The sequence below is a fragment of the Aedes albopictus genome, chromosome 3 (assembly GCF_035046485.1).
Source record: "Aedes albopictus strain Foshan chromosome 3, AalbF5, whole genome shotgun sequence".
Taxonomy (NCBI): domain Eukaryota; kingdom Metazoa; phylum Arthropoda; class Insecta; order Diptera; family Culicidae; genus Aedes; species Aedes albopictus.
Window position 1 is genome coordinate 256,178,091 of NC_085138.1, and position 125,000 is coordinate 256,303,090.

At 40.4% G+C, this 125,000-nt stretch overlaps 2 protein-coding genes across 4 annotated transcripts; both read right to left on the minus strand.

Moving 5' to 3' along the window:
- Window positions 1-7,748: 7,748 nt before the first annotated feature.
- LOC134291904 (uncharacterized) lies at window positions 7,749-10,287 on the minus strand (the record flags this gene model as incomplete). Its single annotated transcript, XM_062860299.1, is given in 2 exon segments — window positions 7,749-8,887; window positions 9,105-10,287. A coding segment is annotated over 1 exon segment (958 nt), but the record flags the coding sequence as incomplete, so codon positions are not given.
- A 13,896-nt stretch (window positions 10,288-24,183) lies between these two features.
- On the minus strand, window positions 24,184-86,870 carry LOC109424442 (probable serine/threonine-protein kinase DDB_G0278901). 3 transcript variants are annotated; one of them, XM_062860302.1, is made up of 2 exons: window positions 84,880-86,870; window positions 24,184-25,624 (listed from the first exon to the last, which is right to left on the minus strand). In XM_062860302.1, exon 2 carries the CDS (start codon window positions 25,493-25,495, stop codon window positions 24,254-24,256), a length of 1,242 nt encoding a protein of 413 aa, XP_062716286.1. In that variant the 5' UTR covers window positions 25,496-25,624; window positions 84,880-86,870; the 3' UTR covers window positions 24,184-24,253. The 3 variants fall into 3 exon arrangements, with proteins under 3 accessions (XP_062716286.1, XP_062716284.1, XP_062716285.1); XM_062860300.1 differs by having other exon boundaries at window positions 24,184-25,629; XM_062860301.1 differs by having other exon boundaries at window positions 24,184-25,629; window positions 84,813-86,870.
- Between the last annotated feature and the right edge of the window lie 38,130 nt (window positions 86,871-125,000).

Sequence of the window (125,000 nt, forward strand, 5' to 3'; positions counted from 1 at the left end):
CTATTATCAATCGTAATCCCCCTCACAGGCACAGCTTGGTTCCTTTCCGAGTTGGGCTTTTTTTAGTTGATCTTATTGCTGGCGTTACATCCCAGTTTGGAACCGAGCCTGCATCTCAGCAGAAAATTTCATCAACTGACAGAAAAATATCCAAGAATGGTGCTTCGCTAAATCGGGATTCGAACCCACGACTCCTCTAACTGAATAGCTGCGCCTTTACCGCCTGAGCTATGGGAGCAACCTCACAATTAAATGTTATCTATCCATTTGGGTCGTTGGATATAATAGTTAAAAGTGTTTCCAAATAGTGGCACAGACAAAATTAAACCAATTTCAATTATTATAGATCAATTTCGGGTTGATTTGCCCTCTTTCAGAAGGACGACGTGCATATTGCTTTATTGTAGATATCGTTCTCTTACCAAGCAAATGCGCTCCCATTTACAGATTGAAACGCTGTGCATGCATGAAAACATATTGATGGCCTATTACTCTTGTAGAGGTTTTCGGAACCGTCATGAAACCTAATACCTTTTATTTTGGTTTTATGATGGTTTTATGAACCTCTTCAAGTATCGGTTCAAGTTCGGTGCCGTAATCGCTTGTTTTCGTATAGGATGCATTTGGAAACGTAAGAATTATAATGGCTCTGTGACCCTACAAAACAGGAAACAAAAGGAAAAGGTGGAGCCTCGTAGCCGTGCGGTTAGGGTCACCAAGCTCATAATCACACCATGCTATGGGGTGAGGGTTCGATTCCCGCTCCGGGCGTTGAAACTTTTCGTGAGAATAGTTTCTTCCCCGTTTCCACTGGTGCATGCTCCGTTCGTCCGTTGTCTAGTGCCCAAAGCTGAAGACGTTGTCCGTGTCTTTCTTTCTGTCTTTCAAAACATAGCTGCAAACCGTTCAAGGTAACATGGCAATGACGCATACTTGTTATCGGTTCGTCAACTCATGTTTGTGACTCTTACTGTTGTTGTTATGCAACAAAACCATAGCGAAAACGAAGTTGAAGTAGATTTATCACTTTCAACTTTCAAAAAGGGAGGTACAGCAGAAGTGAATGAAAAATGATAGTGATGAAAGTGATAAAAAATATTACACAAGCTCTCAATGCTCAGTCGTAAGAGAGATGACAAAGTTCTAAGAAACTAAGGTCCAAAAGCCAACGCCCAGTAAGGACGTTACGCCAAAAAGAGAACGAAAAGAATTGCAGAAGACTACTATGCAGAACAAAATTCAAGAAAAACCGAAAAGAACTGTTTTCAATTCAATCTCTAAAATTGTGCCAAATGGGTCAAGTTTGCAAAGAAATAGGATAGGCTTAACCAACGAAACACGGTCGGTAGGTATATCCATGTGACCTAATCCATTAACGTGGTAGCCAAACTGATAACAGGCACAACAAACATTCACCACAAAACACTCACGTAAATCGTTTTCATATATGAAACGTAGCGAACGATATAGACATGTGTTTGCTAACATTGTTGGTCGTTATCCACCTTTAGATTACGATGAGGTTTGGAGTTGGTATTTTCTGTAATAGGAGAGCTTTTATGTTTTTATACCTATTAGTGTATATTTTTACTTAAAGCTAATTCTACACTCAGGAGAGCTATTCAGACCTGAAAAATATAGAAAATCAATTCCGAACGTTTGTCTGAAATGTTTATCAATAAAACACTAGAACACCAATGCCGATGTAGGGTAAAAGGGTATAATGCGCCCCACCGGGGCAAAACGCCCCCCTCTATTTTCTACCGATTCAAGCGCTTTTCACATGCGTGATCGATTACAAATCGTAAATATTGAAAAATAGTTGCCATCAAGCTGGTCCGTTAGTTGATTGGTACACAAAAGCAATAAAAATATCAAAAAGTCTGAAATCGAGGCTTTTGGCGTAATATTTTGCCTCTTGTAAGCTGACTTCATTGTAAACGAAGCTAGTTCTAGTCGCTTGTGTTATTTTGCAACTTTTATGCAGTTAAACACTTGTTAAAAGACCCTCCTAGGATAAGCATGTGGTGGAATTATCCCCTGGGACAGTATTATCACGGTGCTGGACGTTTCTTTTTTGATGGGGCGTATTGCCCCGTTTGTTTTGAAAAGGCAAATTTTGGAACGTTTTCGAAAAACGTTTCAATGTTTCCCTAGTCGCCTCTCCAACGGCAAAGTTCGCGTGCAACACTTCACTGACTTTAGGAACAACGATTTGCAGTGGACAATAGATGGAATAAGGCGCCAGTTTTAGATATATTGCCATTTCTGCTTAAGGGGGGCATATTATACCTGTTTACCCTAGTCACTTTAACTATTTATTTTTATAAATACCCTAACCCTTTGGAGCCGGAGGAGTCATACATGACCCCAACATGGAAACGGCTGTATAAATTCACACATCTTATAAAACAAGGCAACGTTGTTGCAAATTGAGTCCTCTAATAAAGGAATAATGGGAATATTTGTACTTGAGACTTTATTGACAACCACCCTAGAACATCCCGAACACCATGAAGTTTGGAGAAACGAAATAATTGACGCACCAGTTGTTCAACAAGCTGAATTTTGATATGGGTTACGTTCATATGTATTCATTTAATCTTCATCAAGAAATCATCAATGTCTTTTATTTATCCTTATAGAGATATTCCAGGTCAGCCAAACTACCTTGGAGTTCAGAACTTTAGATCTACACGCGTAACAATAATTATATCTGTGATACTGAGTAACGCTGCATAATTAACCGCAGTTACTGGAGCAATCTGAAGTATACTTTTTTTATTATAAACCTTTGGGACATTCAGGGCCATCCAAATTGTTCTATAAAGAAGTTCTTCAAATCTATAAGTATTACTTTATGTGTTTTCGCCATAAATAATAGCATTGCATAATCTGCTGGGATCGGCGAAGCTCTTGAAATCTCAAATGCCATTTAGAGGCACTACAGGGATATTCCAGGTCAGCCAAACTACCTTAGAGTTCAGAACTTCAAGTCAACACTCGTAGCAGCAGCCGTATTTAATATATTGAGTAACGTTGCATAACCAATCCAATCAATTGCGGTTTCTGGACCAACCTGCAGTCCACTAGATATAAGTATAAACCTTAGGGATATTTAGGGTCATCCAAACTGTCCTGAAGTTTAGTTCTTGACAGTGACAGTAGTTTTTCTCACAATGAACTGTAACACTACACATCCTACTGTAATATGTAAGCCTCCTGGCATTTCATGAGACATTCCAAGATACTTTCGAGCTATTCCAGATCAACCAAACTACTCCGGAAACCATAGCTTCAGGTCTACACTTGTTAAAATTATAGCTTTTGCTACTACCTTAGGTAGTGTTACATAATCAATTGTACAAAATTGTTCAAAATTGTTACATCGAGTTATCTATAACAAAATTACATCCATCGCTTTCAATACAATTTTCCATCCGATTGTAAAATTACAGGTTGTCGGCAGTATGGAGCTGCTTACAATTTTGCTTACAAGAAATTCTTTCACGTAAAATCGAATGAAATGAAATAGAAATTGAAACGTTCTAATATTTACGTCAAGTGTAGTTTTCAGAATTTCTTTCTGACTATTTACCAAAGTAGTTTGAGGAACAATAAGCGTTGTTCTACGTCTTTGAGATATTATGGATCGTAAGGATGTATGCTAATGTAGCTAAAATGATAAAAACAACCACTGCTAAATGAGGTGATTTTGTTTTAGTTAGTGTCGTTGAACAACCAAGTGCGATCCATGAACCTCTTAACCCACAAGGGCCACTCCATGATAGTTTTGTGATAATTTAGGTCATCGAATCTTTCATGGAGTACACAACTTTATATCTACACTTGCAATCCTAGCCTGTTACACTGGATAATGATACATAATGAACTATATTCATTAATATTCTTCAAAGACTACCCGACTAGAAAGTTCTAACAAAAATATAACATAATTATAACAAACCATGATATTTATAACTCATTGTGATATAATCATGCTCACCATCCTTGGTGATTTTGTAATACTATAACTAAATTATAACACATTATGTTATAAATGTTATTTGACAACTCATTGTAATATAATTTAGTTTTGATTCTTCGACATTTGGACAATAATGTTACAAAATTGTATCACATTTTGATAGAAACTAGAAATCCTGAAGCTAATATTTATATCACATTCTGTTATAATTCTGATCTGATTAAAACAAAATAGGTTATTATCGCGATAAGACCAGTGTGGGTTTAGTTATAATTTTAGTTATTTTAACAACATCCTGCATTTAGTTTATAGCACAATAAGTTATTGAAAAATATTATAACATCATAACACAATATGATATAATGTTGATATAATTTTCTAGTCGGGTAGTGGGTATTGTTATATACCTTTAAAATATTCAAGGTTGTTTAAACTTTTATGAAACTATTTATTTTGAAATCTACATTCAGTGTAGTCTCATAAATCAGTGAAGAATTATTGATTTAGTTTTACTATAATTGCTATTAGCGCTAAATGTACAATCATTACGGCTAGCTGTGTAACTCAAAACAGCAAAAAAAATACTATCATACTGCCGTAATTCTGCAAAGTGACGTAAGCGCCATTCAAAATGTCGATATTTCTTGGTACATTATATATACTATCTGGTGTAAAACTAACACTGTGGTATGCCTGCTGTATTAGAATGCAAGATCTAGTCTTATTCCATCATCTATGGAAGGAAACTTGGAGGATGAGCAAGAGTTTTATGAAATATAACCAAAAAATGGACAAAAACTATCAATGTCGCTTACGTCACTTTGCAGAATTACGGCAGTATATTGTAGACTCCATATCACATATTGCAGGACAGTGTGTGCATTTCTGAATATCCCGAAGCTATGTCATAGTCTCTGATTATATTCTGTGAGCTCCAGTAAGTATAATAGATTATGCAACATAGCTCTATATAATCAAAACATAAACTTCAGATGCTGTAGATGCCAGATTTTGAACATCATTATAGTTTGGATGACCCCAGCTGATCTGCTGATGTCCATTGAACATTCAGAAGATTTACTGGACATGATAGATTTCATGTACATGTAAGTGACCATTTTGTCGTTTTTGAGCTGAGCTGAGATTTCAAATTTTTTAGGAACCTTTTCAAGATTATTTTTAAGATGTTCAGAAAATAACAAAACAACCAGAAGTAGTTCACCTTAAAAAAAACTGTAATTGTTATCTATCTACTCTACAGTTCTCTGAAGTCATGGCGGTCAGTCAGGTCACTTTCTCAGGAATGGTCATGGAGAGTTTATGCGATTCACATAAGATACTTGTTTGGGATACGACTAGGGTGATTTTGCTTCGACATATTGGCTTCGCAGTCTTTTGGGGAGAATCGAAAACACTAGTTTATGATTTTCCCGACGTTTCGGTCCCTATGGGGCCTTTTTCAAGGGTTCAATCGGTTAAGGTTTCCTATTTCAAAAATGTCAATCTATACCAAAACTTCCGCATGACGTTTTTCAGCAAACTCAGACTAGGAAACCTTGAACGATTGAAGCCTTGAAAAAGGTCCCATACGGACCGAAACGTCGAAAAATCAGGAACCCCAAAACGACTGCAAAGCAAATATTCCGAAGTTCACAAAGGACAACGTAAGCAAAACCATATACATATTTACAGTTCGATTCAGTTCATTGAATTCTGACTTCAACCAGGCCATCCCAGATACTCAGGAATCTTGTAGTAAAAATTCCTCAAGTACTTCCTTCATTCTGTTCTATGTAATATTGGTTTTTGTAGCTAACAGTTTTTTTTTATCGCGCAAATAACTTAAGTTGTTGTCCATCTACGGTTCTCTGAAGTCAAGGCCTGACTCCAGTCAGGTCTACAAGAGATATGATATATTCGTTGATTACACAAAAGTTATCCACAATTCCAAGTATTAATGCTATAAAATCACAATAAATACAATATAAAAAAGTCCGGGATGATAACGTTGATTATCCACAAGGGATTGCCCGTGTAGCTGCCGGCTTAGAATAGCACTACAGACCCCCTCATTTAGTAGCAAGCGGATTTTTGTCACTTGCAACCCTTTACTTCCAACCCCCTCATATCGTAGCTTTGAATAATGAAAAAAGCTACCGTTACACACGCAGATTTTAGGATCTAAACCCAAGAAAGCTTCGGATGACCTAGTATGTTCCTACAGATCTGATACTGTCTATTGAACTTTCAGAAGACTAACTAGACATGATATACTACAAGTCGTAGCTTTGCATAATGAAAGAAGTTACCGTTACACCCGTAAACTCTAGGATCTAAACTCAAGAACAGTTTGGATGACTTAGAATATCCCAACAGATCTGATACTGTCTACTGAATTTTTAGAAGACTTACTGGACATTTTAGACTACAAGTCGTAGCTTTGAATAATGAAAGAAGTTACAATACAACCGTAGACTTGAGGTTCTAAACTCAAGAACAATTTGAATGATCTAGGATACCGGAAAAAAATCATCATATTCTACTCTTTCTATGCTGTTGAGCACTACAGCTACAGAAATACGTAGAAAATACTCTATAATAACGCTCGAAAAAAAAATCCGGTTTCAAAGGCTTAGCGTCGTTACGTGCGATAATGATGTTACCCGCGAGCTGAAAATACGGACTACGGCTGCAAAACCAGCTGAAGTCCCGAACGAAAACAAAACTCGCCTTGTACAGAAGTCTGATTCTTCCGGTAACTCAATACTGCCATGAATCATGACCGTTGAGAAGACGATCGGATACCTTTCGAACGTAAAGTGCTGCAAACAATACTCGACGGTAAACTGGAGAACGACATCTGGCGGCGTCGCATGAACTACGGCAGACGGCAGTGGGCTGGACACGTAGTACGTATGTCGGAGGAACGACAAGCTAAAACCATATTCAGCACATAACCAGGAAGGGGCAGTCGGCTTCATGAAAGGACGCGCACACGTTGGGTTTTTTCCAGTTGAAGAAGACCTAAGTACTCTCCAAATGGTACTTCGTATACACAGTTAGTTGTTCGCGATGGCCTGTGAAAGTTACGCTGAAGTTTTGTAAAAGCTATTGAAGATCCACAAAGGTAATGCAGATTCTTCAAAGTCTAAAAAGGGATGCAAAGGTATGTGAAAATCGCAAAAGTTTAGCAACGATCTATGAAGGTTTAAGAAGGATGTTTTCGTAGGTCCACTCAAAACTGTTGAAAAGACGATTCAATGTCCATAAAAATGCATTAAAGTTTCCATAGTCTACGAAGGTCCGCCAATGTGCATTAAGGTTCGGCGAGATCTGTGAAGATCAACAAAGGCCTATGGTGATTCATGAAGGTTCATGAAAGATTGTGGTGATTAGTAAATACTGTGTTTTGCAAAGGCCTGGAATAATACAATGAATTGAACTCTGATTGTCTGAAATTCCCCACAGGCATTTACATCTGTTATCAAATTTTCAGGCGTCAAAACTAAATCATAAATGTCGTTTAGTATAAAATTATTTCACTGAATTGACCACGCGAATTAAACGTGTATTGGCGAAGGTCATCCAGCAAACACGCTTATCATCATATCATCATGCCAACCACCAGTCAACGTCTGCGACCGAAGCCTGGGAGCAAAAATTTCCCAAAACAAAATCAATCAATCACCAATCATCATCATAACCCTATTATTATCGTGCGGGCGACCCACACGACCCACACCGCACCGCTCGTTAGTTACCTGAGATTTCTGCGGACTGACCAGGTGCTTCAGTATCTCGGAGCTGATCTTCCGTTCGGTGGAATTCTTCACGCTGCTCATGGGCGACGCCTTGGCTGCTGCCGCAGCAGCACTAGCTGCAGCGATTGAGGAACTGCCCGTGGAGGAGCCCGTTGTGGAGTTGCTCCCGGAGGATGCTCCGGCTAGGGTGGCCGGTGTCGCCGGTACCACCGCAGGGAGGTCCTTCGGAACCATTTTGGTGACTTGGGGTGGCGAGGTCGTTGGGATTATCATAGGCGGGCGAGGTGCGGGTTTCTTTTGCCGGAGCAGCTTGGCGGTTGTTTCGGCCTGTTTGGAATCCGAGGCGGTCCGGTTGATGACGCGAGTGGTTTTCAGTTTGCGAGTGGTGGTCGAGGAGATGGCACCTCCGGTGGAGCTGCGCGAGTCCTCGCCACGCTTGAAGGAGGTAGGGCCGAGGTTGTCGTCGCTGTCGCTGTCGCCGGCTTTGTCCATGTAGCCGAAGCCGTTGCCGGACACGTCACTGATGCCGGTGTTCAGGAGGCTTGGGAGCTCCCCGTAGTGGACCGGTCGGTCCTTTTTGGTGTCCAGGACGTCGGCGGAGTGATCGGCCTTCATGCGGGTGTCGAACTCCATGGTGTTGATTTGGCGTTCGAGGTTTTGCAGGACCGAGAGGGAGTCGACTTCCGGGGTTAGGGGAGCCGAGTCGGCATGCTTCGGGGTGGACCCGGTGATGTCGCTGAGCTTTAGACTGTAGTTGTCACGGATTTCGATTTGTCCGTGGGAGGTTTGTTCGTTGCGGAAGTTTCGGACGGCGACTCGGGTCGGCTGTGGGCTGAGGAGGGTGGTGCGTTTGGCGGCGATCGGAAGCTCGCCAAGGGTGACCACCTCCATTTTGTTCGGTTTGAGCCGGATGCTACGCCGGTTCGGCTCGTTGCGTTCGAACTCCTTGGAACTCATGGTGTGTGAAAAAGGAGAGTTTGGATAACAGTTTGTATTGTAAACACGTGGCGTTGCTAGTGAGCTTCGCAACGCAAAACACTATCACATTCACTTTGGTTCAATGGTTGTGGAGTACACTACACTGAATTGTCCTACGATGGAGAGCGCTTGCTCAGATAGCGAAGGTCATCGTCGTCGGCTGTAAGTAGGATCAACGAAAGGTGGATTAGCGTTAACAGCTCTGCGGTTCATTTCAAGCGGTGGATCCTGACAGTCAAATGTCCAACACCGATGTATCTCGTAGCGCTGATAACCCAGATGGATTGCTAGGTGGTAACAAAGAACATTGAACACTTAAGCGGGTTTGATGAGGAGGGTATGATTTAAGGACAACACAATAGGCGGCGAGCTTTGACCTCTGGAGCGGGCGTTTGCCAGGTCATCGGATCTTTATCCCCGAGGAGAAAACAAGACATAAGATGATGAATTTTTGCAGCAATCGCCGCGGCTATTGCGGCACACAAAGAGCGCACACGGACAACAGAGACGATATCTTATCTTTTTGCCAACGTAACGAAACATGGTCTTCTTCCCGAGCAACGAGCAAGATAAGATTACAACGGGAACGGTAACAACACTGACTGTATGGCGTGGTGCTTCGTGATGACCTGAGTCTGCTGATGTTCTGTAAGCGTTAAATGCACTTTTTTTACGATCCGCTGCTGGATCGGAACTTCCAGTGAATCGATTTCACTACCGCACATTCGTCACTTTCACACCGCAATAGGGCAACGCCGGAACTATCGCGCTGTATTCGGCGAATCACACGTTCACGGCCGGCCGTCGTCGAATGCGTGCGTACGTACACAACGTCATGTGATTCAACACCCGCGACGACGACGACGTTTGAACAATTAAATGTTTTCCATTCAAATGAAAATCGTCATAGTTCGAGGTTGCGCCTCGACGTACTTTTTCTCACTCTTCCATCGCACAGCGAATCTGCACCGCGAGTGTGATCTCATCCACCTGCGCCCGGCCGACGACAGCCGCGCACCGCTCTTACTCAAACAAACACACAACACACCGCAGCCAGCCACTCAATGGCGAGGATCTTATCTTCTAAGCCCTAGCCCCAGAGTTGCTACTGCCCCTGCTGTTGCTGCTGCTGCTGCTATCCAGGGCTCTGGCGTATGAGTAATTATCAAAGTTGCTGACTCTCACTACGCAATCACTGTCGGTCGGACTATACGGAGACGGACGACTGCACGCGTTTTGAAACCGAATATCCCACCGTGGAGCGTAACTTAATTCTAGCACACCTTCCCTTTGTTGTCACAGCAGCGAGCGGTAGAACAACAGTAGGAATGGAATGATCCCTTTTAAGGTTCTCTGCGAGGCTGAGCGCACTCAGCGCTCAATGACGTCAACGAACAAATTTCTACTTATTACAACAAGACGATCAAGCAAGTAGTAAGCACGAGCACGCGCGCGCGTTCACCAAAGTCGCAACTCGGCACGAAACTGTGCTGGCAGAAAGTACCCCAAAGCTCGCTAGGTCCGGAACCAACCAACCGACCGACCGAGGACCGAGGGGCCGCGCTGTGTGTTATCATCCAAGGCATGGTACACAAATTACGTAACGCTAAAATCAGCGATTTCAGACTCCCCCCCCCCTCCCCCATGTAACGCTTTTTGTATGAAAACCAAAATTATTTTGTATGGCTCGTAACGATAAGCTAGACTCCCCCCCCTCCCCCTATAGCGTTACGTAATTTGTGTACGATGCCCAATAAAAATTGCGCCTATCGATCGCTATCGCAGATATTACGGTCAACAAGGCACGGTGGTTCTGGAGGGTGGATGAGATGGTCATAATTTGACGAATTCTTGGATGACCTGAGGTTAGGCCTTGACCTCAGGGTGCTGTAGATGAAGTACAATTTTCCATGTCTTCTGTGCAATACGTTCAAGCATCTTGTTATGGCCTGACTCAAGCAGCAATGGGAAATGTCACGAAATTTTACAAAAAAAAGGTCGTGACATTTTTTAAATTCTACCATTTCTGGTGCGTCTTCCGTCCGTGAACATTGTCAATCCATAACGCTGATTAGTTATGGCAAATTAATGATGTCGTCCCTAATTATTTCTTACTAAAGACAGTGAGAGTAGCAAATAACAGAAATGACATTTTCGTGACATTTCCCATCTCTGGACTCAAGTAACAATTTGAAGCGCATCTGGTATTGGTACCGTTTCGTGGATTGGGTGCCATATTGAACCCTAAATGCGATCAACTTGGTTTTAAGGTGATCGTAAGGGAATCTTTGCGTCTTATCCGACACAGAATTGCATCGTGGAGATTCAAGCCAGACCAGGGTTGTAAAATGTCACAAAAATATCATGACATTTCCTAGTTCTTCCATTTCCAATGCAAATTTCCGTTCGTAAACACGAAGTTTTCACATAATGTTGATTAGTAACAGTAAAATAACGATATCAATAAACATTTCTTGCTGGGGACAGTGGAATTGTCAAATAACCTAATGACATTTTTGTGACATTTTACCACCCTGAGCCAGACCTATCAGCTAGAGCTTAAGCTTAATAACCCATAGTTTTTGGCCCACCGACGATCCCACTGTCCAAAACCACACGCACACAAAATCATCGGACAGACGACGTAATTGTGGTGGCCTGGCAGCAGCCCGCCGATTGATAAAAAACACAAATTAACACCTTCTTTTCCCACCGCTGGCTGTCTGACTGAGTCTGACTGACAGCTACCGACCGAGCGAGGGGTGGTCGAACCTCGCGCAGAATCGGAGCAATGAAATGAAAGCAGCCCGTGAGGTACTGGAAATTACCGAGCCATTTCGTTCAGCAGTAATCTCGACTCGAGTAACAAACAGAGAGGAACCATCATCATGGGGCTTCGATTTCAAGTGGATCGTTTAGTAATTAATTACTACAGCTAACATCCCGGTCCAGGCCGCTCGCTGATTAGTTTGTTTGTGTTTGGAACTATTCCGATGACAACAGCGAAAGACGTCGACAACCACGACGTGACAAATTGGTTGGACAAGGTCGTTGCCGTTGGTTTGTGGGGATGACATAGACGGTGATGGGATCCCGATCAGAGCCACATAACAAGATCATAACAAAATTAGGACAACTGGTATTAGAAATAACAATAGTTGAAATAATTCCGTTATATGGATTTTTCCATGTGAATATCCAAAACAAAATTATATTAACATTTGTTATAACTTAAATATCAAAATTATAACAAAACTTGTTTCATTTATTCAAACAGATGCTTAACAACATTTGTTATATTATGCATTATACTATTGCCTCTAACATAACACATAACATATCGCAAAACGTTTATTGCAATCTTTGTTACATTTTTTGTTACATTATTTCAGAATTTATAAGGTTTTTTGTGTTGTCGCGAAAAGGATTGATAATTTTTGTTATTTTGGTCACTCGAGCCAAGAGATTTATAACAAAACTAGTAACAAATTTGTTCTGAAGTACATAACAGAACTTGTTATAATTTTGTTATGATTTCGCAAGGTTATTCTAACAAAATTTGATATAATCTTGTGATTTATATCTCAACTTGTTATATTTTTGTTTTAATTGGAACGAGTTTTGTTAGAATTTTTGTTATTTTAACTACTAACGGTACATGTTTTATAACAACCGTTGTTACAAAAGTCATTGTAACAAAATAACACAACCTGTAATAATTTTGGTTTAGTTTTCCCATCAAGTCGGGATGGGTGCGAGAAATAAGTCACAAACTGGATTCGTTTGCGCGGGATACGTCTGCTACAGGCTTTTGTTTGTTGTTTGTCACATATGGTAGCCATATTAGTGGTGCGTTGGGTTGGGAGGTTCAGAATCTTGGTCAACGCTCACTGTTTGACTCTGTGACTCAATGTGGCCGCTCGTTTCATTGTCTATGATTTGATTACATTCGGGTATTTAATAACTCTTTCATGGCTGCGGCGATGGGTGGAGGTTTAATGCATGTTGTTTCACGAAAACAACTGTGCATTTTTTAATGTAGAAATATTAGGGCGACATAGAGAAGTAAACAACCGAAGAATAAGACCGGCTTGGTAATGACTACCACTTCTTATGTGTATGCACAAGGTCTTGGATTCCATCTCTCTTCCTTGATACTTTGCATCTTTCTGTTTTATATCTACATCTTCTCTATCAATCATATTACGCCTGCAAATCGGCAATCAGCGAACTGAGCCGCATCATCTTCACAGAAACAGGACCACATAACCTGCCACTTTTCGCCTGGAAGTTATGTGGCCTGCGAAGATGACGCGGAGCAGTTCGCAGGTTGCCGATTTCCAGGGCATAAACGGTCTGTTGCGGGCGAGCGATTGCATCATCACTTTGTATCCCTTCCTCTACACCACTGAAGATATATGTTAGTCCCAAGAAGTTATCCCCACAGTATTTAAGATATTCAATAAGACTAATATATAGTCAGTTGGATTTAAATAAATAAATAAATAAATGAAATAAACCCTTGTGTGGGGACCGGGACATTTGGCATACCGGGTCATTTGACATAAAGTCGTTATATATGAGGTCACTTTTCATAACCATCATTTGGCATAATGAACATTTGGCATAATCGAAATGGATCCTTTTTTTATGCCAAGTGACAATTATGTCAAATGCCTTTATACCAAGTGACCATTATGCCAAATGACGCAGACCACGCAGTATTGCCATACTTGAGTGGCAGCTACGGTTGGTCAGTTAAGCTCATATTATTTCCAAGATTCCTGCTTCAAAGTATTCCGGGATTGCTTCTGAATTCCGACCGAGAAGCTTTCCGGAACTTCCCCTCCCCTCCCAAAGGATTTCCGGAGTTTTTGCTCACGTGATTCCTCCTGAAGTTCTTCCCAAAATTTCTTCCGGATTTTTTGTGCAGGATTTCTCCTAGACTTGTATTTGGCAAAATGAACATTTGGCATAATCGTAGTGTTCTTTTTTATGCCAATCATTATGCCAAATGTCTTTATGCCGAGTGAGCTTATGCCAAATGATGTTAAGCCTAATGATGCAGACCCCACAGTATTTCTGATCTAGCGATACCTGAGTGGCAGCTATGGGTGGTCAATCAAGCTCACATTTTTCCATGATTTCTGTTTAAAAATATTCCGGGATTCTTTCTGAATTCCAACCGAGAATCTTTACGGAATTCAGAAGAGGGTTTTCGGAGATTTTTAAAGAATTTCTCTGAATGTTTCTTCGGGATTTCTTCCAGGGATTATATGGGTATTGCTTTCGAAGTTCCCCACGGGATTTCTTCGGAAGTTCATCAGGATTTCTACTAGACTTTTTCCCAGGATGTATCTTAGAGCCCCTTCCTAGGCTTCTGTTGGAGTTCTTCCTGAAATCTCTGCTAGACTTCTGCACGAAATCTCTCTTTGAGACAATTTCCAACAGTGTATTTCCCCAGCATTTCTACCAGAGTATCTAGTGGGATTTTTCTAACCGTTTCTCTCACGGTTTCTTTAGGGAAGTCTTCCTAGAATTTTTCACGAGTTCCTTCAAGATATCTTCTGAGATTACATCCAGAAAACCTGGTTGAAATGACACCGAATGGATTTCGGGAATCCGTTTGGATTGCCATGGGGAATTTAAGGAATTCTGGAAGTAATTCTTAAAAAAGCTCTACAACATCCCTCTGGGGTCTCCAGTTAGCCTAGTGGTTAAGGCTATGGATCGCCAATCCGGAGACGGCGGGTTCGATTCCCGTTCCCGTCAGGAAAATTTTCTCGACTCCCTGGGCATAGTGTATCATTGTCCTTGCCTCACAATATACAAATTCATACAATGGCAGGCAAAGAAAGCCCTTCAATTAACAACTGTGGAAGTGCTCGTAGGCTTCAACTGTCCTTTGGCAGGCTAAGTTCCAGTGAGAACGTCGAGCCATAAAGAAGAAGAAGAACTCCCTCTGGGAGACTTCCTAGGAGGAAACATTGTACAAATTTCGAGCGAATCAATACTGAAAGCAGCAATTCCGTACCGAGGGAACCTCTACGGAAGAAACCCCGATAGCAACTTCTGCAAAATTATTTCAAGAAACTTCATGGTAAATCCCGGAAAAGATGACAAAAGAAGTCCCTGTTCCAAATCTAGGACGAATGCCGGAAAGAACTTCAAGAGAAATCCTGAGAGGAACACTGAAAGAAACTCCAGGAGAAATTTCCCGAGAAACCCTGACAGAAAACCTGGAAGGACTTCTGGAAGAGAAACTCCGCAGACATCCTGAATCCATCCTGGAATTGCTCCTAAGAAATGAACCGCAGAAAATTATAAAAGAAACATCCTGGTACAAATTCAAGAACGAATTTCGGAAACAATTCAGAAGTTTAGAGCGCCCGCAATCCTCAAAAACCTCTCCAAAACTCACTGAAACCCAATAAAACGTCTTCAAACCCCTCTGAAAGCGCCCTAAAGCCCTCGAAACTCCCCATAAGCTCTCCCTAACAGACATGGGGTGCGACTATGCGTAAAAAGCACAATAAATTCGGAAGAGCCGGGTACGTGTAGCCGATTGTGCGTAAGTTTGTCGAGAGCTTCCGACTCCCTAGCTTTTTGTACGTATGCACACTCTTTGTGTTTGTCTCAATGATTGGTGCTACGCAAGATCGTTCCAGAAATTTCAAGAAGATCCAGAGAATACCAGGGGGTCAAAAAGGGATTTCAAAGGGGGTTCAGGATGGTTATCAAGGACGTTTTATGACCCTTTTCAGTTCATTCAAGGCGTTCCGGGAATTTTTCAGAACTGTCTTGAGATATTCCAGGACATTTCAAGGGGTTTTAAGGAGTTTCAGAGGAGTTTCGAAACCGTTTAAGAAGACTTCAGAGGGTTTCAAGGGGTTTTAGTGACGTTCCAGGGGTTTTAGGGAGGGGGGGGGGGGTGTTCAGGAGCGTTTCAAGGCTTTTTAGGTGTGGGTTTCAGGAGATCTTAAGGGGATTTGAGCGCATTTAAAAAAGGCTTCATGGGGGGTTCAGAGCGTTGCAATAGGTGTTAGGGATGTTTGAGGGACCTCAAGGAATGTATGGAGTGCTTCAGGAGATTCCATGGGAGTTCGTTTCAGGGAATTTCAGGATAATTCCGGGGGGTTTGAAACGAGCTTTTGGGAGTTTCGGAGGGATTTTAAGACGTTTCAAAGATGTTTCATATGAGTTTCAGGCTTCAGGGCAGTTGTGGTGCCCCTTGGCGCTGTAGCCACTAACAACCCTTGGAATAGCTGTAGAAACTCTTTGAAGCCATCTCAAATCCCTTTGAACGATCTAGATAGGGGGACTTCCATCTCTGAGACCTCTTAAACGCCCATGAACCACCTGGAGACCCCTTGATACGCCTCCAAACCCTTTCGATGCTCCATGGAAGCCTCAAAATGTCCATAAAACCTCAAAAAACTTCATGAATAGTTTCTGAAACGTGCTGAGACGCCCTGAAACATGAAATCCTTAAAATATCTCCAACTCTCGGAGCAAAATATCTCCTATAACCTGTTAGAACTGTCATAAAGCGTTGAGACACTCTAAAAAGTCCCTGAAGCCTCTGTAAAACCCCTGAAACGCTTCTGAAACTCCTGGAACGCCCTTCAACATCCCTAAAACCTTCAATAGCTTACCAAACCCCTTTATGTCTCCCCCCCCTTTAAAACTCTTCTAAAAACCTTTTAAGTTCACAGAAATAACCTGAGATGCTCGAATGCGTTCCTAAGGCCTTCTGAAAGTACTCGGAAATTCAGTGAAACTCTCTGATATCTCCTGGTACCCCCTATAGATCCAAGTGTCTATAATCTGTAAACCCATGATAAGTAATCAGGATTCTTCCTTTAATGCCTCCAAGAACCCCCTCAGATTCCATCAAGCCCCTGGGAAATCCCCTACAACTTCAATGAAACGTGGCGTTGAAAATCCGGCAAATTTGCAATAGATAATTAAAAACTTCAATTAGCGGAGTCAACCGGTCAATTAATAAGCAAGAATTACCCAACATTCCAGGTTCCAAGTGTTTCAATTTCTCTTAAAAATGGAATACACAGACATTCACATAGTATGAGAATTCTGGAAAATGGCTGCCTAAAGATCTATAAGTTCAGTGGACTCAGACAGCTAGCGTGGAATTATGCACGGACAATCTGTTTTCATCGGAAAAATTCCAAAAAATCAATCAGGCATTCCTCCAAAAATAGAAGTAATTGCTGCTTTCCGTTCGAAATACGTACGTGCTAGTTTTCTAATCTAGAAATTCTAACGGAAATTGCAATTTCAACTTTCAAAGTAAGTTGAGTTGAGCAAGTACACAAAATTTCTCATGTCGGCACCAACATTTCAGAAGGGCGTAACTGATTTTGCAACCAATGCTTTCTCACAAAGTTGTGGATCGCATTGCATTCATCTCACTCAATTCTCATCCATTAAACGAAAGAGATGAGGATTTTATCTTTCTATAAAAGCAGTTACGTCCTTTTGAAATGTTAGTGCCGATGTAAGGGAATACCTTTAACTGTCGTATCAGTTATCTGTAAAAATTTCAGACAATTCATACGATCAGAAATATTTATTTTTTCTCGGCAATATTTTCAGGATATCTCCAAAAAATCAGTTTAGATATTCTTCACGTAGCCCACTGCAAACGTTGTCACAAATTTCACTTGTGATTTTGAGGTGAATTGACCACCCGTACTGACTATTTCAGCATCGCCAAACCAACTGCATTTACACAAAGAGAAAATACTTGGGACTAAAAGATATATTTAGTGACAAACAATATGTCATGGGACCGAGTTCAAAGTCATGAAACCATAAAATATGCCACTTCATGATATCATGACTTTATTGACAATTATCATTCTAACCCTTTATCCATCAAATGCGTTGTGATAAACCAATTCTAGTTTTCATTTATCAAAGATCATGACACTTAGTGATGGAACCATGTCGCCAAGCAGCGTCATGAAATCATGCATAAAAAACGTTTGCGAACTTCCTAGTCGTGACAAAAACCTGCGACGCACGTTCTGATCGGCGGCTATAGATCTAGAAGTTTAGTGGACTCAGACAGCTAGCGTGGAATTATGCACGGAAAATCTGTTTTCATTGGATTTATTGGGAATTCAATGGATTTTCTAAAAAAAAATCAGGCATTCCCCAAAAAATAAAAGTTGTTGCTGCAGTCTGTTAGAAATGCGTGCTAGTTTTTTAATCTAGAAATTCTAACGGAAATTTCAATTTCAAATTTTAAAGTAATTTGAATTGAGCAAGTACACAATATTTCTCATGTCGGCACCAGAATTTCAAAAGGGCGTAACTGATTTTGCTACCAATGCCTTCTCACAAAGCTGTGGATCGTATTTCATTCATTACTCAATTCACATCTATTAAACGCAAGAGAAGGTTTTTATCTTTCTATATGTGCTAATGAATTGTGCTATCCACAGGTTTGCGAGAAGGCCGATGTAAGAGATTAAGGTATTCATGTCAGACCAATTATCTGTTAAATTCACAGACAAATCAAACGTTCAGAAATTTATTTTTCAGCAATATTTTCAGGATATCTCCAGAAAATGAATTCAGATATTCTCCACTAGCCTACAGCAAACTGTGCCACATATTTCACTCTTGATTTTGAGGTTAATTGACATGACTCTAAAATATATGGGTCACGATATTATGACTAACTTTGTCATTTTTCATCTTTGAAATCGAAATCATATAGGACAAGTACTAGTTTCATGAATAAGGCTTATCATCTAATGAATTTATGTCATGATTCTTAGTAGATGCGTCATGATATCATGCCTCAACTTGCCACTTTTCACCAATAGAACTGGAAACATAAATGGTAGTACTTGCCACTTCATAAGTTAGCATTATGGATTCATAAATGTTGGTTTTGATTCTAGAGCACATGCTTCATGATATCATGAGCTTATTTTTAACTTTTCGTTAACAAAGCTGAAATAATAAATACAGGTCGGTCTAGAATATCCGGACTCGGGTTCTGATGCTTCCCGAACATATAGCTGGAGAACGAAATGCTGTATAAAGTTGAAATTTTGGCATTTTAACAATCCAACTTTGATTGGAAATCAGTCAAAATTTCAACTTTTCCATTGTCCAGCAATATGTTTGAGAAGCATCAGAATCCGACTTCGGATAATCGAGTCCGATTTGTAACAAGTGTTGGTTTCTTTATTCATGGTTATAGTTTCATAAGCTACGGTCATGGTTCTAGAGTACATGCATCATGATTTTATGACCCATTTTATCTTATTTTAACACTAAATGTGGAAAAGGCTCGACGTTACAGGCTATGACCCAGCAAAATGAGACATGATTTCATGAGTTTTTCATAACATAGAAGCATATATTTATCGGTAGATCATGACCGTAAAGTAAAACTATTGTTGTGGTTGAAGAAAGGGAAACAGACGCCTCAGAGAAAAAACGCAAAACCCGCGGCATTCAAAGCAGGAATGGTAGCCACTAGACCATCTTGTCACCTGCAATTAAAACATATTCCTAATGAACTTGCTAAATATTTAAAGACAAAACGTTACATACAAGTACGGGTTAATTTTGCGAATTGAAATTAGATTTTCCCTCCAATTTCCAGTCTCATTCGATCCCGACCTTCCATGAAGTGACAAAACCGCTGCCGAACATAATCTGACGGCTTTCCTTTGTATGTTTACCAGACTACTCGGAAGAGGGATGGCTGATTCATTCTTTCCCATAGAAGCGTGTTTAAATATTCTCCTGCCGTGCAGCCTAGTGAAAGACCAAAAATCAGACGTCGTCCCAAAAGAGCAACGAGACTCACCGTACCAATAAAAAAAAGCGACAATTTTACAGCGAATGACTAGCAATGGAACCCAAGTGAGAAAGAAAAAGTCGTACGCGTGGAAATCGAGCCAATTTAGCTAGAAATGCCTCGCTAAAAACAAATCTACATCGTCTAGAATCGAGATGGTTTTAAAGAAACAAATTGAAAAAGAAAAAAAATGGAATAAATAAATAAACACAGCCGATGGGGGGACCGTGTCGCCAACGCCATCGAAGACGAAAGCGACGACGGCATTCCCATTTAGGAGCTGCCAGCAACGAAGCAGCAGCAGCCTAGAAGCGGCGTGTGCCATTTTTGTCGAATCGCCCCCGCCGCCACTTGAGAAGCGAATTTGTGATGAGACACACAAACGCCGGGATCTCACGTGTTTCAAATTGCGCCCCAATATAGCTAGCTGCTAAGGAAGATCCAGTGCGATAGGGGTGGTCTGTCTTTGAAGTTATTTCTGTGGTGTTTCAGGGAACAAATGCCCTTTCTCCCATGACAGCTGTGAAGATGTAGAATGATGAGTTCTGAAAAACATCAAATTTTACAAAAAACTTTGTGTAATGTGTTCAAAACTCTACAGAATCTAACAATACCATACATTTACATTACAGGATATGGTTAGGTATCATTAAAATAGAAATCAATCGGATTTTGACCAAGGGATAACACGTGGGTTCTAGAGTAACGTTTCCCCTGAAAAATATTTGCAAAAACATGACGTTACATGAAATGGTTATATTGTGACAAGATTTTCATTGTATACATACTATATATCTTATAGTTGGCATCCTAAAGTTAACACTGGATTAATTATTTACTTTGATATTACGGTTGTGTTATTAGAAAGGAAGATTTTGTTATGCGGAATATACCAATACTATTTGTTAAAATTTCCCAACCATACATGGTAATATAAGTTTATAGTTTAATCAGCCATCCTTCATTCTATCACCCTGCAAGACATTTATTAGATCAACAAGCACCTCCCTACGACTCCAACACAAGCCAACCATGGGTGTGGTCCTCTTCCTACTCGGATGACTCACAGAAAGAGCAAAGGAATTAAAATTCCCTGACCTGGTAGAAGTTTCAGACCGAACGGCCAGCCAGCAGCGGAACAAACCTCTAGGCGGTTGTTGTTCTTAATTTCCCGTCTTGCTTTGCCGGCGGATGATGCACACTACTGGAGTGGCTGGGGACACGACCTAGGCAAAAGCAGGCAGGCAGCTAGAGTGCTTGAGAAGTATTTTCTCATCAAAAATTCTCAAAACGACTTAAGTTCTGCACTCGGTAGCTTTATGCTGCGACGACGACGAGGACGACAATGGTAGCGACGTGGGAGAGTCAATTAGTTTTTGGAAGAATCGATTTTTCAGTCTCACCGGCTTTTTTTGGAGGCAGTTGAGGGAGACTGTGCACGTGTGCAGTGAACAGTGTGCACCTGATATGGGCGAGAAAACCCCGAGGGAAAAAGGCCACGACAAAAAGTGTGTTCTTTCCCCGACAGTGAACTGTATGGGTAGTGTATAGTTATGCACCAATATTTTCTAATAATAACAAAATCAATCCAAAAATATGTTCGATTGCTTCTATCGTGTTCACAACTGTTACCATAGTGAAAACTATGATTTATTGCTCATTATTCATTTACGATATGTCTTATGGTGCATAAATATTGCTTTTTGTCGATTAATTTTATTAAAATCATTGAACTTTTTGAAACTCTATTGAAACAATCGATTCACTAGGATAACTATACAGTGAATAGTAGATGAATACTTGGATAAAAACAATGAAACATACATAAAATGGCCATGTCAATACGCTTAGTTCGAATTAAAATTTGTTTCATTTACTATGCGGGGTTATGGTAAATAACCATTAGATGTATTATCATAATTGTATGTTTGTATCGTAGTAACAATAGGCGATATTGTAAAGTAGCATTACATACAGCAATCCAGTGCCTACATATTTTTATTAGGGTACCCTCTCCCATCCGAAAGCGGAAAGGGAAACCATTTATCAAGCGGTGGTAATCTGAAACTTCCCCTCGAATTTGCAACGCGAATAGCCCCATTAACCCGCGACTCCGCGAAAGAGAAATTGAAACTTTGAGTGAACTGCCTGCCCTGGAGTGGTGGGCAAGCCGGTCCTCTATGACATTTTTAATCAACCGTTGCGTCGGATCGCCCGGCTTCGCTTTGGGTGTGATGTTTGCCCGAGGGCCAATTTCCAAAAAAAATATCATCTTCTAAAACGAACAACAACAATCCATGAATCGCCTGTTTTGGTATCGCGTTCGGGGTGGTGAGGTGAAAATGATAGCGAGTCGAGCTGGGAGAAGGCGTAAATCTCAACGCAAACCAGTCGTCCACGCTCGGTTGGTCGTCGGTGGGATCGAACAACAAATGAATGGAGGAACCGTATCCACAGGAACAGGTTTGAACAGTCATTTATAAAAATATTTATTTGGCTTACTTTCGAGGAACTGGTCTCGTAGGAGCTTTGAAAAACCCCCAGTCGTCGCCACGAACATCTTCGACAAAGAAGCGAAGATGCTCAAGAGTTTGTTACAAGAATAGTGACGAAAGTTTCACATCTTTTTTGGAAACATCATTCAATTCAATTTCACTTCAATCTCGATGCGATTTCGATTTGATTTGGATTCGTTTTCATTTCTATTTCGATTTGATATCGATTCAATTTTGATTTCGATTTGATTTTTATTCGATTTCGATTCGATTTCGATTCGATTTCGATTCGATTTCGATTCGATTTCGATTCAATTTCGATTCGATTTCGATTCGATTTCGATTCGATTTCGATTCGATTTCGATTCGATTTCGATTCGATTTCGATTCGATTTCGATTCGATTTCGATTCGATTTCGATTCGATTTCGATTCGATTTCGATTCGATTTCGATTCGATTTCGATTCGATTTCGATTCGATTTCGATTCGATTTCGATTCGATTTCGATTCGATTTCGATTCGATTTCGATTCGATTTCGATTCGATTTCGATTCGATTTCGATTCGATTTCGATTCGATTTCGATTCGATTTCGATTCGATTTCGATTCGATTTCGATTCGATTTCGATTCGATTTCGATTCGATTTCGATTCGATTTCGATTCGATTTCGATTCGATTTCGATTCGATTTCGATTCGATTTCGATTCGATTTCCATTCGATTTTGATTCGATTTCGATTCAATTTCGATTTGATTTCGATTTCGATTCGATTTCGATTCGATTTCAATTCGATTTCGATTCGATTTCAATTCGATTTTGATTCGATTTCGATTCGATATCGATTCAATTTCGATTTGATTTCTATTCGATTTCGATTCGATTTCGATTCAATTTCGATTCGATTTTGATTCGATTTCAATTAGATTTCGATTCGATTTCGATTCCAATCCGATTCCGATTTCGATTCCGAGTCGATTTCGATTCGATTTCGATTCGATTTTGATTTGATTTCGATTCGATTTCAATTCGATTCGATTTCGATTTCACTTTGATTTGATTTCAATTCTATTCCATTTGATTGCGATTTCGATTCGATTTCATTTCGATTCGATTTTGATTCGATTTCGATTCGATTTAAATTTCGATTTCAATTCAACATCGACTCGATTTTGATTTGAATTCGATTCGATTGTGATTAGATTTCTATTCGATATCGATTGGATTTCGATTCGATTTCGATTCGGTTTCGATTCAATTCCGATTCTATTTTGACTTGATTTCGATTCGATTTCGAATCGATTTCGATTCGATTTCGATTGGATTTAGGTTCGATTTAAATTCGATTTCGACTCGATTTCGATTCGATTTTAATTAAATTTCGATTAGATTTCACTTCGATTTCAATTCGATTTCGATTCGGTTTCGATTCGATTTCGATTCGATTTCGATTCGATTTCGATTCGATTTCGATTCGATTTCGATTCGATTTCGATTCGATTTCGATTCGATTTCGATTCGATTTCGATTCGATTTCGATTCGATTTCGATTCGATTTCGATTCGATTTCGATTCGATTTCGATTCGATTTCGATTCGATTTCGATTCGATTTCGATTCGATTTCGATTCGATTTCGATTCGATTTCGATTCGATTTCGATTCGATTTCGATTCGATTTCGATTCGATTTCGATTCGATTTCGATTCGATTTCGATTCGATTTCGATTCGATTTCGATTTCAATTCGATTTTGATAACGGCTTGATTTCGATATCGGTTAGATTTCGATGAAATTTCGATTTGATTTCGATTCGATTTCAATTCGATTTCGATTCAATTTCGATTCGAATTCGATTCGATTTCGATTCGATTTCAATTCGATTTCGTTTCGTTTTCGATTCGATTTTGATTCGATTTCGATTCGATTTTCAATTCGATTTCGATTCGATATTGATTCAATTTCGCTACGATTCATTTAGATTCGATTTCGCTACGATATCGATTCATTTAGTTTCGATTTCGATTGCAATTTCGATTCGGTTTCGATTCGATTCCAGAAATTACGGATACAATACGTAAGGTCGAAGTGAAATACTTTTTAACTCTTCAACTAAAGATTTGATCTCAATTCGACAACGATTTGAAGGCGTAACCATGCAAGGCAGGGACCGGATTAGGCCGTACTGTCATCTGAATATCCCAGGCCTTACCGATACAATACGTAAGGCTAGACGTAAGGTCAAAGTGAAATACAGTTTAGGAGTTAGTATATTTACCTTATCCCTGCTGGCTTCCTGGGCCCTCGCTTTGGCACTTTTCGGTTTATCGTGGATGGCTTTGCTCTTGGCTACTACCGGAAGGCCGCCGTCGATCATGGTGACCATGACTCGGCGGTTCTGGTTCGGCGGCGGCTGTTGCTGCTGCGATGACGACGAATGGTGATGGTGAGCATTGCTGGAATGTTGCGATTTACTGCTGGTGGAGTTGTTGTTGTTGTTGTTGGAGGTGGAATCCTGCTGTTGCTGGTGGTGGTGATGGTGATGGTGGTGCAGAGCCTGCTGCTGTTGGTGCGATACCGGAGGACGGCCGGCGTCCAGATCCGGCGACTGGATTGTACTGAGGCGGTTCTTGTCCTTCTCCTTCTGGAGCTGGGCAATGGTGGCGGGTGTGTGAGACTTGGAACGTTTGAGAAACTTCATGACCGGGTTCTTGACCCGGTACTGGATGCCGGAGTCGTCGTGCCGACCGGTTGTGGATTGGTCAACGGCCGAGCCGGTTCCCAGCGTAGCACCGGACCGCTTGTCGGTGGAGGTTCCGATGACGGCGTTGGCATCTAGGGAATGTACCTTATCGTCTAGTTTGCGGAAGCTACCGTCCGGCAGCTTGACGTAGCACCCTTCGGTCATCTTGTGGTACGAGTCGGAAGGTAATTTGTGGTAACCGTTGTCCAGGGTTTTGTAGTAACAAATATCAGTCTTGTGGTAGGCTTCGCCCGATTTGAAGAACTCCTTGCTGTTGGTCGAACTGAACATGGTGCTGGAGCCTTTGCTGAGATTCAGGTCGTTGCTTGCGGTGGTCGCTATGCTGACCGGTGGGCCTGCGGGACTCTGCCCATTGGACGCTACGTGCATCAGCTGGTCGATGTTCTTACTCTCGGTCCGGGCCTTGTGCAGCGGATCCTTGATGTGGTGGTCCTTCCCGCTGAAGGAGTTCTCCTTCTTCAGCAGTTTGATGTTGGCCAAGGCCGGTTGCACGGACGAGTGCCGGTGGTAGATCTTCTTGCCGTTGCGACCCACGGTGGCCCCTCCATGGTGATGGTTATTGTTGGTAGAACCCGTACTGGAGATTTGCCCCATGATGCTCGATAGGCTCTTGATGGCGTACGCTGCGTCTAGTTTGTTGCCCGCGACCGTGGCCACTTCGTACATATTTCACCTCCCCGGGGAGGGAGACGCGGGCGGCCTCTTTCGCGGAACCGAAACACTACGTCACTCGCGGATCTTCGGAACACTATAAATGTCTTCTTCTTTTCGATGTTTTTTAGCTGGTGATGATGACTGCGCTGTTTAGATAAAAATCATAATTACACTCAATCCAAAAGCCAAGGGAAAAGTGGCTCTCTGGGTCAGCGGTTTCCACATGTGATGCGCGTACGACAATCTTTCCAGTAGAAACATAGAGGAAAGGAGGGCAAAATGTGTCTATGACCGAAAAAGATAAATGTGTTTTGACTGATCCCACCAAAAAGGGGCAACGAAGACAACTTCTCAAAACATTTGTACATCTTCGCTGTATTGGGTGGTGCATACATTGCGGCGTATTATCTATCACTCAAAGATTTCGCGCATTTGAAGTGTTCTGGAGGAACGGAGAAAAACGACACATTCAGCTAAAAAAAATCTTCCACACTGATAAATGAAGTTTCGATAGGTAATTCGTCTTAGCCCGTACCCCGTTGCCCATTTAAATCTATCTCATGGAAAAGGTTATACGAAGACGACACGGTGTCGACGACGGCCAATGCATTCTGTCGTTCATTCATGGCGTGTCAGTCATCGTAGCACTACACAACACATACCCATCATGCGCGAAAGTCGGTCACGAAAGCACGTTTGTAACATCCTAGCATCGCATCGCATCGCTTTGTTTTATGCGATATGTGCGATGTGCACTGACTATATTTACGGCATATTACCTCCTCCTACTCCCTTTATCCGGACGATGATGTTCTACTGTTGCGAACAATTGCTACTAACCCCGTGCTGCCGCACCGAGAGGAAACTTTTACACTTTGCTGGAAGTGCATAAAAGTGACGACACGCGATGCGCATTAAAGAAGCGGGAAAAAACTTGTGTCGTCTTTTGTTGGTTTTACGTGCATGGCTGAGCCGGGAGATGCGAATCTCTGTCGGCCCCGTGTTTGTCGTCAGGTGTTGAGGTAAGTCAGGTCGGGAATGATGTTGGAGAAATGCGGAAATGCGTGTTCGTGATGATAAAATGAAGAAATGAGCACTGTGCAGTCGTCAAATACGATATCAAAAATAAGAGATACATCTCGAATAGTTCTTTAACTGCACATATACTTTAAGTGATAGCCAAAGTAACATTTTTTAGTCAAAAAGACTCAAATAGGTTCTTAAAACCATTATAAAACCAAAATAAAAGGCATGGTTTTATGACGGCTATCAAACCCTCTACAAGGCTAATTGGTTATCAAAATATTACTTGGGAGCCCAAGTCATATTTTGATAACCAATTAGACTTGTACTTGATTGATAGCCGTCATAAAACCTTATGCCTATTATTTTGGTTTTATGATGATTCTAAGAACCTATTTGAGTCTAATCGCCTAAAAACGTTACTTGGGATACTATATACGGTTGTTGTCCAAACATTGAACTTATAATCTCTTAAAATCTCAATAAAACCAAAATAATCTGCTTGGGATAAAAGTATGTTTTTTTTTTTATTTTCCAAGACTGAATCGACGTATAGTCTGCCGATTCTCACCTCTAGAAATACTGAAGTTATTCTAAATGGCATTATCAACCCTGATTCCGGCTAAAATTGCTTCAAAACCTTGATAAAAACCAAACCTAAGTATTGCGTTCCACCCTCCACATGTATTGGGTCTCTCCCGTTACTCTTTACTATTATGCAAATTTATCGCAAATATTTTTATTTTGGTTTTATGGTAGTTCTGAGAACATTTTCATTCTATTTGACTTAATTATGTTACTTGGGCCATGAGAAAGAAAACATTATGAAACGAATTTCTAAAAAAGTTACAACAAGAGATTCTACTAATTGTGTATAAAAACTATCGTGAAGTTTCTATCGGAAATGTGGCATGAATATTTGTGGAACTGCACAAGGGATTCTCCAAGCAAATTATGAACTTGAAGGAGTTTTTTCCGAAATTTCTGATCTTTTTTTTATTTGAAGCTTTTACCTGATGGCACATTTTGAACAAAATTTCTGAAGAACACCGCATGTTGTGGGGGAGCTGTATTTTCTTAGTAGTTTTTTAATATTATATAGTGTCTATGTTACCAGTGGACTTATAACGCGGGTGAATCATCCTAGAATGGAACATTCCAGCGTAAGGCTTACCATATCAAGTTTTAGATCTTGCTGTTTTCCTGCCTGCATAATGCAGAAACATACAAAGATCAAAATTTGATATATATATATATATATTTATTTATTTTTATATATAGTTTTAACATTTTTTTGAAATAATGTTGCACCTTTAATAAAACTTTTATTTCCGAAGGATCAAGGCAAATATATTGCTCAACAAAACTGATAGAAAGTAAGAAAACATGCGTATCACCTATATTTATTCATAGTAGCTTAACCTTTTTTATTTCATTATAAATTGCTCTCAAGACTGTCGAATAGAGCTCCTAGTAGCAACCCCATCATACTAATAGAAAAGCATTTATCCTGAAAAAAAGTGGAACTGTCATTTCTAGCCATCCCTAGCTATTGTCGTGGACGTGCCCAATTCATGATGCTGAAAAGTGTATAACAAACACGATGTGTACAAGGAGTTTTCAGATTGTGTACCGCGATGCACTAAGTGTACCGCTAAGCCTTGCCAAGTCAACTACGAGACATTTTTAAATTCTGCTCGATAGCACGAATAACAGAGTTGCATATCTTCTTGATAAAGTAGTCTTTGGAAATAGGCTAGAAGAGGTTCTTAAAGCCAGCACAAAACCAAAATAAAAGGTATAAGGTTTTATAATGGTTCTCAACACCTCTACAAGACTAATTGGTCATCAAAATGTTGCTTAGGCTTGTACCTTCCGAAAAAGTCCAAATGATAAAAGATTCCTTTATTACGAATCTACTCGGAAGTGTAAAACTAAAAATCATACCAAAAATTGACAATGCGCCCTAAAAAATCTTTGCTGAAGGACCTTCCATATATCTGTTCATGAGGTCGTCAGATCAGATGGACATAGTAAAAAAAACTAGAGGAGATGAATTTAGTAAAAAAAATACCAAAAATGTGCCAAAATTCCAGGAAAGAATTTAAGAGGCACCTTACATTTATGTAACATGCCATAAGGATCTTTTCAAAAATCTTGCCCGGGTCTTTCCAAAAGATCTGCTAAAAGTCACGCTTCGGTTATTCTGCCATAACTTTTGGCAGTGTGGTTATCATATTAGCATCAGAGAACGACGAGTATGTGCATCTGAGAGAGGCATCAGAAGACATATTTTAAAATATTGTACAAGAACTATAATTCAAAATAAACAAATTATTGTGGCTACGATATAAAAGACAATACAATAACAATAAAACTTATGGTTATGCACTATATGATGTATGATGTATGAATGAACATTTTTCAATTGTAAAGTTTAATTTCTCGAGTAATTTACTATTTTGACATTAATTTAAATATCCATTCAACATAACGTATTGTTCAATTACCATTCAATAACAGTTAGATTTATTGTTGGAATAGAATATACTGTAGTAGCATTAAAGTTATGTATTGTATTTTTATGGAAATTTTTATCGAAAATCTCTCTAATTGTTATGCCTACGTGGTACATGAAGAAATGCCTGACAAATTTCTTGAAAAAAGGAAAATTCACTAGTGAGCTCTATCAGAAGATCCTCCAGAAATTCTACCAGCAATTCCTTAAATTATTCGGAAACTGTTCTAAAAACCAAAAGATTTTTCAAAAATATCCCTAATAAAAATGTATAATAAACTGTCGATTGGGTGAATGATTGTATCATTCCATATATGATCAAGATGATAGCCCGAAATGGTTGTTAAGCACGTTATATCATATTTTTCTATTAGGGATATTGTAAAAAATCAGTAAAAATAAGACTAGGTTCGCCTGACATTCTCTCCAAGGACATGCTATTTCAAGAATTCACCCAGAATTCTCTCGTAATCTACTAGGGATATGATCAAAACATTTTGTGATACTGCACCCAACCCCACCAAATTCTTTCGAAGATTCAGTTATAAATTGGCTTTGGGGTTCCGTCAGAACATAGACTTAATGTTCTGGCAGAATTTTTTCAACCGATTCGTCATAAATTTTCTGGTAAATCTAATTTAGGAGTTTCCAAGAACTCGAATATAACGGAATCAAACAACGAATGTACAGGTTATGATTTTCTACTTATTTGGTTTATCATAAATAGGATTGTAAGTGTATGATACAACAAATCATAATAATGATAGCAGTTATCGTTTTCGGAGTTTCAATTAAAAACCCGAATTTGTTGTTAAGCATCGTTACCATTAAAACATGCTAATTTCCTCGAACAAAAGTTTTGTGATATGATTTATGATATAATCACTTAACCATCAACGTAATGATTCAGAGAATAATCAAAAACTAAACGAAAATATTTGCTTAATCGACCAAAAAACAGCACACTTCTGCTAACTTTGCTTAATCGACCAAAAAACTCCATCAATTTTTGTCAAAAACTAGTTTAACAATGAAACTAGAAAGAATAGCCTATGTTTTGAAGAAGGAAAAATTTATGAATTCAATATCAGCAGTTTTAGCGCCAAAAACTAGTTTAGCAATGATACTAGAAAGAACAGCCTATATTTAAAAGAAGGAAAAATTCATGGGTAAAATATCAGTAGATTCAGCATCAATAAAGTATCTTCGTGCCTGTCACACGATACACACATGCAAAATGGTCATTTGCAGAGGAAGCTCTCAGTTAATAACTATGGAAGTGTTCATAGAACAAGTTGAGAAGCAGACTTTGTCTCAGTGGGGACGTAACGGCAAGAAGAAGACCCAATGACCATTCGGCCTGATGATCATTCGGCCTAATGACCATTCGGCCTAATGACCATTCGGCCTAATGACCTTCGGCCGAATGGCCTGACACCGACGATAGGATTTGCTGCAGTTTTCATCGCGCGTGCAGTGTAAGTCATGTTGAACGAGTGCTCGCGGGTAGCCTTAGGCATTCATGTTCGAAAGTAGAACAGATTTAGTGAAGAATTTCTTGGTCTGCATCTGAGACCTTGAGAAGCTTGATACTATGGAAAAGGATCTCCAAAAACTTTAATTTCCAGCCTAATTTAGCCACACAGTGTGCTATTACCGAGACTACTGCTATAATTGATGAAAAGTAGGTAAACAAGTTTACTATGAGTGTTACTGTTTAATCAGTTCAGTCACGAGAGAAACCCCTCTGGGCTATGGAGTTATGCACTGGAGAGGTGGTTTTTGTAAGTGATGAATCAAGTTGATATGCTGTGAAATGCAACCAAATTTACGAGATTGTAGAACGTAGATTACCATTGAATATACCTCGAAGTATAAAACTTTATTTCTTATCTAACGTTGATGCTTGACCAGCTGGCGTTGGATTTTTGTCAAAATAACAAGGAAGATACCTATATGCTAACTAAATCGTGCCTTGCTTTTCAATTGATTTTTCCCAAATAAATTTGACAAAATTTATATTTCACAACTATTCCTGTATCATTACATGTATCATTATCATTAATATTATGATAACTTTTTTCGAACCCTAATCCTTTGATCATAAAATTATTCCTACTTGTATCATTATCATTTCATGAATCATCATTTTATAATATGAACGATACCATGGGAAATTCCAACACTTAGGAAAACATTCTTCAAAATTTCGATGGAAATTTCCTCCCGAATATCCTAATATATTGGTCTCAAGAGCTTTAAGAACGCCGCTAACTCCGACAGCCAACAATAAGGATAAGAAACAAACTCAAAACTGCAAAAATGCATAATGCCTCCATTATGCTAGATGGCAATGGGGTTTTAAATAAACTATTATGTTAAAAACATCCATGGTTTTGTTGCCATTCGTATTGTAAGCCAGATTGCACTTCGAAACAAGGCCGAGGAAGTTAACCCTTATGTGGCCGACAGCGCTCATTTGAAAAGCACGGTGTAGAAAAAAGCAAAAAGTTTGTCGGACACATAATGGTTAACCTTGCACATTGGTCGGGCTCCATACAAAGGGGCGGCCAAAACTCTCAAAAAACGGAATTGATATTTTTAAACTTTTTTTCGCCTTATAACAAAGATAATGAATTGTAGTTTTATGATTCTTAATTAAAAGCATACCAGCTTTTGTATTTCAATGACATTTTTACTGCCAAAGTGGCCTAAGTCATAAAATTGAAAAATGAATTATTCGAAAAAAGTAAAATAATAATATTTTGAGAATGGAATATATGTTTTATGTTATCCAGCATATGAAAGCTTGTTATTGGACTGTTTGAATGCACGTATGGTGCAAAATAAATATGTCACAAAACTTTTCAAATTTTCATATATTGTACCTTAGGAATTTTGATATTTTTTAAGTTAAAAAACGGTTCGTGTCGTCACGTGTCGCCGCAATTTCGAATAGTACATCTTAAGCATCGTGCTTAGGGCTGTATAAAAACGTTTAAACTTTTTGCAGAAATTTGCTGTTTTTCAAATTAGAGCTATTTAAAAAAGTCATGTTTTTTCATATGTTTTACGTTATTTTTCCATTTTTGACTGAAATAAAATTTATCTTCCCACATTTTTCACACGTTTTGAACAAACTTGATTGGATTTGATCGAAAGATGATCATATAATTAAATTCAAATTTATTTTCTAACAAAAAACGCAAAAAAATGTGAGGTTTGCTGATTTTTACCGTTTTTGAAATTATTGAAGTTACGTAATTTTTGAATACCCCTTTTTAAACACTAAAAATGCTATATAACATATCTAGACAACCTATAACTTCGATTAAACACAGAAAAAGAGTTTTGGCCGAACTTTATCTTTTTCCGACCATTGTGCCTTGGCCCAATCTTAAGGAAGAATACCAAAAGCATGAATGTCACTATTTCCGGCCACGTTCTTCTTTGCCGAGACTTTCTCATGGGTATTACCACTACGGAGTGGGAAATTAGGGAAGGTATTAGGTCACAGATACGACTGAAAAACTGACAATGGATCTAGGGCGTCCGTTCTATATTTGGTTGAAATTTAATATAATCATCAAAGGGATGATTTTTTTTAAGTTTTTGGAAGAGAATCAAAATAATTTTTGACGAGTGACATGAATGAAAATTCAATACTGTTGAAAAAAAATGAAAAAAATAAAGGGAAATTAATTAAAAGACATTTTTTATGACAAAAGTTTGAAAAATAAAATATAACAGAACAAATAATTATACAGATCTGATGAAAACTAAAAAAAAAATCAAGAAGCAATGATTGAATAGTCTCGCCAAAGAACCTTTGGGTAGTGATCTCAATAAAAAAAAATGTGAGTAGTCCTCAGAGTAGAATTCTTCATTCAACTTCTGGTTTCTTAAAATTTCCGTGATTTTTATAGAAATCCTCAGTGTTTGTCATGGAAATCATAAGAAACCACTCAAATTTTTAATGAAATTATACATAAAAAATTAGAAAAAAAAATGGATTCGAAAATTGATAACGTAATTTGGAAATTGGATGATGCACAGTCTCAAGTAAGACTGGACCAGCACAATTTGGATTGATGTGTCATTCAATTCGGTACTTGTTGTAATACATGGAGGATGATTTGGTAAAAACTTTGAGAAAAGCAGAAAACCAATGACAACTCCAGAAGCATTTCTTGATAGAACAGTACGAAAAGTTAAAATTCCGAAAAAAAATCAATCATACATAAAAAAAATTCCAGAAGAAACTTCATTTAACAAGTTAAAAAAAATGTGAGGAGCAAGTTACATAGACAAAGAACTATTGATCTATTGCAAAGCTTAGCAAATGATCAAAAGGGTAGTTTGAAGAATTCTTAATGAAATATTTTCAATTTTTTTTAAACAACATTTTAAACAGCGTTTAAAGGTTTCAAGCTTGTTATGTCTGCACAAATATATAAATTACAGTCGAAACTTCTAGAATCTAATAAAAAGGAGGGTGTGCTTCTATAGAACAACTTTTAAAATATATCCTTACAAAAATGCGTAGAAGCCAAAGGACTTGTTTGCCAAATACCTAGGCAAAGTCCTGTAAAAGTTCAGCAACCTGCTTTACAAAATTTTCTAGAAAAGCTGAACACATTTCAGTGTTCCGATCAAATTTTAGAATAAATCTTCCTAACTAATCCGGATGAATTTCTGTGAAAACCTTTTTAATATATTGCATTTTTAAATTTCTAAGCCATTTTTGAAACCACTTTTGGGCAAAGTTATGACCAGGGAAAATTTATGACATGAGCTGCATAAGCTCAAGGAGCATAATTTGGAAAATATTTAGAAAAAAACTTTCAATGAACTGACATTAGCAAAAAAAGTTCTATCAAATGTTATGTTGTGAATGCGCTTTGAGAACTAAATTGAATGGAATGTATGTGAATTTTTTTTTCGAAATCTCAGTATGTTCGAGCGAAGATTGAACAGCTTTGCCAAATGAATTAAATTAACCATCTTTTTGCATTTGGGTCTTTTTGACCCAAACCGTTCACTACGTCAACGAGCTTTTCTTACGTGATGCAATAGGATCTTTAAACTTTCTTATAAGCTTTGAAATGTTTGGAACGTTCGAAAAACTAATTCAAATGCTGGGGATGAATTTCTATAGTTTTTAAAGTCAAAAATAAAGCATTCGAGCAGCTGCTCGAAACTGCTCGAATGTCGATTAATTGCACTTTAACGAAACTTTCATTGGCCCCAAATACTGCCCGCATGAACACGTATGATTCCAAAGTAGTTTTCGAGTATTAAAGGCTTCTTTTCTGAAATTAACGGCTTCCGTAGGATAGATCTGTACTTTCACATCAGAAATTTATACTAAAATCATCAGATATCGAATAAAATTAAATGCCACTCAACTGCAACGACAACGTCACATTTCATCAACTGTCACAGATCCTCCACTTCTAACCTTCCCACCAAGCAAAATTCCTTTCTAGGAATCAGCCCCAGAAGAAAACCATTGAACCGAACCAAAAGATAAAGCAAATTGCCACGACGGACCCGCACGAGCCACCGGTTGGTGGTCCCCTCACCGTATCTTCTCCAAATTTACTGGTATTTTGTTTTCCACTTCATCGAAGATAGACGGGCTGCGATACGCTGTCCGTCCACAACATCCGGACCCGATTTAGGGGCTCAAAAAATAGACAGGAAAAAATATGCCAACCAAAAATGACGACGATTCTCCTTATTCTTTGTCGTCGCTGTCAGTCAAGGCACAAGCACGCCAAGCATGAATGGAAATTGTCCCGAAAGATGGCCGGTTTCCCTGAAAATTAAGACTCACTAGCACACAGGTCTGGTCTGGACGGTCAACAGGTACGCGGTGGGTTTTTGTGTTTATCATGGGTTGAACGAGAGGGGGCGCATAAAAACGCGGATCACGTTTTAGAATGCGAAACCTCTTCTTTTCCTATAACTAATATCGCTGGCGTTCACAATTAAATACATATGAGTTTTATCTTTGCTGGTCAGAAGAGAAAAGTACGGCTATCATCATCAATTTTCGAATCGAATTAAAGAATCGAGTTCTAACTTATGGTCATATAGAATTCGAGCAGTTCATTAGACATATCACATAATTTAAAAAGATTTCGTTTCGAGTATACACAGTGTTAAACAAATCGTTATATTTTAAGCCGTGCAAGAGAAAAGTTTATCGAATAATTGTAGTTTTTTAAGTAAAGCATAGAAACTGCTCGAAAAAGAAATAAAAGGGTTTGTTTGTAAAAACTGTAGAATGGTTTGACTCAGTTTTATATTTTAACTAGAAGAAACAGACTTTCTCCTACTCTGGAGCAAGTCAAAATAAATTAAATTCAAGTAAAAAAAACTGCTCGAATAATAGAAATCATCTACCATCATCAAGGTATTGGAATTGGAAATAAACAAATGACATGCAATTCACAAGGAAGGTCCCTTGAAACCGAAAGTGAATCATCCCTTCATGTTTTGTAGCAGGCGCTCAACCGCCTGCAAAACTTGCCAAACAGGTTTCGCCGCACACCGACTTGGAATAACGAATTCCAGCAGGCGCACACCAGCCTCTCACCCTCTCCCTCACCGTGCAGTGCTGATTAATACATACAATCACCGAAGGTAGGAGTTGCAGAACGAAGCGCAGCGCACACAAGTGGGTAAATAATGGGCGACCTTGCAACGACCCGTTCGCTGTTGGTTGATTCCAGCTGCACAAAAGTTGCACCGTGTTATTACTGGATTCTTTTTTAATGCTCCACACACACAATACCGGAGGGAGACCTGTACGAGCGCGATCCCCAACCGGTTGTGCAGTGTAATACTTGAGTCAATCATCATCGACGAAGATGACGAGCGCGCACCATCAGCACGACATTGCCATTTTGACCGACCCAAGATGGACGTGATTTAACCCACTAATGTGGGCTGAGAATAGCCATTTGCTTGGTGGATCCCTCTTAAGGTCTCTTACATCAGCACTTAAGGCGCGCGGCTAGTTTGGTCAACCAGACCAACGGCAACGCAATGATCTGGTTTCCAAGTAATCCGCGCCCCTCGCGACTCCAAAGAAGGAGAAAAGTGCGAGCACTCGGCGAAACATCATTGGATAATCGGTGCAATAAAAAGCGAAAACATGCTGTGAGAAACGCCAGCGCAGAAATAAAAAAAACCTGATGGTACGTAGAAAGTTCGCCGCCGCCAGAGATATACTATCGCAATAAAGCATTACGATCCTAGTAGTGTGCACCATCGAACCGACTCCGACGCCGCCGCCGCCGCCACCAACCATACGAGTAAGGCAAGTGGAACAAACAGATTCAATAAGCCACACCAAAGAGCACCGTTCCGCCACGGCAACTCTCAAACAGCAGTGGTGATGTCACTCCTAGCATGTACACAATTAGCAGCCCAAGCAACGCTCCGCACCGAGTGTTAACGGTTTTGTTGCGCCCCTATTCCCTGGTTTATGGCTCAATCAAAATGTCAAACCCCCGTGCGGCAGGCCCGGGAAGAAGTCGCACCGATTAACATAGATGCACGGTACTTGGAAGGAAAACCACCAACGGAATACGAATTAACCTTCGTGCCGAGCTCGGTGACTGTTAACCAGGTGTATTTCCTCGTAGCGGATCTGGAATGCTCGTAAAAATCGATTTGAAGGCCGGGGATGTGCTCTATTTAGTTGAATATGCTAAAAAGGCGAATTCGAGCAGTTGCTCGAAACTGCTCGAATGTTGATTTTTCTTCGCCAAACGCAATTTCAACTTGCCGCAAACGCAGCCCGCATGGTAAAACTTGCATCTGGTTGGTTTTTATTGATTTTCTAGCCACAAACAAGGTTGTGGCGAGGGTGTCGTTTACTGGCGAATGCACATCGAGAAATGCGTGCCAGGAACACATCGGGAGGTCTCGCACTGCTCGCGTGCCAGTAACCCTCTTTCTCCGCGAGGTGGAAAGTCGCTGCTGCCAGAAAAAGTTTTTAATTTATGCATGACACATCGATCCGACACTAGCAACAACATCCAGGTTTGGAAAGTTTGTCATCGTTTTCGCCATCCGAGAGCGAGCGGGTGGAATCGATGATTGTCCCCGTGTGCGCGGGTTTGGAGAAACAAGCCACCCGACACTAATTTGACAGGCGAATCGTCGTTGTGCCGGTTAAATGGCGTTCTTCCGAAGGTGCTTTTACGTTCATAGCGCAAATGAAGTGAAGCACACCGATTTGAGGTTCACCCCGAAACCGGGGGTGAAAGTTTATTTTCAATCATATGGCAGCGACGACGGTGGTGTGGCAAACGAAAATAGAACACAAATCGCTGCTCCGATTGTGCTTGCGTTTTGTTTACATTTCATTTGAGTACGACTTTGCCGTTATTCGAGTGAGTTGCACCGATTATCGTGTCAGAGTATGGTGTTCTCTGTGCATGCGTTTGGTGAGAGACAAGTTATGACACCCGCAGGCGTGCCGGGCGTACTCGAACGCTATGTTAATGAACGGTTTGTTGGAATACCGAAATCCATCTCTCGAGTGGAGGGATAATTAAAACTGTGAATCGTGCCACATAGGCAGAGCGGAAAACTTTTGTCTTCTGTGGTGGGCGTAGTTCGGAGTTTTGAATCATTGACCCTGACATGCGAGAGACCGCCGCTTTCTGCGGGTGACATCACCTTTACTGTTTTAATCAAATCATGACGTGGTATTTTATCGATTTCCTTCATCGCAGCGATCCGAACAAAGAAGCATTGGTGCACGTGCGATAAACCGACTGGAAGCGCACTTGTAAGCCCTACGATGCATACATTAAGAGTAATTATTTTACATAACTCAACTATCGGTACTTTTTCACACCCTTTGATCTCGACGACTTGCAGTTTCACTCTCCAGAGCGTGCTATTATCGCCATTATCACTTTGAACTAAGCTTCCGGTATCCGAGTAGACTTAATGGTGACAGTCTCACCACCGGCTTAACAGTCAGTGGCAGGCACACACCTTTTGAATGTCCAGCACGAGTGCAAGCGTTGGGACATAATGAGATTCAAAAACTTAAGCGCAGCTGCATTTACTGACGGGGAATTGAATCGAATGAACAAAACGCGCCGAATCACATACTCTTACAAATGACCTTAGAAGGGTTTGCTGGATTAAATGCTATAGTGAATCATTCGAATATTGTAAGACTCGAAGCGTAATTGTGGTTTCCGTGACTAATTTGTAATCAGCAATCGAGTTTTTAGTACTTCAAACGATTTGGCCGTGTTTTATTATTCAAATGACGTTTTTCTCGATGAATTTGAGCATTTTCGACGAATTCGAGCAGCTGCTCGAATCTCTGAAAAAACATATGTTTGAATCAAATTTTGTTTGGAAAAACATTGAAAAACATTCCTGTGATGATTCAGTTCGCAAATCAATCAACTTCACGCCTTCAGAAACGCTTCAACTCCAATTAGAGCTAGCTTTTCAAAACATTGTGAATCATCCGAGCAAAAATTACACGGATTTCATACGCTCTGCATCGATTAGTTTAGCTCACAAAGCAGTGCATCAAACAATGGTTGTTAATGCTAATTAGCTTCGTATGGCTTCATACGCCGATAATCACGCACCAAGGTACGACGAACAACTGTGCGACCGACAGTGTTCCAGCGCACGCAACCAGACTAGTTAGTGTAGGTTTAATACCTTCACGGGCCACGATGCGTCATCATCAACCAACCGACATCGCGACGTGTGCAAATAATATTCAATCCACACAAAACACAATTAGTCCACATTCTAGGGGGGCAATTGCTGCTGAGAAGCTGGGAAAAGCTACTGCCAATTCCACAACCCCAACAAACCGCTAGGCAGCTCCTATCGCTGAGGGAAAATCTGCGCGACTTGCTGATCACCTGACATAATTCGGTTTCGGCTTCTGTGCCCACAAACCTCAGAGCTTTGCACACATTGCATTCCGCTTCGTCTTGCGACCGGTGCACCGCGAAACCGAGTCTCGGTGCGGTGCGGTGCCTCTCAAGGTGATTAATGATTCTGCATTTTCCGAACGATTTGAACCAATAAAAAAGTACATTATTTTCCTCTGATTCCCAGCCGTACCACCCACTCGACCGATCGTTCCGAGATTGCTGAGAGCTACCTTGATGTCGATCGATATTGCATCAAAGAGAGGGCGGCTACTGTGTGGCTGCATGGAAATAGGCGTAATAGAAATATCTAATAGAAATACAATACACTGTATAGTAATGTTGTGTTTTGAGAATCCACTAACATAGTCTTGAAATATTGTTAAAATAAAACGAAATAAAGAGTAACAACTATACAAAAACGATAATAAAACTATATGACTTATTATTATTTACCATATAATAAATGGTTCACAGAAACTGATCATTTATCAGAATACTAATTTGTTTCATTAGCAAAACATCCTTTTAAAAATGTTTTTTGTTAATATCGATATGTAAGTGCGCAACCATTAGTGGAATCATAACTTTATCGTTCTTGTTTGAGTAATTGTAAACATGCATTTTGATATGACTTAGAGTATATTTATGATACATAACCATTACTTGTATCGTAATTTTGATGTTTCTGATGTCAGAATCTCAACTGTTTAGGTCTACAACACACTGTATTGTAATTCTCTCATAATTTTCCACTAGGGTCCGGCTCTCTATCATTATAACACTATTACACACCGCGTGCACCCACCACTAGACCCAAACCCGACCAACTCTATTATAGTTGTTACTTGTTGGTTTTAATCGTTCCGAGAGAGAAAAAAAAGCAGCCTGAATCAACAATGTGCACAATCGTCGTAATGACGACGACGACGACGGGCTGGTTGTTCGAGCGAAATCACGATCGCACGATCGCGCCCGCTAACGCGAAATCGATGAGAAGCAGGTACCGCGCGGTAGGCTAAAAAGGGTTCGGTAAACGATTAGCATCCCCGCCCGCGCCTTCGCATCCATCGCTCATCCTTCTCCACTCGAACACAGCTGTTTATTTCTAGTTCGATCGATGCTTCGTAGAAGCGCGCAGAGCGTGATCCGGTAGCTCTCATCACTGATCGAAATTGTTGGCTAATTTGTAGCTCTCCTACAAAAACTCAATGCAATGGCGCGGATAGGTAACAACACCGTGAAACTGATTCGGGCATCTCGAGTCGTCAAGACGTTGAACTTGGATCAGCTTCATTGAAAGGAAAACGGATGTGAGATTTGGGTGATTGGGCTCGATAGTTGCAGCGGTGAAAGAACATAAAGGATTCGAGTAGCTGCTCGAATTGCCTGAGAAATACGCGAAAGCACAATTGAAAGTGTAAAGGTAAAAAAAAACTATGGAAATAACAACTTCTATTGCAATTTAACCTTACTTTGAAAAATTCGAGCAGTTGTGCATAATGCTCAACCTCTGGCACATTTCTACAAAAAAATCGTATCTAACGAGGTAGATGCGGGAGTCGTAACATGGTTTGCTTGTATTTGCGACAGCAAATGATCATGGCGTTCAATTCGAGTAGCTGCTCGAATTATCAGCAATTAAAAATCTCAACTACAAATATTTTTGAACTATCAGTCAGAAACTCGATATTCTACGGTTGAAATGATTAAGAGTTCCTCGAAATTTCAAAATAATTACCAAAAGCAGATTCGTTTAACGATGAAGTAGTTCAAGCACATTAGAAATTCGAGCAGATCATAGAGTTTATCATAACTTTTTAGAATTAAATGGTACTTTGGGATTAATTTCAACATGCAAATCACGAAAGATCAAACCAATCTCCGTGGTAACTTACAGTTTTCAACAAGGTGCAGGTGCTGCAGATTACGATGAAATCTTTGAAGTAAAGGCCTTCGTATGTACAGGTGTATTTGGTGAAATCTGCGAAGCTAAATTTAGTGATTCGGATAAATACACATTTCTCAGACATGGAGTTCAACAGATGCTTCAACAAATCCCAAAACTACTCGATGGGATAACCTGAATTAGAGGCATAACAGTTGTTCATGAATCGAGAACTTCCAAAACCTTTAGAACTCCCGAAAGTTTCAGAACTAATCCACTACATTGTACAAAATAAAAACAACTTAAATGCATCGAGTTCCATGGGTATTCTAGATCATTTAGGAAGGTCTTGAACTGAAGATCTAATTCAGAACCGTAATTCGGCATCTCCTGGTAGTTTATGAATACAAATGTCCATTAAGGTGGGCCACATCTTAGACATTTTTGTAAGTAGTACATGAATAAATGTACACAAACAAAAAAAGAACGAACCTTGGGTTTCAGGAGTACTTCAGATCATCCAAAAAGTAAATAACTGACCTACAGGCACAACCCATCTTCTCTTGGAAGTTCCTGAATACGATATGAAGTCATGTAGATTCAAACACCAGTATTGTGTTAGCTATGAGCTCTTTTGATGTTCCGGATCTTTCAAGGACTCCTTAAGACTTGGGTCCTTCAAATCTGCATACAAACCGGTGACCACTCCTCAGATGAAGTTGATCGTGTGTGATACGTATTCTAAGATTCATGGAGAGAATGGTCGAACATCCGAATATCTGAGTCCTCATTGAAGTGGAAGACTCGATCTGAAGGTGTAACCTGTTGGAACCATCCGTCAAACCATAGATCTACAGGCGTAACCAGTGGACTCTTGAAATTGATAAGGCTCTATGACCATTCTTGACTTTCATGGATCTAGACCGTGCTTAAGAAGGTTCTATCTACGTGTTCTTGGATAATTAGCAGGACGCGCGTCTAGGACAATCTTGTGCAAAGTCGCCGATGCAAGAAAAAAAATGACCTACAAGCTCGATGCTCTTTACACGGTTGGGAGAATCCGTGAAACAGTTCACGGAAACATGTTCAGATCACCCAACTGTCCCGAGAGGACAGGGCCTTAATATCTATAACAGCCGTTACCAGTTCTCACGCAGATTAAGTTGGTTATGAGAAATACAATTACAAATTCTTAGAGATAATAAAAGAACAACATGGATATAATTACACTTGCGTTCTAAACTCCAAGGATGATGCAGATTACCTAGCTTCCCGAGAAAACGCCTTCTGATCTACAGAGTTGTAACTAGTGATAACTAAAGAAATGAATGCTGAATAACTTCAAGGATCGTAGACCATCTTGAAGCCCTGAAGACCTGACATTCAGGCATAACCGATCATCTCTTGAAAGTCTGCTGGACGTTGCACATACCCATAGATTCTGGTCACCAAAGAACATCATGAAACCCATGAGATCCACAGACATTGGTATGCACATTATAGACGCGGTATGTAACCATGAAGTTTCGTAAGTCAATGTTACTACAGATCTACAAGTGTGTGACCTCATGAAGGTTTGGAGAACCAAAATTGATCAAGGTTTTTCGAGGAGAGGCCAAAGTTCACGATCTATACAAATTTTAAATATTTTGTATAGACAGAGTCTACGAGCGGGGAGGGAGAGTTCAGAGACGACCAAAAAATGAGCGGCCTACAGATGTAATCGGAAATTTGTTGGAACTTCTTTCATACCATAGATCTGCAGCCTTAATAAGTGAACCCTTGGAAGCTGTTGAAAATTATAAGGACCCATGGTAGTCTTCATCTTCCATGGGATCTAGACCGTGCTCGAGGAGGGTCTAGATGTGCCTGCATAATTTGGACGACCCGCGTAAGGGACAGGTAATCTTAAGGGGTGTGCGACGATACAGATACAAGAGTCGTATGCGGTACGAGCCTAATGAACTCTACGGCGAACTCTAGCATCCATCCAGATGGTAGCCCAAGCTGGGAGGATACGTTAGACACCACTTTATGCTGGAATGCTGGACGTCAATTCTGCAAAGCTGGTGGATTCGTTTTATCATCCAACAACTTAACGAGAAAAAGCTTCTTAAGTTCTTCAAATCTACATGTGGAGCACGTGGAGCCTGTGGTTGCTCGGGGTTTATCACGAGAGGTCTATGCAGATTCAAAAAGCAATAATATCTAAAATATAAATAAGAACGGGTATTTCACATCATCCAAGAACTTCCTGGAGAGGAAAGCTTGATACACAGGTGTACAAGAAATAACTCTCAGATCTGTTTTTATGATTAGAATCTTCGGGTAAACTTTAAAAGCATTCAGAAACTGGAAATCCTCTATAAAGGTTGATAGAATAAAAGCGATCCTAAATTGTTTTCTTTTTGTAACACAGATCCTCAGAGAACTTTCATAAGTAAAGGTCTTCAGAGCTTCAGGCGTAACTGCTGAATCAAATATTCGTTTCAAATGCGTTGGCTACCCATGAATCGTGGACGAGAGAAGCTGATCGAAGAGCTTTTGGAGTTTTGGAGCGCAAAAAGCTGCAAACAATACTCAGCGGTAAACTGGAGGACAGCACCTGGCTGGCGTCGAATGAACTACGAATTCTACCAAGTATAACACAGCAGGCTGTGGTGGGCTGGGTACTTTGCTCGTATGCCGGAGAAACGACAAGCTAAAACCACATCCAGCAGAGGTTTAGGAAGGGGCCGTCGGCTTAGTGAAAGGCCACGCACGTTGTCTTTTTGTAGTAGAGGAGGACCTAAGGACTCTTGTCCCAGGAACGAGCCCAGTGGAGACGAATGCTTCGTTCAACGTAGATTCTCCGCTGCGAGTTGTAGCCCATCAAGTATCAAGGATAAGTAAGCTATCCATCAAGGTTTAGTGAACAATACGGATGTAAGGACATTTGAGTTCTGGGTTCCACGGACGTTTCTGAGCATCCAACAACTCCTCGAGGAAAAGACCTGCTGATCTACCGTCGTAACCAGGGATCACTAAAAGCAGCTGAACGCAGTATACTCTCGTGAACATCTGAACTTAATATCTACATGCGCAACCAGTGAATTCTCAGATGATATTGAACGTCATAGACACCCATCAAAGTTCAAAGAACGACTCGGATATAATTACCCTTGCAAGGATCCTGCAAGGATTTCGGAGGAATTCCTCCAAGGGTTTCGGAGGAAATCCTCCAAGGGTTTCGGAGGAAATCCCCCAAGGGTTTCGGAGGAAATCCTCCAAGGGTTTCGGAGGAAATCCTCCAAGGGTTTCGGAAGAAAATCCTCCAAGGGTTTCGGAGGAAATCCTCCAAGGGATTCGGAGGAAATCCTCCAAGGGTTTCGGAGGAAATCCTCCAAGGGTTTCGGAGGAAATCCTCCAAGGGTTTCGGAGGAAATCCTCCAAGGGTTTCGGAGGAAATCCTCCAAGGGTTTCGGAGGAAATCCTCCAAGGGTTTCGGAGGAAATCCTCCAAGGGTTTCGGAGGAAATCCTCCAAGGGTTTCGGAGGAAATCCTCCAACGATTTCGGAGGAAATCCTCCAAGGATTTCGGAGGAAATCCTCCAAGGATTTCGGAGGAAATCCTCCAAGGATTTCGGAGGAAATCCTCCAAGGATTTCGGAGGAAATCCTCCAAGGATTTCGGAGGAAATCCTCCAAGGATTTCGGAGGAAATCCTCCAAGGGCTTCGGAGGAAATTCTCCAAGGGTTTGGGAGGAAATCCTCCAAGGATTTTGGAGGAAATCTCTTCTTTATGGTGCTTCAGAGTATTCTCAAACTCTTGGAGGCACAGGTTTTAACTCGAGAGCTGTCGCGTCATGCTCTGAGTATACACAGCGTGAACGTAAACGCCACTGCTCGAGGGTTGAGATCTACTGTCGTAAGCAGTGATAACTATGAAGAATTTGAATGCGGTATGACTTCATAAAGATATCTACAACTTGATTTGACCAACCCTTGAACTCAATGGGGAAGACATACGTAATGCCTGAAGTTCATAGGCACAATATGTGTTGAAAAATGGACAAATTGAGTGGAAAAATTGCGAAAAAAATCCACGTAGTCCAACAACATTCGTGTTTCAATGGGGAAGTTCGTTGGTCATACAAGGACTTCTGGAAGACACGGTATATATGCGTAAATTCTTGACTTTAAAGAAGGAAGCTCCTGAACAAGGTAAATAATCAAAATAATGTAGAACTTGCCATGTGACTAGTTTCACTTTACTTTGAGAATTTACCTTGTTCAAGAGCTTCCAAGACGCCTGTAGAACTATTGGGTTACATGATCTTCTTCCGAAGCTCATAATTCACGTGTATGAACCGCGTTAAGGACAGACTTGTTAGAATCCCAAAATGGCCGCCACAATGGCCGACTTTGGGACCTACTCACGATTTCGAGGGCACAAATCTCTTCATAAACAAAACCAGCGCATCTGATCTTCTTATTTTAAGCTTATTACAAGTGAGCAAGAACAGAATAATGCAATTCACTGTTGTTTGAAGCTTGCTTCTTGAGATTTGTGCGTCTGAAGTTCTGATGCACTGTTGAAGCGGGATTTCAAGAAGTTTGCCCTTAAGCAGATTTTCAAGAGGCAATTTGGTCATTCAAAAAGCACTGTGATAAAAAAACTGGATTATTACTGAAAATTTAGTTCGATTGTGCATAGATGATCCAAGAGTAAAAACTTTTTGAACAGTAGATCTTAAGATCTGCTCGATTAATACCCCAATCTTCAACATGTTTCCAAACGCGGTATGTAACCATGAAGTTTTGTAAGGCAACGTTACATTGAAGATTGTATTCTACGGATTCTTCGAAACATCCAAAGATTCCTAGAAGAATTGGCCTACAGATCTACTGTAGGTATACTGCGTATGTGTACTGTAGATTTACTGTAACAATCGTGACCAGTGATCACGCAGAAGAGCTTGAACACAGTTTGACCTCATGAAGGTTTGTAGAACTCAGATTGATCAAGCATCGAACTCTACGAGAATCATCCATGGGCTTTCCAAGGTGTAAATACTGTGTTGGCCACGTCCTTACAGTTATGGTTTGGCCTCGCAGTTCAGGAGGAATGTTAAATACAACTTTTTGATATTCCCGACGTTTCGGTCCATTTGGAACCTTTTTCGAGTGTTCAATATTTATGGTTTTCTAGTCAACACGGTTAACCCTTAAAAGCCCTAGACGAACCACTTTTTTTCAATCGGCTACTACTCAAAGACCATACAATCAAAAAAATTGAAACCAATTTTAAATTGAATGCGGTTAGTTGGTCTTCCAATATCTGGGTGTGGCATCCCCCCTGACCCCTCCCCCCTTTCTGGGTATTGAGAAATACCTTGCCACGGGGGTATTTTTCGGCAATTTTATTGAATATCGCACATATTATCATTCTGAAATTTGTAATGTAAAATGTATTTGGCCATAAAATGGTCGCTCTGTGCTATGGGCATGAAACCGCTACGGAACCAGTTCCGGACGTTCAGGTTTCCGGACATAATCTCCGGAGGAACCTGCTACATACTGTATACTAAGGTTCGCATTCATAATCCTTTTTTGCGGCTTCAAATATTGAATTTAGAAGTATGATGTCTTAGAAGAGTTTGTTCTATATACTTAATTCTTTATTTTAAAATTTTCACCTAGATGATTAATCCACCTAAAAGTGCGATAGGAATTCATTTTTCTCAAAAATAAAGATAGAGTATTGGTGTCTTCTACAAAGTTGCAGAAAAGGGTATTATTGGAAAGTTTGCCGAACCAACTATTACCTTATTTGCTCAACTTTAAGAGATATGTGTCATTGTTTGTGAACGACCCCTTGTAACAGGTTTTCGGATATAACTTTTTCTATGGATTTTTAGGATTTTTTGAGTGTTTAACTAAGTTGTTCTTTGTGATGCAATACATCTTCTTCTGCTTTTTTCTTCGTACTGGAATAACGCTCCAAGTGGAACAGCGACTGCATCTCAACTTGGGGGTGAAAGCCTAAAATACCATCCTGAAGTATACTTGGGAAAATTCCCATGATTTTTGCAGAAATTATTGCTGGAATACCTCAATCCATTACAATCACTACTTACTACTTTCGGTCCTGGGCACCCATTAGATCCGGCTTATTTTTCTTATTTCTCATTCATTCTCTTCTATAATTATGAGAAATAGAGGAATAGAGGTGAGAGTAAGTTCCATCTTTTCCATGATTCTCGTTCTCTTGTTTGTTCCTGAAGAACGAGTAAAAAGGAACATCTGGCCACGCTAGTGGTTAGGGGCTGTCCATAAACCACGTGGTCATTAGTCCATACAGAATTTTTTATTTGTCCATACAAAATGATCATAGGCCGAACACCCACCCCCCAAGCCCCCCCCCCCCCCCCACCACAATGACAACGTGGTTTATGGACAGCCCCTTACAACTGTGATTCTTTCAAAAAAAAAAAACTCGTTTTGATTCTCTGGGGGATTTACATGACGATTATTTAGGAAATATTCTTACAAATTTTCCAGCTGGGAAGCAACTTGAAATTCCTTTAGGAATTATTACTGAAGGAAGGAAGGAATCCATGAAGAAATCTATAAATGAATCGCAAGCAGAATTGCTATTGACGATCAAATGTGAGGTTAAGTCTCGCAAAATTTTCAACTTTGGAAGCAAAAATAACATTGGGTTTGGGTACTAGTAGTGGACCCCCTAAGCCATCGAAATTTACTTCTGCGGCTTTTTAGCTATGTTAAGGCAGTGAACTGTTCCAAAGTAGATTTTTTTAGCAAGTTCCACGTCCCCTCTTTATGTTAAGACCGTCAAACATACAACAATAATATATTATTCCAGTGAAATACGCATTTGAAAATACGCATCGATGTTGCCTATAATGGACACCACCGGGGTCCATTATAGGATTATTTACAAATATCTTGGCGCCTATAGTGGACCCCCCATTTGATTTCCATGTAAGCTGTCACGCCGCCGACGGTGCCTATAGTGGACCCTCCCTGAGTGTGCGTATAGTGGACCCTTTTGAGTGTTTACATTCATTAAATAGTTAAAATAACCGATTGTTGCGGCCACTGGGTCATTTGTTTGCCAGGAACTGCTGTGTAGCAATGTAATTGATGTTCCCCCGGTGGAAGTTGCCTGGAAACAGTTGATTTGGGCATTTATATTTGAGTTTTTCTGAAGGGGGTCCACTATAGGCGCAGGGTCCACTACTAGCACACAACCTATTTCTGGCCAATACATTGCATGAAAGTTAGGAGATTCTGCAATAATTTAACTTTTCTTCCATTTGTAGCATTAGTAATTCAGTCTAGGGTTGGTAATTTACTGTTTTAGAAAAGCGCCACCTGCGCAATTTAGCTTTGCGTTTGATGGTCAATAGCATACCTTGGAGAAATCTCTGGAGGAGTTCTTGAAGGTAGCTCGGAATGTATAAAAATATGTTTAAAACTCCTTAGGAAAATTGCAAGAGGAATGTCTTCAGAAAAACCTGATGAGCTTCTCTAAGCGATTCCTGCGGGGATTGCTGAAGAAATAGCTTCAAGGGTTCCTTCAGGAATTTCTCCGGGATACATTCAGATTTAAAGGGATTTGAAGGGATTTCTCCATGGAATCTCCCAGAAATTCCTCCTGTGCTTCTTTCAGAGGTTTTGACCAAGAATTCTTCCAGAAATGGCTCTTGAGATTCTTCCATAAATTTCTGCAAGGACTCACACAAGAATTGAGAGAGGTAAGAAGCAAATGGGTGAAAGTGACAAAAATATACTTTCGAGTAAACAAAATTTGAGTAAATAAAGTTTTCCATTAATTTTTCCTCCCACACAAAATGAATATGGTTTCAAAATGGACCCAATTTTCCCTGATTCATTGCAATTCATCGTAAAAATAATCTTGAAAAAGTTCCTAGAAGCTTAAAATTATAAGGATTTTTTGATATGCTCAGCTCAAAATCAACAAAATGGTCACTTACACCTCTTTGCACCTGGACTCCTCTCTTCTTGCATTACCAATAGGTATTTCTTGCTGGGACTCCTCCAGTAAATCCTGCTGTAATTTATCATGTATTTCTCCAGAAATAAGTAATTCCTACTGGGAATCCTCTTGAGAATATATTATGAACTACTGCTGAAATTGCTCCAGGACTTCTACTGGGGTTTTTTTTCTAGATATTTCAGGTAGGTACCCTCCTGATTTTTTTTTCTGGGATTCCAATGCAATATCTGCAGATAATCCTCTAGTAATTCCTACAGGACTTTAAAGAGCAATATTTATATTTATTGGAGATATTCCATGGAAATCTCAGCAAGAATTCCCTAAGAAATTCCAGAAGGTATTTTTGGAATCCCTGTTGTTTACTGGATGTATTGCAAGAGGAATTCCTAGAGGTATCCTTGGAGAAGAATTTCAAGGAGAAAGGAATCCCAGCAGTCATCCCTAAAAAAAATGCTGGAGAAATCTTTTGAGAAATCTTCTTAGAATTCCTCCAGGAATGCCTGATGAGATTGTGCTAGAAGTTTCTGCCGGGATTCTTCCCTCTGCAAGGAATGTCCCTTTAAGAAATATTCTACAGTTTATTCAAATCCTCCCGGAATATTTCTATGAATTCTTGCTGTGATTCCTTCAGGAACTCCTACCAGGATTTCTCCAAGCATTTCTGCTGGGATTTCACAAGCATTTCCAGATGGTATTTTGCTGTAAATGCTTTTAAGAATCCTGCAGGAATTGCTGAATAATTTCTGTCAATAATGGCTTGAGGAATTCCAGCAAGACTTCCAAGAGGTTTCCCACCACGAATTCCTCGAGAAATCTGAATCAATTTCAACTTAATTTCTCAAAGAAATCTGAGGGAGATTTCCAATAAGAAAACGAAGAGGAATTCCTGAATCAATCCCTAGATACATTCTTAGAAGAAGCGCAAGAGAAACTCTGAAGGATGTTACAGAAGAGAAGTTATAGTAGTAGTTGGTGGATGAATCCAATCAATAATAATTAAATAAATCCCAACAAGAATGTCTAGAGGTAATCCCAGAAGAATTCTTTGATAAATTCCAAGAGGTATTACTAGAAGAACAACTTGAGGAATTCGTGGTTTTAACCAAGCAGGCATTTTGGGGAAATTTGAAGTGAAATTTGTAAAGGAATGTTTAAAAAAAACTGTAAAAATCACAAAAAGAACTTTTGTAGAAATTCCTGTGGACTGGGCATTCTAGAGTTTTTTTTCGTAAATGAGGTCCTGAAAGAATTCTTGGAGAAATGCTCAGAAGAATGCAAAGAGAAACTTTTGGAGGAATCCAAGAAAAAGTATTTTAAGAAATCCTCTTCAAATTCTTCCACAAATTAATAATGGAATTTCTCTCAAAATTCTTGCTGAGATTACCCCAAAGGTTTCTCCAAAGTTTCCTTTACATTTGCTGCATGAAATTCCTCCAAGGATTCCTATAGGAATTACATTTGTGATTTCTCCAGAGATTTTTCAAGGATACCTTTAGAAATTTCCCTAGAAACATCACCTGAAATTCTTGCTAGGATTCCTTCAGATATTTTTTTCAGGAATTCTTGCTGGAATTTTTCAAACAATATCAGCTAAGATTTCTTCAGTAATTGCTCTTAGGAGTCCACCAAGAATTCCAGGTACATTACCAGCAGGAATTGGTTGAGGAATTCCAACAAGACTTCCTGGTGGATTCTTTAGGAAATTATTGAATTAATGCCAAAAAAGTTTCTGAAGAAATTTCAAGTGGATCTCCGGCATGAACTACTGGATAAATACTAAGATCATTTTCTTAGTTTACAGTAATAATTTTTAGAGGAGTATTATAATCATTAAAAAATAAAACAATAATGAGGATTTCTCCAAAAACTCCATAGTCTTTTTGAAAGTTTTGGAAGTTGAGATGCAGGCGCTGTACCGCTTGGAGCGTTAATCCAGTACGAAGAAAAAAGCAGAATGAGGTGTATTCCATCACAAATAACAACTTTGTAGAACACTCGAAAAATCCTAAAAATCCATAGAAAAAGTTATAAGCGAAAATCTATTACAAGGGGTCGTCCACAAACAATGACACATAACTCTTAAAGTTGAGCAAATAAGTTAATAGTTGGTTCGGCAAACTTTCCAATAATACCCTTTTCTGCAACTTTGTAGAAGACACCAATACCCTATCTTTATTTTTGAAAAAAATGAATTCCTATCGCACTTTTAGGTGGATTAATCATCTAGGTGAAAATTTTAAAATAAAGAATTAAGTATATAGAACAAACTCTTCTAAGACATCATACTTCTAAATTCAATATTTGAAGCCGCAAAAAAGGATTATGAATGCGGACCTTAGTATACAGTATGTAGCAGGTTCCTCCGGAGATTATGTCCGGAAACCTGAACGTCCGGAACTGGTTCCGTAGCGGTGGCATGCCCATAGCACAGAGCGACCATTTTATGGCCAAATACATTTTACATTACAAATTTCAGAATGATAATATGTGTGATATTCAATAAAATTGCCGAAAAATACCCCCGTGGCAAGGTATTTCTCAATACCCAGAAAGGGGGGAGGGGTCAGGGGGGATGCCACACCCAGATATTGGAAGACCAACTAACCGCATTCAATTTAAAATTGGTTTCAAATTTTTTGATTGTATGGTCTTTGGGTAGTAGCCGATTGAAAAAAAGTGAATCGTCTAGGGCTTTTGAGGGTTAATTCTTGTTCTGGTTGAGTCTGCCATGATACATAACCTTAGTCGTAGCCTCAAAACAGTGATCAAACATTAATTTTACCGTTTTGACTAGAAAACCGTGAGGGATGCACCCTTGAAGAAGCTCTTAAACGGACCGAAACGTCGGAAATAGTAAAAAACTAGCATTTTCCATTCTCCAAAGCTCTTTGATGAGCTTAAACCATCACAGCATTTCCTAGTCGACTTCGGGAAAGAGAAAAACTATTGGTTCTATAACCGAGACCGAGGAATCCCCTGCATCTCCACAGTTGTGTCAATACAATCTTCTGATCGTTCACATTCTGTCCTAGAACTTTTCCACCCTCACAACACGTGCCAAGCCCAGTCGTACCGGTCAACCTTCGCTCAATTGACCAAACACAGACCGGCACCGCTGGCCGTCGTAATCTATCAATCGGAGCGCAAATTTGTTCCTATTACAGGACGAACAACTTCGGGCAACCGCAAGCAGCCACATTCTCACTTGACAACCTCTCGCCGACGACCGACGGTCGACATTATTATTACTATTTAAATGCAATTGACCAGCACTCAGCAGCTGTTGTAGTCGCCAGTCCAGTTGGCTACACAATTCAGTTCGCCGGAGATCGCATCAGATCTCTGTGGACGACAATGCCATGCGATGCGATGGTAGCAACAAACACATTCACATTTCAAATGTTGGACTACAAAATGTGTGACGACAATCGCGCCGAGATGCAAATAATTAGAGCAAACAACGCAATACTTTGGTAGGCGAGATCAAGCTCTCGGGATGAGAATGAGCGTTGCTCGGGCTTTGGGCGTTTGAAGTTTGCAGTGGGGTGAGATGGCGTTTTTTTTCAAAATTTGACGTCATTTGGTCAACTTTAAGAAAAACCTAAGCAAATTCATAAATTTTCATGGAATAAATTTAAAAAAATCTCAACTGTTGACTGAGCTAATTTCAACGTGGTGAGCTCGTTCCATATTTCAAATATTTTAAATATTAAGAAACAGCTGAACAATTAGGTAACCATGGAACTGCTAATTAAAAGTGCTATGTTTAGATGAACGAATATGCTTCTAAGAATCTCATTAGCACCTAGATATTGGAATGAATCCCTTCCAACCAAAAGAGCATTTAACCCCACTCCCCCATCCCAGATACCTTTTCCGATTGCGTTAATGTGATAAATGCGGAACCGCCGTTCGCGCCAGGTTTGAAAATCTCAACCTTTATGGTCTGTGCCATCGTTGTTGTCACCGCTCGCTTCTATTTATGGGGGACAACAAACTTGATGCGAATGACGTTGGAAGATAAAAAGATACAGTACAGAGCTAACGGAGCCCGACATCGAGCGACAAGTTGAGCAAATAGTTACCAAACTGATTCGCGCGCGGAATTTATAACACACCACAGCGCCGGCAAGAGCGCTTTCGGAACGGAGATTACGAACTATCAACGATCATCATATTTCGGTTGAACCGCACGGTACCAAACCACACATGCAAGAATGTTGCGGTTTCGGATTTTTCTTCGGTCCGAGGTTAACACGAATTTCATGTCGAAGGACGTTTTGTAAACCGACACCTCGGTTCGCATGCACTAATCTTGTTATAATTGGAAAGCGTGCAATCGGTCTTATCGATTTTCGTGTTCGTCTGAGGCGATTTCTGGCGTGACGAACGAATTCGAGCAGCTGCTCGAATTCCACGACAAACGACATTCCACCTCGGAGAAAATCTGAATCACCCCGAAGCAATCAGCAATCTATCATTGGCGATGGCCTTGTGCGAACGCAAGCTACGGAATGACGCTAATTGCTCGTGTAAGGCCAAAGTTTAAGCTCGTCCGTCCTTGTCGGAGCGCTTAGACGCGATGATATGAAGAAAATTCTCTTCCAACGAACGGAAGTGGAAAACGTCGTCATCGCGCGCCGTAGCGTGTCTAAGGACGTCTGAGTTAAACTAGTTTTTTTTTCAGGTCGGCGTTCCGGTCGTTATCCAGGAACGGGACACGCGAAAGGATTAAAGTTTTCCATTTATTGACCGGAGGGGTGGAGGAAGATTTCCTTGAAGGAAAATTCCTGCCGTCTTGGCGCGGCTACGGCGGTGGTCCCTGGAAAATTGAGTTCGTGCAAGGCGCCCTGTCTTATCGTCGGCTTCAATCGAAACGGCTAAATTTATACGTTCATTATTATTTATGTCGTTTCCTCGTGAGGAGTCGGAGCGAGGTGGGCGCACCAAAGCGCGCGGAATTTATGAGCCTCGTAAAGTTTTTTCCACGGGTGGGCGATGTAATTGCCGACGATGATGGCGTAATTTTCAATGTCCCAATCGCGCAATCGAATGTCTGAAGGCTGCAACTTTGAGTTCATTAAATTCTTTGCGAAATCCGATAAAAATCGGACCATTCGAGCAGCTGCTCGAAACTGCTCGAATCGAAATTTTTGCAGTGGAATCGATCCGCCAGAAAAGTCGCAAACCCATTCCACGGAATTATGCAACCGATAGGCCGTGGAGAACTCTCGCTTGAACCTGCTGACCCACTTTTCCGAACACAGTCAGTAGACACCAACGACACGGTTGGACACCCTCCGATGGATCAAACTGACAGCTTCTTGAATGCGCAAATCTCTCGCTCAAACAACGGCTTGAGTGCGGCAGTGCAGCCATTGCAGCGTGCAGTGCAGTAACACTGCATACTGAAGCCAACGAGGGAAGGGGCTAATTACCCACCTTCTAGCTAGCTAGAGGACGGCTTGACGGCGGCGCTTGAAACTGCGGAACGCTGGTTCTTTTTTTCCTCTCTTTTCCTAGGAATACGTTTATTAATGCAGTAGCAGCAGCAGTGAAATCACCGGCCCTCGTCGCCTCTGACTCATGCTATGCTGCCGTTGCATACACGAGAGCCTTCATAATGATAGTCATCATCAATAAAGAGACGGATTCGGGCCCAACTCGAAGTGATCGTCGTGTAATCCGAGCCATTCGAAATCTTTCGGACAAAGAAAACTTTCGACGGAAAGAAAAATGACAACGACAGCTACGACGACGATTGAGTGACACATTCCCTGATGTTTTTATGCGTTTATGCTGTGCACATGGTGGACTGAACAGTGAACAGTTATGAGCGATTTGATTGTATGTTACCAGAATCTGCGCCGCGAATTTCAACCATGAATGGATTCGTCCGACGCGACGGTAGGCAACTCGGCGACGAGTGAGATTATGTAAACACAGTTTCAGTTGCACCCAGTCAGTGAGCCACATCTGTGTATGATGTGGACTGGGTGCAGCAATGGCAGCATCTCAGTTCGTTAGTGTATCGGCACCATCAACATTCAGCAGTTCAGCAGTAGACACAGATAGATAGTTTGTGTCAGCCATCGCCACCATCATCGCGTCGTCATCATTCGGTTGTTAGGTCGGTCGGTGGGTGAGTTCAAGCAAACAAGCACAGACGGTTTGGCTTCAGCTGGTTGGCAGAGAGTGTGTAAAAATGCACAGCTGCCTCTGGCACTGTGGCACACTGGCCTGGCATACACATTGTAGGTAGGTAGGGTGTTGTATCGATGTGTATGGGAATGGTATGCGAGGAACGCACAGTAAGAGGAATCTCAGAGGGCGATGATGGTAGGCAAGTTACGACATCCTTTGAAAGATTTATCAGTGTGTTTAAAGGCTCAAATTTATTTGCTTCAAATGGTTTTCCTTCACGTTTTATCGCTAGTAAAATTAAATGTAGATATTTGAGTTGTTCGATGCAGAAAAATTAAAACACGACATTTTTTAACTCGGTTATAAAATTCGAGTAGTTACTCGAATTAATTATAAATACTTTTTTACAACATAAGCATACACACATTTTAGTTGAAATCATTTAGCAGTGCTTCGTTTGAAGGTTACTGTAGAGCAATGTGTCCTTTGCTCTGTGCGTCTTGTGCATTGGTTATTTAACAATTATGTATTAATTATTAAAAAAAATGAAATATAGACCCTGAAGAAAGTTAACTTTTGGGTAGAAACGTTGCACACTGTTTCCAAACGCCTAATTTCGCGACCGAAATTATTTGGGCCCGAAAAAATAGAACAGCGCGACTATTGAAGGGTTGAAGCTTCACATGAATAGAAATAGCTATCACACGATGTTTTTGGCGGAAAATTGCAAATATCCCGTTCTACAGGTTCCGCCGGGGGCACTTGGGCGGCTCCGGCAGTAGCCAATATGGTCCATTTCTCACAATAAGCCTCTTTTAAGACTATTCCTGTAAACATATTAGGGAAGAGCTGTTACGCTATATGTTTCAGGTGAAAAAATATGGTCGCTTCCAGACGGAACGTCATAATGGAACCGATTCCAGGGAAATGGACCCAACTTTTCAAGTCCAGATTTCCAATCTCGATGGACAATTTTCTCGAGAAATGTTTTTTCTTTTCAAATTCATCATTACCCAAATTGCATCTCACATTTGGCATATTGGGCATGTCCTATCTGTATCTTGCTTCCAATACCATACCATAAAACTACAATAAATTGCCAATGAATGCTATAGATTTACAGCAGCTCTAAAAGTTTCTATCCCAGTTAGTTTGAGTACTTCATGGAGGCGTTTCTTCTCAATATGACAATATGAAAGCTTTAATTTATTCTAGATATTTTTTAAAGCATAGTTTATTTTAGTAACATTTACAAAAATAAAATGGGGCAAATTTTTACATTTTGGATATGTAAAATTTAAAAACAACTTTTGCTGTCTTCACACTTATTCTAGAGTTACTTGTTCGGCTGTTCTATTTTCGGTAAAAGTTTGGATTACCGAAGTTCAGCACAGTTTTACCGAAGTTCGACTAAATTTGACAGAACGTTCGGTAAACATTACCGATGATTCAGTAGAGTTTACCGAACGTTCGGCATTTTTTTGACGAACTTCGGTAATATGTTGCTGAACATTCGGTAATCTGAACTTTTACCGAAAATATAACAGCTGAATACGGTACTTTATTTTAAGTGTGTTGATCATCTTTGACGTCCTCAGAGATCACATGTATTTTGTTATCACAAATAACTTTGAAGAGAAATCTTTAAAAAATGGAAAATTCTTGAATAAAATCATGCAAAAACAAATGATGTTAAGAAGACGGTTAAGAAAAAATGGTTCAAATTTCTAAAATAGAACAACAGCTTGTTCAGCATGGTTACTCATGATGACATTTTTTGGAATACATAAACACATTTTTACTTATAAATACAAATATTTATCTCACTTCTAGGTGGATGATTGACATTAGTATTACTTTCAAAAGTTGGACGAGCATTCAAAACTACTTTTTTGAATACACTAAACGAAATAGGACCTCAGGAATCAATGTGCGTTGATAAACACATTTTTGTGGAGATATCTCTGTGGAAGAAGCTTTGAAGAAACCTTAAAAAAAAATGCCAAGGGAAATCGCTGGAGACATCCTTGGTGTGTGAAGATTTAGCTTTAATTAGAATAATGAATGAGAAGAAATTCATGGTGAAATTCCTTAAGGAATCCCACGAAGAGTTCCTGGAGAATTGAAGAATCGAATGTCTGAATGCTGCAACTTTGAGTTTATTAAATTCTTTGCGAAATTCGATCAAAATCGGACCATTCGAGCAGCTGCTCGAAACTGCTCGAATCGAACTTTTTTTCAGCGGAATCGATTCGCTAGAAAAGTTGCAATCAGTTGGAACCTATTCCACGGAATTATGCAACCGATAGGCCGTGAAGAACTCTCGCTTGAACCTGCTGACCCACTTTTCCGAACACAGTCAGTCACTCTTACAGGAATTCCTCAAGGAATGCCTAATCATCTCTGTAAGTGTAAAAACCTCTAGACGAGTTCCCGGACAAATTCCTATCGCAATCTCAGAAGAAATCCTTGTTAGGATTCTTAATAAAATTCATGAAGACATCTGCAGAAAACAAATCTGCGGCAATTCCTGGAGAATTTCTAGCGTCATCGTGCATTCTAGGAAAATCCGATGAATTCCAGCAAAAAAAAATCCTTAATCAATACCAAGAGATGCTCATGTAGGAATACCACACAGAAACACTGGCAGAATTCCAAGCGAGACCCCCATGAAATTCATAGAAGCATCCCTCTAAGAAAATCTGTACAGAAATCCCATGACGAATTTCAGAATAAAATGTTTCAGAATTTTCTGGCGAACAAGTTTAGGGCATCTATGGATATTTATTTAAAAAACCGGAGAAATACCAGCAGGAATTTCTGGAATAATCGTCAGAGGCAAATCTGAAGGGATCCTTTGGAAAAGTTTAGATCAATTCCTGAATGAATCTCCGGAGTAATTCTGGTGGGAATTGGTAAGAAAATCCTTACAGATTTTTTGGAAGATCCCAGCAGGAGTTTCTTAACAAATCCCAAGAAGTACTTTAGGAGGTACCACGTAGACCAAATTTTGGTCATTTCCGCCTATTCTTTCATACTGAAATTTGGAGAGAAAAAAATGTATGGAACGAAACGAAAACTTTAATCAGACCAACACTCTCTCTCCTCCTTAAAATCTACGTGGTTTATGAACATCCCCCAAATATATGGAGAGAGAGTATTAAAAAAAACTTTAAAGGTCGGACTACCGTAATATGAGCGAGAATCAAAAAGCTCTCATTAAACTATTAGTGTTATTGATTTGAGGGTTCCAGTGCCTGCAATACATTTGTAAGGTTCCAAATTGGTCTGTGATCGAAAAATCAGAAATTAGACATCAGTTATCAGGAATGAGATCTCAGATATCTAAAGCCATACATCTGACATCAGATATTATAAGTCAGAGTTCAGATTAAGCATTAGATATTAGAAATCAAACATCAGAATTCTAAAATAAGCTATCAGGCACCAGATATCAAAATTGTAAATCATAAGAGACGAGTCAGCCTCTGTCTGATTATTAAAGACATCTATTCTAAATTGTAAATTAAAAATCGTACATCAGATATCAGATGTCAACAAATAGCTATAAGACGTGAAACATTACAAATCGAATATCAGACAACAAAACCACTCATCTGGCATCAGGTATTGGGTATTGGGAGTACGTAATCAGACTTCAAATATCAGTCACATCAGAGACATTAAAAAAATCATACGTACACAATAGTAAAAATAAGAACAAAACCAAAAATAAAACATTATGCATCAGAAATAAAATATCAGAAATTAGGTATTGGAAATCAGTTAACGCGTGAAAAGACGTGGAACATCAGAAATTGGAAAACAACAACAGAAATCAGATAAATTGAAAAAAAGTAAGTAATAAGACATCAGACGTTAGATATTGTAAGTCAAAAACCACACATCCGACATAAGAAATCGGATATAAGATTTCAGATAAAAGACGAGGAACATCAGAAACAGGAAATCAGAAAGCAGATAACAGAATTAAAAAATCAGACCTTAGATATCAGACGTTAGAAATAACAAAAAAATAGACGTAACGCAACAATAATGAAAAAAAAATCATAAATAACCAGCACGATATCATCAGAAATGAAAAAAAAAAACAGAAATCAGATATAGGTCATCAGAAATTCAACATTCAAACCAGAAATCATTAATTAGAAATGAGTTTTCAGAAATCAAACGTTAATCATCTCTGACAACAGACATCCAACATTAGATCTTAGAAATAAGATTTCACAACATCAGAAACTGGAAATCAAACAACATGTATCAGAAATGAGACAACATACATACAATTTTAGAAATCAGACATCAGACACCAGGTATCAGACGTTAGATATTACAAAAAAAACTCGCACATCCGATATCTTAAAAATAAGGAAGCAGACATTAGATATAAGACGTAAAACATTAGAAATCGCAAATCAGACAATAGGTACCAGAAATGAGAATTGATAATTAAGAATTTAGAATTCAGACATCAGACACCAGAAATCAGACAACTGCTATCAGAAATCAGCAACTATAAATCAGACCTCAGAAGCTAGACATCAGAAATGGTTATCAAAATAAGAACATCAGAAATCGATAATCAGGTAACAAAAATAAGTAATTAGAAATCGTTCATCAGATATCAGACTTCAGACAATAGACTATCAAACATAAGATATCAGAAATCTTACATCAGGCATCAAAAAATCAAACAGCAGACTTTTTATACATAATTCTCGGGAATTTGGTTCGCAACACTCCTTCAGCAATTCGATAAAACATTTTTAGGAAAATATTCATCAAATTATCATTAAGAGAGTATAACTAGGTTTCCGAAACAGAAACTTTGAATAATCCATTTGTTTTTACATTTTAGATCACTAAATAATGAGGATTTTTAGATGAGTAATTTCAAAATTATCGGATGTTTTTGTTCAACTTTGAATAAAAACAGGTGGCACCGGTTATCTTGGCTATTCCGGTGAATACTCTTTCAACTTTTTCAAGAATTGGGAATCCCTTCAGAGATTCGTTCAAAAGTTTGATTGGAAAGCTGTCCAGAACCCGTTCCGAAATTATTGTGAGGTTTTCTCTCTAAATTCTATCCATGATTCTTTCTTGAATTCCTGTTATTAGGATTTTATCATAATTCCTCCTTGGTATTTTCTGCAGGAGTTTTTCATGGGGTCTTTGCAGGAGTATTTACCGGGATGCCTTCCAGAAATTTGCCAATATGCTTCCATATTTTCTCACTGAATTCCTCCTGGAGATCCTTCAAAGTTTATCCAAAGTTTCTTCAAGAATTTATCTTTTTTTAAGTATATGACCAGCCGAAACTAGGACAAGTGATTTTCCATAATTGCTTTCCAACAGTTTCTTTCGAGATTTTTGCGAGATTCTAGCAGAAGTTCTTCCAAGGATTACTTCAAGAGTTTTCAGATACTTTTCTTGGATTTCCTACCTGTGATTCTCATAGAGATTTTCAAAGTTCCTCTTTCAATTTCACTATTAACTTTTACAGTTTATGCAAACGTAAGAACTTCACGACACACACGAGACGTGACATGAGACAAGACATAACACTTATCGTTCTTACAATCGTAAGAACGATAAGTGTTATGTCTTGTCTCATGTCGCGTCTCGTGTGTCTCCTTGAATTTCCTTAGTATATCCTCCAGAGATTACTCCCATAATTCCGAGTCGTCCGAGCTTTCTCAAGATTTCTTTAACTCTAGTAGGATATTGGGGTTAAGGTGAAGATATGACGAAGCGCCACCTCGAATTTTCAGAAGTACAAATCTGAAGAACCGAATGTCGGTTTGCGCTGAATAGTTGATCGATTGATAACCCGTTGGTAACGACAAATCGATCAACTTTTCAGCGGAAACCGAAGTTTGTTTCTTCGAATTCGTGCTCTCGAAAATTCTGGGTGTGGCTTCGTCATATCTTCACCTTAATATGACTAAAATAGGCTTGCTGTACGTGCACAACGTCATCGTGGTTCGCCTAGCATAACATTTTAGGAGGATTAATAGGTCCCTGCCGAGTGCGTTGCAAGATTTGATCTGGATTCCTGCCGATATGGGGGATCCGAGAATTTCTTACAAGTAATTTTGTAAGTTATCCCACGATGCTTTTCGAAAAGAACTCCTCTGCAAAAATACCGAGAACAACTATTTAAAAAAAGTCCCAAAAGAAGCACACCAAATCTCGAGATAATTTGCCGTGGGGATTCCGGGAAGAGTTCTGGAAATGATTCCGAGAAAAACTGTGAAAAAAAATCTCGAGAGAATCCCTGCAAGAAATCCTGTAAACAATTGCGATGAAAAGCCTGGAAATATTAGCAGTAGCTCCTACAGAAATCGCATAAGGCACACCGGAAAATATCTTAGGAGAAAGTCCAGGATAAATTAAAGAAAAAAAAACTGAGAAACACCCCAGGACGAACACCGGAAGGAATCTTCTGGGAAAAGTGCAGGGAGAAACTACGAGAACAATCTCAGGTGAAACTTCAAAAGAAATCCCTAGAGAACCTTAAAGAAATATCCCAGGAAACTGTAGTAGAAAACTTCTTGAAGATATTACAGGAGAAACTTCGGAAGAAATCATGGACGGGAGTAACGTTTGAAGTAAAATTATGAAAAAAAAACTCTTCAAATAATCCTGGGTAGAGCTCTAGTAGCTCTATGGGAATTATTACTTTGGAACTTTGAGAGAAATCTCGGGAAGATCTCCTGGAGAAGTCCCAAGAGAAACTCCGGAAAATCTTCAAGAGGAATGCCGAACTCTAGGAGAAATTTTACGACAATATTTGAGTAACATCCTGAGAGCAACTCTTGTGGAGATCTCGAGATAAATTCTGGAAGAAATCACATGAAAATGTCTATGGGTAAAACGCAGAAGAAACTCTGGGAAACCCCCACGAAGCACCCTTTTTTGCCCAAACTAACGACAAGCGTAACCGCCGTCTCCCGATTTCCAAGTGCTGCAAGCCTTCTTGATAAAGTAGGCTTCGGTATTATGTTTTATGGCGGTCATCAAAGTGTTACTCCGGTTGCCTTCCCCTTCAGAAGTACTACAGAAGTTCCTTCAAGAGTTCATCTGAAAATGTTGAGAAGGTTTGAAGTTCGAGAATGGTAGTGAATATTCAAGTGAAATCCACCGATATGAAAAACAACTAAATTCTATCTGAACTTCTGTCAAAATTTCCGCCGAATCGGTTCACGAATCTAAATGTTTTGACCGACACTGTACTAGATGATTAGAGTCGTTTCGAGTTGAGCGAAGACCAATTAGTCTTGGAGAGGTTTTTAAAATCGTTATAAAACTTAATTTTTTAAGCCATTTTAGTTAGCTTTAGTTATGGCGATTCTGAGAATATCCAAAGATATTAAGGTTTTTGATCATCTGAATATGAATATGATATACGACGAAGAGCAAATTGTTCACGCCTTCTTCTTCTTCTTCTTCTTGGCATGACGTCCTCACTGGGACAAAGCCTGCTTCTCAGCTTCTCAGCACTTCCTAAGTTACTACTAACTGAGAGCTTTCTTTGCCAATGTCAATTTTTCATGTGACAGGCACGAAGATACTCTATGCCCAAAAAAGTGCTTTACAAAAGGTTCCTGAGCCGAAACGGGAATCGAACCCGTCACCCTTAACATGGTCATGCTGAATACCCCCGTCTTTACAGCTGTTGTTATAGGGGCTGCTTTCAGTTAGAACAGCGCACATCTTTCGCTCGTGCCATTCCGTTGAAGCGTGCACTCCACTTCATTAGACGAATCTGTCGGACAAGACAGCGACACTGCACTGAACTGACTGGTTCAATTCGTGTTCGTCAAAGCCCGTTTAGCTAATCACGTCTATCCTCCGTGTAGGTATTGTCCATCTCGTCAAAGAACGTGCGAAGCTCCGACGGGAATAATTGAATCATCACATTCACCTTGCGTTCGCGCTCGAAGTGACCTTCCTACAAATGAGGATTTTCGTCTCGCAGACACGTTACTCCGACAACCCATTGAATGGAAACCAGCTGTACAGTCGTTGCGGGTTGTTAGTCCAATTGAGGTGGATTTAATTTTTAAGCGGTGTCAAATGGAATCAATTTGCATCCGTTCCATTCATGCCCTCTATCTCTCTCTCAAGTGGAGGTGGCAAGACGACGACGACAACGACCACAGCCAAGCCAGAATTAACGGTACGACGGTCGGTGGTGCTCGGTTACCGCAGCTCGGTGGTGTCGGAGTTGACACCGTTTGCCATTTTTATCCACCGTCGTCGTCGTCGTTATTGTTGCGGCGGTCGTTGCATGTGCAGGCTGGTAAACCCGGACCGCTGTCGCTGCCGCAGAGCAAATTCCATCAATTTAAAAGCCATACATTTGGCCCTGTTTTTCATTATTCAATTAGTGCTTATTTATATTGATTACGGGCAATTCTCTCCACTTTCTGCAAGCGTGTAAATATGCGAACGTCACAGCAGAACGTCAGAAGAAAGAAAAGGGGCACTTGCGACCGTTTTCTCTAGGTTGGTTGCGATACGCTGCTGAGGTATGCTAAATTTCAAGCCGGAAGAGGTTCTTCCGGTTGAACTCCGACACAGTTTAAAACCGTTTATTCGATTACGGAAAAAATATAGCTGATCCTGTCATTATTTCTTTTAATGTAAACTATCACTGCTGAGCTGCTCAGTAGAATTTGATTGATTTGAAACATTCGTCAAAAAATAAACAAAGAATCAGTGAATTGATTAAAAAAAACTGAAGTTAAATAAAAGTGAAATGTTTCTATTTTATTATTTTTAATTAGTGTTCCTTTTGAAAAGAAAAAAAACAGAGAGTTTGGAGATCAGAATGAAGAAAGAAAAACATAGCTGCAACATTTAACAAAAAAGTTATACAAGAATACAAATAATCTCCAAATTACTATATTTTTAGTCCGACAATCAGTTTTCAAAAGAAGACCGAAAATAATAAAATCTATGCACTATCCGAAGGGTTCGACAGACTAAAATAATGTCTGTATGTGAATGAAAAAAAAAAAAAACTCTAGTTTTGGTGGGATTCGAACCCACGACTCCGTATCGCTAGTCCGGCGCTTTATTCGACTAAGCCACAGAACAAGTTATGATTCTGCGGAATAGAAAGTCAAACTGAGTTCGGAGCGCCACCCTATTCGGGTCAGCCTTTCAAAACTTTTTTTTATAGAGAATTTTATCCCTATGTTTTTTTTTACTGATTTCCATCAAAATTGGTTTGGACACTTTACATTTATCATCAATTCTGTGTTGCAGCCCAACCAGATGAATCCCGTTCCTTCCTCGATGATAAATGGAAACGAACAATCAAAGCAAAGTTTTTACCAAAATGTATTCTTGGTTTATTATCCATTTCCACTACAATAAGCAGTGCAAAACCCAGTGCCAATTTTGTGTCATCCAAGAAAAACGATGATAATAATTGGTCTACCTACCCAGCTGCACACCGGTCCAACCGTAGGAGGATGTATGTTTTTGGGTCGTTCCTCGATGAATAATTCATTGGAGGGCTCTTCAGGGACATTTGAGGGAACGAGCTAGCTCGGTAATGCAATGTGAGTGATTTGGCAACGGGCTCTCCTCTATAAAGAGAAATTTTATTTGTGACAGCCTCACATTAGGCATGGGAAACTGCTGCGCAGCGACAGCGACATTATGATGAGATGCAGTACGCAATGCGGTGCCGCTAGTGGGAAATCGACCAAATTTAGGTACCTAGTTGAAGCCTCTAATAATGTAGGTCAATCGGACCGAAACGTGTGCCACCGCTAAAGTTTCGCATAACTCTGGACCGAAATTCCTGGGTGGTCAATCGGTATTAATTTGATTACGGTTGCAATTTGGGGCTGGAATTTTCCCCGGGGATGAGTGAGTTAACAAATCGCTATCGGAATAGACATAGCGAACGGATAGATGCTATAAAAGTTGAAGTTGTCCACCTAAAGAGAGACTGGGTTATTCTAAAACTTGTGTACAAACTTTATATTTATATCTACTTGGTGACAATAACTTCGTTTATATCTCAAGAACAAATTGCTTTTAAAAACTGTAGCTGTGCAAGAGATCTGAATCCGATTCACAGATGACTCAGAATCGCTCTGTTTTAAGTCCATGGATAATATCCATTGGATATCCATACACAATCAACAACCCAAAGTCTAATAGTTTTGGAAAGGTTCATAAAACCGCCATAAAGCCAAAAATGGTTTTATTTTAGTTTTATACTGTTTCAAGGTGCGATCACATTTGAATGGAAAACGTTACGTGAGCAAACTGCCATTTACTATTCTACTATGTTCAAAATCATATCGCCGAAACGAAAAGTAAGTTTGTTAGGAACCCATGATGAATGCTGCAGCCATCGTTTGCTACCAAAAAATTACATCTACGTTTAGGGATAATCAGTGCTGTGGATTGTCGCGATCATCACGAAAGAGTTATAATTAGAGCCGAATGCCGAGAGCCGAGCCGAAAGCATATCACACCCGAAAGACACGTATTTTGAGGATTCCACCTTTCGACTCTTTTCGGCGGCAGCAGTTGCTGAGTGTTCGTCAGGAGGATTAAGAGAGTCGGTCTCTCTGAGCAGCATGGCAGAAAAGTGAGAGAGTTTATCGTGGACAGGGCGCTCTGCGTGGTACGCTTTGTGCGTGCGTTCTGGCTGAGTAAAGGAGACACTCATGACAATCTATCATAATCATATCAGTGATGATGGTCACGAAGCGAGGATGGCGGGTGACGTGTCTGAAATTTGTCTTCTTTGGCGTTAGTGACTTTGAAGAGAGCGAATCAGAAAGCGTAAAGACAGGATCAGTGAATCAATTTCCAATCAGCGCCAGCGGCCAATAAAGATGACAATGTCGCAATCAGCGTTTGTTGTGACAATCTTGCCAATGCGACAAAGGTTTGTTCCAACCTGATTAGATCACGCACTACGCCACTAGGGATTTTTGCGAAGTAAATTATAGCACCACTGACGAAGAATTACCATCGAACAGTTCTGAAATCACAAATGATTAATCACGAGTTGAAAAGTACACAACAAAATTTGATTCTGCTTCATCACAAATACACAATTTTGAGTACAAATTGGGACAAATAATAATTGCCATCTTATTTGTTGCTTGTTTTGAGTCTCTTTTGTCCGATAATTTCCTTTACTGGACAGAGTGTAATAATTTTGGTTGTTGCCAGCGTTGACGTGACTAAAACGTTGATGGTTTGCGGCACTGGTAGATCATTTTCACTTTCAGTTATAATCTTAGAACATTTCTTCTATGACAGTTTTGGGAATTCTTCGAGAAACATCGCGAAACAAGTTATCGAGGGTTTCCGTCGAAAATTCATTATTGATTAGCTTAATTAATCTCTTGATTTCGACCTGTAGCAAATTCAATTTGAGTTTGGATTCTTGATGTAAACGTTGATTTCTGACTATAAAACAACTAGACATTTGAAAGATTTCAACTATGTAATTATGGTTTTTGAAACATTTGTCAAATCGCAGAAACCATACCTTTTCACAACTCTCTCCAGCAGTTTCGTCTTAAAAGCAACTTCAATTCCTCTTTAGAGTCATTTTGAGGTACTTTTCTTCGAAAATGTTACCTGAATTTCTACTAGAAGGTCTATCATTTATTCTATTTGTGGTTGCAGTAGGGACTTCTCTAAAAAAATAGCCATTCTTTCAGAAATTACACTTGAACTTCCATAAAAAAAAACTTTCTAATGTATCCTATTTAGAATACCATAATTATTACTACAAAAGCTGCATCAAATGTATCTAACAATTTACTGAAAAGTATCAAGCATGTGCCATAAATTATATGAAAACAACTGAACGCTACCTTGCATTAGAAGATTCTCTAACTCAGATACAAATTTCTAACTCAGATACAAATTTGTACGAAAATTTCGTCAAAAATTCTGCAAGTTTACCGAAAATAGCTCCCATTATTCAAACTGAGTTACCCGTCAGATGCCCATTTGGAAGAACGTGCGGCTCCGTGGTCGTGCGGCTAGGGTCACCAAGCTCTTAGTCGCATCGTGCTGAGGAGTGCGGGTTCGATTCCCGCCGCAGGAAAAGTTTTCGGCTGTGCCACTGGGCGTTGCATGCTAGTCCGTTGCCTAGTGTCGTGCTTCCTTCAAAGAGCGGAAAGCTCACTGGAAGCATTGAACGTGTCCGTGTCTTTAAAAAAAAAAACTTCGAAAGCACAAATATCTCTAAGTAAACTTCGAAAATCGCTTATGATACGCTTGAGGTGAGAAGATCAGATTCACTGGTTCAATTTTTTCATGAGATTTGTGCGCCAAAAATCAAGTGTAGGTGTAAAAGTCAGTCATTGTGACGGCAATTTTGGGATTCTAACAAACCTGTCCTTTAACATTTAGAAAAAAAAAAACTTTTGGGCCAAAATTCATCATTTTCTTCAAGATTTTTTTCTCTATTCGGGGCATAATCATTGCGAATAATATTTGATCTTATAGTGGCAGTTTTCAAGAGTTTCCTCAAAGATTTCAAGATCCTTCCAGGAAACTCAAATTTTCGACAGAAGTCCTACCTACATGTACCAATCACTTGAACCAACAGTTTTGTGTATAAAATTAGACGACAAACGATAACATTGATTAAGCCCCTCAAGAAGACCATAAAAATGATCGAAACGTTGAAAAAAAAATATAAAAATATCGTTCGATTTCCTCGAGACTGCACAGTCCAGCCGTTTTCATAGATTAATTCTCACCAGAAATCTGGGAAAATTGTTTGGAGAGAACAGTCTAAGGAACAAAAATCCCGAGAAAAATCCTGAGAGGAATACTGCATTGCGGGAGAAATCCCGAAAGGAATCCATGAAAGAATCTTGGAGAAATTCCACAAATAATCTCTGATACAATCCTTGAATAGTTCTTGGAGAAATACCTGGAAATCCCAGGAGAAATTTCGGAAGAAATCTCTGGAAGAATCTCGGAAGGAATTCGCGAAAAAATGGGTAGTACCTTCAGGAATTGCAGGCAAAATCTTCGAAGTAATCATTGGTGGAATTGCGGGATAAATTTCGGAAGGAATCCCTGCAGGAATCCCGGCAGGAATTTTAAGAGAAACCACTGAAAATGTCTCGGCTAGAACTACAGAAGGAATCCCTGAAGTAATCCCGGTAGAAATCCTTAAAAAAAAACCTTGAAGAAGTCCCTTTAGAGGATTCCATAGTAAAAAATCCTGAAGCAATCCAATAAGAAATTCCTGAAGGAATGCTTTAGGAAATGCTAGATGGAATCCCGTGAGATATTTGAAAGAATCCTTGAAATAATCGCGGTAGAAACTCAGCAAGTAATTCCTGGAGAAAGCTCTAAAGAAATTCCGAGACGAATTAATGCACGAATCCCAGCAGAAATCCGTAAAGGAATTTTTGGAGAAATGCCTGAAAAAATCTCTTAAATAATCTTGGTAGAAATCCCTGAAGGAGTCCCAGTAGGACTCCCTGAAGGACTCCTTGAAAGAATTATTGAGGACATTTCTCAGATTCAGATGAATCTCGGAAGTTATCACTGATGTAAACCTTAGGGAAATCTCTAACGGAAACCCAGGAGAAATTCCTAAATGAATCCTCTAAAGTATCCCGGGAGGATTTCCAAGAGAAATCCCCAGGATAAAACATGAAAGAATCCCAGGAAGAACCCTGCGTGGAATATCAGAAGAATTTCTAGGAGAAATTCTAAAACGAATCAGTGGAGGATTCTTCTGAGGAATAACGAGATTTATCTTAGTAGGAATCTTATTAGGAGGAAGCACTGAATATTTTCATTAAATACCTGAAAATTTGTATAAAAATTGATTAAATCTGTTAACCTTGCCGTTTGAATTAGAAGACTTCGGTTTTCTGGATTTGTAATGTTCTGTCAGCATTTTAATGTTTTTTTTTAATATTCGACCCTGTTTTGCTACAATATCAAAGCGGTTTCTGAAACAAACGAATAAACTTGAAATTCATGGTTTCATTCGACAAATTGAAAAATTAATTTGCAAAAAAAATAGAAACAACAGTATTCGGGAAAGGGATTCGAACTCACGACTCCGTGCTGCTAGTCCAGCGCTTCATCCAGCTAAGCCACAGAGAGTCAAACAGCTTCTCGAACAAGCTCATTTTCCTAACTTTATTTCGATTTATATGTCCACCAATTGAAAACGCTAGAATTTCTGTTAAGGTAATTCCAAAGTATGAATGTGTTTTAGATGAAACTTTGTCTTTCAAACAAAGGTATTTTCTTGCATGGCCATAACGCTATTTATACTTTCCTCACCCCAAAATCTAATGACGGACTCGTATTTTAGCCTTGAGGATTATGCAACCCCTCGGTAAATATTCTAATTGGATTAGAGCTCCATTCGGGACTTGAACGAACGAAAATCAAGGTCGAGTATCACAACGATTAGTCCCTTGTGGTGGAAGGTGCAACAAAAACATGTCCAAATTGCTGATTACCTTCCCGTATTGGACGAGGAGTGGCAACTCAGCTGACGATTACTGGCCGTTGACTGACGTAATCAATCGATACATGCAAGCAGTTGGAAGGTGATGGCCAAGAACACTGAGTCACTTGTAAATGAGCCTTGACGGCCGAAGGGGAGGTAATCTGAGCTGTAAAAAACCCATTTGTGGTTGTGTTTACTATAATCATTTGCTGTTTGCGATTCTACGTTTGATTGGATAATGCGTTCGAATGGGGCCGGTCTGAACCAACAGAAATTTATTTAAAATAATTCGAGTAGTTTTCAATAAAGAACTCGAATTGACATTGAATCAAATGCTTCCTTCTAGCAGCTTCCTGACGAATCGAATTGAGCAGCTCAATTTGGAACGGTTATTCCAGCACCGCCAAATTGAGCCCAAACTAAGTAATAATTCTGCCAAAATGAGTTCGCTGCACACACAAGCCAACAAATTACCGCGATTTAACGATCACCGTCATTTCGCTTCCCGGCGCGGCACGCTGCTGCTACATAGGTAATCGCCCAAAACATCATTAAAGCGACTCTGTGCGCTGTTCATGGCCGGTGACTGCAGCCTGCAGTTCAAACCCGGCCGGGTACCCGGAAATGACCTAGCGATTCGAGCAGTTTGCCTTTGGGTCCCGGAACCCGACAACTGAACTAGTTTCGCCACTTGCAGTCGCATGCAAATAATAGAATTTCTACACGGGTTCTTTTTCAGCCTTTGGCTTTAGTTCCGCGATCTCCCCCGTGTTGTCCTCACCCAAGTACCCTAATTACTAAACGCACCCCCCGCTCCCGGCTCCGGTCCATCTAACCGAGTACCTAGAATGCAATTGCAACCTCGCCAGTCACCACACCACGCGCTCGCAACCTGTTTGTGCCGCGGGCGAGAACGGTCCCCGTGTGTCGATAAATCATGTCGGTTTCATTGTCGTTAGCCACGCAGTTTCGCTTTCTATTTGTATAGAGTACCTACAGCCAGCGCACAGAGTGACGGACGGACGACTGATGTCAGTCAGTTCGAGTTCGCCGGCAGTTATCAGCTGAAAAACGCCCACTTTTGTGGGAGACGTAGGAACGCACAGCAGAGTGCGCGCGCGAGCATGTAAAAATGACACATTTGCATTTGAGGGCGAACGCGTCGCACCCGGACTAGAGGAGAGGACGGATCACTGTGTAGCATGTGTCGGTCGGTGATTAGAAGCTGGTCCCAGAGCGTGACGGAACACGGCAGGAGGTAGAGGCATCACACACCACTGTCGAATGCTGCGTTTGTTTTCGGTGAGATGGAGGAGGTCGTTCAACCGAAAGTGTGGTAGTTTAGATGTGCACACGGAAGGTTTTCACGCGGCTCCGTCATGCTTTGATGGCGAAATGAGCACTGCCAAATGGCTTCAGAAGACCATTTGTGTAACATTTAGGCAATGGTAATGTTACCAGAGTGATTATGCTAACAAAAGGATCAAAATTATACCATTCGAGCAGATTCGAGCAGACTGCTCGAATTGCATATAATAGCCACATATCGAGAAATTGAAATGTGAACTATTCTAACGTTGCAGTGATGTCACTTTTCTTTCATATCTTACACACGCAGCCTCACAGAAACGAGTAGCACACGTATATTTATTACAAATTACTCTGTTCCACTTTAGAGAGCTCACCGCGATACCAGGCAGAGGCGGAACCCAATAAAATTTATACCCAGCAGTCTGTCATTTTCCGCTGCATTTCTCCGTGCATGTCGTTTTCCATTTCCACTTTCTTTCTGCACACATAATAATCATGTGACATCAGGGTGGAAAACCTCTACATCATCTCATCACGTTGGATTCACTCCAACTCCGACAGGCTGTCGGAGTTGTTGTTGAGTACCCATTCTCACAGCTGGATCGGACCAACCTTGACTCTTGGACGCTCTTGGAGCGCGCGTGCACACATGTTCCATTCCATTCCAATCCGAAAGAAACAAAAAAAAAAACGTAATTTCGATTCAAATTGGATTCTACCCATCTCCCGTCGTAGTGGAAGAACCTGTTTCGATTGGATTTATTTGGAAACAAGCCATCACAACGACCACGAGGGGATATCAGCGCGATTAGGGCCACCCACTCGTCCCAAGACGAAAGCGATGGCGCACACACACCGTGTGGAGGATGACCTCAATCTCTGTGTGTCAGCCTGTCGCTTGGCAGAGTTCTACCTCTCTGATCAATGTTTTTAGCTTTTGATGAGGAAATAATTTGGAAGAGAAAAAAAAAATGTTGAAGGTGAAAACAAATGGGTGATTTGTTTGTCAGTCTTCCTCTCAAGCGAGTTCTACTAAGCGGAATCAATAGTCATTATACTGTACACAAAAAGCGATCGAAAATTGACTGAAAATTGCACGATAAACTGCTCGAAAAAATCAAAACTTTATGATGTTAATCAATTTCGGTTGTATCTCACCAGACTATTGAAACACAATAGCAATATACTCAAATGACCATCTGAATGCACCGCATTAGTAGCTAAAAACGCTAAAACAGCGCATGGTTTTCCGACTAAACTCGTAAGGGTGTTCTGCGAAACAATTCTATGTCTACAAATCAAAATTACAATTGCCGATCTACACAAAAGGGCTGTTCTATCTTGAAGAGTCCTGCGATAAGTCGGAATTTTGCAACCCTTCATTAACTCGAGCAGCTGCTCGAATTAAACGAATCTAAACGAGCAAACTGCTCGAAAGAAGTTTCGACCTTTGGTTTTTAGGCCGTTTTAGCCACATTTTTTAATTTTACTCTTGACTGAACACCGGAATAACAGCTGCTACTAACTGCCAGTCGCAAACCTAAATCGATTACCACTGCTTTTAACGCGCTATAAACACTAGAGATAGGCCCGCCTTGCAGGACTGAGTGGGTGGCCGGGTATCACGTGTATCCGTTGGGACAAGGCGAAGGTCAAACATGTGCCAATTTCGAGCGAAGTATACATGATCCAAGCCGGATCCGCGCCCTCGTCAAACAACAACCGCTCTGGCGCTGGAATATATTCATACAACAGAGAAAAACTGCAAAACATTCCAGTCAGGCAGGCAGGCAGGAAAGCAGTCAGCTGGAAACTTGACACTCAGGGGGCGATTGTTTTGTAATTCGAAATAACCCCTGCTTTGGGATTGGGGCAGTGTTGCCAGATTTATCTGTCGTTACTAGTAAAATCTTCCAAAAGAAATGTTAATGCAAACTAGGAACATTGCAATTCCAAAGCATTTCTTTCGAGTTTTCCCCACAAAACTGGCATCCCTGCCACCAGGGACACACATATCTGATGCTTGTTCGCTCAACTTGAACCCGCGTTCGCGCATAACACACGGACGAAGAAATATACTTCCTGACGTCAAATCACTCACTCAAACCGGTCACGAAACACATCATACCTAATAAATACTGCAGGTGCAGCTTAAAGTTTAAAAATTCTGCGAAAAAGGGGGACGTCCGTTTCGCGAAATAAAACGACGTTAGAAAACGGAATTCACTGCCTGCCTGCCTAGTGGTGCTTGAAAGAATTTTGCAATCGAAATGCTGCCATTCCTCGAGCATCAGCATCATCAGCCGTTCGTCCTTCGAAGCGATTGTAGCTAGTAGCAGTACAGGTCGCGTGAATGTCGAACACTGCTACCTCCGCGGAGAGAGGAGGATGTGTTAATCGAATTCACCTCTAGTTGTTCGCCGGAGTTGCTATTTACTGGTGATAGGGATGTCCGTTTACATCGATGCGATTTCGATTTAATTTCGATTCGATTTCGATTCAATTTCGATTCGATTTTGATTCGATTTCGATTCGATTCAGATTCGATTTCGATTAGATTTTCATTCGATTGTTTTCGATTTAATTTCGATTTGATCATTCCATTCGATTCCGATTCAATTTCGATTTCGATTCGATTCCGATTCGATTTCGCTTCAATTTCGATTTAATTCCGATTCAATTTCGATTCGATTTCGATTCGATTTCGATTCGATTTCGATTCGATTTCGATTCGATTTCGATTCGATTTCGATTCGATTTCGATTCGATTTCGATTCGATTTCGATTCGATTTCGATTTGATTTCAATTTGATTTTGATTTGATTTCGATTCGATTTCAATTCATTTTGGATTCGATTTTGATTTGATTTCGATTCGATTTTGATAAGATTTCGATTTGATTTCGATTCGATTTCGAATCAATTTTAATTCGATTTCGATTCGACTTCGATTCGATTTCGATTCGATTTCGATTCGATTTCGATTCGATTTCGATTCGATTTCGATTCGATTTTGATTCGATTTCGATTCGATTTCGATTCGATTTCGATTCGATTTCGATTCGATTTCGATTCGATTTGGATTTGATTTCGATTCAGTTTTGATTTCAATTCGATTCGATTCCGATTCAATTACGATTCGATTCGATTTCAATATGATTTCAATTTGATTTCTATTCGCTTTCGATTTCGATTCGATTTGATTTTGATTCGATTTCGATGTTATTTCGATTCGATTTTGATTCTATTTCGATTCTATTTCGATTTGATTTCGATACAATTTAGATTCAGTTTAAATTCGATTTCGATTCAATTTCTATTCGATTTCGTTTCAATTTCGATTCGATTTGATCCGATTTCGATTCGATTTTAATTCTATTTCGATTCGATTTCGATCTGATTTCGATTTGATTTCGATTCGATTTCAATTCGATTTCGATTCGATTTCGATTCGATATCGATTCGATTTTGATCCGATTTCGATTCGATTTCGACTCGATTTCGATTTGATTTCGATTCGGTTTCGATTACGATTTGATTCGATTTCGATTCAAAGACGATTCGATTCGATTTCGATGCGATTCCGATTCTATTTTGATTCGATTTCGTTTCGAGTTCGACTCAATTTCGATTCGACTTCGATTCAATTGTGATTCGATTTAAGTTTAATTCCTAAATTTCAATCGATTTTTAAAACTAAAAAAACACTTTGACATCCCTAGGGAACCGTGACCACATTCGAGTGGGCGCTGCGCACAGAGCCAACACTCTAGTGCAATGGGGTTTGCTTAGTAGCAGCGGACGAAGATCTATGTCATAACGACACTAATAAATTGGATGAGAAAGACTCGATTGCGGTGCTGCTCCGTTCAGTTATTTAGGTATGGCTTCTACACACCGTAGTAGTTCGTGTCTCCTTCTAAGAAACACGACGGTAGTCATACTATTTGTGTGATGTGCGTGCTATGACTCGGTCAGGAAACGGAGAATGTAGGAGAAGGGTGGAGAGTACATATTACAACAAATGTTCACAAATTTTACGGTGGCGTGTAGCCTGAAAGTGACCGTTCCGCTCACTTTATGAAGTGTTTATTATTTTGGTTAGCTCAAATTGCCCAGGGGACGCAGGAGGTCAAGGTCAGTTCATTAGCGGAACGTTGACTGGAAAGTCCGAAAGTTGATTGACATTGACTATTTTGAATAAATATTGCAACAAAATTAGTGAATTTCTATTAATCGAGCAGTTGCTCGAATCGATTTCTTTGGTTAAATCGACATAAAAGTATGTTTACTGAGTAAACAATCGCCACAGAATTCTAATAACAACTTTTTAGAAAATTCGAGCAGCTGCTCGAATTTCCTATTTTAACCGGTTCTTTAGTTTTAAACCCAGCAAAACCACCCCGTAGCCATATGCTTCACCATTTCTCGCACCTCACGACCGTTTAGTTTGCAAATCCCTCGCATTTCTAGTTTGTTTTCGTTGTCTGGCCTGGGCCCGTCTGTTTACCGAGCTCCGCACGCGAAAGTAATATTTCACAAATGCACCAAACGTGAACCATCTGCTTCTACCGGGCGAGCGCGATTGTACACGGTTGTCGATACGCGCGGGTACTGCAGAGCAGCACCAGCACCACATGGAAGCTTAGGTTTAGAAGGTGAATAAAACCATCATTTCTCCAACGCGATTTGTTTATCCAGTTCGAGCAAAAAAAGCCTCTAAATTACCATCGCCAATCCGGCTGTGCCGGGGTTCGGAAAATTCCCTTTACACTGTCAATTTCAATCAATCGGTTGCGCACCTTCCGTCAGTCAGTCAGTTAAGGCGAAACGGAACGGAGGGAGCCACTTATTGGCACGCACGCAATCAGCATGATTTCCAAGCATAGTTTGTTTCGCTGGTAGTACTGCACCACATTGCTCTGTTATTGGCAAATGGGACCGTTTTGCGCAGTTATGCAATTGATGCAAATTAGAGCAACCGAAAGTTTGGTTAAAAATGAATACGGAAGCTTCGCTTCCTTGGGTTACTAGCTGGCCACCAGATGGACAAATCTTTTAGGTTTTAATGAAGTTTCAATGGACACTTTTAGGCCTTAAAATTGCGTTAAAACCTTGATAAAGCTAGAATTGGTTTCGGGACAGAAAAAATGTATGTCTTACTAGTTTTAGGAAAATCTAGAGTGCCATCCTAAATCCCATTTAATTTTATTTTAGTTTCATGATAGTTTTAACGATGCCCTCGACATAATTTAGCTTAACTGATTCGTTTACTCGGATGATCAGTTTAACTGATATTGAGTTACTTTTTTTAAACCAAATTTCAAGGACGTCAACCACAAAATGCTCATCGAATCGAAACTCGTTCGGAATGTAGCCCCAGTGCCAGCAGGGATTAATGAGAAGCAGTTTCGGTCGGGCGTTCACCAAACTGGAAGATTGCATCATTCCAGTTCGTTCAATTCGCCTTCTTTTTAAGGAGTTGGTTATCTTTGGAAACTAGTTTTTTATTTTCGCGCGCGCTCTCTCGCTCTGTTGTTTGCTGTGTACGATATTGGTCCATTTGCAGGTTTATCCCAAGGTTAATCGAAGCCAAATGATTTGACTGACTTTCACTGAGAAGTGCAAATGGGTTGATAAGAGATTTGCAAATTAGTTACGGTTTTCAAGCAGCTGTGAGTGAAGCTTTGGATTGCTAAGATTCCACAGATGACTGATTATAATCGAGAGATGTTGTTTTCAAAATGAGTTTAGAAACAGTACTTGTTTCTATTAAAATCTTCTTGTGTTTGGCAAACTTTAATATAGTGGACCCTAGATGAATTTTGAAATGGATCTCTCGTGGAATTACGAAAGAAATTTTCTTGGAAATCTCAGTATTGATTCTGGGTATATGAATTTATGGAAGAATGTCCACAACATTGTTTGGAGAAATTCATGGAGAGATTCCAAGAGCACCAACTGCTGAAAAAATTTGTGGAGAAAGCTTTGGAGTAATCTCTGAGAAAATATATGGGGGGGGGGGGGGGCATTGATTATCGGAGAAATTCTTGAGAAAATTCTGGCGGAATTGCTGTGTAATCACTGAAAATATCTTCAGGAAGATTTCGAGCAATCGTTGGAAAAATTCTCCGAGACATTCCTACAGGAATTCCAGGTAAAATTTCTGGAAGACTTTCAGAATGCATTTTTCTTGGAATTTCTGGAAATCTTGATGATGACATTCGCCTTGAGTAATTTCCGAAGGACTTCTTCGTGGAACTCCTGCAAACATTTCTGGGAGACTTCTGAGGGAAATTTCCGGAATAACTTCTTGATGAGGAATCTCGTAAAGGAATTCCTGGGGAAATTTATTGAGAAATTTCTAGAGGAGAATTTCTGGGAATATTTGTGAGACAATTATTTTGCATTTACATGAGAATTTGCTTCCAAAACTGCTGAATAAGATGATGTATTGCATTTTTGGAGAAAATTGCTGAAAAATGTCTGAAGACACTGGAAATTCTGATAGAATTTCTGGCAACATTTATGATGAAATCCCAGAGGAATCTCGTAAAATTTCTTTGGAAATTTCTGAGTGAACTTTTCTGAAGTTCTACAAGCAATTGACGGTGAAATGTTTGGGGGTGTTTCTGGATACATCAATGAAGGAATTCTAAAGGAATTTTCCGAAATGATTCCTAAAGAATTCTTGTGGAAATTTCTACATTTTTTTCAGGAATCATTCCAGGGAAAATTTTTGGAAGAATTTCTGGAGAAATTTATGATAAAATTCTTGAGGAATCTCGTAATGGGAAAGAAGGGAGGGAAATTTCCGGAATAAATGCTTAATGAGGAATCTCGTAAAGGAATTCCTGGGGAAATTTCTTGAGAAATTTCTAGAGGAGAATTTCTGGGAAAATTTGTGAGACAAATATTTTGCATTTACATGGAAATTTGCTTCGAAAACTACTGATTTAAATGATGTATTGAATTTCTGGGGGAAATTGCTGAAGAATTTCTGAAAATACTGGAAATCCTGAAAGAATTTCTGGCAAAATTTATAATAAAATCCCAAAGGAATCTCGTAAAAGTACTCCTGGAAGAATTTATTTGGAAATTTCTGAATGAACTTTTCGGAAATTCTACAAGCAATAGATGGTGAAATGTCTAGGGGAGTTTCTGGAAACATCTCTGGAGGAATTCTAAAGGAAATTTCCGGAATAATTTCTTAAGCATTATTGGGAAAATTTCTACATTTTTCTGGAATCATTCCAGGGAAAACTTTGGAAGAATTTCTGGAGAAATTTATGATAAAATTCTTGAGGAATCTCATAATGGGAAAGAAGAAATTCCAGCAAGAATTTCTGGGGTAATTTGTGAGACATCTTCTGGAGAAATTGCAAATTGCATTGGAAACTGCTACAGGAATCCATGCAAGAGTTTCTGATGAAATCCTAGAGAATATACTGGAGAATTGCTGGAAAATATCATGAAGGAATTTTTGGAAAAGATCCTAGACTATTTTATTTAAAGAAACTCCTAGATCTAGAATATATTCCTAAGCGATTGTTTTCTACAATTTACAGCATCTGAAAATATGAAGCGATTCCAGTGAAAATACACTGCTGAATCGCTGCTGAGGATCGGTTGAGATATAACTATAGGGAATCGTGAAGTATTCATAGTAAGGGATAGTAAGAATTTCTGGAGTAGTACCTGAGGTAATTTCCGAAAAAAAAAATCTACAAGGAATTAAGGGCAATTTTTGTGAAATTATTGTGGAAATTTCTATAAATTTGAATTTGAATCATTCCAGGAAAATTCCTGCAGAAATTTTTGATAAAATTTCTGAGCAAGGTCGAAAAGATTCATGGTGCAGTTTCTTGGGACAATTTCTAGAGAAACTTGTAAAGGAGGAATTTGTGGGAAAATGTGTGTGGCAATTACTTAAGAAATTTCGTTGGAAACTACTAGTGTCATGCATGCAAGAGAGGGGGGCTGTAGAGTAGTTGTCTACACGTCTGACTGATAATCAGATGGTCATGGGTTTGATTCCCACCCCTTCCACCCTTTAGTATTAAGGGAAGCCGTCTACGGACGTAAAAAGAATAGGAAAGTCTACGGACAATAAACTGTCAAATTGAAAAATAATAATCGATAAAACAGAATTGAAAAATATGTAAACTCCACTGGAGTCGATAAAACAGAACTAAGAAAAATTGTAAACTCCACTGGGAGTATAAACAGAAATAGGTTGGACATATAGCCACAGATGCTGGTCCATTAGAAAGGTGGTGCACAAAAGAACAGCACCACCGATCAGAAAGAAGAAGAAGAAGAAGAAGAAGATGCATGCAAGAGTATCTGAAAAATCCTGGAGGGATTGTTGGAGAACATCATAGAGGAATAGTCACACAAACTATTCCTCCAGGAATTTCTTCAGAATTTTCTCTTAAAAAATCTAGGAATTTCCTCCAGGAATCTTGTTACTAGATTGTGCAGGAATGTCATCATAACTTTCTCCAGAAATATTTTCAGGATTTTTTCCTGGAATGATTCCAGAAAAAAATAATAAAAATTTTCACTACAATTCAAAAGAAATTATTCCAAAAATTTCCTTCAGAATTTCTTCTGAGATTTTTCCGGAGACTCCCCAGGATATTTCTCCAGGAATAGCTCGTGTAACTTACTCGGATATAACCTCGAAAAGTTTACCCGGAAATTTCCCGAGATATTCCTCTAGAATTCCTCTAGATTCTTCAAGAATTCCATAAAAAAAAAACAAAAAAATCGTCAGGATTTTTTTTAGGATTTTTAGAAAATTAATTAATCATTTTCTCCGGCAGTTTTCAAAGCCATTTCTCCAGTAAATGCAGAGTAATTATCTGGAAAATTTCTGCAGAAATTCCGACAGGAATCTCTTTCCGAGATTCCTAATCTTAAGGAAGGAGTTATTACGGAAATTTCTGCCGCACTTCCTCGAAAAACTCCTTCGAGAATTACTCCAGGCGATATTCTACGACTCTCATCATCAGGATGATTCTTCAAGGAGTTCCAAGAAAAGAGCATTATGAAAATCATCCAGGAATTGTTCCTGGAATACCAGGAGGAATTAGTGGGGAAGCTAGTGTGACAATCACTGAAGAAATTGCTTTAGAAATTACTAGAGCCACGCATGCAAGAGTATTCAAACAAATCCTGGGGGATTGTTGGAGAACATCATAGAGGAATTGTCTAACAAATTATCCCAGAAATTTCACCAGGAATTTCCTATGAATTTTATCTAAACATTTTCCAGGCAATTCCTCCAGGAATCCTTTAACGAAATTGCTCAGGAATGTTACATCAATTTCTCCAGAAATACTTTTAGGATTTTCCCTGGAATGATTCCAGAAAAAAAAATCACTACAATTCAGGAGAAATTATTTCGGAAATTTACTTCAGAATTCCTCCAGAGACTCCCCCAGGAATAGCTCGTATAACTGCTTCGGATATAACCCCAAAAAGTTCACTCAGAAATTTCTCAGGAACATGAATGCAGTGAACGATCAGAAAACCGCTTCATGTAAACACACTTTAGTGTCAAAATGGTACTTGGTAAGTTTCTAATGAGCGTTTTGACATGGTAACAGTTCATTAGTGTTGTATTGGTGAAATTAAAGAGAAATTGTCATACCATTCAATCGTAATATGGAAATAATGAAATAAATATTCAAAGACACACGGTGAATGGAGCCCCCGCGGTGACTGGCGACATGACGTTATTTGTGTCATAAATTTCTACAGAAATTCCTTTAGGAATCCCTGAACGAGATTCCTAAGGAAGGAGTTATTACGGAAATTTCTACCGCAGTTCCTCGAAAAACTCCTTCGAGAGTATTTCCAGGCGTTATTCTTCAAAAATTCTTCAAAGAGTTAAAAGAAAAGAGCGTTCTGAAAATCATCCACACACTTAGAAATTCTGAAATTTCCACGAAACGGAGTCACCAAAAAACGTAAATGTTTTCAAGACTAACCCGGCCAGAGTTCAAGTACTGACGATCAAAATGTAATATTGGTTTGTTTGAGATAAGAGGTAAAAGTACTGAAAATAATAGCAAAAATTTGTTCTTGAACCATCTAACCAATAGCAAAATATGATATTTGAAGATCAATCAAATAGCTCACTGCTATTGGTTAGATCTTACCAAGAGCTAAATATGCTATGATGATGATGTTCCAGGAGTGAAATTGAGATATTATTTTCAGTACTTTTACCTCTTATCTCAAACAAACAAATATCACTTTTTGTTCTCCATATCAAAATATGCTATTATTGAGCTCTTTTCCTCTGCTCGGGAAATCACAAATTGGACTCAATTTTACGCGCATCATGTAAGTGCTGGTTGGTTAACAAATCCGTTTCACCAGAAACGTAGAATCAGTATCACGTTCATCAGCCACCTTCCAACTCGGTGAAATAGCCGAGAGGTAAGAGATGAGGCTCACGATCAGCAGATCCGGAGTTCGAATCCCATGCATGACAATATTTTACTTTTCTATGTTTTATCTGTCAAATCGGTTCTAGCGATTGCTAGACGCTAAGAAAAAATAAGTTTTATTTTGGGGTGTCTTGAAAGATGAAAATTTACATGTTATAACCTCTAAATTTGTGTTTTTGAAGATGCTCGTATATGACAGGTTCAGGACACTTAAAATTACATGATATTTTCTAGGTGTGCAGGATATTTCGTGGATGCATGATGCAGCTCAACAAATATTCCCAAATCATACAGATTTGATAGTGTGCTTCAGACCATCATAAACCAAATTAGAATAATTTTGGTTTTAAGACCATTTGCAGAACCTCCCAAAAACTATACCTGGCCTTTTATTTGTTTTGTCAGGAGCAGTGCTTAGGGGAATTTCTGAACAAATGTCATGTGAAATCTTGTTTTCAGATAACCTCCTGGAAGGACTAAAAGGAAGACTTACTAGAAAAGCACTTGTCCAAGTGGCACTCTTAAATCAAGTAATTCAAGAGAGTTTCTAAATCTTATAAAACCAAAAAAGTTCTAGGACCTCCCCGAAATCAATTGGGAGGAATCTTGATAGGAGTTCTAGCCAGGAAGATCTCTACAAGAGCTTTAGAGAGTATTGTATACATTTCTTCAGACTTCTGGTCGAATGACGGGAATCAGAGAAGGTACAAAGAAAAGCTTTAGTAGCAGATACTGAAAGAATTGATGGCCAAGAAGATGTTTCTTTTGTGATCTTTTGTTCTTGGTATTGGTTTTTTTTTGAATTAATAATTTCTTGAATAAACCTCTGAAGAATTTTTCTGTTCGCTTCAGGAGCGTCTCTCATTATAAGTACTGGGTACAATTTGTGAGAAACTTTTTGACAAAATCTCTCTAAAAAAGTTTATCAAATGAAAACCGATAAAAGGCGAAAGGTAGATAGGAAAGTAGCCAAAAGATTTGATAATGTTTCTAAGACCACCATAAAACCAAAATAAAATCATTTTGGTTTTATGATCGTTAGCAGAACCTCCCTAGAACTAAAACTGTCGTTTTAATTTTTACTCAGAAGCAGGGCTTAGGGGAATTTCTGAGCAAATTTCATGTGAAATCATATTCTCAGATAAACTCCTGGAAGTACTACGGCTGAAAGAAAGACTTACTGAAGGAGCACTTGCCCAAAAAACCCTCTTAAATCAAGTAGTTTGAGAAAGCTTGTAAATTTATAATAAAACCAAAAAAAAGTAAATGAAGTTTAAAAAAAGGTTATAAAAACTTCCCCGAAACCAATTGGACTTCAAATTGTGGAAACTGTATTGAGCACATTTCTTCAGACGCCGGGTCAAATGACGGAACTCGCAGGAGATTCAACGAAGAGCTCCAGTAGCAGGCCCTGAAAGAAATTCTGAATAAAGGATATGTTTTTTAGGAACTTTTGTGCACATTATTCTGGGATTTTTATATTTCTTGAATACATTTCTGAAGAATTTCTTTGTTGGATTCTCGAACAGTTCTTATCAAATGTTCTGAACTTAATTTTGAAGAAAGTTTTCAACAAATCTAAAACAAAAAAAAAAAAAAACTGAAGCAAAAACCAAATTCCAGGTCGATTTTTGCAGGAATTTTGCTCATTACTTAGTGCGTAAACGGGTAAACTTTTGAAAAAAAAACTAAGTCATTTTTGGCGAAAAATTTTGAAAAAATTATAAAGAAATATTAGATAAATATTTCAGGAAGGAGCTTTTACTTCAACATCGCTAAAATGGGATCTGCAAAATAACTATCTGTCATAGAAATCCCCGACCAAACTTTGGCAGAGCTTGTACGCAAGCAAAAATTGGAAGCCCAAGAAATTTTGGAATTTCTGAGAACTGCCGCAAAAGGTTTTAAGATGGTTTCTCGAACATTATTCGGTTCTATTTGCGAAATCTTAGGGCTGAAGATCCTCTGAGGAAGGCGTACTTGGCAAGGGGCGGATTTTTATGGAAACTTCTTATAGAACTACCTATTTCAGGGTGGAAGAACATCTTCAAAAATACTGGCTGTCAGAGAAATCTCTGATCGAACTTGGTAATTTTGGTTTTATGATGGCTCTCAAATCCTCTTCGATTAGTTATTTGGGAAAGCAGCTGGATTATGTTCTCTTGAGTAACCGTTTGGGAAAGACATAGTTTGAAAAAAAATCTTAAGAGGAACTTTTGCAAACACTTTGGAAGCAATCCACGGAGAGCTTTTGTAGACATGGACTTTTGGGAGATATTTTGTTTTTTTTTTAACTGAGCAGCGGTTAGAGGATTTTTAGTACAACGTCGTCTAAGCTCAATTGGTGGAAGATTTTCAAAACAGACGAATCTCTTGATGATGAATTCATGAGAGTTGTTGGAATTATCCCTAAACGAACTTCAGAAGCATCTCAAGTCTCAACGGTTTGTTCCTACGAAAGCAACTCTTAGAAGGCTAAATTATCAAAAAGTATTGTTTACTGATCGTTGGATGAGGATTTGAAAGAACATCCAAATTTTGAAGAAATAGTATGTGGGATAGCGCAGATGAGATGCTTAACCAACCTACGAATGAATTGTTACACTGTGCTCATCACTTTACGAAAGTAAGCCTTCAAATTGAACCTATTTTTAAAACTTATATCTAGTAGAACAACCAGCACTACAGGGTTTTAATCGAGATTTCTGCCGAATTTCCAAATGGACTTTGAGGGTTTTTGAATGGTAGACTTTAAATTATGCGCTCTAAGGAAATTAAAAACTTTTTTTTTTTTTGCATGGAATAGAAAGAGAATCTATCCACAAGAATTCGCGAAGAAATTATAGTAACATTTTTAAATGAACTCTTGAGCGAATTACTACAGCAATCGATTGAAATTTCTACAGGGTTCTCTGAAGGACTTCGCGATCAGAAGAAAATTTCAACAATTATCCGTATGAATATTGAAAAATCGAGCTGTGTGTCCTAAATATTTGCCAAGCATCGAAGAGAATTGTTGTATTCCCTCAAACAGATTCAAGTCCATAAGTGTAGGGATAAAAATAGACAAATGTAATGATATTGAAAGGTGGAAGCAGCACTTTGACAAACATCTACCAGAAGGCAATAATAAAAGCGGCAGTCACGCAACTGATGGATTTGAATATATTGAAAGGTGGAAGCTGCATTTCTATAAACACGTGAGTTACGCAAAGAAAACGTTACGTAATCGAGACATAGCATGCCCATAATGATGGTTGGAGTTCCACCAAAGATCTTCTCCTTCCTGGATAAAGATAAGGATTAAGCAGTATCAGTTTAACTGATTGTTAAACAGTTCATTGATCGATTCCGATAACTTTTCCACCTAGTTTTCCCCGTTTTCCGGAAGAAGTACACACCTAGACTAAAAATTTGCACCGTTATCGTTTCCTCCGAATGTGGAAAGATTGCCGTTCGCATTCTGCCGCACCTCGACAACAGTGTTGTCGACGTTCCTAAATGTTCACCAGTGGAAACAGATGATCCAGCGTTTTTTTTTTGCTTCCTCAGATCTTCCTTGGAAACGATATTCACTTGGCTTTTCTCTGCTGTTGTTGGGAAGTTGATTCAACTCGTTCTCGACTCGACGACGACGGCAGATAACACTGAGGTAAATATTTGCACCGATTTATATTTCATTTGTTTCAATTAGCACATTGTGTGTGTCCGCACGCACACACACACCCTCACGTAAACGCACGTTTTCACGTGGACAGCGAACACTACAGCGGTGGTGCGTTGATCTCGTCGTCACACAGAGAGAAATCGAGGGGGAGGCACTAGAGCGTAGGGGTTCTTCACTGCACACTCTGCCCACTACTGCTGGAAGGTGGAAGGTGACACTTTCGCGGACATTCGCACTGACTCGATCTGCGCGCAATTTGCCTCTTCTCTCGTTGGTTGCTCGTTGATTGCACTCGGCTGGCGCGGCGGGTATATCTCCGGGAATGATTGTAAATTAGATTAATCCCACTTGATCGTGTGTACACACACTGCTGAAGCGCACGGATTGCGATCGCGCACGGGGCACCTCACTGTTGTCACACTCTAAACTCACTCGGGCTCTCTGTAAGGCGGGGGACATACACGGAACAACACAGAGCACACGGGCACGGGCGTTGATGATGTGATGTGGTGTTTCTATAATTTGAGCCCGTTGATTACGGATCAAGGAGAACACAACAGTAATGACACTACAGCCGCCGCCGTTGAACATACACATTCACTTCAGAATGGCTCGTTGACGGACGTTCTGGGACTACGCCTCTGGGACGTTTTACGATACGTAGCACTCGCCCGCTCGATTTGAATTGTTGATATATTTATGATCTGCCACAAACTCGTTGAACAAAAGCGCCTTCCTTGGAGGAAGTTCTGATCACAGATAGAGACGGCCGCGCAACTACTACCGGGTACTAACACGCGCACTAGATGAACTCTTCTTCACAGGCTACTCTCCGCCTGCCAACTACTGGAAAATTTGGTAAACTGGACTGGAATTGACACCGTTACGTAACTAAGGAGGATACTGCCACCAGAACTCCCCGGAATCCTCGGTTGTGCTCTGAACTTCTGGGATCAAAACTTGATCGAACACTGACTGGGCGTTGATTCACTGAAACTCCTCTGAGTGAGTCACTTCGTCACGACGCGGGTTCAGGATCTTCACGTGGATCCCTGTCCCAGTCCCGAATTCCGAAACAACTCGTTCGAGGATTCCCGATCTACGCACACTAACACACACACACGTACGCACGCAACACTCCCTCCTCCTTTCTCGGTATATACAAACTGTGGCACGTCGTCGGTACGTTCGGTCTAGGTGCGCCCGCTCCGGAGGCCTTCCGAGGGCAGAATAATCAACTGCCGTTCGTCGTCGGTATGTTGTGTTTTGCCCGTTCGAGCGAGCCGTTGGCTGGTTGGTTGTTTTGGGCCTGGCCTCTGTCAGTCTGCCTGCATGCGCCTATTCTCACTCTCGCTCTCGGTATTTCTGTCTGACTGGTGTTGTTGTTGTTGTTGTTGCTTGCGTTGCTCTGGGTTGTGTTGTTTTACCTCAGCGCGAAACGCGGCAACAGCCAGCCAGCAGCGGCACAGACAAAGCCGCCCCTCATTCAGGCGATTCTCACATTCAGAGAGGTGAGTCCGTTTCTCTTTCATTCAGCGCGCTGCTGCTGGTGTCAGACATCCAACCAACGGTTGCCCGTGTCGGTTCGTCGGTTCTCTCCCCACACCCTAACGGACGGTTGTTTTTGTTGCTGCAGACAGCAGATGCGACATGCGAGTAGATAAACTGAGAGAAACGGTGCGTCGGATGGAAGATTTTATCAAAAAAAATGTGATTCTGTCATAAGATTACCGTTCTTCTCAATTTAATAGTTATTTCAGGCCAAACATGTCTAAAGGTCCTATCTGCAGAAGAGAGGCTCTCTTTGGTTTCCCTCTCTTTCGTTAATATCTCAGCTGTTTATTTGTATTTTGATTGTCTCCTTGCATTGAACGATGGTCAAAATAATCGTCTTTTAATTTGTACTGCAAAAATAGTAAAAAAGTGTACCATTACATTGCAATAATTGAAAGAGAAAGTAAACAAAGAGAGCCTCTCAAATGCAGATAGGACCAAGGTTGCGACCATTCATTTGCAAAGATTTACCTTTGTAGCGCAGTTAGCATTGGGCAATTTTGAATCGATGTTCGTAACATAGATGTTTTTTGTTCCGATTAATCGAATTTTTGAATCGATGTTGAAGCCCCACAAAATCGACCGAATCGATTTTTTGCATTCGATTTTTCTTTCGATTCAAAAATATTTTTTTTTTTGAATACACAGTATAATTTTACCATTAAAAATCTAAAAAAACGTAAATATAAGTCTCCGGATTCTGAGGCAATCCATCACAGGATTCAGGGAGAATCCATCTTGGGAATCTGAGGAAATCTCTCAGGACTCTGAAAGAATTCCTCTAAAGATTCTGAGAGAATCCATCTTAGAAACTGGAGTTATCTCTCCCAGAATTCAAGGAAAATTTTTAACAGAATGCAGGGAGAACTCCATTTCTCTCTTTACTGGGATAAAGTCTGTCAGGATGACCCTTTTCAGCATTTTGAAGGAATCTCTCACAGAATTTTAGAGGAATCCTCAGCATTATGGAAGAGTCCCTTTAAAAAATCTGGAGGAGTTTTCTCAGCAGTATTATATGGGAATATTAAAATTCTAGGGAATCTCTGGATTCTAAGAGAATTCATTTCATGATTTTGGGGTATTCCCTACCAGAGTTCCCTACCAAGGGTGAAATCCATTTCAGGATTCTAAGAAATTTCTGGATGATCTGTTTTTTTTTGTTGGGGGGAGTTGAACCACTGCGTCCAGTGAGTTGAACTTTTGTGGTATACCCCTGTTTACTATTCGCATCTTACAAAGCTGATCACCCTTTATTAAGTTATCCGCTTAAGTATCCTGACGCGTCATTTCCCAGTTAGGCAAAATATAGTTTATGAAACCTACCACCTTCCCAGGGTTGAGAGATCAAATTTCACTCGGTTGCAAGCAACCATAATTTAGAAATATGGATCTACGATTGAACAAAGCACCACATGCGGCAAAGCAGATGTTCCGAGGTTTCCAATTCAATGATCTGGGTTGATTCCTCTAAGGATTCTGGAAGACTCTCACTTAGGATCCCACTAGGAATTCTAGGAAAACTTTCTCAGCATTCTTAGGAACTTCCCTCAGACTTCTTGGAGAATTATACTAAACATTCTCAGAATTGTGGCGAAATTTCTCTCAGAATTCTTGGGGGATCCCATACAGGATTCTAGTGGCATCCTTCACAGGATTCTGCGTAAGACCCTTTTAAGATCCTGAGGGAATATCACTAAGTAGTCTACGGATACACTTCCCAAGATCCTCTGAAAATTCGGTTTTCTGGGGTGATTCCCGTCAGGATTTTGGGAAACTTTCTGTCAAGATTCTGGGGAATTTGTCTCATGATTCCGGAGAAATTCTTGGGATTCTAGGGCTGTATTTTTCAAGATTCTAGGTCACTCTATTTCAGAATTATTAATTATAGGGCAGAATTCTCTAGATAAATTTGGGTTTTGGAGAATCCTTCGCATAGATTTTGTGATTCCTCTTAGGGTTCGAAAGAAATCCTCCTCAACATTCTGTTATCTGTATTCTGGAGCAGTTTTTCTCAGAAATCCCTTTCAGGATTCTGGAACAATCCCTGTTAGAAATCAAGGAAAATCCTTGATATGATTATGGGAAGATTCTCTTGAGATTCTAGTGTAATAATTCAAAGTATTCTAGAGGAATCACTCTCAGAGTTCTAGGACAATCCCTTTCAGGAGTTAAGAGGAGTCCTTCCAAAGATTCTGGAGGAGTGTCTTTCAGGAATCTGAGGTAATTTTTCAGTTTTATTTGGGAATACCTCTCAGAATTCCAGAGAAACCTTCTCAGGGTGCTGGGAAAGTCCATTCTAGAAGTTTTCGTAATCCCTTCTAAGGAGAATCCTCATCAGATTTTCGGAGAAATAGCTCTTAGATTTCTAGATATATTACTTTCAAGAATCTGGAATAATCCCTCTTATGATGCCTCTCAGGATTCTAATGCAATCACTCATAGAATTCTGGGGAATTCTGGCAGAGTTATTGTTAGCATTCTAAAGGAATCCACCCAGGATTTTGAGGAAATTCTGGAGGAATTCTTCTCAGCATGCGGGGGGAATCCTATCTCCCAGAAGTCTAAGATTTCTTTGGCAATCCTGTCCAGTATTTTGAGGGAACCTTTCTCAGGATTCTGGAGTATTCCTTCTAAGGATTCTAAGCTACCCTTTTCAAGATTGTGGGTAATGGCTTTTAAGTTTCTTGCGGCATTCGGCTTTGAATTTCGAAAATATTTTTTTTTCGTGAGAATCTCTCAGTAATTTAGATGAATTAATTTCAAGAATGTGGAAGATTCGCCTTTGAATTTCCGCTCAGGATTCTGGGATACTCCCTCTTAGGATTCTGGAACATTTTGCTTTTAAGCTTTTCACATAATTCTGAGACAATCTATTACAGGATTCTGGGAGAATTCCTTTCGGGGCTATGAGACCATTCGTATCATAGATATAGAGTTCTCTCAGGAAAGTCAGAGAGAATTCCTATCAAGATACCAGAAGAGTCTTGCTTTTTTTCGTACAGGATTCTAGTGTTATCATTTTCAGCATTCTGAAGAAATCTCTCTCAAAATTTAAAAATTCAGAATTCTGGAGGAGTATCTTCAAAGATCCTGGGGGAGTTTCTCTCAGCAGTCTGCGGGAATTTATCTCAGTACTATATTGGTATACTGTTCAGAATTCTGGGGAATCTCAGGATTTCAAGATTTTTCTTTCGTTTCAAAATTATTAATTTTCATTTGTTTTGCAAAATGCACTGTCTCAACGTTCTTTTTTTCATTTTCGAATCAGAGTCGCGAAATGTTCGATGTAGAATCTCAAATTTAGATATTGAATTTATTAAGACTAATAAAACATATCATGAACTTGAGCTACATGCAGTAAACGAATCATTTCATAGTTTTGTAATATTTTATAATATCGAATCGATGTGAAAACATCGATTCAAAGCATTCGATTAAATCGGTGAATCGATTCTGCTGATCCGATTCGAATCGATTCACAAAAATCGATGTCTCAGCCAAATTTGCCCAATGCTAAGCGCAGTAACTTAGCCAAACAGCAGTGAGCAGTCCACCCGATCAAGAAAAACAATTTAATTATACTTAACTTGCTTTCGTCGAAGGGATCAGAATCTCATTTCAAAACTTTATCCCACAAATAGATTTATTATATTTAAACTGAACTCCCTCTATTTACGGCCGTTCGAGTCCGTATGAAGTTGATCATGAATATTAACTTCTTTTCTCGATCAGCCTAGATAGCTGTGTAGTGTCGGTAGCGATTGTCGCAATTGGCTAAGAATAGTACTACGGACCGCCTGTTCCGATGGTAAGATTCTACCAACAGGTGACCCCTAATTCATGGTGTGATGCGGCTTTATGCTAACCGGAGCAATGGTGCAGTGGACCTTGTGTTTCTCCGAGACAATCAGCTGCCCTTCGTTAGTCTCACTTGAGGCTAAATAAGGGCAGGGTTAAGAAGATGTTGTTAATTAGTTTAAATTTTCACCTATATAGTTTAGCATTATGCGTTTTACACAGTGTATTCTGTGTATCCTCGCTTTTGGCGTTTTCCAAACGATACCGATCTGATTTTATTGCTGATGTTCTTTGTTGTGCTGTGATTGCGGTTAGGATAGCTCAGATCAATCTTTTACATTAAAGAACAGAAACGATCAATTTTTGCAGATTTACGCAAAATGGTACAGCCCAAGTGGCCTTAGTCCAAGAACCTTACTTTCGTAAAGGTAATTTATACCTAGGAAACCTTGTGAACCCGGTGTTTGCTACTTTCAGTAAAAATGAAATGGCAAACTCGCGTGTCATGCCTCGAGTCCACAACGCAATCGTTGTTACACTCGTCTCTGAATTAATTCCCAGAGATGTATGTGCTATCATAATTGATGTAGGATCCGTTGGAAACCTCAACAGGAAATAGGTCTGTTGTTCGGTTTATTTACCGCATGATGAACCATCCCCTACGGATGCTTTCAAACAAGTCATCGCATACTGCACTTCAAAAGGCCTTCCGGTGATTGTTGGCAGTGATGCTAGTGCTCACCATATCATCTGGGGCAGCTCAAGACATTAACTTGAGAGGCTCCAGTTTGATGGAGTACTTCACATAGGCAACCGCCCAACCTTCATGGTATCTGCTAGAGAGGAAGTGTTAGACGTAACGCTTTACTGTAGTAGAATTAGTCACGAGTTGACCAATTGGCATGTGTCCGATGAAGGATCTTTATCTGTCCATCGCCACATCTTTTTTGAACATGTGAATGTTACTTCGCAAACATTGCATTTCAGAACCCCTCGGTCAACAAACTGGGATCCCCTCACTGCTTTGGTTGCGGTCAAATTCCATGGACACTCAACATCCATTATCCTCCAAGTGAGTTAGATGATGCCGTTGATAGAACAACGACTTTCATCATGGGAGCTTTTGAAGAAGCTTGACCTCTGCGGTCTGTGAAGACCACAAGGGGAACCCCTTGGTAAAACTCTGATCTGGCCAAGCTCAGGAAACAATGTAGAAAGAGTTGGAACAGACGGTGTTTCGCTGGATCGGAGACTTTCAGGTCGGCTCGCAAGGCCTACCAGAAAGCTCTTCGGTCTGCTGAACGATCCGGCTGGAAAAACCTTTGTACACATGTTTCCAGTCTGAGTGAAGCCAGTCGATTGAACAAAATCCTTGCCAAATCTAAGGATTTTCGAGTGAACGAACTTCGTTTGCCAAATGGTGATTTCACTTCCTCTGATGAGGAAGTTCTGGAATGCTTATTCAGCACACACAAATCTTCGGATGAGTAGTTATGATTCTCTGGCTTCGGACCGGAGTATTGTAACTATAGAATCGATTGAGTGGGCACTGAAAAGCTTTGCTCCTTTCAAATCTCCTGGGGCAGAAGGGATTTATCCTATTTTGCTTCAGAAGGGATTTGATTATTTCAAACATTTTTTGAAACAACTACTTGTTTGCAGTTTTGCTGGGAATATACCCCAAATCTTGGCGGGATATTACTGTGAAGTTCATTCCGAAACTGAATCGTGTGTCGTATGAAGAAGCAAAGAGTTTCAGACCTATCAGTTTGACCTCTTTTCTTCTGAAATGCTTAGAACGCATTGTGGATCATTACATCCGTGATGTTCATTTGACCAACGTGCCTCTTCATGTGAACCAACATACCTATCATTCTGGTAAGTCCACTGTGACTCTTTTACACAAGGTTGTTTACGATATCGAGAAGGCATTCGCTCAAAAGCAATCTTGTTTGGGTGTTTTCTTAGATATTGAAGGTGCCTTTGACAACGTGCCTTTCGATGCCATATTGGAAGCCGCACGGGGTCATGGTATATCTCCAATGATATCCAAATGGATTCACCAAATGCTCAAAACCCGACATCTCTTCTCGACATTGCGTCAAGCTTCGATTAGGAAATTGAGTGTTTGTGATACCCTCAAGGGGAAGTCTTGTCACCACTTTTGTGGAATCTCGTAGCAGATACGCTATTGAGGCAACTCAATAATAGCGGTTTTCCTACTTATGGTTTTGCCGACGGCTACCTAACATTCTTAGTCGGTTGTGCATCAGCACCCTTTTTGACCTGATGCAAAGCGCACTTCAGGTAGTTGAGGGTTGGTGTCGCCTATATGGCTTTTCGGTTATACCGAGCAAAACATCTATTGTTTTTTTTTTCGGAAAGGCGAAATCGTAATGGCGTTCGACCTTTGCGTCTCTTTGATTTTGAAATCGATGTGACTGAACAGGTAAAGTACGTTGGAGTTATTCTCGATTCCAAGCTTTCCTGGACACCTCACATTGAGTTCATAATCAAGAAAGCTTGTATGGCCTTCGGGCAATGCCGGCGAATCTTTGGTACAACTTGGGGTCTAAAACCCAAGTATATCAAATGGATTTACACAACTGTTGTTCGTCCAATGTTGGCTTATGGATGTCTTGTGTGGTGGCAAAAGGGCGAAGTGAGAACGGTCCAATCAAAATTAGGCCATCTCTAAAGGATGTGCTTAATGGCGATGTTTGGAGCGTTCTCTTTAACTCCCACAGCAGCGAAGTTCTCGAAATTCTCTTTGACGTTGCCCCACTACACATTCATCTCAAACATGGAGCACTTCCTTGCACTTACCGCCTATGGGTACTCGATTTACTAGGGGAAACTCCTGTGAACCGCAGATCAACACACACCTCGTTGTTTCCACTTTTGGTGAATTTGGACAAAGTTGTTCTTGCTCCAAGTGATCTTACAATTGCTTGTAATTTCCAATTTCCCATATAGGACATTTTCCACGAAATTCCCTTACCGGGAGGAGTGGACATCTGGTTATCTGGAGAGAAGTATTTCAGACGGCATCGTATGTCACACTGATGGCTCCCTTCGCGAAGGTCGAGCAGGTGCTGGTGTTTATTCTCGTGAGCTAAGGCTGTATCAGTCTTACTCACTTGGTAGACACTGCACCGTTTTTCAGGCCGAAATCTTTGCTCTTATGTGCGGAGTGTAATCAGCACTTCAGCAACACTTAATGAGCAAAGTAATATACTTCTGTTCAGATAGCCAGTCAGCTATTAAAGCACTTTCTTCGGCCAACTCCAGGTCGAAGATAGATATCGTTTGTCGAACTCAAATCGAGGAACTGAATTCAGCAAACGCTGTTCAGCTTGTATGGGTACCTGGCCATTCTTCCATCGCTCGAAATGAGTTGGCTGATGAATTAGCTCGCACTGGAGCATCACATGACTTCTTTGGTCCTGAGCAAGCTATTCCGGTATCGAAGTGTTGGGTAAAGCTTCAGATTCACACCTGGGCTGCCACTCAGCACAAAAAAATACTGGAATAGTTTGGAGTCATGTCGTCGAACAAAATTGTATTGTACTGAGTCTACGAGTGGCGAAGTATCCAACTCATCTGTCAAAGCAGAATTGCAGCATGCTGGTCAAAGCATTGACTGGCCACTGCCGACTCAGCTATCACATCGCGAATATTCAGCAAGCTGATTCGATTCCTTATGATAGCTGTGAATCCGATTATGGAACTTCGTATCATTTAATACGTAACTGTCCAGTTTTTACGCGTTCCCGAATACTCTGTAAACACTTATTAAGTGAAACAGAATTCAGAAACCTGATTCTTCAGAATGTTCTGTTGTTCTTAACCCGCTGTGGTAAAGAGCTATGGGCTCTCTTTACGCTTCATGCGTTATTACAGTGCCCTTTTCAGGGCGCTGTTTGAACCCATTGTGGTGCGTTTAAGCGTTAGTACCCTCTTCCAGGGTATTTTTCCTATTTCCCTACCTACCCGTATCCAACTCCAAATCCCTATTGCCTTCCTTTTCCCTCAGGTTGATGATGAAATAGGCTTTTACTAAGGCATTGGCATAAATCTCCCAAATGGAGGATAACATGCCTCTGGAGCCGGCCTTCTGATACCTGATACTATTTCTCTGAAGATTTTTAGGTACCTTTGTGTGTTTCTAATCCAAAAGACCAGAAACATAATATAAAACCAAGAAGTTGGACACAACATATTTTTTTACGAAAAGTTCCAAAACAGAGACACCGCGTTAGCTTTGTTAGTAACACCTTGAACGATGTGTTCTCTCTGTTGATTGCCATTAAATCTCCTCATTTTTCCGTGCAACCAGCTGTATAGAGATCGCTATGTCAGATCTACAACACGCTAAAATCTGTTTACACTACGCACCTATGTAAAAAGTTGTTGAAATATTAGGAGGATTCACTTAACAGCGTAAACTGTTTAAACTGATTAAACGTCACGATCACCAAGGCAATCTTTGATTATTTCATCCGCAAAATCATGAAACATTTCAAATAAGCAGAAAATCATGGCTTACGCAGCAATTTAATCTGTTCAGTGAGTACCCCTATTGTGTTACTTCTTGTATACGTCTGGAATGAATCCGAGCTACGACCTTTGAATGAAAGCCACTGTATGAACAGTGTAATATATCTGAAAGATTGGAAGGTCTGCAAATGAGTAAATATCATCTGACTATGAGATGATAGAATGGACTTTAGTGTGTTTGATCGCTGAATTGCGAGAGGTTGAAAACGAGAGTATTGAGAGTAGAAATGAAGAGAACTAGCGGTCCTTTGACAACCGTTCGCATTGCAAGGTGTTTCTCCCAATTCAAAAACGGGTCTCTCGACTCAACCCGTCAAACCAGTTGTTGTTTGGATTTACGATGTTACCTTGTCTAGACGAGGGTATGAGGACTTCCGCTCAACTAGTTTACTCTCTGCTCACTTTTTCTCTTTCATTTTGATCCAGAGAAGAATTGTACATGCGAATTCTCTCGCACGCTAAGATGAAAGCCAAAGCATATCAGTGACATCGTCGGAGTCAACATTTTAGTAGATGAGCAATACATGAAATTACAATACAAAGAATTCCAGTATCGAGTTCGAGTTCCTTTTCATTATGCTCTGTTACAGAGTGCATTAGATGTAGAAATCTCACAGAATTCCTGGACTGCTGCATGATTCCATTCAAGCGTGCCGAGAGCTCGCGTGCTCAGAGCGCTCCCGCTCTTTTCGAATCTGTCTCTCGCGTTGCAGCTCATCAGCTCCCCCGCATTCAAAAGTTATATCCCAACCCAACAATAATAAAGGTACCAGAGGGAACCACCGCGGCACGGAAGCGCAGCGAGCACACGGTCGTTCGTTGCTGGCGTATAATAAACTATGCTAATTTGAGTCTGTGAGATAGTATGTGAGCGACGAGCCGAGCCGAGTCTGACTGAATTCCGCATAAATTGATCGAAATTGACTCACAAAGAGCTCGGGCTCACAGCAGCAGCAGCAGAGAATAAATGCACTCATACACTCATGCCAACACGATCGTCAAAGAAATAATAAATTGGCTGAATAAATATGGATGAATGGAGTGGATGACGACGGAAAAGTGTCATACTCATTCTCTGTGTGATACACACTCAATTGAAATTGAGATTCTGTGTGAAATGTAATCGAATCGAACTCTTAAAAGCTCGAAATCGATCATGTCTGATACGACTCTTATTGAAACAACGACAATGGCGTCGTGAGAGTGCAACTACCATTATCGCGTTGCTGCTGCTGCCTAGTTTAATTTTAGCGTGTCGTCGGTGTTCCTGATGCATGCATGTGAGTATGTATGCCAGTTTCAATTGAAATTGATGAATGACCGAGCGGAGCGAGAGTATCTCTAACTAACTATGATGTGGGGAAACTTTATTGCAGTTATTTGCATTGAACGTCAATAGAACTGGAACTGGTATCCATGCAAATGTGAGCTCGCCTGAATAACAATCTTTCGAGAATGATGAATAAAGAAAGAAATAAAAAACAGCGCATGATGAGAGCGCAATTTGGGATCCATTGAGCGTCGTTGTCGTCTCCAGTTGTTTCGGTTTATTTCGGTCGATCCATTTGGGACAATCTCTTTAAACGACCAATGGGGCACGTTCGGTGTAGTACTAGATTTGTAGTAATGAGCTGAATTTTTGTATGGTGAGAAGGTGAATTCTCCGTTTCTGCAATGAAATGGTGCAAAAAGCGTGGGTATTATGTTTCCTTGTCTAAATTGATGCTGTTTGAGCAAAACTTTGGATAACTATGTTGTTTATGTTGCAAGAAATGGAGAAAACAACAACATTGTTACCCAAAGTTTTGCTCAAACAGCATCAAATTAGGCAAGGAATCATAATACCCACGCTTTTTGTACCATTTCATTGCAGAAACGGAGAATTGACCTTCTCACCATACTAAAATTCAGCTCATTACTACAAATCTAGTACTTCGCCGATCTGTCCTATTTACAGTCAATTTCGCAGCCTAATGATGGTCGTGCGTGATCATGATGATACTGCTGGAATACTCATACATGAGCGCCGGTTCTATTTCGGCGAAGGGAAAATGGTTATGATTCGTCGTATCCGACTACGATAGCGAACGTCCGTTCACGAACCTGTGGATATGAGGTCAAAATTTTAAGCCAGATAAGCTTGGTTTGACAGAGGCAATCGGTGTGAAATGGCTCTGTGTGAGAAAACGATCCATTCTAAAATTTGACTATCATTGAAGACATTTTGATAATATTTTTTTTTGTATTTTCGTGATTTAGTCAAAAAACCAGAATAACAAGCTTTATTTCGACGGTGAGTTTGTCTACTCCTTATGTGAAACAGAGGTGAGAAATGTCACGGAATTTTATGGAAAAAATGTCATGACATTTTTCAGTTCCTTCCATTTTCGATACGATTCTCTGTCTGTGAGTCTCGACCAAGAATAATGCAGTTTAGATATCGAATGTTGAACGATGTTGTCGACTACTGAAATTATCAAATAACGAAATGACATTTTCATAAGATTTACCAGTACTGTTTGAAAACTAGAACTTTCATCAACACTGACACATTTTATCCCAATCTCCCCAATGGGCTTGGCAATATGCGTGCGGCTAAGTTGCGTAGCCAACCTCAACGGTGTTGTTGATGGATGACATCATCAGCAGCAGCAGGAAAACATTAAATGACGCCGATCGGAAAGTGCCAAATGCGTCGATATTCTGCTTGAATGGACAGTGGACACTCAGCCATCACCATCAGATGAAACTGAAAATACCGGACAACACCATGGTCAATGGGTCAATATTTGCGGCGATGATTGAGATCTCGGGGATCTTAGGATGATGGGCATCTGTGACAAATATGACGCTTGTTGAATGTGTTTTCGATAATTTAGGTTGAATGCAGTGGAGTTTGTAATGTAACCTTTGAACATTTATAACAAGTAACCTCTTTCTTTTTTAAGCCCATATAGCCACAGCTATGAAGACGTGGGTATTCAGCATAAACACAACAACAACAGCTTCCAAACTCATATCCTCTCGTCAGAGATTGTTCTTTGAGTTCAAGAATCATTAAATAGTTACAGAAGGAGCTCTTATTTCAGTGCCATAAATTATAAAATCTCTTATCAAAATAAAATCAAAATAAAAAAATGGTGCAACACCCTTAATTTTCCATAAAAAGGTCTATATCAGGGCTGTTCAATATTAGGATGGTGACGCTCACTTTAAATACCAAACACAGACGAGAAACGAATCACGTCAGTACAGTTTGTAATTCTCGTTTTAATAGCGAGAACATCCAACAACAGTGATCGTCGCTTCTACATGTAACACACGATGAAACACGAAGCTCTAACTGCATGCATTTTTGTTCTACGCCCATATGGCGTGCTATATTTATGTTTGTAGCGCCGTGCCCTGATTCTAAACAAATTGTAAAGACACTTTTGAGAAGTTCCTCATTCCACGAGTTTCTCCATAGACTTTTCTTCAAAATTATCCTGCTATTTATCTGAAACCGATTTGATAGATTAGTATGTTGTACGTTGTCTCATGTCAGAGATCTTTCAGTCTGTTCAACTTCTGGTTGAAAACGGTGTAGTGTCTTTTTTAACATATAACAACGAAATGAAACTAAGTTTTCGATAAAAGGCTCGAAGTTTTTGCCATATATTGGCAATTCTCGCTAAATAACGAATGAACCACTATCTCGCTAGCATGTTGCGATTTAAATCTTTTGTCTCCTAAAATATGTATGGTTGATTCAAAATTTTGAGCAATGGACATACATAATAACGTTATTAGCATAAGTGCCCCAAAAAGTTCAGAAATTTGTTCAGGGATTCCTTTGAAAATGTCTCCGAAGATTTATTTACCCTGGAATTTCTTTACGAATCCCTTCTGACATTTCTCAAGGGATTCCTTCGGAAATTAAGAGATCCATGACAGATGATAGAGCGGCGTGGTTACTGGTTGTGCTGTGTTTGCCGAACTATCTATCTGTACGAGTAGTGTCGATTTGTATAGCTATCTGTTTGGTCGCCCAGAAGTGAACCAAGAATTTTAAGCTTTATTACGGCGGCTTCCGAAGAAAACATCCCAAATAAAATCATCATGTTACAGATAATTTTAGAAAATCTTCCATGTGTTCCTCTAGAGGTGTCACAATTGCTTCACCAATTCCTTCATGATTTTTCACAAATTACTTCAGAAATCCCTCTGGATATTTGTTCAGAAATTTCTCTATGCATTCATTTGAAGAATCTATTGGAGATTCCGTACCAAAAATTTCTTCAGAAATTCTTCTAAAAATCTTTCCAAAAAATCTTTTAGAAATTTGTCCGAGTTTTCGGCCGATTCTTTCAAAAAATCTTCCATATGGATTCATTTGATTTTTTTTGTCTGTATGAACGCGATTTTTAGCCCTAGGCTAAATAGTTCATCTCGGGACCCACGCTGTACTTCCCTTCCGAAGCAAGAACCCACATTTTGTGAGTTTGTCGGGAGTGGGATTCGATCCCAGGTCCTCGGCGTGATTATCAAGTGTATTTGGAAATTTTCTTTTTACAAATTCCTCCTTTTCTACAAGTTTCACAAAGAATTCTTGCGTGATTAACTTCTGAAATTCCTACGTTTTTTTCTATTTTACTCAAAAATTCGTGCAGGGATTCCTTAAGAAATTTCTCCAGAGATTCCTTTATAAAATTTTCAACGATGCCTGCAGAAAATAGTTCCGAGTTTTTCAGAAAGTGTTTCCAAACTTCCTTCGAAAATGTGTACAGGGGTTACTTTGAAAATTCTTTGTCAAGGATTTCACCAGAAATGTACACAGAAATTAACAATTACTTCAGAAATTCCACTTGGGATTGCTCCAGAAGTTTCACAAAGAGTTGCGTAAGAAAGTTGTGCTAGAGTTTCTGCAGAAATTCCCCCATGGATTTCTTTAGAATATTCTTCAAAAATTATCCCTATTTTCTCAATAGATTTTTTTTTCTAATATCACACGATCTTCCAAGGATTTATTTCAAAGATTTCTACGGGGTTTGCTTAAGAAATTGCCCAAGTTTTTTTTAAATCTGAATTTCTGTAAAAATCATCCTAAGATTTCTTCAGAAGTTCCTTCAGGGACTAATAAAACAAATTTTGAGCAATTCAGAAATTATCTGGAGGGATTTCTATAGAAACTCCAGTAGGAACTCCCTCACAATCTTTTACGAGAAATTCTTCCAGCAAATCTTATATTATAGATTTTATTATAAACTCGATCGAACCTTCCATGAACTTTCTCAAAAAAAAAAAAAAAAACTCCATGGATTTTCTTAGAAAATGATTCACGGATACATTGAGAATCAGAAATTCAAAACTCCTTCAAAATTTTCTCAGAAGCTTTCTAAAGATTTTTTTCCCAAGGATTACTTTAGAAATTTTACAAGAGATTATTAAGGTAGATCCCAAGATTTCTTCACATTCCTTTAGATATTCCTTCAAGACTTTTTCTTCCAGAAAGTGCTTCAGGGATTTTTTAAGAAATGATTCTGCAGATTTCAGAGACTCTTATAAGGATTCTTATGGAAAGGCTGGAAGATATTCTTGCAGAGACTCCTACAGAAATTCACACAAAGAATTCATCAGAAATTCGGCCGGGTATTCTTTTATGTATTTTTTCGGAAATTCCTGCAGGATTTCCCCCAAGCATACCTCAAGAAATTTCTCTACGGATTCCTCCAGGAATTCATAAAAAAATGGTTTAGGATGTTTATTTGGGGATTTCTCCAGGATTTTTTTTTTCAAAAATATCTCAAGAGGTTATGTTACGTATTCCACCAGGGGTATCCAGGTGTTTCTTCACGTATTTCTTCTGGATTTTCTTCAGATGGATACTTAAAATATTCCAGTTTTCAGGAATTCATGTAGAATTTTCTACAGTCTTTTTACTTTTTCTGAAGTTTTCTCAGCGATACTTTTAGAAACATCTTTAGGTACTTCTTCAATATTCCTAGAATTACTTCAGAAATGTCAGCAGGGATTTCTCCAAAAGTTGTTCCATGGATTCTGTTAGACATTGTTCCAGCAGTTCCTTCAGGAATTGCTCAAGCGGTTCCTTGAGAGATTACTCCAAGAATTCATTCATGGGAATGCACCAGTGAAGTGATACTGAAATCGAGAACCTTGACTAACTAGCTCTGATTTTACCATCACAGCAATGGAATTATTTATCAGACATCTTATCAGTAATCTTCCGAAGCATAACAATGAACTTTTGTTGGAGTTTGCTACAAATTTTAGGATTCAAATAGCTGAGTACACGCCAAGATAGTATTAGGCATCTAATACTTGCATGCATCCGTCAAGAAGGTTGTCATTGCTAAGGGATCTGTGAAAATATCGCCAGAGAATCGCCCTATATACTCCGCTCATCATGATCATCGACAAAGCAAGAGATATTTATAATAAATGAAGTCAGAAAGGGAAGTATAAGACTGAGGTAAATATATAAAACTATATGATGTATTGGCGCTATTATGGCAACTCCACAAAACAATTCATTGATTTTAAGTGCTCTGCGTGTCAAAAGGCTGAAAACCCCTGCATTATAAGTCATCATAATACAAACTGGGTATATATAATCGAGGGTCCACTAAATCGAGGTATACCTTCTGTTACAAATACTACTGAAAATTTCCGTAGGACCTTCTTTCAGGAAGTCTGTCATGATTTTTTTTCAGCAATATTTCAAAAAAGTTTTATTACACATTTGACTAAAAACGTCACTCGAGATTCATTCTAGTAAGGGTTGGTCAGATGTTTTTGTATAAAAAAAATGTGTGGAGTGCTTAAAATATACTTACAAAAATATAATAATAAAAAAAAACCGTTAAAGATTTTGGTGGAATTTATCATAAAACCAATAGGAACAAGCGATAATTTGACAAAGTTTTTATGAAAAAAATAAACGAAATATAAATTGTTACTTGAGTTAACCCATCTACGGTCACTTCCCAAGTAACAATTCCATTGCTGATTGGTTTTGTTTGATTTTTATTTGGGTTTTATAACAGCAATAATAACAACTCACATTTTTATGACAGTTTTATGAAAACCATTGATGAAATGTTTTATAGTATACTTGAAGATATCCATAAAGCCATATTTTAAGAGTAAACGAAACTCTCCAATATTTAAACCTTCTGGTATTCATTATTACCACAATAAAACTGTTCAAACTCTCAACAGATGGCGATCTGTTCGATTAGTGAGGACATCTGTTGGCCGAAAAGCAGATACTAGGTTTATTGTGATCATCATAAAAGTAAACTTGCTTTCGTTTTATTTTTGCTAATTATGTTGTCGCCATATTGAAGAATTAATCGACGTGAATGGAAAATAATTAATTTTGCTCAAATAAGTAATGAATTGATAGTTTGCCGCCATTTCTATAACATGCTCACATAAATAAACTATCTCAGCTGAGTTTGCTTGTGATTCGGAATAGTTTAACTCAATAAACAAATTGATTTATTTCTTTCCAAGATGATAATTTTCACCATTTTCGAAGCGCATTAATTTTATGTTTCTGCAACTCCAATATTCACGGTAAAATTGAATGCGCATAAGCCTAACAACACAATAGCTACTAAAATATTGCTTTGAAATGATCGCTTTCTAATTGCGAATGATGCCTGCTCCTGAACTTTACGTGCCATCTAAGAAGCTTTTCTGCATCTTGAGCTGTCAGAGTTTTTGTGGAAAAAAACAACAATCATCATAACCACTTTTCGAGAATGGAAAAAATTTAAACTAGGTTTTAAAACAGTTTTATTGCTACTCTTAATGTGGTTTGCAAAACCTCTCCGAGAGCGGTCCATTTAGCTGGAAGATGCTCTTAAAGAGGTAACCAAGAGGTTTTGATGTATAAATCAGTTTTATTGCAAGTTCTATAAAATTGGTCATGAAGATCTCTTGGGTTGAGATGTAGACAATACGTCTGCGATCCGAAAACATAATTTGAATTCACCTAGAGTTGTAAGTATTAGCCTAATTAGTCTCGCCGGAAAACCATCTTGCATGATATTGTTCAATCACATGTAGTTTACTACCCAAACGAACTGATTTATCAGTTTAGGTTTTTTAAGGAACCCTGACGAGACCTATAATTGAAGATTCTCCTTGGCGCAACGTTTCAACTGGGACAAGGTATACTTCTCAGCTTTATGCAGTGTTTTATGAGCACTTCCACAGTTATTAACTGAGAGCCTCCTCTGTCAATGAACATTTTACTTACGTATATCGTGTGACTGGCATGAATACACTCCATGCCCAAAGCAGTCAATGGATATTTCCTTTACGAAAAGTTCCTGGACCGGTCGGGAATCTAACTCGTTAAAATCAGCATGTTCGTGTTGAATACTCGAGCGTTCATCGCTTCGGCTATATGGGTGCTTGAAAGTAAAGAATCATATCCTGGTTTGTTTTTTTTTTGAAATCGCAGACTATAAATATTGTTGGTTGAAATGGTGATATTGTCGAAATACTTGTTGAATATTTGACGCTTGTGACGAACCATAGAGCCTCATAGATGTACGATCTTTTAGATATCCTTAGATGTACGATCCCTTGGATAACCTTCAAAGTGCAGTAAATAAGAATATTTACAATTTCAGATAATCGCGTGTTTAACCATTTCTGACTTCCAAACTTCTCCGAAAAGAAAAAAAAACTCAGCACGTGCTGTTCGTTATTTTACCACCTCCACCTATCTCAGCCAGCATGACAAGGAGAGGGCAACGTGAACGTCAGCAATTGTATCCCAATTTTACTGCCAGATTTACAACCGTCCGCACGTCCGTCCGTTCGTCCACAGATGCGCGATGCGATGGTGGATGGTCGGTGGCGGAAATGATCACCACGACACTCGTTATCACTTGTGAAGAATCAACAGTTGCCTCTAAAAATAATCTCCACTTATCTACGACAACAGACGCGGGACAAACGAGCCAACCAACAACCAAGACGCGCTCTCTGGAAACTGCCGGTGCCTATGGTAGCCATTGTCGGTTTGGTGGGAGTCTTCTTTGGCATAGTTGGTAATAGCGTCAAAGGCCGTGACTATAGGTGTCTGGGTTCGACAGCCGGTTCTGTCAGGACTAATTTGGGTCTGCTGAACGACTGCTCATAGAGAGGCCAAGCAGGTTCCGTTCTAGTTGGGGTGTAATACAAAAAGTTGAAGATCCTAGCAGATGTTTCGTAGCTATGAGGTTATGTATTCTGAATAATGTCGTTGGTAATTTAACCGCGCCACTTCATCTTCCAAAAACTAGAACCAAGTCAAAGTATGTTGCGAGTTGTATCCTTCAAAGCCGCAAGGTCATCAGATCTAGCCGTACATTTGCAGCACGCACAGCAATAAGTAGAAAGCTGATTAAAATAAATCAAGCCGAATTAGGCCGTAGATATGACCCAAAGTCGTTCGCCTCCTAAACTCGTGCCTCTCGGTAGTGTTCCGTAATAGAAGACACATCGACAGAGTAGCATTAGAGGAAACCATACTGAACTGACCGAACAACCTCGCGCCATCATCGCGCCGTATTATTTATGACGAACAAGGCCGCTCGCCAAGAAAGTCTCACGTAATGTAAACACTACGACGACGATGATGATGGTGATTACGATAATCGGCAACCGGGCGAGCGAATGAACGGGAAATTACCATTATCCACACGCAGCCCAAACCGCGCTCAAGCGATGCTGACCCGTGGCGACCCCTACCACAAAGAGGTTCAAAAATTGCGCGCCTCGTCGATATCGTCGGATAACCGACGGCATCAACCAGTCAGTATAGGGCCATCCAACCTGAATCGATCTCTATTTCGGCGAAGTTTTCGGAGTCTTCTGTTTTGGATTTGTCAGGAAGTTGCACACGCCCAAGCTCGAAGTCCAAGCCAGCGAGAGTCGAATGCAACGAAGCGTGATTGCAAAAGACCTGACCCGTTCACGTTGATGACATACGTCGCGTCTCACGTGTAAAGGAAGTCAAGGTACCTACAGGGGGACACGCAACAATCTACCATTCTCGTACTGCGATCGAAACCGCTTCGGTGATGAAATTTACGACTTTATGATTAGCCGCTACCTGCCTGCCCGACAAGCTCTGACTCTACTACGGTCAGTTGCAATGTCATCGGATTAGGTCATGCAATCGGAAATGGATGGATTTTTTTTTTCTCTGGTAAGTCGAAACGGTTCGGACGGGTGAGTCGGCTTTTTTTGTTTGAATTTCAGCCAGTCGACAGCGCCAGCGGAGCGACAAAGTGGGCGTTTGTTGCAGTCGCATCTGTGTCCACCGTCTTCAGTTTGAATTTGGATGAAGATGAGTCATCAGAACGAGATGGATGTATGTCACTGGGTTGGACGGACATTCACGTTTCGGAGTTCTGTCTTCAGATGGCAACAATGATCGATTTACATTTAAAGCTAAGTTTCGTGTTGCCAAGTAGAGCGCTCAAGTAAAATTCCCTCTTTTTCCGCAAGTAATTTTGACAACTGATCCAGTATGGGGAGAAACGTTACTTTTCCTTACGAAATAATAGCGCGGACAATTTTTCCGCAAGGAAAAGTGACAGCTCCATTTGATTCGCACGGGAGGCGTTATGAGTGTTACACTTTTATCCTTACTTGCCATCTGCGAACCGCTCAAGTAATTTTGAAGCGGAATCATTACTTGATCATTACTTTTCCTATCTTTTTGCACAGTACGTACGAAGTGGAAACTAGCCATAAAGAGGTAATTATCTGGGGATGTTATTTTGAAAACCTTTAGAAGACAATCCGTGAGGTACTAGATTTGTAGTAATCAGATGAATTTTTGTATGGTAAGAAGGTTTAGTTCTCCGTTTCTGCAATGAAATGATGCAAAATGCGTGGATATGATTCCTTGCATAATTTCATGCTGTTTGAGCAAAATTTTGAGTAACTGTATTGTTGTTTGTTCCATTTCTTGCAATTTAAACAACATAGTTAAATGGCAGGGCCCATATAGCCGAGGCGGTAAACGCACGGGTATTCAGCATGACCATACTGAGGGTGACGGGTTCGATTCCCGGTCGGTCCAGGATCTTCTCGTAAAGGAAATTTCCTTGACTTCCTTGGGCATAGAATATCTTCGTGCCTGCCACACGATATACACATGCAAAAGGGTCATTGGCAGAGGAAGCTCTCAGTTAATAACTGTGGAAGTGCTCATAGAACACTAAGCTGAGAAGCAGGCTTTGTCCCAGTGAGGACGTTACGCCAAGAAGAGAGAGAGAGAGAGAGAGAGAGAGAGAGAGAGAGAGTTAAATGGCAAAACCATTGATGGTTTGGAGACCCAGTCGCTCCAGGAATCCTATCATGTGACACATCACATTGCGCCGTTTTCGTAACCTTAAGCATGGTTGACGAATATTGTGCGGAGTTCAGAATATCAACGATGTCGGCACAAAATTAAAGATGGCGACCTAAACCACCCCCCCCCCCCTGCGCGATCACACTACTGAGCGCTGCCTACACGATAGTCTCTCAAATTTTATGCCCCCGTCTATCACCGATTGCAAGAGAGTTCGTGGGGCAATATCAGGCTGGATTTATGGGTGAACGCGCTACAACGAACCAGATGTTCGCCATCCGCCAGGTGTTGCACAAATACCGTGAATACAACGTGCCCACACATCACTTGTTCATCGATTTCAAATCGGCGTATGATACAATCGATCGAGAACAGCTATGGCAGATTATGCACGAATACGGATTCCCGGATAAACTGATACGGTTTATCAAGGCGATGATGGATCGAGTGATGTGCGTAGTTCGAGTATCAGGGACACTCTCGAGTCCCTTCGAATCTCGCAGAGGGTTACGGCAAGGTGATGGTCTTTCGTGCTTGCTGTTCAACATTGCTTTGGAGGGTGTAATACGAAGAGCGGGGATAAACACGAGTGGGACGATTTTCACGAAGTCCGTTCAGCTGCTTGGTTTCGCCGATGATATTGATATTATTGCTCGTAAATTTGAGACGATGGCGGAAACGTACATCAGACTAAAGAGTGAAGCCAGGCGAATCGGATTTGTCATCAATGTGTCGAAGACAAAGTACATGATGGCAAAGGGCTCCAGGGAGGAATCACCGCGCCCGCCACCCCGAATTCGTATCGACGGTGATGAAATCGAGGCGGTTAAAGAATTCGTGTACTTGGGCTCACTGGTGACCGCCGACAACGACACCAGCAGAGAAATTCAGAGGCGCATTGTGGCAGGAAATCGTTCTTACTTTGGAATCCGCAGAACTCTACGATCGAATAAAGTTCGCCGTAACACGAAGTTAACCATCTACAAAACGCTGATTAGATCGGCCGTCCTCTATGGGCACGAAACATGGACCCTACGTGCAGAGGACCAACGCGCCCTTGGAGTTTTCGAACGGAAGGTGTTGCGTACCATCTACGGCGGAGTGCAGATGGAAGACGGGACTTGGAGAAGGCGAATGAACCACGAGCTGCATCAGCTGCTGAGAGAACCAACCATCGTCCATACCTCGAAAATCGGGAGGCTACGGTGGGCGGGTCACGTCATCAGGATGTCGGATAGCAACCCGACTAAAATGGTTCTCGAGAGTCATCCGACCGGTACAAGAAGACGTGGAGCGCAGTGAGCTAGGTGGGTCGACCAAGTGGAGGACGATCTGCGGACCCTACGCAGAGTGCGGAACTGGAGACAAACAGCCATGGACCGAGTGGAATGGAGGCGGCTACTATGTACAGCAGAGGCCACCCAGGCATTAGCCTGACCGGTAAGGTAAGGTAAGACCTAAAACCCAAGATGGTAGTCCGAAATTCACGATGGATGCTATTTTATGGAGTTTTTGGATCTAAAACAATGCTCCTCCTCTCCTCTTCTTGGCGTAACGTCCTCACTGGGACAAAGCCTGCTTCTCAGCTTAGTGTTCTATGAGCACTTCCACAGTTATTAACTGAGAGCTTCCTCTGCCAATGACCATTTTGCATGTGTATATCGTGTGGCAGGCACGAAGATACTTTATGCCCAAGGAAGTCAAGGAAATTTCCTTTACGAAAAGATCCTGGACCGACCGGGAATCGAACCCGTCACCCTCAGCATGGTCATGCTGAATACCCGTGCGTTTACCGCCTCGGCTATATGGGCCCATAAAACAATGCAATATTGGTATATTTCTGGTGGGAAAGATGCCCGGAGTCCAAAACTGGCGATTGAAACCCCAGGTAACAATTTGATGCTGTAAAAACGTTTTTTCAGCTATTTCATAGCAGCCCTTATTTGAACAAAAGCTGAGCACAAGAGGTACAATCCTGTATTCAGCTCCTAAACATCTAATTATGGTGATTTTATCCAACCTTTATCTGTTTTGGAATTCATTGAAAAGCTGATTTAAGGATTAGTATGCGCCATCATACTAAATGAATGTTATTTATTTTGGTTTAAAATAAAAAAAAAACACTTTCGTAAGCATTGTTTACCATTTACGGCTTTCTATTTCCAGAAGAGATGTTTATAAATGTATAAATTAACCTATGGGAAAACTGGAAATTGAACTCAGACCTCCTGAAATATAGTCACTCACTTTAGCACCTACACCACACACAATTGTATACTCATCCTCGAAAATGAAAGCAATACCTGTTGTGTCTGAAATATCATGAACATGAGTTGAACTAGGCCTGTATTAAGACTGAAGAAGCTATGTGGATTCTACGAAAACATTGTTTGAGTCAGCTGTCACAAATCATTTGATTGAAGGTTGAAGAACAGATGATTTATTATGCATGCTGGTGCCTGTTTTAAAGCTGTTTACACAGATGAATAATATTCCATTCAACTTGATGTTCAGCTATCCATGTATTCAAATCTGAACAGTCACTGACACCATTAACCAGCCAATGTTCAGCCAATACTCTCACTGTTCAGCATTCATTGTTACTTGGGATATCCAAGATGGTGATCCAAAATTCAAAATGATAGCTGGTTTAATGAGTTTTAGACTACAAAATTATGCAAATATGGATATATTTGTATGGAAATGATTTCTGAAATCCAGCATGGCGACCCAAAATTGAAAATTGCGGTTGTTTTGATGAGTTTACGGTGCTATGGGTATATTTGATATGGAGAAAATGTGCGAAATCCAAAAAAAGCGATCAAAATATCCAGGATGGCGGTCTAACATCCAAGATTGCAGCCTAAAATTCAAGATGGCGGCCAGAAATTCAAGGTGGCGGCTATTTCCATGAATTTTAGACTCTAAAATTATGCAATACAGTAGACGTTCGATAACTGCAACATGTTTACGTTTTACTTAGCGAACGAAATTCGGTAACTGCAACGACTGATAGATGTCAACAAGTTGTCAAACGTCAATAAATAACCGTGAACGTGATCCGACTGTTTATTTGGGCTAACATGGCGCACCATTTTGACGTTTGTCGGCGCGATAACTGCAAATTTGTTGCACTTACCGGACTTGCAGTTAAAAAGCATTGCAGTTAAACCGTTTGCACCGACCGAACGTCTACTGTATGGGGGTATATTTGAAATGGGGAAGATGTTCGAAGTTCAAAATTGGCGATAAAAATATCCAAGATGGTGGTCTAATATACTATAAGGCAGCCCGAAATACAAAATGGCGGTTGTTTTGATGTGCTTTGGCTAAAAAACCAGGCAAAATGAACATGTTTGGTATGAAAAAGATGTCCAGAGTCCAAACGATCAAAACATTCAAGATGGCGGTTCAAAATTCAATATGGCAGCAGTTTTAATGAGATCCAGGCTCTAAAACCATGCTATGCTATAAGGGTATATTTGGTATGGGGAAGATGTCCGGAATTCAAAAAAGGTGATTTAAATATTCATTATGGCGGCGTAAAATCAAAGATGGCGGCCCAAAATTCAAGATGGAGGCCGTTTAGTGAATTTTAGGTTCCAAAATCAAGCTAAATAAATATATTTGATATGAGGAAGATGTCCAGATACAAAAATATCGAAGATTATAGTCAAAAATCCTAGATGGCGAATGTTATGGGTATATAAGATATTATCCAGAGTTCAAAAGTGAAGATCATAAAACCCAAGATGTTTACCCAAAACTCAAAGTGGCTGCTGTTTTATGAAGTTCTAGGTAGGTTTTAAAATCATGCATGGAAAATGGACAGAGTTCAAGAACGGTGACCAGTATACTCAAGATGATACCTTCGAATCCAAAATACTTCAAAGTCAGCAGCAGGATAGAAAAACACATACAATTCAATAACCGATCAAAGTCTCGTGATGACTTTGATTGGTTATTCAATTGTATTTGTTTGGTAACCTAACTAAGCAATGTTCAGTGCTTCGTTTAGCTTGTAAGACGTTAAGTACATTGTTTAATTCACTGAGCAATTTAGTAAGTAAGCAATTAGCTCGCTGTTTTACTGTATGAATTTTTCGATGAATAAAAAACACTTATTATTCCGCTCATCGTTTCAAATTGACACACTTTAGGGGCCGTTCATAAACCACGTAGACTTTTTGGGGGGAGGGGGGGGTCTGGCCAAAGTCTACGCTCCATACAAATTTCAAATTTTTTGTATGGACAAAAGTCTACGAGGGGGGAGGGGGGGGTCTGAGATTGCCAAATTTTGGTCTACGTGGTTTATGAACAGCCCCTTAGGGATGATGTTATATAGCATCAAACAAAGTAGAAGCCAGCTAGTTTTTTAGATTGTTTGCCTTCAATTCACTTCTGATATGCATTTTAAAGCTTTGGCAGCCTTCAGATTTTATCTTTACTTGGAAGATGATCCCTTTCGTGGATTGAGGGCGGGCTCTTCGACCCCATCTATTGGGAGTATTCTGTCAATCGAAGGCTTGATTTTGCAGTTGTTCGTGAGAACTTTCTTCTGGAAGGAGATTCTTTTCCCCTGACGCGGGTTTCGCGCAGGTGTCTCTGCTTGCGGGTCCGCACAACCCTTTTTGGCCCTTCATACAGGAGAATGACTGACCACTAACAACAGCACAATCTTGATCAAATCGCTTTTCAGATTATTCCAGTGCTATAGGCAGGTGCCTTGCTACAATAGATGGTAGAACAATATCATCATCATATCATCACTTGGAAGATGATCCCTTTAACATTAAATTAGAAGATATTAATTGTCTAATGATAAGTTTTTGTGCTATAATCAAATGGAACAAGCTCACCAATCTACATCTTTAATACGCAAAGTGCGAGTTCCGTTGGAGTCGGCTTGTTATACTGATAACTTGTTCAAACTACGTAGTCACTAAAGAATCATTATGAATGAAATGAAATGAAATTATTATGAAATGAAATGAAAAGATGACATAAGCATCGCAAGATCTTCAAAATCAATAAATACATATGACTAGCATTAGTCATACTTTCAAACAATGTTTTCATCAACTTGCAATATATTTTAAGAATCCATGTCAACGAACGTGATCAAACCAGAAACCCAAAAGAACCAAACCGAACAAGTTCCATATCTTAGGACAACAACCCCACGGGACTTATCATGATCCCGTGTGCCGATAACAGGTGTGCCGCCGGACGAATCCGATTGAAACTGATTTTAGGCGTCACATCTTCACAAGTTCAGAAAATAAATAAACAAAACAGAGTTGTTGGCAAATTTACCGATTTCACCAAACATTTCCAAAACTTCTGGATAGCGGCAGCCATTTCTGCCATCACTGGTGCGGTGCAACTCTGGATAGGTCTTGCTAAAAGTCAAGATTGGATCATAGCTTTTAAGCTACAAAGGCGATGTTGTTGGGTGGAAAGAAGCCTTCGTCGCGTCATTGTCACAAAAGTAAATAACAGAGATCGCGATACACACACACACACATTTGCTGCTCGAGATAAGACGAGAAGATGGTCCATCACCGGGCGCCACCAACACGGGATTTGTATCTTGCGGTTATTGTCGAAGGAAACACTAGTTTTGAGTTTTATATAAGGGGTTTTGGACGTGTTTTTATCCTTCAACCATTCAACAGAACAAAGAACAAATTCATATTATTTCATTGGAGAAGTCGTCCAAAATTATCACACACAAATTATTAATTACTTATTTATGGTTTTCATAAATCTTAAAACCTCAATAAAACCAAAATCATGTTGAAACCATAAGCACAATCTTGGTTTTGTAACGGTTTAAACCGCTTATTTTTGGTTTTAAATCAGTTATAAAACCATAATAAAACCAAAATTGCCAAACTTTGACAGAATTCTGCCCAACTCGGAAATACTAACGCTACAAACAATCTAGGTGACGATGTTGTACGACAAACAAAAGACAGGAAATGTGACACGTGTCTAATCCTTATTTGCATCCCTACATAGTACTGACAGTGAAAACCTAATTTCTAGAGAACACTTCATCGATTTACCGATTCGACAAACGGTCCCATTCCGTACCGGACCGTTGACACATACTTACTTTAGTGAAGCTCAAAGCCTCCGGGGGGGGGGCATGCAAAACGGAACCAAAAGGCTCCCGCTTCGCTTCGATTTCGAGAGAGGAGCTCGTCGTGCGGGTCTAGCTAGGTAGGTACGTGACCGGAATTTGGAAATATCTCGTCAGTCTAGTAGTAAATAGCGCCACCACACAGCGCAGCACGGGAAAACATCAACCGTTTGAGGAGTCGATGAAGTTTGCGGATGGAATTCATATTTGCGAGCATTCACAGCAAATTCTTCGATGTCGTCGGTTCTGATTTCTTTTTCGTCGGAGCCACCCAAGAACCCAAGAAGAAATGTGTTGGTAAATATTGATTGTGTCGGTTGATGAGAGCCAACCGGCATGGTGTTCCGTTGGGATTTGCGGCGGCAGTACTTGGATTTCGATTCACGTCAGTTAGTAGAGGGAAAATCGTGACTTTGGGGGCTGCACAGGAAGGCGACCGTGTAGGCAGGGTTCTTATGGAATGCTGATTGGATCTTGTAGACACAGGCTATTAACTAGCGTTTGCTTATCCGGAATTCTACCGGGGTCGCATATCTCATCGAATCGATACGGAATGCATTAACATACGCATGTACGAGAAAAATGATCCGTAATACGATAGATACAAACGAATTGAGTTGTATTATGCCAACAAGGACTTAATTTTTTGTGCTTAATTTACTGGAGGCTTTAACATGACTACCATTATTACAAATTTTATTTAGGACAACCACTTTAAAACTTACATCTTTATTTGAAAATGAGAATCAAATACTGAGTAACTCTTCCATCAAAAATTCCTCCAAGGATTCCAGCAGAAGTTCCTCTTGGATTTCCAACAAGAATTCATCAAGGGATTCCACCAGGGGGTTCCACCAGGAATTCCTCCAGGGATCCCACAAGAATTTCCTCCGGGATTCCACAAGGAATTCCTCCAGGGATTCCATAAGAGATTCCACAATGAATTTCACCAGGAATTCCACAAGGGATTCCACAAGAAATACCCTCAGAGATTCCACCAGGAATTCCTCCAGGGATTCCGCTTGGTATTTTCCAGGGATTCCATTTGGAATTCCTCCAGGAATTCCACCTAGAATTCCTCCAGGGATTCCACCTGGAATTTCTCCAGGGATTCCACCTGGAATTCCTCCAGGGATTCCACCTGGAATTCCTCCAGAGATTCTACCTGGAATTCTTCTAGGGATTCCATCTGAAATTTCTCTAGGGATTCCACCTGGAATTCTTCCAGGGATTCCACCTGTAATTCCTACAGAGGTTCCACCCGGAATTCTTCCATGGATTCCACCTGGAATTCCTCCAGGGATTGATGGAATTCCACCAGGAATTCCATCGTGAATTCCTCCAGGGATTCCACCAGGAATTCATTCAGGGATTCCACCAGAAATTCCTTCAGGGATTCCACTAGTAATTCCTTCAGGGAATCCACTAGGAATACTTCCAGAATTTCCACCAGGAATTCTTCCAGGGATTTCACCAGTAATTTCTCTAAGGATTCCACCAGGAATTTCTCCAGGGATTCCACCAGGAGTTCCTTCAGGGATTCCACGAGGGGTTCCTCCAGGGATTCTACCAGGAGTTCCACAAGGGATTCCTCCAGGGATTCCACCAGGAATTCCATCAGGGATTCCAGCAGGAATACCTTCAGGGATTCTACCAGGAATTCTTTCAGGGATTCCACCAGGAATTCTTTCAGGGATTCCACCAGGAATTCTTTCAGGGATTCCACCAGGAATTCTTTCAGAGATTCCACCAGGAATTCTTTCAGGGATTCCACCAGGAATTCCTTCAGGGATTCCAGCAGGAATACCTTCAGGGATTCTACCAGGAATTCTTTCAGGGATTCCACCAGGAATTCTTTCAGGGATTCCACCAGGAATTCTTTCAGGGATTCCACCAGGAATTCCTTTAGGGATTCCACCAGGAATTCCTTCAGGGATTCCACCAGGAATTCCTCCAGGGATTCCACCAGGAATTCCTCCAGGGATTCCACCAGGAATTCCTCCAGGGATTCCACCAGGAATTCCTCCAGGGATTCCACCAGGAATTCCTCCAGGGATTCCACCAGGAATTCCTCCAGGGATTCCACCAGGAATTCCTCCAGGGATTCCACCAGGAATTCTTCCAGGGATTCCACCAGGAATTCCTTCAGGGATTCCACCAGGAATTCCTTCAGGGATTCCACCAGGAATTCCTTCAGGGATTCCACCAGGATTTCCTTCAGGGATTCCACCAGGAATTCCTTCAGGGATTCCACCAGGAATTCCTTCAGGGATTCCACCAGGAATTCGTTCAGGGATTCCACCAGGAATTCGTTCAGGGATTCCACCAGGAATTCGTTCAGGGATTCCACTAGGAATTCCTTCAGGGATTCCACCAGGAATTCCTTCAGGGATTCCACCAGGAATTCCTTCAGGGATTCCACCAGGAATTCCTTCAGGGATTCCACCAGGAATTCCTTCAGGGATTCCACCAGGAATTCCTTCAGGGATTCCACCAGGAATTCCTTCAGGGATTCCACCAGGAATTCCTTCAGGGATTCCACCAGGAATTCCTTCAGGGATTCCACCAGGAATTCCTTCAGGGATTCCACCAGGAATTCGTTCAGGGATTCCACCAGGAATTCGTTCAGGGATTTCACCAGGAATTCGTTCAGGGATTCCACCAGGAATTCGTTCAGGGATTCCACCAGGAATTCCTTCAGGGATTCCACCAGGAATTCTTCCAGGGATTCCACCAGGAATTCCTTCAGGGATTCCACCAGGAATTCCTTCAGGGATTCCACCAGGAATTCCTTCAGGGATTCCACCAGGAATTCGTTCAGGGATTCCACCAGGAATTCGTTCAGGGATTCCACCAGGAATTCATTCAGGGATTCGAATCCCTGGAGGATCCTCCGGGGATTCCACCAGGAATTCCTTTAGAGATTCCTCCAGGGATTTCACCAGGAATTCCTTCAGGGATTCCACCATGAATTCGTCCAGGAATTCCACCAGGAATTCCTCTAGGGATTCCACAAAGAATTCTTCAGGAATTCCAAAGGAATTCCTCTAGAGATTCCACAAGGTATTCCTCCAGAGATTCCACAAGGAATTCCTCCAAGGATTCCACAAGGATTTCCTCCAGGGATTTCACCAGGAATTTCTCCAAGGATTCCACCAGAAATTCTTTCAGGGATTTCACCACAAATTCTACCAGGGATTCCACCAGGAATTTCTTTCAGAGATTCCACCAGGAATTCCTCCAGGGATTTCACAAAGAATTCTTCAGGAATTCCACAAGGAATTCCTCCAGACATTCCACAAGGAATTCCTCCAGTGATTCCACCAGGAGTTCCTCTAGAATTTCCAGCAAAAATTCATCAAGGGATTCCACAAGGAATTCCTCCAGGGATTGCACCAGGAATTCCTCCAGGGATTCCACCAGGAATTCCTCCAGGGATTCCACCAGGAATTCCTCCAGGGATTCCACCAGGAATTCCTCCAGGGATTCCACCAGGAATTCCTCCAGGGATTCCACCAGGAATTCCTCCAGGGATTCCTCCAGGGATTCCACCAGGAATTCCTCCAGGGATTCCACCAGGAATTCCTCCAGGGATTCCACCAGGAATTCCTCCAGGGATTCCACCAGAAATTCCTCCAGGGATTCCACCAGGAATTCCTCCAGGGATTCCACCAGGAATTCCTCCAGGGATTCCACCAGGAATTCCTCCAGGGATTCCACCAGGAATTCCTCCAGGGATTCCACCAGGAATTCCTCCACCGATTCCACCAAGAATTCCTCCAGGGATTCCACCAGGAATTCCTCCAGGGATTCCACTTGGAATTCCTCCAGGGATTCCACCAGGAATTCTTCCAGGGATTCCACCGGGAATTCCACCAGGAATTCCTGCAGGGATTCCTCTAGAGATTCAACCAGGAATTCTTCCAGGGATTCCACCAGGAATTCCTCCAGGGATTCAACCAGGAATTCTCCAGAGATTTCACCAGGTATTCTTCAGGGATTCCACCAGGAATTTTCCAGGGACTCCACCAGGAATTCCTCCAGGAATTCTACAGGGATTCCTCCAGGGATTCCACCAGGAATTCCTCTAGGGACTCCACCAGGAATTCCTCCAGGAATTCCACCAGGAATTTCTCCTGGGATTCCACCAGGAATTCCTCCAGGGATTCCAGCAGGAGGGATTCTACCAGGAATTCTTACAGGGATTCCACCAGGAATTCCTCCAGAGCTTCCACCAGGAATTCTTCTAGGGATTTCATCAGGAATTCCTCCAGGAATTCCATCAGGAATTCTTCTAAGCATTCCACGAAGAATTCTTCTGAGGATTCCACTAGGAATTCCTCCAGGAATTTTCGTAGGAATGCTCTAGGAATTCTCTCAGGATTTTTGGAAAGGATTTTACAAAGGTATTTTCAAGAATTTCTGCAGGAATTTGCATTTGTAATACCGTCCACTCCGAATTGTTTCTGCATAGTTTGAGCTTACCTGCTGGAGGCAAACCTTTTTTTTAATTGTTATTCACCTTGATTGTTTACTAGCTAAAAAATTGCCATCGACCTTTGAAACAATGCCCACTGACGACCGATGCCTGACTATTTCTCATTCAAATTCATAGCTTGACTTCCGACGGCACGGCAATCGGTCGCGCATAAAATTCTAGAACGGGCGAGACGGCGAACCTGTCCGTCGTATCGACAAACCGTTAGTCACTATCAATTGCAAACCATTTGAAGCAATCAATTAGGAAGCACGGGAAACTTTGACAGCACGAGTTGCGAATTGTAGCGTAACAAGTGGAAATGGTCTAACAGGTGAATAACAACCACTGGAACCCTACAAATGTTTCTATCCAGATTCGTCAGTTTGTACCGGGTTTTAATCTTAGAATGGTTTAGTTATAATAATTGATACAAGAGAAACCCTTACGCCCTTTTCACTGGTTCAGCTGATGAAATGACGACATTCCCATCGAATTGCGTGACGACGACATCGTGAAATTTCCAATTTCCCGCCGATTTTGCACAAATTTTGCGCGAATGATTAGTGTCTTACCACCGCATCGACGCCGTCTGTTGTTCCACTCCATTCCATTATCAGTCAATCAACGGAGGAAAATAGCTGCCGTTATTATATCGTGGCGTCTGACGTAGAACCTCCGGGGTTGTTCCGACTCCGAGCTCAGTTAGAGTGGAGGCCCATCAAATAAACATTATGACTGACAGCTGTTCACCTTCTCTCTCTCTTCATCCTCGCACAGTAGAAGCAGCTGCAACATTTTCTCTAGTCGGAAGCGAAGCAAAAAAATAACAAAAAAAAAACTGACAGCATTTTGCACCGGACTACTCTCGGCGCCTAACGGTATACTATTCGCACCGAGGGAAGGTGTGTGTTTAGTGTTTCGCCGCATGTTTTGATTGGCTCAGTGACGTCAAGCGCGATAGAAAGAGACGGAAGCATGGTTGCGAAGAGAATGGGAGAGAGTGGGAACTCACGAGAGTGAGTTCCCGACCTGCAATCACCAATACCCTCTCAACAACTGTTAGGAAATCACAGACTTTGATTGAATCATGGACGAGAGGACGGACAGACAGACAGCCACAGCAGTGTGTAGGTATGCATGTGAATGGCAGCAATTTTGTACAGGTAAGGTTGAAGAAAACAAGTTTTTTTACGGCCGGATTGCCATAATACTCTGCTTGCTGTGAGAGAGACAGAGGAAGAAGTAATTGGTGCAGCGGCGAGGAACGGGTTGAGTAGGCGCAGCCATTAACCGACGACGGCAGCAACAGCAGCAATACAAAGAATCAAGACCACATTGAACAGCTAGCAAGCAACACCACTTGCCCACCACAATTCGACGATTACGTTGTTGTTGGTAGAGGTTTTAAAAATCTGGTTTTTATGTCTTCTCGTCTGCGCGCGAGTTGGGATGACTCATTTGAGGAGGCTGGCTGTCCACCGCGGAGATAGTCAAAAGCTATGCGGCGTGTGTGAATGGTTGAATTGGAGATTGGCGAAACGCGAAACGCTAGATTAGAGGAAAGCTTGAACTTTAGATAGGTCATGGATCGAGGTTGATGGATGATGCTGTCAGTTTGGCTAGTGGTTCATATCGGGATATGAACTTGCTGCATGTTGATACTTTTAATTTTACATAATTCTCGGGGATTTCGGCTTTCAGTCAAAGAAAAGCGGCTGGTCAACTTCCCAGTCGAACCTCTACATTTAATTTTACATTAACATCATTAGTATTATTAGCTAATGATCAGTATGATGGGGAATGCCAATTTGCTGTCAGTTTTCGTTTTGTGTTCGTTTCTTCCAGAATGAATAAACATATAACAAATCGTAGCTCTGAATGTTCTGTAACTTCCAACCTCCGAACGATATTGAAAGTGAGTTAGACATAATGGATCAGATTTGCAAAAAATGCTGTCAGTTGAAAGAGAGCGAATTTTGCAACATAAATTGTCAACGTTTAATATGAGAATTTACAGAGCTTGAATAGTTAATTCAAATAATCCATTATTTACGGGATTTTGGCGTCGAATCACAATGACTCCTCAGTTTTCTATTGTTCGACAGTTTCAATCATCAGTTCATTATCAGTTTCATGATCAGTTTCATTATCAATAATACTACGAGTCTAGTACTGAAATGCTGTTAGTTATAATAGTCATAAGTCATCTCATAATTACGATTGATCGTTATTTTATGTATTGATAGCTTTGAGTTTACTAAAAGACTGACAATTTACTGCCACTTCTTGAATTAAACGAAGTGTTTATCTGCTTAGTTGCTCATCGTAATACAAGTAGTAACCCTGAAGGTAGGTAAATTGCCTAGTAAAATCATGGATTGATCATAGATAGACAAAACGCAATCAGTACGAAAGAGTTTTCAGCAACATGAACTGACAGCATTTGAAAGAATATAATTAACAAAGACATTTTCTTCAAATACTGTCACCTAGAAATACGGATTTCTTATGAAACAATAACTGACAGCACATCACAACATTTCTACAATATAGTCATTGGTTGAAATCTTGGTTTTCTTTTCAACCACTTAATATAATTAATAACTTAATGTTTTGACTTGACGCAATGACTGTCAATGTACTATTTATCAGTCAACATTACATATTTTGACGCTACCGGTTGTAACTCTTGATCATGGATTGAACCGCTGATAACGCTGTTACGTGAGAAATTGTATAATCCCACAACTGACAGCATATCGACGCCTCTAATTTCAACTCACCATGACTTGATTCTACAAAACCTGTCATCACGCAACAGCTGTCAATCGACTGTCACTTTCCGGTTCTGTCGACAAGTTTTCCTCCAGCATCGTTAATCATGCAACGCGCCATAAGTTATGAAGCATGGTATTCAACCACCAGCCAGCCAGCCTCCAATCGGCATCGAAAGTGATTTCAAAACACCACTCTTGGATTCTGTCCTTCAATCATCACCCTTACTCAACCACCCAGAGGCGCATGGGGCGAGCACGGGGGGCAATCTCGAAAACCTGCAATGGCAACAATTTCTTACAGCAGCCCCGGCACGATTTTCACCGTTTGGCATTCGGAGACCACCTTCCTACCGACGACGACTGCCATTCCCCATCTGACAGCCCCCTTCCCAGCTATAGGCCACTCGAGAGGGTGAGAGCATCCGCTCCGCACGCTCTGCACCATTAGAAAGCGTCATCATCGTCACCACCGCATGACAGACTGAAACTGACAGCATAACTTACATTGCACTCTGTGTGTGCAAATCCACCTCAATGCTGTCAGTTTGTGTAATGCCTGCGCATGGCGGTGCTAGTGGTGTTGGTGCGATAGTAGCGAAATGCAATCACCACGCGGCGATTTGTGACGATGTCAAACTTTCGCCGGGGTTTTCTCGATTGTGGATGGTGGATTGCGAATTGGAAATGAAATAATCCATCACACGTGCTGTCAGTTCACTTTTCACTTCTTGGCATTGGAAATTTGCACTTAAAGTCAAATTTAGTCTGCGAAGCATAACTTATCCAATAAGGATAAACTGCAGCAACAAAACTATGTTACATGCATGTAATCACGCACAGACATACATACACACATACATACGCACAGACAGCGTCAACTCAATTAGTCAAGTCGAGTCGATTGACAAATAAGACTTGTTCCTTTCCTCTGACAACTAGTTCAGTGCAATTGCAACCTAATCAATCAAGCCAGAGCTAGAGCGAACAAGAATTCAAAACAGTAAGATAAAAACTGACAGCACCGAATGTGACTCACTTCAGTGCAAATGCGAACAGCTTCATCCATAAATGGCATCGAATTATGTTGTTTGTGGTGTTTCCCTTTCGTAGCAGTTTTGTTTCTCGAATACACATCAGGGACTGGCTGTGTGGTGATGATAAACAAACCTTCAGTTCGCTCTCTGTCTCTCTCGCCCACTTCACTCTCTCCCTGCTGAAGCTGAAGGGTGTGTGTGCACGCCTGTTTGCGTAGCGTCTTCCATCGTCGTGGAGAACCGAAATAGAGCAATAAAAGCGATAAAAGCGCGCCGCCAAATGATGGAACAGCTCGTAAATATTGACATTATCGGTGCTCGATTTTTAATGTTTCGATCCGATGATGGAGGACGAAGAAAGTTTAGAAAGACAGTAACTGACAGCATCTGATTTTTTATGAAGTCAATTTCGCGATTCAGCTAGTTAGATATTGATTTTGTCGATCGATTGGATGTTCGATTCGACCAAGAAGAAGGAAGCCCCAATCTGACAGCAACTGACAGCATTCATGAAAATTCGTTTTTATGACGGCGATTGCCAGAAAACAGGATGACGGCAGCGCTGTTGCCATGCGAATGCTTGTTTTTGTGGAAATTTATCCAATACTCATTTGAAGAGATGCGATACTGGCCGGCAAGCGTAATTATTCGAACAAGTGGAGCATGCGCATCGGCCTGGCGGCAATAACGTCAATCCAACGGGGTGGTGGGTGACACAGCAGTGGGAAGTGCTGCCAAGCGTTCGTTGTTGCTGGGGTAGAAGTTGGGGGTGGATTCGAGTGGTTGAGTGCTGGCGTTCCGAGCTTCCTAGAAGGGTGGTGGTATAACGAAGCAATGCGTTTCCTGCGGGCTGGGTGTTCCTGATCGTTGATGGAATGGATGAATGTTTTGATGCTAATAGGATGGGACATGCCTCTAGCTAGAAAGTAATGGCAAATTCTTCCAGGAAAGCTTTCCGTTCAATTAACGATCCGGTGGAAATGCGGGAACGCCATGGAGACTATCGCAAATGCATTCAACGTAAACAAGAGGTTTGATAAACAACCAACCAGCGCAAAGGACATTATCTAAGTCATACCAAATCTTAAAACATTTTGACAACATTTCCGGAGAATCTCTCCAAGAGATTCCGGAGAATCTCTCCAAGAGATTCCGGAGAAACTCTCCAAGAGATTCCGGAGAATCTCTCCAAGAGATTCCGGAGAATCTCTCCAAGAGATTCCGGAGAATCTCTCCAAGAGATTCCGGAGAATCTCTCAAAGAGATTCCGGAGAATCTCTTCAAGAGATTCCGGAGAATCTCTCCCTGAGATTTCGGAGAATCTCTCCCTGAGATTCCGGAGAATCTCTCCCTGAGATTCCAGAGAATCTCTCCAAGAGATTCTGACGAATCTCTCCCTGAGATTCCGGAGAATCTCTCCCTGAGATTCCGGAGAATCTCTCCCTGAGATTCCGGAGAATCTCTCCCTGAGATTCCGGAGAATCTCTCCCTGAGATTCCGGAGAATCACTCCCTGAGATTCCGGACAATCTCTCCCTGAGATTCCGGAGAATCTCTCCCTGAGATTCCGGAGAATCTCTCCCTGAGATTCCGGAGAATCTCTCCCTGAGATTCCGGAGAATCTCTCCAAGAGATTCTGACGAGTCTCTCCAGGAGATCCTGGCGAATCTCTTCAGGAGATCCTGGCGAATCTCTTCAGGAAATTCTGGTGAATCTCTTCAGGAGATTCTGGTGAATCTCTTCAGGAGATTCTGGTGAATCTCTTCAGGAGATTCTGGTGAATCTCTCTAAGAGATTTTGATGAATCTCTCCAAGAGATTCTGGTGAATCTTTCCAAGAGATTCTGGTGAATCTTTCCAAGAGATTCTGGTAAATCTGTCCAGGAGATTCTGGTGAATCTCTTAAGGAGCTTCTGGTGAATCTCTTAAGGAGATTCTGGTGAATCTCTTAAGGAGATTCTGGTGAATCTCTATAGGAGATTCTGGTAAATCTCTCTAGGAGATTCTGGTGAATCTCTCTAGGACATAGTTTCCCAAACTGTGGGTCGCGACCCCCCAGGGGGGTCGCCGGCCTTCATCCAGGGAGTCGTGAGCGACAGTTGAATGTTTTACTGTAACAGACAACAAATGAGGGAATTTCTATAGTGGGTCGCGAAAAGTACGTCTGCTGGCAAAGGGGGGTCGCGCACCCGAAAAGTTTGGGAACCTATGCTCTAGGAGGTTCTGGTGAATCTCTCTAGGAGATTCTGGTGAATCTCTCCAGGAGATTCTGGTAAATCTCTCCAGGAGATTCTGGTGAACCTCTCCAGGAGATTCTGGTGAATCTCTCCAGGAGATTCTGGTGAATCTCTCCAGGAGATTCTGGTGAATCTCTCCAGGAGATTCTGGTGAATCTCTCCAGGAGATTCTGGTGAATCTCTCCAGGAGATTCTGTTGAATCTCTCCAGGAGATTCTGTTGAATCTCTCCAGGAGATTCTGACGAATCTCTCCAAGAGATTCTGACGAATCTCTCCAAGAGATTCTGACGAATCTCTCCAAGAGATTCTGACGAATCTCTCCAAGAGATTCTGACGAATCTCTCCAAGAGATTCTGACGAATCTCTCCAAGAGATTCTGACGAATCTCTCCAAGAGATTCTGACGAATCTCTCCAAGAGATTCTGACAAATCTCTCCCAGAGATTCTGACGAATTTCTTTGTGATTTTGGAGAATTTCTTTAAATGATTCAAATGAATCTCCCCAAGAGATTCCGGTGAATCTCTCCAGGAAATTGTGGTGAATCTCTTAAGGAGATTGTGGTGAATCTCTCAAGGAGATTCTGGTGAATCTCTCCAGGAAATTCTGGTGAATCTCTCCAGGAGATTCTGGTGAATCTCTCCAGGAGATTCTGGTGAATCTCTCCAGGAGATTCTGGTGAATCTCTCCAGGAGATTCTGGTGAATCTCTCCAGGAGATTCTGGTGAATCTCTCCAGGAGATTCTGGTGAATCTCTCCAGGAGATTCTGGTGAATCTCTCCAGGAGATTCTGGTGAATCTCTCCAGGAGATTCTGGTGAATCTCTCCAGGAGATTCTGGTGAATCTCTCCAGGAGATTCTGGTGAATCTCTCCAGGAGATTCTGGTGAATCTCACCAGGAGATTCTGGTGAATCTCACCAGGAGATTCTGGTGAATCTCACCAGGAGATTCTGGTGAATCTCACCAGGAGATTCTGGTGAATCTCACCAGGAGATTCTGGTGAATCTCACCAGGAGATTCTGGTGAATCTCACCAGGAGATTCTGGTGAATCTCACCAGGAGATTCTGGTGAATCTCACCAGGAGATTCTGGTGAATCTCACCAGGAGATTCTGGTGAATCTCACCAGGAGATTCTGGTGAATCTCACCAGGAGATTCTGGTGAATCTCACCAGGAGATTCTGGTGAATCTCACCAGGAGATTCTGGTGAATCTCTCCAGGAGATTCTGGTGAATATTTCTATGAGAATTTCTCCAGAGGTTCCAGATAATCTCCCGAAGAGATTTCAACGATTTTCTTGAAAAAAATGCAGTATTTCCTCGATGAGATTCCAGTCAAGCTTCCGAAGAAATTCTAGTAAAATTATTGGCGACACATCAGAAAAAAAATCTCAACGGGATTCTAGTGAATCTCTCGACAAGAATCTCCGTTCAAATTGTTGCAAGCCTGCAAATGTTCTCCAAACTCAATTTTAGAACTGTGTGGATCTATCTTTAGCGCAATGATCCGCTTTTTGTGTCCACAAAAGATTATAAACACAAGAGCCTCGAAGCTTTCAATACACCCATCGGAACGTATTTGCCTTGGATGTTTTTTTTATCTTCTCTCAAATTGCACAAGCATCACACCTGTTCGTCCATTGTGCTGTTTGTGTTTCTCTCTGTGGGCTCCAAGATGAAGCTGTTGATCCAACTGCGAGAGACCAGTGCAAATATTTTCGGGAAGAGTTAGCTTGACTCACTTTTTTTTTGGGGTTATTGAAGTAGGCAACGCACTAGGGACCTAAAAATAACCCGGGTTTGTGACAAATTTGCTCAAACGCAGAGCAGTTATGGTCGTCAATGTAGATCGAGACTGGCAAATCACGGCGTTCGCACAATCAAATTTGTTGACATACCGGATTTATTGGTGGGGTGGGCAGTCATGAAACTTCTTTTGAATTGAACTAAGGTAAGGGGAGCCGTATTAGACATTGTGATTCCCCGCTTTATGAAGGCAAATAGCGTCAGAACTTTATAAAATCCACTATTAAAACCTCATAACAGCATTTGAGGTTTTATTACGGTTTTATTGATT

What these genes read in the sequence shown, in the direction of transcription:
- LOC109424442 (XM_062860302.1), bottom strand. Translation starts at nt 25,495, where the DNA reads ATGTACGAAGTGGCCACGGTCGCGGGCAACAAACTAGACGCAGCGTAC.